Below are 142,866 nucleotides of genomic sequence, written 5' to 3'. Positions count from 1 at the left end.
TTCCCCTGCAAAAGGAGAACAAGAGACCCAATGTCCTCTCGGGGTGGAGGTGGGGAGGGCAGGGAGGGTCTCACATCCTGTGGTGTGTGGGATTCTTTGACTGTCTAACACCCAGAGCTTTTTTGCTGGATCCCTACTCAAAGTACGGTCCACGGACCAGCAGCGGTGGCATCACCTAGAGGCTGCTAGACACACAGAACCTCAGGTTCCACCAAGTCCCACTGAACCAAAATCTGCATTTTAAAGAGATCCTCAGGCAATTCTTACACACATTAGAGTATGAGAGGCACCGCTACAGATGATGTTTTGCGTCTTAAGGCAACATAGTCTATGAGAAGGTGCTATGGATTAGGAGTGGGGGGTATGGCGGCTGAACGCCATGTGTTAAGTCGATTTCCCTCTCTGCGCCTCATCTGGAAAGCGAGGAGGCTACTCCAGACAAACCCTCACGGGCCCTCCAGACCTGACAGCCTAATAAGTTCTAGCTGCCTCATGCCAACCACATCAGATGGAAACCCAGAGTCCTGGTTGTGTAAGCCGGCCCCCTGTTTACGTGTGGTCCTGGACACCCAGGTAACTCCCCTGTGCCCGGCCCACCCCCAGGGAGTTGGCCCGCATCCTGCAGTCCAGTCCCTCTCCCATCCCTCTTCAGTCCTCTTGCCTACTGTTTCATCTTCCACTGGTGACAAGGGAAGCCAGCCTTTTGCATCAACCTCAGTTGCATCCCCAAGGCTGTGGGACTTAGTTCTCTCCTTGCTCTGCCTGCAGCAGGCAAGTTTACCTCACTGGGGCTCACTCCCCAGCTTTCTCCCCATCTCGCCACCCCTCCCCAAAGCCAAATTAGGAACCAGCAAGATTCCATCTTCCTTGCCCATGATTCGTTAAATCTCCAAATGTTTGCAGAGCACCTGTGAGGACAAGGCCCTGTAAGGAAGGGATCTGGGAAGGCAGCAGTGAAGCCAGCCTGGGTTCCTGACCCTGTGGGGCTGACACTGAGCAGAAGACAGATATTAAGCATGTAACGACACCTTCGATACATTCTTTACCATTCATTGATTCCGTCCACAGTCATTTCTTGAACACCCATGATGTACCAGGCACTCTGCTAGGCACTTGGGACTCATCATCGGTGAAAAAATACACAAAATTCCTGCTCTTCTCAGTCGTAAGATTGCTCTAAGTGCTATAGAGGTGTGGGTTTGTGCATCTGCCACTCCTCCCCATGAAGGTTTAGAAAGCGCCAACGATTAATTACATTTTCTCTTGTCTTCTCTTGGGAAAAACTCCAATCCTGTTAAGCCCTGAGAAGAGATCTCATTCTCTGTCTAAATCCCCCAGCAGGGGCAGGATGTGGGACCCTTTGCATTCCTCCCCATCTATTTAAGTGGCTCAGCCCAGAGCCCAGAGTCAGGTCAGCCCCTGGCCAGTGGGGAGCTCCCCTCCCAGGAGGCTGGGCCCTGCCTGGGCGTGGGGGAGATTCCTGCCTCGGACCCCACTCCCCTGCCTCAGTCTTCCTCTTCTCTCCTGGTCTCTTCCCTCCCTCTCCCCTGCCTTCTTCTTTCCCCTTCCTCCTAAGCGGTGACCATCCTCCCCGCAAGGCACAGACACGGCCATCGCTCCCCCAGAGTGGACCATGCACTGCAGCTGTTTGGCCGAGGGCGTCCCAGCCATCGCTGGCAACTCCTGGATCTCAGGTGAGCCTCTGCCAGGTCTCCCACCCAGGCTTCAGCAGTGGCCCCGGCGGCAGGGCGGGGGGAGGTTGGGAGGGGGGTGCTCAGGAGCGCGGCACTGCGCACTTGGCACTCACACTTCCCTCTCTGCCCGCCCCAGGCTTGGCTTTCCCTGACTGGGCCTACAAAGCTGAGTCGTCCCCGGGCTCCCGGCAGATCCAGCTGTGGCACTTCATCCTGGAGCTGCTGCAGAAGGAAGAGTTCCGCCATGTCATCGCCTGGCAGCAGGGAGAGTACGGGGAATTTGTTATCAAGGATCCAGACGAGGTGGCCCGCCTCTGGGGCCGCAGGAAATGCAAGCCACAGATGAATTATGACAAGCTGAGCCGGGCCCTCAGGTGAGAGGAGGCAGCTAACATGGTCAGAGAGGGCAGAGTTCAAAGAAAAGGGCTGTGGTTTCTGACACTCCGGTCTGATGTCCAATTCCTACCACTTCAAGGCTTGGGAAATGATGAGCGTGTAACATGCCACCGAGTCATTCTCCAGAACAGGGTGGGTCAGCCTTGCTGGCCTGGGGAAGGGGCATGGCTGGGTCTCTGATGGCTTTCCCTGTCCACTGGGCCAACTCTCTATTCTCAACCTCGGAATCTCCAGGTATTACTACAATAAGAGGATCCTGCACAAGACCAAAGGCAAAAGGTTCACTTACAAGTTCAACTTCAGCAAGCTCATCGTAGTCAACTATCCTCTGTGGGAGGTGTGGGCTCCACCATCCCCCCACTTGCTGCTGGGGACCCCTGCCCTGTTTCGGCCAGCCCTGGTGCCCATGGGCGTGCAGAGTGAGGTAGGCATGAAGGCAGCCCCTGTCCCCAGGGCTCCACTAAGCCCTGCCCCTCTGCCCAGGAGGCCCCCGGCCCTCCTCCCTGCCTCGGGGCCTGTCAGCCTCCACTGTTCTCCTCTCCCTGCATCCTAGTCACTGAGTGCCCCCCACCCCCTGGCACTAAAGCACCCACACGTTTAACAGACCACGTGGGACAGCACTGGCCGTGAGAGAGGGTGATTCCTGTGCTGGGCATCCCTCCTTTAGTGGTGGGTCACAGGGCAGGGGCTGGGGGTCTCAGGGGAGGGGCGATGGCATTTCATTGTTTTAGCAAGTGGTTGTTAAAACAGCATGTACTGGGAAATATATGCCAAGGAGAGCCCGTTCGCCCCACACACACACCTCCTTCTCCTCACTCCCCAGCTCTTGCACAGCATGCTCTTCACCCATCGGGCCATGGTGGAGCAGCTGGCTGGACAGCGGACCCCTGGAGGGCTACCAGAGGCGTCTGGGGACAAGAAGGGGAGCAGCAGCCTTGTCCACCGTGAGTACTTGGGACCGGGGAGGGCCCAGAGAATCTTAAGCTGAGCACACGCGTAGGGAGCCACGAGACAAGAGATAATGCAAGTCATTCATTCATTTAACACACATTTATTAAGCACCAGCTATTTACTAGGTGTGGAGGTTCAGAGATGAAAGATGGCCCTCAGGATGCTGAGAGAATAGTGGGGGGCAGAGATGCGAGGATGGCCGGTGACGGGCGCTGAGATGCAGGGAGGCACCAGGTGCTCTGGGAAAGCAGAGGAGTTGGAGCTTCCCGGAGGAGGCTGCACCTGAGCAGGTGAAGCAGGTGGAGAGAGGCGCCTGGGCAGAGGGAACAGCGTTTGTAAAGCAAAAGGCTGTGGGCGAGTGTAGCAAATCTGAAGATCTGGTGCTTGCCGTGGTCAGAGAGGCAGTTATGGGATGGGAGTGGGGACAAGGTGGGGGTGAGAGATGAGGCTGGCAGGGCAAACAGGCGCCCAGTCAGGGAGGGCTGTGGAAGCCATGAGGAGGGGGCTGGACTTTACCGTGGGCAGGAGGGCCCCAGGAGGGAGAGGCACGCTCCAATGTCCATTTTATAAAGATGGCCTGGGTGGTATGCAGAGGTTGTGTTGGAGGAGGCGTAGGACTGTGTTGGGAGGCTTTAGAAGATAATCCAGGTGGCAGATGATGGGGCCAGAACCAGGGCAAGGACCATGGGGTGGATGAGGCCCAACGGAAGAGGGGTTGGGGAGACACAGTTCAGTCACTCACTCATTCCTTCTTCCAACAGATAGTTAATGACCTCCTGTTTAATGTGCCAGGCACCATCCTAGGGCTGGGGATGCCCACGTGAGCAAGACTGCCTTTATGGAGCTTATAGGCAAGAGGGGGTCTGTAGACATTCAGTTAATAATGAGATATGCAATTGTAACTGTGCTAACTGCGACAGAGTTCAGCATGCAGACAGCACCCAGGAAGGATCCCTTAACAAAGTGACATTTAAGCTAAGACCTAAAATAGGTATCAGCTTAGCTCAGAGGGAGAGAGGAGAGCAAGGAAAGCAGAGAGAACAGCATGTACAAAGGTCCTGGGACAGGAAACAGGAACTGGGAAAAGGCCAGTGTGGCAGTACATGGTGATTGAGAGGGAGAAGGTGGAAACGTAGGCAGAAGCCAGCTCTTCCTGGGCTGTGAGCTGTGAAGTGACAACATCAGAGTTTCTGTGAAAAAGATCACAGAGACACTACACCAACACAAGGCTCTTATGCAGAGGCCCAAGACCTACTCTCCCCTCTAGGCAATTCCAGAGAATAAGGACCCTCCGTTTTAGCCCCACCCCCAGTGTAGTTGGGGGCCCAGCGGTCCCACCTCCCAGAGAACACAAGGTGCCTGGCACTGGGCCCCGTGAGTGCAGCCGAGGCTGTGGGTGTGGGGCGGCCCAGGGCCAGCTGGGACTCGCACAGCCACCAGTCGGGCAGCCTGGGTCCAAACAGCACCTGAACAGCCATCCCTGTTCTTCCACCCCACCCACCCCTTCCCAGCTCTGGGAATGCCTTGGGCACATAGCTTCTCTCTTTGGGAAACCACGAGGGAAAAAAAGTGTCCCTGGCGAGCTCCAACTTGGAGTGGGCTATTTTGCACCTCCCTGCCCTCTTGGGTACACACACATGCCCTGCCTGTGCTTGGGCCCTGAGGCACAGCATGCTAAGCAGGTTTAGGTCACCAGAAGGCTAGTAGCAGCCACATGCCCCACTTCTGGATTGGGATTCCAGAAGGCGGTGCCAGGCCCTCACTCCACCTTCATTCAGAGCATTGGTGTCAAGAAAAGAAGCTGCTTCGGAGCAGAAGAGTGGTCAGGACTATCGAACCAGAGGCTGCGAGCTGCAGGGCTGGTGCTGAGAAGGGGTGGGAGAGAGGTAGGAGGATTCTAGAACTATCTCCTCATGTCTACTCAGCTGTGTGTCTCCAAGAGGAGACACTGCCCCGACCTCAGGAGCTCCCCCACCCCTCCCGGGACACAACCTTCCTGGCACAGCAATCTCCACCTCATCTGAGGACCCAAGGAAAGGGACAGTGACCCAGGAAAGGGTACCTCCCAGCAGGAGTCTCACGCTCTTCCTCGTGGAGCATCATTCTTACTATTTTCCCCTTCATAGAGCTGACTTCAGAAATACTGTTTCTATCAAATAAATCGGATGTATTAAAGTAAAAACCCATTTGTTTTTCCAGTTTTTATTAATTACAGGCCCGCCGATGTGATCATGTTGGGTTGACAGCTGCTCTTTTAGTTGAATGATGTGGCCTTGCTAAGAAAAATGCGGAGCTGGAATCAGGCTTTTAGAAATACAGAACGTGGTGTGAAGTGCTGTGTGATCACCCCCAGAGACCCCAGGCTGGGAGCCCCTATTGTAGGATCCTGGCAGGGTGGGTGGAGGAAAGAGGGCAGATTTGGAAAACATGGAAGGAGGGAAGGCTTCTCGAAGGAGGAGGGCTATTGGCCAGAACCAGCTGAAGGACAAAGCAGGGGCTCACCCCACGTGCATGGGGCCTCACGGCTCTGCAGCCTCCTTCTTACAGAAGATGTCGCTTGATCTTAGCTCTGTGAGGGGATTTTATGGATGAAGAAGCTGAGGTCTGCGAATTTAAGTGACAAACCCAGAGCCACACAACCAGTTCTTTGCCCAGCTAGAGCTAGAGCCCTTTGCTGCAGGCACAGAGAGCGAAGAAGCCATGGTTGGGTTAGGGCAAAAAATATCTTCATTCACTCATTCACTCCGCCCATTTTTACTGAGCTCTTACAATGTGCCAAGCTGAGCTGGATCCAGGGGAGAATAAAACAGACACAGCTTCAGGCCCCACAGAGTTGGGAACACAGAGAGTAAGCAGTCACACAAATGACTGATTCTAACTGAGGGAATGGCCCTGCAGGAGAGGTACAGGAGCCATGACGGGGCAGCCCGGGCTCCCACCTAGGCTGGACGTGGGCAGGTAGTGTTGGTTCTCGGGAGGTTCCCCCCCCCCCACCCCCGCCCCGGGAAATGATATTTACATGACAAAAAAGGGAAGTGCACAGGGCAGGTGGCAACGGGAAAAAGCAATGGAAAAATGGGCGGAGAAAGGGGGCGTGTCCGAGCTGTGGCACTCGCCTAACTCTCCCTCTCTTTCTCTCCCTCTCTCTGTCTCTCCCTCTCTCTCCCTCTAGGCCTTGGCCCTGCCCCAGCCCCCTGCCGGCTGAGCCCTTGCTGCCATTTGGGGAGCCTCCGAGACGAGCTGCCCAGTTACGCCTCCTTCCCCCCTCCCGCCCCATCCCTTCTCCCCTCCGACTGGCCACGCCTCCCAGGGCCCTTCCTGCCCCGTCTCCCCGCAGAGCAGCAGTTCCCAGGGTCCTCCAAGCCAGAACCTCTGCTCCCAGGACCCGCGTGCCCCTCAGCGGCCCGCCACTTTCCGGGGATTCCCCTGTTGACCGAGCTGGGACAGGAGGCTGGTGAGGGGCTCCGGCTCTTGTCCCTGAGGCCGGAGGTAAAGTCCGATCCCACGATGGGGTCAAAGGGGCACCTGGATCCCAGGGAGGGCTTCTCCTCGGAGATGCACGGACCCAAAACTGGGGAGGAAAGCCCTGTGTCCCCCAATCTGGAGAACTTCAAAGCAGTGTGGCCCTTGGATCCTCCTTAACTGGGGAGGAAGATGTCAGGTGGGGGGCTCCCCCAAACTCTCTCCCTCCTCTTGTCTACCTCCTTTCTGGCTTTGCACCTTCCCTGGCTGGAGACAGGTTTAAACTGCAGGAGGATCTGAAGGGCTGGTGTTGGACCCAAGGGGATTGGAGGCCATTGCAGGGAAGGAGCATAAATGGGGATGAGTAAAACTGAGATGGATGCCCCGTCCCCTCCCACCAAATTGCTAATCAGATTAAGGAGACAATCTTAATCTAGACTTTTTTTGAGAGAATAAGGTTTCCATCATGTGAAGGCCCGCAGACCGGCCTACTGAGGGGTGTTAAGAGTCTAGGAGGGGGCAGGTCAGGAGTTGTTTGTTCCTGAGTCTCAGGGCAAGTCCTTTCTTCTCTGGGGCCCATGTCCCTTATCCAAGTTAAGCTCTCAGTCCCTCTGCTGCCCCTCCATGCTCTTCTCTCCCATCCTGATTTCTGTGACCCTGGGAGCTCCATCCCGAGCAGGCGCTCCCTTCTGCCTCCATTTCCCCCAGACGCAAGCAGGTGGGGGAGGAAGGGCGTGGCCTCCTCAGCTCTGGAGTACTCCACTGCAGACCAGGAATAAAATGCCCTTGGCAAACTGCCCTCTTGGCTGACCACCCCCTGCGGCATTCCTGCTGCCCTCTGATGTGGTGTGAAGCTAGACAACCACCCAAGATTCCCGACGGGGAAGGGGCAAGGGGGGCTTGGGAGGAGGGCCTGAGGCCTGGACAGAAGAGGAAATCAAGCCGCCAGCGTCCTCCCTCCTGCTGCCATCGTCTCCCAGAGAGAAAGGCTGAAAGAAGCTGTGGCCCATGAAGCCACCTGGGCCATTGGGAATCCAGCTTCAAGGAAAGAACTTAGGAACAGAGCAGGGGTCTTTACAGATGGCCCTCAGACCCCTGCCATGGACTGCTGAGCAGAGCTCTAAGGGGCTGGGGTGAAAGAAGGCCTTGACAGAGATCCCTCCTCCTCTGAAGCATCGTGGCTGCGGGTGGGAGGATGAGAGACAGACAGAGAGAGAGACCAAGGAAATGCTAACAGAGAAGAATGTTCCAGGAGCCAAGGCGATTGAACCATGTTGCTCTCCTATCTCTTGGCGGTCAATTACAGGCTTAGGATTTGTCTCCACCTCCTTTCTATGAGGGGGAGCAGGAACTAAGGAGGCACAGAGGGTCCCTTTGTCCATCGTTTGTCCCTGTCCCTCATCCGAGGAGTAGGTGTGCGTCCATCTCCCGGGGCTCCCCTGCATTTTGCTTTCTGCTGCCCCTCAGTCATCTTTGTGGCTGATGCATCATTCCCACAAATGGAATAGGGAAGGAGAAACCCAGAGCAGGGCAGGGTTAGACCCTCACCCACAGAAAGGGTGAGATGAGCAAGGAGCCCAGCCCCTGGATTTCCAAGCTGGATGTAGGCCAGGAGAAAGGATCTATGAGTTCTTCATCTCAGTCTCCTTCCCTCACCCCAGATGCCAAAAAAAGGGGACCTCAGAGTCTCTCTCCCAGGAGATCCCAGGGGCTACAGAGAAAACTGCTTCTCACCTGCTCCCAAAGCTGCAGGCCCATCCCCAGCCCTGTGGGAAGGACAAACCCCCAGGCCGGGGCTTTCCCGTCACCCTGCCCAGTTTGCGACAACAAAGACCTAGTGTTGTCTGCTCCAGCACAAAGAGCTAGATCCCACTGTGCTGGGGCCTGGGGCCCTGTTCAGAGAGACCAACCCCAGGGACAGGGGCCCATACTGGGGACCACCCATGCACCCCCAGCCCGAGCCCTCCTCCTCGTCAGTTGCTCCTGGTTGCCTGCCCCCGGCATTTCAGGCAGGGAACAGTGCTATGCGGTGACTATTCTAAAATTTCCCTTGGGAGTGGGTGAAGCCGGGAGACTGGAAGCTCAGCTCCGGAGGACATAAACTTCCGGGAGGTGCGCTCTGCTTTAGACAACAGAACCGAGTAGAGCAGTTTCTCAACTTGGGCACTATTGACATTTTGGGCTGTAGAAATTTTGTTGTCAGGAGCTGTCCTGTGCACTTCAGGACGTTTAGTACATCGCTGGCCTCTAGATACCAGTAACATCCTCCCCCACCAGACATTGTCCCTGGTTGGGAATCACTTAAAGTGGAGAATGGCTTCAGCAAGTCCAGATGTTCTGGCAAAGATGGGACTCAGGCTCCAGCAGCATGAACTGTCGGTTTTCCACATTGCAAGAGTGCCCTCTGGTGGCCAGAGTCCATACCAGCGATCAGAAGAGCTCAGAGCCCTGACTAGGCTCCAGGGGCAGAACCCATAGTGGGCTTGGTTTGAGGCATCTTGGAGTCTTCTGAGGGGAGGAAGGGGGTTGCAGGATAAAAAGATTTTAGGAGAGGGGGCAGCCCGTGGCCGAGTGATTAAGTTCGCGCGCTCCGCTTCCGCAGCCCCGGAGTTTTGCCGGTTGGGATCCTTGGTGCAGACGTGGCACCGCTCATCAGGCCAGGCTGAGGCGGTGTCCCACATAGCTCAACCAGAAAGACGTACAACTGGAATATACAGCTATGTGCTGGGGGGCTTTGGGGAGAAGAAGAAGAAGAAGAAAAAAAGACTGGCAACAGATGTTAGCTCAGGTGCCAATCTTTAAAAAAAAAACATTTTAAGAGAACGCTCCCATTTCAAACCCCCTTTGCAAATCATGGAGTGTTCAGCAGAGGATCAACAGGTCTCAGGTGACACCAGACTGCAGGATGTCAGTTCCTCTGCTACAATCAGGTGCAGCCATCAACTCTAGACGGCACACCCTTTGGCCACCTGTGGCTGTCACCCTCACTTGGGAGGAGCATGGAGTGGACACTCAGCCATCTTCTAGGATCAGTGGGACCCACAACAAAACACAGCGAAGTCAGCTCACCAGCCACCCCTGCCCCTGGGCCCTCGGCTCTCTCACACAAGGTGGGGCAGACGCACTCACGGGTTGAAGCAGAGTTTTAGGGGTCAGACCCCTAGGCTTCGTGAGTTGTAGACTGGTAGGAGCTGGGAGGGACCTTTGAGATCATCCAGTTCAACCCCCTAATTTTACAGGCCAACAGAGAGAGAGGGACTTGTTCAAAACCATACATGTAGAAAACCCAAATTTAGAATATAAATTTGCTAATTATCAGTTAATGTTCTTTCCATCTCACCATAATCATTTGGATTGAGAGTTTAAGAGGCCCTTAAAATTCCTTAGAAATAAGAGTATATTATATGTTGAGAAGGAATACATATTTCTCTGTGGTTTTTAATATGACCATATAGCAAATATTTTTCTTTTTGTCTGCAATTTGGCACTTGATTACGTATTGTCTGGTGCTGTCCCTTAATTGTCTGATGTACATTAAAAATTTGTCCCCATACTGCTTCGGCAGCCCAGGGTTAGCCAGTTCGGATCCCGGGTGTGGACATGGCACCACTTGGCAAGCCATGCTGTGGTAGGCGTCCCACATATAAAGTAGAGGAAGATGGAGACAGATGTTAGCTCAGGACCAGTCTTCCTCAAAAAAAAAAAAAAAAAAAGAGGAGGATCGGTAGCAGATGTTAGCTCAGGGCTAATCTTCCTAAAAAAAAAATGTGTCCCCATAAAGCCAGTATTCTCAGGGTAGGCCAGCATACACTTATTAAATGGAAGAGGTTTTGTCCTTAAAACACTTGATTAGCATGTTGAAGAGCCTTGGAGACTTAAAAACAAAAACCAAAGCAAAGTATTTGCTGCCCTGAATTGTTGATGGCAGTGAGGGTAATCTCTACCCGCTCCCATTTTGTCTCTACTGAGGACCCTGACAAGAGGGGAGAAAAAAATTCAAGTACCATATATGTTATGCACACAATATATGCATTTATAGGTACACACACACATATATATATTTCAACCAACATTTCTTAAATACCTACCATGTGCCAAACACGGTGCCACCGGGTACTGAGGTGCAGGGTACCTGTCCTTTTTTTTTTTTTTTTGTGAGGAAGATTGGCCCTGAGCTAACATCTGTTGCCAATCTTCCTCTTTTTGCTTGAGGAAGATGGTCACTGAGCTAACATCTGTGCCAATCTTCCTCTGTTTTATGTGGGATGCCTCCACAGTGTGGCTTGACGAGCAGTGCTAGGTCTGTGCCTGGGATCTGAACCTGCAAACACTGGGCTGTCGAGTGGAGCGCACAAACTTAACCACTACATCACTGGGCTGGCCGCAGGGTACCTGTCCTTAAGAAGCTGCAGTATCACAGACAGTGTGTTGGAAGTCAGCGCATTGCATAGAAAGTAGGCAAGTTTGCATGCGAGATGGGGGCGGGGTGGCGGGGTGGAGCCTTGGCAGTCACACAGGGGACTGAGGACAGAGCCCTTGAGAGGGAAGATGGCTTCATAAATGTTCAACGCCTAATTTAAATATAAATTTTGTTTAGTATTCAAGCTCCTTTAAAATACCTAGAAGTAAATCTTAAGAAGTCATGTCATCCCCAAACACAGAAAGCCAGGCCATTTATGTGCCAGTTGCTTATAAAGTTATCCAAACACATATACAATTCTGTGCTCACTGTTTTCATCGCCTATACTCCCTAAACACTTCACCGTGCATTTATAGCTGGCGTTGATCATCTTAACCACAGCAGAACCCTCTGTCGTATTGGTACGGCTCATATTTAACCATCACCTGTCGGTGGTCTTTTAGGTTGTTTCTTGTTATTTGCTGTGTAAATAAAATGTTTCAAAACCTTTGTACATTGTTAAAATTCTTTTCTCTTCTTAAATTAATTCCTTGAGATAAATTTTCAGGGGTGAAATAACTGGGTCAAAAATTATGACATTTTAATGGCTTTAGATACATATTGCCCAACTGTCCTCCGAAAGGGTTAGATTTTAAAAAGCCACATTTACGCTCCACTTACTATGAGCCAGCCTCGTCGTCAGTGCTCATCCCATTCCCACAGCGGCTTGAGGAACTAGGCGCTATCATCATCCCATTTTCCAGATGAGGAGATTGAGGTGTGGGGAGGGAAAACAACCTGCTTGGGGCCATATTCCCTCCAAGCGCTGGAGCCCCACCCGGTTCAGATAAGCAACTGGCTTCATCATTTGTGCCTTGCGCGCGCCTGCGATGCCACCTGCAAAGGCGGCGTCCTCCTGGAGCCTCAGCAGCTGCCACCTTTCCCCACCTTCTCCCACTTTCATGAACAAGAGTAACTGTTACATCATCACTGTCTTCTTCGGGACGTCTTTAGCAAACGGTCAGGAAAACTGAACAGTTTTTTGGTTTGTTTTTAAGATTGGCACCTGAGCTAACATCCGTTGCCAATCTTTCTTTTTCCCTTCTTGCCCCCCAACCCCAGTACATAGTTGTATGTTTTAGTTGTAGGTCCTTCTAGTTCTGCTATGTGGGACGCCGCCTCAGCATGGCCTGATGAACGGTTCTAGGTCTGTGCCCAGGATCCGAACCAGCAAAATCCTGGGCCTTGGAAGTGGAGCGCAAGAACTTAACCAGTAGGCCACAGGGCCTGCCCCCCAAACTGAGCATTTTTATGCTCATTTATTACTTATCATTTGGACTCTCCTGCTGTAAAATTGAGAACTAGGACTACCTCACTCATAAAAGATATTTTAAATTCATATTATGGCCAGCTAAGGATGGAGGGAGGAAATAGGGATAGGCGAAGAAGGAGGAAGGAAAAAGAGAGCTTTTCAGAAAGTTCTGAGGAAACAGGGGAAGAAAAGGCTCTAGGCACCAGGCCAGGCATTACTTACCTCGTTTAGTGTTAAAAAGGTAAATTATTTTTATAAGGACCCCCCCCCCAAGTCACTTGGGTTGAGAGCTGTTATTTCCATTTGAAATGTTAATACTATAGCTAGTTAATACTGTCTGTAATTTTTTCAATGCTTTGTCCTTAGCCTTTCAGAGGATCAGACCAGTCAGGGCAAGTCACCAGGGGAAAACCGAGCGAGCACAGCAGCAATTACCTGGAGGGTTCAACCAGAGGAAAGCAAGCAATGAGTGAGACTTGGTGTTTGGGCCAGAGGTTTTGCCTCTAAATGGAATGAGACCCAAACAGCACAGTTACCAGGGCCTATTGCCAGGAACTGAGAAATGAAGCCAGAGATAACATCAGTCCAACCCATCTATTTTCCAGTTGAGGGTTCAAAGCTCCCTGAGAATAAATTGTCCCAGGTCGCTAGGAACAGCGAAACCTATGTATCAATCCCATTCACTTTGTCTGCCCCCATCTTGCTGTGGACTGATGGAGAAAATCCCACAACTGCAGGCTTTGGTACTACAACAAAGCCACCCCTCCAGCCTCATCAGGGCCCTCACGAGTCTTCTGCTAGTCCTGGGTCAGCTCTTAGCATCTATTCTAAACCTTCTCTCTTACCTAAATCCCACTCTCTTCCTCTCGGCCGTCTACTGACTTTTCACTGGGGCTTCCCTCCTCTGCTCTGGCCCTTTCTTCCAGTCCCAGGAATGGACTGTCTCCCCACTGATGTAACCCCGCCCACCTGTACCAAACAAGGAAGGCCAGGCAGGTGTCAACTCTTGTGCCAAGTCCAGTTGATTGACTGGGACCGCAACTAGGAAGCTCACAGTTGGGAAGGATCCCAAGGTTGTCGGAAGCTTAGGAAGGGGAGCGGTCCACGTTGTTTCCATGACTTCCATATTGCTAAATCCAATGACCGCGTGCCGGTCCTTATCTTATCCAACCTCTCCTCTGCATGCGACATTACTGACAACCCTTTTGCTCCATTAGTTGCTAAGATCCATCCCGTCCCAGCTCTCCCATTCTTAAGACCGTTCCTTTTCAAACTCCTTTCCGGGCTGCCCTCTGCATGCTCACCTCTGGTGTTCTCCGGAATAGTGGCCACAGCTCTGCTTATCCTGCACATGCTTCCTAGATGGTTTCAGCTTTGTCTTCTCTCCTTGCCTTAACCACCGCCTGAACATGTCTGTTCCCACGTCTGACGGCCAGCCCTGACCTCTGACTCGAGCTTCAGGCTCATTAGTCCAACTGCCCACTGAGCATCTCTGCCTGGATGTCCCGTAGGCATCTCCAGCAGGGCATGTCCCAAATGGAATTCTTTATCTCAACATTCAGTGCTGCCCCTCACTCTTCTTTTCTTTCAGTTCTTTCTTTAGTTAATGACATCACAATTTATCCAATTACACCCAAGTAGAAACTAGGGTGTCAGGCCATGCTTTCTTCTCCTACACCCCATCAGTCACCAAACCCTACCAGTTTCACCTCCTAAACATTTCTCGAATCTATCCTTTTCTGGGCAACTCTACACTGACCTAGTTTGGTCCTCACCAGCCTCTTAGAGAATCTAACCTTGTCCTTTTCCAATCCATATTCCATACTGCCAGGATGCTCTGCTTAAAAGGTCAATCTCATCACATGACAAAACTCTTCAGTGGCTCCACTGAAAGGAAAAAAAGCTCTCTGGACCCCCCGGTGGTGGTAATTTATTTGTACTATAACATCAGTTAAATATAGACATAAAACTAGGTATAAATATATATTTATGGCACAGAAAACTATCAAAGCAATGGCAATTTACCAATTAAGTAGAAACAAAACTATAAAGCCAATACATTTTTAAATAATAACATTAATTTGTTGCAACAGATGATGTTTGCTGAAACTCGTTACTGCACACAATGCAGTGGGAGAGCTCATCCCTCCAGCGCAGGGCCTCTGGAGTCTGGCAGGCGAGTGATGACTCGCTTCTCCCGCCACTTTTCTCTATTAGAACTTCTGCTCACCCTTTGTTCCCTCAGCCCGCTGCGAGGACATTTGGCCTCCTCCAGGCAGAAATGCATCATTTACATACGAAGTCCTCCTCTGTTCACTGCTCATTAGGGAAAACAATTAAAGCAGCACGACTTGGTGCCAAGTCATCCCAAACACAAAGGCAAATGCAGGCAGTGGAATCATTTGCAGTATAGATTATAAAGTGCCACCCAGATGATCCAAAACAGAATTATCTCATTTGGTTTTAGATTATTAAAAGTAAGGCACAAGGAGCTGACTGGGTGGCGTAGTGGTTAAGTTCACACGCTCAGCTTCGCTGGCCCGGGGTTCACAGGTTCGGATCCCGGGTACAGACTTACACACCACCCATCAAGCCATGCTGTGGTCATGTCCCACATACAAAAATAGAGGAAGCTTGGCACAGATGTTAGCTCAGTGACAATCTTCCTCAAGCAAAAAAAAAAAAAAAAAGAGGAAGACTGGCAGTAGATGTTTGCTTAGGACCAATCTTCCTCACCAAAAAAAAAGTAAGACACAAAAGTTAACCTTCCCACAGAAATTTCATGGACTTTGGGTTGAGACCTAAAGAACCAAGTCCAAGTTCCTTATAGCATGGGATCCAGGAGCTCACCACTGAACCCACACAAATACTCAGAGACAATTTGGCAGCCCTTCCCACTACCCTCTTGGCATCCTGGTGGCATCACTGCTTGTGCCTCTGGGCTTTGGGTGTGCGCTCATTCCAGTGGTTAAATGGCCCTGTCTTGCCCTCTTCTTAAGCTAACTCCTCCTCACCCTTTAGGATTTTGCTCGGAAGCTCATCTTGACCCCCTAGGCAGAGTCAAACAGGGCCCCAATATCTCTACGGTGCTGGCACCCAGGCAGGGCCTGGCTAAGAGAGTACAAAACAACGGCTGCTGAACGGAAATCCAGCCTCCGTGTCGTAGTGGAGGGAGACTCTCACTGTGGCTGGGCTGCAGAACTTGCTTTGATGATCACTGGTGACCTTGGGCATGCCATTTCATTACCTTGAGCCTCAGCTGCCCCATCTATGAAACAGGGACAATATAGATAAACTGGCACAGGTGCAAAGTTACAAGGAAATTCGGTGCGGCATGGTTTCAAAAGCAAACTATTGGAAGCAGTCCAAATGTCCACCTGCAGTGTGCTGGTTAAACAAATTATGGTACGTCCATACAATGGAACATTGTGCACGGGCAAAAAGCAAGAGGGAGCACTCTGTGTACCGGTGTGGAAATAGCTGTGAGGTTTGTTTTAAGAGAAAAAAGTAGGGACAAAGTAGTGTGCATGGGATGTTACCATTTGTCTAAAAAGGTGGGAATATATATTCGTATTTACTTGATTTTGCATTAAAATGTCTGGAAAGTTAAACAAGAACTTATAACATAGGTTATCTACTGAGGAGAAGGAACTGAGTGGACAGAGGACAGATGTGAAAGCAGATTTTTCACTGCACATATTTTATACTAATGATTTTTAAACCAGAACATTGTATTGCTTATATAAAAATAAAATAAATTTAAAAATAAATGATAATATTACCTGCCATAACTACATCACAGGGTTAAGTAGGAAGAGCAAATGAAAACTGGAAAAGCACGTGCTGTTGTTGTCAAGCGTAAAGCAATAGTGGCATTTTTATGGTGAATTACTCCTAATAATTATAATGACAAATACGTCATGTATATTCCCTTCTCCAGCCCCAGATCCCTCCAACACATGGCCACTAGGAGAGGATCAAGCTTTACTTTCATTTTACACAAGAAAGGAAATGACGACTGGACTAACACATGACCTCACACCTGTTTATGATATGCAGGGCTCCACATCTGAACCCTTCCCCAAAAAGCCTTGTATCAGCATCCTCTTCAGAAGAGCCTGCCTCCTTCCTACCCTCCCTTTCCTCGTCCCAGTCCCACCCCATCCCTTCTCATAGGCTCTCACACAATCAGGGGCTCTTCCACAGATGGTCTCAAACATCTCCCATCAATTCCATACATCATTTTCTCACTAGCCTATGACACCCAGGTCTCATGACCTTCCCTCCCTCTGATGTTCTCACAGAAAACTCAAGGCTGCAGAACCGAAATAGCAGCCTTACAGCAGGCTCCACACACAGATACTGGATGCTGACTCCTAAGACTCTGAGACCGGTCCAGCTTATCAGGATGAGTCACTTCTGATGGCCTTCTTGCTTCTTGTCTCTCTTCCCCTTTGTCAAACGTTTCAAAGAAACCAGAACTGGAAGGGAAGAATGCCAAGATTTTCTTTTGGAGAGCAGCCAGGTACCATGCAAATAATACCTCAAGGATGCCCACAGCAAGGGTGTCCAATGATAAGAAATTCTGCACTGAGCCCTACTCATTTGAAGGTATGGCAGAAAACACCCTAATGAAATGATTAAACACGTGGACAAATATTTACTGAGTGCCTTCATTCAACAAATATTTACTGAGGGACTACTAAGTGCCAGGCACTGGGCTAGACAATGGCATACTGGTAAACCAGCTCTCCAAAAACAAGAATTTAAAAAGCCCTAATTTAAAGCATTTTCCAATTACCATGGTGTCAAACTCCCGCCATAGTCAATATCAAGTTATATGACATCACTGAGTGTAGAATTGGGAAGAGATATGCGCAACTGATTCTCATGAGCCAGTACAAGCTGGCTCCAGCACACCATTGGACAATCGACAAAATACACATAGATCCTACATTCAGGAGATGATAGTATAATAATAACTAACACTTCTTGAGTGCTTACTCTATGCCAGATAATATTCTAAGAATTTTATACAGTGATGCATCCCTTAATGACGAGGATACATTCTGAGAAATGCATCATTAGGAGATTTTGCTGTTGTATGAACATCATAGAATGTACCTACATACACCTAGATGGTGTAACCTACTACACACCTAGGCCACCTGGTACTAATCTTGTGGGACCACCATTGTGTATGTGGGTCATTATTGACCAAAATGTCATTGTGTGGTGCATGGCTGTAGTTATAAATCACTAAACTATCGCTAAAAACTCTATAACATGTTATCATCTGATAACAAGAAACTAAGCACATGATCTCAAAGTGTCGCACGTGCTGTGAAGCAAACAGGGTACTGTAATAGATAAACTATGGGGCAGGGTTGGGAAGGACAATGGTACACTGGTAAATGCTTAGCAACTAGTTCTGGGTGGGGATGGGGAGCACAGATTTGCAGTGTTTGCCAATTTTCATAGTGTAAATACTTCCACCATGGCTGATTTCAAGCTACCAATGGGACTTCAGTTGATTTGCAAAATTCCTGAAAATTTAACAAATGACTCTCATGAGCCAATATGAGCCAGTATGAGCCAGCTCAAACATATCACTTGGACAGGGGAGGAAGAGGAAGGCAGACCAAATTTAGAAGGAATGATCACAGGTCTCTCAGCGAGATGGCATTTAAGCAGAGAAGTGAAAGACGAGAAGGAAGTAACCTTGTACAGAATCAGAGTAGACCCAGGAAGAGAGGCATGAAACGAGGTTGGAGAGAAAGGCTAGAGCCAGATCATACAGAGTCTCCCAGACTGTGGGCAAGAGTTTGAAATTTATTCTAATGCACCAGGGAGATCTAGATTTAAATCTCGGTTCCTCACTTACTATGTGTGTGATTATGGGAAAGTTCTTTAACTTCTCTAAGCCTCAGTTTCCTTGTCTGTGAAATGGGTATGATTTCCGAAACCATCTTCTCACAGTATTACCATAACGATTTCACGAGATGTGTGTATAGTGCTTTCAATACCTGCCCAATAAGTGAAACTATTGTTATTATTGATCCAATATGTAGTGCCCATTCATACGAGAAGAGAAGTGTTAGGTGAAGAGACCTCTGAGATCCCTAGAAAATGTGCTCCTTATGAAGTTGCTCTAGGGTTTCAAATTGAAAGGCCTATCGGGTCAGGCAGATAATACACAATAGAGCATGGTAGGGATTCTGGAAAACAGAACATGCCACGTTCCAAAGTGAGCAGTCATTGCAAAGTCCAACAGATTAGAGTCATTTGTAATATATGCCCCATGTAGACGAGTCTTCCAATTGTTTAGAAAAGCTGGACATACATATTTTTATGTGAAATGTGCCCATTTATTTATTTATTTAAAGATCGGCACCTGAGCTAACATCTGTTGCCAATCTCTTTTGTCTTCTTCTTCTCCCCAAAGCCCCCCTGGATGTAGTTGTATATCCCAGCTGCAGGTCCTTCTGGTTCTTCTATGTGGGACACTGCCTCAGCATGGCTCAATGAGTGGTGCTAGGGCTAGTGCCCAGGATCTGGACCGGGGAAACCTGGGGCGGCTGAAGCTGAGCACATGAACTTAACCACTTGGCCATGGGGCTGGCCCCTGTCCACTTAAAACATGGGGAGATTTCACTTAAAAATTCCAGTTTAATTCCATTTTAAAACAGCCAAACCAAAGAAGCCTGAAGACCACTCCATGTGTTACACCTGCTCTAGACCTGTGACTGGGCACTCTCCTGGCCCGAGAGGAATTAGACTAGCCAAGGGGTACCTGTGGTTGGCTTGTATTGGGCACATGCAAGTGAAGTGAGGCTGTAAGAGTGACTTTGAGGCTGAAAAGTGCAACTTACCTTCCACGGCAGTGGCCAAGACAAAGAAATTCTTCCATATAGCCTACAATTTCTAGATGATCATAAATTCAGAAATTACTTCCTGATAGATTTGAGTTTAAGTCTACCATTTTGGGTTTTTCTTCTTCCCCTTTTGTCTTCTTTCGGATTTTTAAAAATTGTTTCATTTTTTTGCCCTCTGCTAGTTTGGAAATTATACACAGTTTCTAGTCTCACAATAATTAACCCAAAAATTACAACCTGCATCCTTACCTTGTCCAATGTTATTGTCTAATGTTAAATACATTTACTACCCACTCCCAGACAACATAAGAACCCAAGATATCTTGACCACACTGCCACCACCCCTGCCAAACCTCATTCATGCAGCTGGCTGGAAAGATGACCCTTAGGGCAACCCTGGAAGCAATAGGCAGAGGCTTTGCCTGCCCAGGTACCTGAATGAACAAGCAGAGTAGGACTGTAAGCTGCTCTGTCCACTCATCCACTGGTTAAGCCACTGAAATTTTGGGATTTGTTTGTTACAAAAGCTAGAATTATCCTCATGCAAATATTCTCAGTGGTGGGCAAATATTTTCATTTATCACATGGAAGACATCATTCCACTGTTTTTCTGGTTTTCACTGTTGATGTTGAGAAGTCAGCTGTCAATATAAATGTTGCCCCATTAAAAGTAATATCTGCTTTTTTCTCTAAACATCTAAAAAAATTTTCTCTGTAATTATTTCAACATGTGTCTCTAAAAATAAGGAATAACTATAATTTTAATATAACCATAATATCATCATATAAAAATATTGACATTAATTCCTCATATTACCTTATATCAGTAATTCCTAATATCTAGCATTTAAATTTCTAATTGCCTCACAAATGTCATATGCTTTTTAAAGTTTTAGCAATTTGTTTGTTTGAATCAGTATCCGTAACTTCTTTAATACCTTTCATCAGAGTTCTGTAGTTTTCCTCATGGATTTTGTATGCATTTTATTAGATTTATACCTAAGTATTTCAATTTAGGAAGTGCTAATATAAATGGTAATGTGTTTTTTATTTCAATTTCACTTGTTCATTGCTGGTATAAAGGAAAGCAATTGACTTTTGTATGTTAACTTTATATCCTGCAACTTTGCTATAATCCCTTATTAGTTATAGGAATTTTTTTGTTGATTCTTTCCGATTTTCTATGTAGACAAGCACGTCATCTGCAAATAAAGCCAGTTTTATTTCCTCCTTCCCAATCTGTATAGGTTTTATTTCCTTTTCTTATTTTATTGCATTAGCTAAGATTTCCAGTATAATGTTGGAAAGGAGTGGTAAGAGAGGACATCCTTGTCTTGTTCCTGATTTTAGTGGAAAAGCTTTGAGTTTCTCACCATAAGGATATTAGCTGTTGGTTTTTGTAGATTTTTTTTTAACATTTCTATTCTTTTTGTTGGTGAGGAAGATTGTCTCTGAGCTAACATCTGTGCCAATCTTCCTTTATTTTATATGTGGGCTGCCAACACAGCATGGCTTGATGAGCAGCCTGTAGGTCCATGCCCAGGATCCAAGCCTGGAAACCCCAGGCAGCTGAAGCAGAGCACTCAAACTTAACCAGTATACCACCGGCCTGGCCCTAGATGTTTTTAAGCAAGCTGAGGAAGTTCTCCTCTATTCCTAGTTTGCTAAGAGTTTTTATCATGAATGGGTGTTGAATTTTGTAAAATGCTTTTTCAGCATCTATTAACATGATCATATGATTTTTCTTCTTTAGCCTTTTGATGTGATGGATTACATTAATTGATTTTCTAATGTCGAACCAGACTGGCATACCTGATATAAATCCCATTTGACTATGGTGTATGCAATCCTTTTTATACCTTGTTGGATTTGATTTGCTAATATTTTGTTGAGGATTTTTGCATCTATATTTATGAAAGACATTGGTCTGTAGTTTTCTCATGATGTGTCTGTCTGATTTTGGTATTAGGGTAATGTTGGCCTCATAGAATGAGTTAGAAAGTATTCTCTCTCCTTCTATCTTCTGGAAGAGATTGAAGAGAATTGGTGTCATTTCTTCCTTAGATGTTTGGTAGACTTCACCAGTGAACCAATCTGTGCCTGGTGCTTTCTGTATTGGAAGGTTATTAATTATTGGTTCAATTTTTTAAAAAGATACAGGCCTATTCAGATTGTCTATTTCTTCTTGTGTGAGTTTTGGCAGACTGTGCCTTTCATGGAATGTGTCCATTTCATCTAGGTTATCAAATTTGTGGGCATAGAGCTGTTCATAATATTCTTTTATTATGCTTTTGATGTCCATGAGTTCTGTAGTGATGTTCCCTCTTTCGTTTCTAATATTAGTAATTTGTGTCATCTTGCTTTTTTTCTTAGTTAGCCTGGCAAGAGTCTTATCAATTTTATTGATCATTTCAGAGAACTAGATTTTGATTTTGTTGATTCTCTCTATTGATTTTCTATTTTCAATTTGATTGATTTCTGCTATAATTTTTATTATTTCTTTTCTTCTCACTTTGGATTTAATTTGCTCTTCTTTTTCTAGTTTCCTAAGGTGGAAGCTTAGATTACTGACTTTAGATCATTCTTCTTTTCTAATAAATGTATTCAATGCTATGAGTTTCTCTTTAAGCACTGCTTTTGCTGCATCCCACAAATTTTGATAAATTGTATTTTTATTTATCTCAGGATATTTTTAAATTTATCTTGAGATTTTTTTTCTTTGACCTTTGTGTTATTCAGAAGTATGTTGTTAAATTTCCAAGTATTTCAGGATTTTCCAGCTATGTTTCTGTTATTGATTTTTAGTTTAATTCCATTGAAGTCTGAGAGCAGACATTGTATGATTTCTATTCTTTTAAACTTGTTAAGGTGTGTTTTATGGCCCAGAATGTGGTCCATCTTGCTGAATGTTCAATGTGAGCTTGAGAAGAATGTGCAATCTGCTGTGGGTGGATGAACTAGTCTATAGGTGTCAGTTTACCTCCAGTTGATTGATGGTGCTATTGAGTTCAACTATGTCCATTCTGATTTTCTGCCTGCTGGATCTATCTATTTCTGACAGAGAGGTACTAAAGTCTTCAACTTTAATAGTGGATTCATCTGTTTCTCTTTGCATTTCTATCAGTTTTTGCCTTACATATTTTGATGCTCTGTTGTTAGATGTATACACAAAGGATTGTTATGGCTTCTTAAAATATTGACCTTTTATCATTATGTAATGCCCCTCTTTCTCCGTGATAACTTTCTTTGCTCTGAAGTCTGCTTTGTCTGAAGTTAGTGTAGTGACTCCTATTTTCTTTTGATTAGTATTAGCATGGTATATCTTTTCCCATTCATTAATTTTTTAGTAAAAAAATAATTTATTGTCTACAAAGGAGATACATACAGCAGGGAAGGAGGTGAGTTTTTTTTTCATTTACTGTTAACTTACATGTGTCTTTATATTTCAGGTAGCTTTCTTGTAGACAACATATAGTTGGGTCTTGTTTTTTGATCCATTCTGGCAATCTCTGTCTTTTAATTGGTGCATTTAGGCCATTGACATTTAAAGTGATTATTGATATAGTTGGATTAATATCTACCATATTTATTCCTGTTTTTTATTTGTTGCCTTTTTTTTGTTCCTATTTTTATCTTCTACACTTTTTCTGCCTTTCATGGTTTTAATTAAGCATTTTATATAGTTCCATTTTCTCTCCTCTCTTAACATATCAGTTGTGCTTCTGTTTTACTTTTTTTAGTGGTTGCCCTAGAGTTTGCAACATACATTTACAACCAATCCAATCCAAGTCCACTTCAAAATAACACTTTAATAACACTTCATGGATAGTGCAACTACTTTATAATAACAAGATATCCCTAACTGTTCTCTCCCATCCCTGTATCATTGCTATCACCCATTTCACTTATATATAAGCATATATATATATGTATATGTCTGTGTATATATACATATATACATGCATACATAACCAAATACATTGTATAATATACAATATAAAATATTATTATTGTGAACAAAATGTTATCTGTTAGATGAATTAAGAACAAGAAAAATAAAAGCTTTTATTTTACCTTCGTTTATTCATTCTCCAGTGCTCTGCGTTTCTTTATGTAAATCAAGATTTCTGACCTATATCATTTTCCTTCTCTCTGAAAAACATCTTTTAACATTTCTTGTATGGCAGGTCTACTGGCAAAAAAATCTCCTCAATTTTTGTTTGTCTGAGAAAGTCTTTATTTCTCCTGCATTTCTGAAGGATGTTGCACAGGATACAGAATTCTAGGTTTTAAAATATTTAAAAGGTTAAAAATATTTAAAATTATAAAAATACCTTTTAAATATTTTACTCCATTCTCTTCTTGCCGGCAATGTTTCTGAGGAGAAGTTGGATGTCATTCTTTTTTTAAATTTTTTTTAATGATTTTATTTTTTTCCTTTTTCTCCCGAAAGCCCCCCGGTACGTAGTTGTATATTTTTAGTTGTGGATCCTTCTAGTTGTGACATATGGGACACTGCCTCAGCATGGCTTGATGAGCGGTGCCATGTCCATGCCAGGATCCGAACTGGCAAAACCCTGGGCCGCTGCACTGGAGCACGCGAACTTAACCACTTGGCCACAGGGCCGGCCCCTGGATATCATCCTTATCTTTGCTCCTCTATGGGAAAAGTGTTCTCCACCCCCGACCCCAGCGTCTTTCAAGATTTTTTCTCTCTCTTTGATTTTCTGAAGTTTGAATATGATATGCCTAGGTGTAGCCTTTTGCGGCATCTTTCCTGTTTGGTGTTCTCTGAGCTTCCTGGATCTGTGATTTAGTGTCCAACATTAATTTGGAGAAATTCTCGGTCATTATTACTTCAAATATTGCTTCTTTTTTTTTCTTCTCCTTCTAATATTCCCATTACATGTTTGTTACATCTTTTGTATTTTTCCCACAGTTCTCAGACATTCTGTTCTGTTTTTTTCAGTCTTTTTTTCTCCTTGCTTTTCTATTATATCCTCAAGCTCAGAGATTCTTTCCCCAGCTGCATGCAGTCTACTAATGGGCCCATCAAACACATCCTTCATTTCTGTTACAGTGTTTCAGATTTCTAGCATTTCCTTTTGATTCTTTCTTAGAATCTCCATCTTTCTGCTATGTTATCCATCTGTTCTCGTATGTTGTCTCCTTTTTCCAGCAAAGCCCTTAGTATATTAATCATAGTGTTTTTTTAAATTCCTGGTCTGATAATCTGAAACTTTTTGCCATATCTGACTCTCATTCTGATGCTTATTCAGTCTCTTCAGACTGTGTTTTTGCCTTCTCGTATACCTTTCAATTTTTTGTTGAAAGGTAGTCATGATGTACTGGGTAAAGTGAACTGAAGAAAATAAGCCTTTGGTAACACAGTGGTGAGGTGTGGTGAGAAGGGAGTTCTTCTTTAGATCTACGATCGGGTCTCAGTCTTTTATTGAGCCCGTGTCCCTGGACTGTGAACTTCACTGGTGTTTCTCAGGTTTTCCCTCCCCTAAACTCACAAAAATGGGCACCACTCCACCCGTGACTGGATCCCCTGGAGTTTTTATCTCTCAGATTTGTCCACCCTGAGACTCCAGCCATTTGTCAATTACAGGTCAGGTTTTCCTACCCCAGCACTGGTTCCCCTGGAAGTTTCTGCTCGTGGGTTTCTGTTCTGGTAAGAGGCGGTTCTCTGTATCCACCCATCTGTCTCTCCAATTTTGGGGATGGTAGGCAACAGTTTGCCCTGTGACCTTATTTCTTTAGTGGATCTAAGAATTGTTGATTTTGCATTTTGTTCAGATTCTACTTTTTGTTAGGATGAAGAGTGGTGACTTCTAAGTTCCTTACATGCCAGACTGGAAACCAGAAATAGCCTATCTTTTTTATTTTCATAAAACAAGAGTGAGAACGGATATGGTGGGCAACACCCGAGACAAGTGAGGAGGTTTACAATAGTTGCTATAGAGAAGGGGGGAGGAGTTGATACCTCTCAGAAGTATAGAGGATCAGGGGAATTCATGGCAAGAGACCATGAATTTGTACTGGCATTAAATTCTGTGGTTGAGTGACTCTTCAGCAGTCCTCAGTAGCATAGATGTGGGGTCAGAAAAGGAGGACAGATGTATTGCTCTTTGGCTGAAGTTTGCAAGACAGCAATGGATTTGGGAGTATTGATAAGTGAGTTATTGAAGTGATAGATCACAGATCTAGGCTGAAAGACCGGAGAAGTTGGAGGAGTGGTAAGGCAGGAAGTTGTAGCCAGGGATATGGGACTTAAAGTGAAGAATCAGGTGATGACAAGGTCCACAATATGGCATAAGGGTAAGCGGATGATGTAGGGTAAAAGTAAAAGGAACCAGACATAAGAAAGTCAAAGAACAAAAGGCTTGAACATGGGACAGTCATTGATTTTGACCCTGAAGTGTCCAAGATGATAGCACCATCTGCAAGATATAGGAAGACTGTTAGCCAGATGCCAGAATCTTAGATGTGACCAAGTCCTTGTATGTCAATTCCCTATATAGCAAATAGGAGTAGATGGTCATGTAGCTAGGTGGTAAGAGTCTCAAAGAAGATGGAAGAGTTGTGATCATCTCTCTGGGCTTCCATTTTCTCTTTTGGAAAAAAAAGGAGGGGTTAAATTGGGTCATCTCTGAGCAATCTTATAGCTGTAAAGGTCTATGAGCCCCTGTCTAGAAGATGACAGCCAAGAGGTTGCTCCCGATCTCCCTGTGTGGTACTCCCTATGTTTGCTGCCCACACTCTGCTAGGATTCCCACATATCAGTGCTCACTTTTCTGCATTCCTCAGTCATGCCCCAGTGTTTCCTTGAGTCATGGGTTCAGCTCTACCCCCTAAACTCCATGGACTCGACCTAGATAATGCTTGCTGTCTATGCTAACCCAGCCTACCTAGCTTGCTCTGTCTACTTAGCAGATAAGAGGCTCTCTTTATTAATTGTCCATCTTTGTACCCACAGCCGCACTATTCCTCATTCATTCAGCTCTGCTGATACCTGGTTCTTGGCCACTTCCTTCCTGTTGCCACCACCACCATGAAGACTTGTAGCTAATACCCATAAGGAAAACTCTCTGCTGCCAAGAGCCTCTCCCTCTCCCACCTATGAATCCCAGGACTGCTTCTAGATTGATTAGAGGTGCCCCTTTCATCCAAATGCCCATTTGCCTCTAGCTCACCCCATTTAATTTCTACTCCTTCATCTTCATTCATTTTAGAATTGAACTTTTGCTCACCTCACACATTCATTCTAGGACTCCCAATTCCATCCTCACCCTTCAGCCTATGTCACAACACTCCCCTCCCGCCTCTCACTTCCATCCTTAATGCTAACCCGCTTTAGAAGAGGAGGGGTCTTTCCCCGTCTTGGGGTCATTATGATCTTGGTGGAGAATCTCTCCAGTCTGACTGCTGCGTGCTCGCCAGCCGTGAGGATTAGTGAGGCATCAAAACAGGCTGGCAGCCATGCCGGGCTCTCCCTGCAGCTGCCACGCTTCTCAGAAATCATCAAGCAAAAAGCTGCCAGCAAAAAGCTGTAGGCTGCAGCAGCTCCTTGTGACTTCCCTCTCAAAATGCAGGTGGGAAAGGTCATTCTGTGTACAAGTCCTTGTGCAGGACTCCCCAAAAGCCTCCGATGAAACTCACTCAAGTATAGAAAGAAGTGGTCATCAGAATATCCGGGCCTTTAACCCATCCCACTTTACATGTTGCTGCTAGAATTAAATACTGTATTTACCCTTTTCTTTTCTTTTCTTTTCTTTTTTGAGGAAAATTAGCCCTGAGCTAACTACTGCCAGTCCTCCTCTTTTTGCTGAGGAAGCCTGGCCCTGAGCTAACATTCGTGCCCATCTTCCTCTACTTTATACATGGGACGCCTACCCCAGCATGGCTTGCCAAGCGCTACCATGTCCGCACCCGGGATCCAAACCAGCGAACCCCGGGCCACCGAGACGCAGAGCGTGCGAACTTAACCGCTGTGCCACCGGGCCAGCCCCTGTAATTACCCTTTTCCTTCTCCACTAGATAATCTTGTCGGCTCCCTGCTGTTCTATCTTAAAATTAAAATAGTTTAAAAAATGTTAGATGTTTTTATTATTAAATTAATACAGGTTATTGCAGAAAACTCAGAAAAAAACAAAGAAGTATAAAGAAGAAGATATAAATCACCTGTGTGATATTGTGATTCATGATAACAAATATATATTTTGTCTTCGTCCCCATTTCTGACACTGAGCTCCTAAACCCTTGGAATTTCCTAAGCGATGAGAGCAATAAAGGTGTCTTTTACTTTATTAATGAGGTGACTTTGGGACAGCACCTAAGGATGGGGACTGGTTGCTAGAGGAGCCAACCACGTGATTAGAGGGATGGAACTTTCAGTGTCACCCCCCTCTCCTTCTCCCCCCTCCTCCAGGGGGAGGACAGTGACTGCAGATTGAGTTCAATCACCAATGGCCAATGATGTAAGCAATCATGCCTATGTAATGAAGCCTCCATAAAAACCCAAAAGGACTGGGTTTGGAGAGCTTCCAGGTTGGTGAACATATGGAGATTTTGGGAGCAGAGCACGCTCAAAGCATGGAAGCTCCGTGCTCCTTCTCACATACCTTGCTTATGCATCTCTTCCATCTGGCTGTTATCTAATAAGTAAACTGTTTTCCTGAGTTCTGTGAGCCATGCTTACAAATTAATCAAACCCTAGGAGCGGGTTGTGGGAACCTCCGATTTATAGCTAGTTGGTCAGAAGCACAGGTAACAACCTGGACTTGCAACTGGCATCTGCAGTGGAGGGCAGTTTTGTGGGACCTGTGGAATCTAATGTTATCTCTCAGCAGATAGTGTCGGAACTGAGTTGAATTATAGGACACTCACCTGGTGTCAGGGAATTGCTTGGTGTGGGAAACACGCCCCACCATCGAAACTGGGTGAAAGATAACCTGTCATTCCATCACCCAGAAATATTAACATTTTGGAGTGTCACCTAACAGTCTTGTGCAAGTGTGTGCATGCATGCATATGCATGTATATGTGTACATAGAAATATTTTTGTATTTCTTTTTTTGTTTTGTTTTACAAAACTGGGATACTTAATAATATTCAAGAATATAGTTGGGCTGTAGTTCAATTAATTGTTTCCCATTGTTAAGCATTTTTCCAGTTGTTCATTCATATAAACAATGCTGCTGCAACAAATATCCTTGAGTAATTACTGGATTAAAAGATACGTGTAATACAATGGATTACTATTCAGCCATAAAAATGGGAAATCCTGCCATTTGCAACAACATGGATGAAACTTGAGGGCATTAGGCTAAGTGAAATAAGTCTGAGAGAGAAAGACAAATACTATATGATTTCATTTATATATAGCATCTAAAAACATTGAACTCATAGAAACAGAGAGTAGAATGGTGGTTATCAGGGGCTAAGGGGTGGGGGAAATGGGGAGATGTTGGTCAAAGTATATAAACTTTCAGTTATAAGATGAATAATTTCCCGAGATGTAATGTAAAGCATGGTGACTACAGTTAAAAATAGCGTATTGTATACTTGAAAGTTGCTATGCGAGTAGAGCTTTCATATCCTCACCAGAATAATACTAACAAAATGTAATTATGTGAGGTAAAGGATATGTTAGCTAGCCTTATTGTGGTAAACATTTTGCCATATATATGTGTGTCAAATCATCAAATTGTACACCTTGAACTTACACAGTGTTATTGGTAAACTATATCTCAATAAAGCTGGAGGAAAGTTATGTCCAGTTTAAGGCTCTTTATTCATACTGCCAAATTATCCCCCCAAAAGTAAAAATCAATTTTTACTTCATTCACTCAATGAGAGCTTCTATTTCATGGGACCCTTCTTGCCCACAATAGATAATGTCCTTTTTCTAATGCTTTGCCAGTTTGATATTTACAGGTAAACAGCATCTTATTTTAATTTGTACCCCTTATTAGAGAGGAGGTACATTTTTTCATGTGTTTCTTGGCTCATCCTATCTCAACTAAACTCACTCTCCCAGTCTTACGGCCTTATTCCACTGCACTCATCCCCCTTACCAACCTCATTTCTCACGACTTCCCACCAATCTATAATCCAGGCAAGCTCAGCTGATTGCACACAGCTTGCACTCTTCATACATATGAATAGCTAATATTTAATAATCACCTGCTACATGTTATAAAAGCACAAGTGCTTTATAAGTATTAACTTATTTAATCCTCACAACAACCCTATAAGGAAGGTTCTATTATTATACTCATTTAAAAATGTGGATGCAAGTATAGATAAATTAATTAACTTTCCTAAGGTCACACAGCTTGAGTCTTGCGTCCTGAAGGAACCAAAATTCAAACCCAGAGAATTGGCTCAAGATCCCACAACAGGCTGAAAAGCCTCCCTTCTGAAATGGTAACAGGACAAACCTTCCTTTAAAATGCAATTCCACCAATGGGGACATTTTTCATATTTTAAGTACATAGTTGGGGTTTAAATTTGAAAATAAATCGCAAATCAGAATTTCCACTTCTGGCCAAGATGGGGTAACAGGGACTGAATTCAACAGTTTTAACTGAAACCACTGAAAAACAGAAAAAATACATGAAACAACAGTTCTCAAGACATTGGAGACCAGGCAACGCAGGACAGCCATTCCTAGGAGATGGGAAGCAAATGAGGTGAGTCCACAGTTGCTCTGGCTTACTTTCTGGACAAAGTTTCCAGGTCAAGGCATAGGGAAGGGGGAACCCACATGGAGTCCAGTGGTTTCCCAGAGTTGAGGAGACAAAGCTGGGAGTCCTGGAGAGCAAAGTGGCTAGACTCCATGCACCAGAGTATTGGGAAGAAGAAAGCTGCCCAGAGAGAGGACCCTAGGGATCTGCACTGGCCCCTCTCAAGTATTCAGCTGAGTTTAGATCAGTGCATTTATGTGAGGAAGCTATCCTAGATTGAAGAAAGAACCACCTGAGAGGATTCGAAAGAAGAATCCTGACACTCACACAGGGCCAGAAATGGTGCCTGTTCCCACAAGCCACAGTGAAAGAGCTCGTAATTCACAAGATGTCAGCTAGTGCACACAGACGATCTAGCCTCAGTAACGTGTGTGTGTGTGTGTGTGTGTGTGTGTGTGTGTGTATGTTGGGGGGTTCAACTTTAGACTAAAGATTGTTCTGGTTCCACCTAACAAAGTTTAAATGCAAGACATGAAAGGGTCAAACTTTTTCCAAAAAACTTAACTGTGTTCTATGGCAAAATTCAAGAATATATGTAGGAATATAAAAATATCTAGCACCCAACAAAGTAAACCTCACAATGTCTGTTATCCAACTAAAAATTTGCCAGGCATGCAAAGAAGCAGGATATTATGGTCCATAATGAGGAGAAATATCAATCGACTGAAAATGACCCAAAAATCTCACATATAACAAAATTAGTACACAAGAAGAGTTATTATAACTGCATTCTACACGTTCAAGAAGCTAGAAGAAAGACTGGGCATATTAAGTTTAGATATACTAGAGATTTTTAAAAGAACCTAATTGAACTTTTTGGAATGAAAACTACAATGTTTGAGATGAAAAATACACTTAATACTATTAACAGCAAACTAAACATAGAAGAAGGAAAGATTAATGGATTTGTAGAATGGCAATAGAAACTATCCAAACTGAAATGTGAAGAGAAAAATGACTGAAAAAAGAGAGTATTGGTGAGCTGTGAGACTCCTTAAGCGGCTTAACATCGATGAAGTGGTCTCCAAAGGAGAAGAAGGAGATGGGGAACAGAAAACAACATCTGCAGAAATAATTAACCAAGAAATTTCCAAATTTCACAGAAACAACAACTCTCAGAGCCAAGGAGCTCAATGAACCTCAAGCACAAGAAACTAGAAAAAAAATTACCCCGAGCACATCCCCTGCACGAGCAGAGCTGCACAGCAAGAAAAGTTAAAGGAAGTGTTTCAGGCAGAAAGAACGACAGCAGATGAAAATTTCAATCTACACAAAGGAATGAAGAGCATCAGAAATACTTACCATGTAGGTAAACACAAAGACTTCTGTTTTTATTATTTGAATGTCTTTAAAAGACAATGGACTGTTTAAAGCAAAAATAATAACAATGTATTACAGGATTGACAACATACGTAGAAGTGAAATGTATGCACGTTAACAATAGCACAAAGGCTGGGACTTTATCACGTGAGGTGGTGTGATATTACTTGAAATTCGTCAGTGATAAAAATAAAGATGTCTACTGTAGCCGCACAACAGAAAGTTATAGCCAATAAGCCAATAAAAGAGATAAAAAGAAATCTTAAAAATACACCTGTACATCTTCAGGAACTAGGAAAAAAGGAGCAAACTAAACCCAAGCTAGCAAAAGGAAAGAAAAAAAAAGATTAGAGTGAAGAGAAATAAAATAGAGAATTTAAAAAAATAGACAAAGTCAATGAAACTGTCTTGATCAATGTGGTCCGCTATAAAAATTACCATACACTACGGGCTGGCCCGGTGATGCAGTGGTTAAGTTCGCACATTCCGCTTCGGCAGCCCAGGGTTCTCGGGTTCAGATCCCGGGTGCAGACATGGCACTGCTTGGAAAGCCATGCTGTGGTAGGCGTCCCACGTATAAAGTAGAGGAAGATGGGCACGGATGTTAGCTCAGAGCCAGTCTTCCTCAGCAAAAAGAGAAGGATTGGCAGCAGATGTTAGCTCAGGGCTAATCTTCCTCAAAAAAAAAAAAAAAGATAACATTATAGTACCTCATTGCAGCACAGTGATGATTAAATGAGATAATGTAAAGCTGTCAACCAAGTGCCTAGTACATTGTAAGTGCTCTATAAAGATGAACTATTAAAAAAACAAGAATTTTTTTTTAAATTACCATAGACTAGACAGCTTAATAAAAATTATTTCTCACAGTTCTGAAGGCTAGAAGTCCAAGATCAGGGTGCCAGCATGGTCGGGTTCTGGTGAGGGCCCTCTTCCAGGTTGCAGATGGCCTTGTATCCTCACACGGTGGAAAGAGAGAGCCGGCTACCTCTCTGGCCTTATCTTATAAGAGCACTAACCCCATTCATGAGGGCTCTACTCTCACGACCTAATTACCTCTCAAAGGCCCGACCTCCAAATACCATCACATTGGGATTACATTTCAACATATGAATTTGGGAGGACACAAGATTCAGTCCATAATAGAAACCAAAAGTTGGGTCTTTGAAAAGATCAACAAAATCGACCAACCTTCAGCTAGACAGACTAAGAAAAAAGAGAGAAGACTCAAATGACTAAAGTCAGAAAGCGGGGACATTACCGCCAATTTTACAAAAATCAAAAGGGTTATAGGAGAATACTATGAACAATTGTACGCCAACAAATTGGACAACCTAGATGAAATGTACAAATTCCTAGAAACACACAAACTACCAAAACTGACTCAAAAAGCAATAGAAAATCTGAATAGACTTGTAACTAGTATGGAGATGGAATCAGTGATCAAAAACTTCCTGCTATGGACTGAAGAGTGCCCCTTCCCCATTCATTGCAGCTCTAACCCCAGTGTGATGGTGTTTGGAGATGGAGCCTTTGGGAGGTAATTAGGTTTGGATGAGGTCATGTGGTGGGGCTCCCATGGGGTTAGTCCCCTTATAAGAAGAGATGCCAGAGAGCTCTCTCTTACTGTCTCTCTACCATATAAGGCCTCAGTGAGAAGGCAGCCACCTGCAAGCCAGGAAGAGAGCTGTCACCAGAACACAACTATGCTGGCATCCCGATCTTGGACTTCCTGCCTCCAGAACAGAGAAATAAATTTCTGTTGTTTAAGCAACTCAGTCTATGGTATTTTGTTATAGCAGCTTGAGCTGACTAATACATTTCCCAACAAAGAAAATCCCAGGACCAGACGGTTTCAGTGGTGAATTCTAAAAAAACTTAAAGAGGAATTAATACCAATCCTTCTCAAATTCTTCATAAAAATTGAAGAGGAAGGAATACTTCCAACTCGTTCTACAAAGCCAGTATTACCCTAATACCAAAGCCAGATAAGGAAATCACAAGAAATTACAGGCCAATAAATCTTACGAATATAGATCCAAAAATCCTCAACAAAATACCAGCAAATTAAATTCAGCAGCATATTAAAAGGATTACACACCATGACCAAGTGGGACTTATCTCCAGAGTGAAAGGATGGTTCAACATATGAAACTCAATCAATGTAATATACCACATTAATAGAATTAAGGAAAACCACATGATCATCTCAATTGACGCAGAAAAAGCATTTGACAAAGTCTCACACATTTCATGATAAAAAATACTCAATACACTAGGAATAGAAGAGAATTTTCTTAACACGATAAAAGCCATATATGAAAAACCCACAGCTAACATCATACTCAATAGTGAAAGACTGGAAAGCTTTCCTCTAAGATCTGGAGTAAGAAAAGGATGTGCATCTTCACCACTTCTATTCAACATAGTTCTGGAAGTTCTAGCCAGAGGAATTACACAAGAAAAAGAAACAAAATGCATCCAAAATGGAAAGGAAGAAGTAAAATTATCTTTATTAGCAGAGGACATGACCTTATATGTGGAAAACCCTAAAGAATCCACGCAGAAAAAAATTGTTAGAGCTAATAAACAAATTCAGAGAAGTTGTTGAATATAAAGTCAACACACCAAAATCAATTGCATTTCTATACAGTAGCAATGAACAAACTGAAAAGGAAATTAAGAAAACTGTTCCATTTACAATAGCACCAGAAAGAATAAAATACTTAGGAGTAAATTTAACTAATGAGGTGAGAGACTTATACACGGAAAACTACAAAACACTCCCGAGAAAAATTAAAGAAAACCCAGACAAATAGAAAGACATCCCATATTCATGGGTTGGAAGACTTAATATTGTTAAGATGGCAATATATCAAAAGCAATCTACAAATTCAATGCAATCACTATCAAAATCCTAAAGACTTTTTTTGCAGAAATAGAAAAACTTATCCTAAAATTGACGTGGAATTTTAAGAGACTTTGGATAGCCAAAACAATCTTGAAAAAGAAGAGCAAAGTTGGAGGGCTCATACTTCTTCATTTTACTTCAAGGCAACAGTAATCAAAACAGTGTGGTACTGGCATTAGGATAGACATACAGATCAATGGAATAGAATAGAGAGCCCAGAAATAAACCCTCATATATATATATATATGGTCAAGTGATTTCTGACAAGGTTGCCAAGACCACTCAAAGGGAAAAGGACAATCTTTCTAATAAATGGTACTGGGAAAACTGGATATCCACATGCAAAAGAATGAAGCTGAACCTTTACCTTACAACATCATCAAAAATTAATTCTAAATGGATCAAAGAACTAAATGTAAGATCTGAAACTGAAAAACTCTTAGAAGAATACATGGGAGAAAATCTTCATGACATTGGACTTGGCAATAATTTCTTAAGTATGACACTAAAAGTGCAGGCAACAAAAGAAAAAATAGATAAATTGGACTTAAAAACACTTTTGTGCATCAAAGGACACTATCATAAAAGTGAAAAGACAACACGCAGAATGTGAGAAATTATTTACAAATTATATATCTCACAAGAGACTTGCATCCACAATAAATAAAGAACTTCTACAACTCAACAACAAAAAACCCAAACCACCCAGTTCAAAAATGGGCAAAGGACTTGCATAAACATTTATCCAAAGAGGATATACAAATGGCCAGTGAGCATATGAAAAAATGCTCAACACCATTAGTCATTAGGGAAATGCAAATCAAAATCACAATGAGTTACCACTTCATACCCACTAGAATGGATTCTACCAAAACAATGGAAAACAACAAGTGTTAGCAAAGATATGGAGAAATTGGAACTCTTGTGCACTGATGGTGGGACTGTAAAATGGTGCAGCCATTATGGAAAACAGTTTGGCAATTTCTCAAAAAGTTAAACATAGGTCTACCATATGATTCTTCTCCTAGGTATATACCCAAAAGAATTGAAAACAGGGACTCAAACATACTTATACATCAATGTTAATAGCAGCATTATTCATAGCAGCCAAAATGTGGAAACAATCTAAGTGTTCACCAGATAAAAGAACAAACAATGGAATATTATTCAACCATTAAAAGGAATAAAATTCTGATACATGCTATAATGTGGATGAAACTTGAAAATATTACACTAAATCAAATAAGCTAGCTAGATAACAATAAGCTAGATACCAAAAGACAAATATTGTATGATTCCACTTATATAAGGTGTCCAGATTAGACAAATTCATAGAGGCAGAAAATAAGTTAGAGGTACCAGGAACTGGGGGGAGGGGGAAATGAGGAGATATTGCTTAATGAGTACAGGTTTTCTGTTTGGGATGACAAAAAAAGTTCTGGAAATAGTGTCGCTGGTCACACAACATTGTGATTGTACTTAATGTCACTGAATTGCACATTTAAAAATGGTTAAAATTGTAAATGTTATATTAAGTATATTTTATCACAATAAAAAATACTCAGTTAGTCCCAAAGAAGGCAGAAAGGAGGAAAAGGGGAAGAAAGAATAGATGGGACAAAGAGAAAGAAAATAGCAAAATAGAATAATTAAATCCAGATCATATCAATCATCACATTAATTGTAAACAAGCTAAACAACCAAATTAAAAGGCAGAGATTGTCAGAGTGTGGGGGAGCAGGATACTGCTATATGCTGCCTACTAGAAACCCACTTTAAATATAAAGACACAAATTAGTTAAAAGTAAAAGGGTGGGAAAAGATATCCATGCTAATCCTAACTTAAAGAAAACTGGAGTGTCTATATTAACACCAGATAAAGTATAAATCAGAGCAAAGAATATTGTTAGGCCTAAGGAAGGCCATTTCATGATGACATAGGGGTCACTTCTTCAAGAGGACAAAATAATCCTAACCATCGAGGCATCTAATAACAGAGATCAAAAAATACATGAATCAGAAACAGATAGAACTGAAAGGAGGAATAGACAAAGCTATAATTATAGTTAGAGAGTTCAACATCTCTCTCTCTCTCAATAATTAACAGAAGAAGTAAGGAGAAAAATCAGTGAGGCTGTAGGAGGCTTAAATAACACTATTAGCCAAACTGACCTAAATGACATTTATAGAGCAGTCCACTCAACAGCAAAAGAGTTCATGGGATACTTACCGAGATAAACCATATTCAGTGCCATAAAACAAGTCTCAATAAACTTAAAAAGATTCAAGTCATACAAAGTATGTTCTCTAACCACAATGTAATCAACTTAGAAATTAATAACAGAAAGATATCTGAAAAATCCCCAAATATTTGGAAACGAAATAACTCATGGGTTTGAACGGAATGAAAATGAAAACATAACATATCCAATTTGTGGGATGTCAGTAAAATAGTACTTAGAGAGACATTTATAATGTGAAAATGCCTATAATCAAAAAAGAAGAAAGGTCTCAAATCAATGACCTCAATTTCAACCTTAAGAAACTAGAAAAAGAAGAGCAAATAAAATTCAAGTAAACAGAAGAAAGGAAACAATAAAGTTCAGAGCAGAAATAAATGAAACAGAAAAATAATAGAGGGAAAAAAATCAATGAAACCAAAAAGCTAGTTATTTGAGAAGATTAATAAAATTTATACACCTGTGGTCAGACTGACTGAGGGAAAAATGACAAATATTAGGAATGAGATAGTAGACAACACTACAGATTTCATACATATTAAAAAGATAGTAAAAGAATTTTATAAACAACTTCATGTGCATATATTCAACAACTTAGATGAAATGGACAAATTCTCTGTAAGACTGAATCTATCAAAGCTCACTCACACACACACAAAAAGATAATCCAGATAGCCTTATACCTATTAAAAAGATTGAATTTGTAGTTAAAAGTTTTCCCAAAGAGAAAATTCCAGGTCCAAATGGCTTCACTGGAGTATTCTATCAAACATTTAAAGAAGAAATAATGCCAATTCAATTTCTTCCAGAAAATTGAAGAGGAGGGAATTCTTCCCAACTCATTCCATGGAGTCAGCATTACTCAAAATGAGACAAAGACATTACAAGAAAATAAATAATATTTTTTATGAACATAGATGGAATAACTCTTTTTTTTTTTTAAGATTGGCACCTGAGCTAACAACTGTTGCCAATCTTTTTTTTTTTTTTTTCTGCTGCTTTTTCTTCCCAAGTGCCCCCAGTACATAGCTGTATATTTTAGTTGTGGGTCCTTCTAGTTGTGCCATGTGGGACACGACCTCAGCGTGGCCTGATGAGCAGTGCCATGTCCACACCCAGGACCCAAACCGGCGAAACCCTGGGCTGCTGAAGCGGAGCGTGCTAACTTTACCACTCGGCCACGGGGCTGGCCCCAGATGGAATAATTCTTAACAAAATTTTAGCAAATCAAATCAAACAAGATATAAAATCATAACCAGGTGGAGTCTATCCCAGAAATTCAAGGCTGGTTCAACGTTGAAAATTCACCATATCAACAGACGAGAGGAGAAAAACCATGTGATTATCTCAATCAATGCAGAAAAAGAATTTGATAGAATTCAACACCTATTCTTGATAAAAACTCTCAGCACACCAGGAATAGAAGGGAACTTCCTTCTAATAGAAGAGCATCTATGAAAAACCTACAGATAACATCATATTTAATGGTTAAAAAAAAAAACCCAATGCTTTCCTTCTAGGATCAGAAACAAGACAGGGATGCCTGCTCTTACTAGTTCTATCAGCATTGCACTGGAGGTTCTAGCTAGTGCAATAAAACAAGAAAAAGAAATAAAAGGGATGCATGTTGGAAAGGAAAGAGTAAAATTGTCCTTCTTCTCAGACAACATGATAATCTACATAGAAAATCTGATGGAACCTGCAGAAAATCTACTAGAACTAATAAGCAAGATTGCAGGACACTGGATCAACATACAAAACCCATACTTCTATGTACTAGCAGTAAGCAAGCAAAAATTGAAATTTTAAAAATGCCATTCAGCAATAAATTAATATACTCAACCACATAGATGAATCCGAAAATAATTATACTAGTAAAAGAAGTCATACAAAAAAGAACATGTAACTCTATTATTTCATTTATATAAAATTCTAGAAAATGCAAACTAATCTGTAGGGAAAAAAAGCAGATCAGTGATTGCACAGGGACTAGAGGGGGCAAAGGGGTCCTGCTGGAAGTGGTGGGAGGGAAGAATTAGAAAGGAACGAAAGTAAGCTTTGAGATAATAAATATGTTCATTATCTTGATTATGGTGATTATTTTATGGTGTATAAGTGGCAAAACTTATCAAGTTGTACATTTTAAATATGTGTAATTTATTGCATGTCAATACATTTTTTTGACTTTTAAAGAAAATTTTTCAGTTTTAAAACGGGCTTCAGGTTCCCTTGCCATCTCATCTTTTTTGCATCTCACATTTGATCCTGGGAACTTTTTTAATGAGAGGAAAAAAATAACACACATACACACCCAACTCCTGAAAATATTAGCCTTCAATCTAAACAAGGTTGCCAAGACCATTCAAAGGGAAAAGGACAATCTTTCCAATAAATAGTACTGGGAAAACTTTACCTTACAACATCATCAAAAATTAATTCTAAAACTGGTTTTCTTTCACACCTTTTCCTTTACGATTTATCTTGGCACCTTCCCTGTTATTCGGTTTGTCTCAGTTCCTAGTGGTGTTGATGGGAAAGAGTTGGTTTCTAAGGTAACCACACACAGGAAGGTACCAAGCTTGGGAGGCTGGAGTGCACACCTAGGAGGAGACCCCGCAGACAATGCGAAGCTCGTCTCAGTGGGAGCTAAGGTGAGAGCCCTTTCTCCATTAAATGCGTTTAGATCCTCAGAAGTGACGAAGGGGCAGATTTCCGGGGGTGATATCTCAAGGGACACTGAGAAGGGAGACAAAGAACTGAGAGCACTAAGGTAAATTCGCTGGTCACTGCACCGCGGGAAAAATAACTGTCTGGAAGGCTGGGGAGTTAAACCGCTGACCTCTGCTTCCAGCTCCACCCTCCCAGGGTTCTCCTCAATAAGCCCGGCACCTCTTCTATCTTTACAAGAAGGTTCTGTCTGTGCATTGTTCTTTGGTGTTATCTATCTTCCCCAGTGCCTGGCATAGTGCCTGTAACATAGGGCAGTACAGTTGACAGTTAAGCACAGACTCTGGGGCCAGACTGCCTGGGTTCCCAGGTCTGTGACCCTCAGCAAGTTATTTTACCTCTCTGGGTCTGTTTCCCACCTGAAAATGGGGATAATAATAACTATCTCCAAAGGTTGCTGAGAAGCTCTAATGGTTAATACTTGCAGTTTGTTTAGAACAGTATTTACATAGTAGGCAGTGTATATGTTTTGGGTATTATTATTACTTCATACTAAAATTTTATTGGGAATTCAACAGGTTGAATGAACAGAAGAATATTCTGAGCGACAATGAAATGATGTCTGTAACAGAGATTTAATATTGGTTATTCTGGCTACCCAGAAGCATTCTAGAGAAATCTAAACCAGCTAAAAAATAAACCATAAAATTTTCTCATCCTTAGGACTAAACAATACCTTAATTAAGCAAGCCTTGCCACATCATCTTTCCAATTGATAAAGGTTGAAGAGGGATAAAAGATCTCCAATAAACAGTGGCACTATGCCTCCAGTGGTGATTTTCTTTTGCTAGGTCTGTCCCCTAATAGCACCTCAGAAGGAGAATGACTGAAACTCAGCGTCCATCCCTCTGGAAGATACACCTGGTTTGGGCTGGGGATGTCTGTGCATGAATGACAAGTTGCTTCTCTAGAACTTAGACTGTGAGCCACCCAAGGTTCTCCGTTACACGTCTCCCTGAGCTCTTCAATTAAATACTAGGTTTCTAGGATCCCTCTCAGGAAATAAAAGCTGACCATACCTGTTTTTCCCTTTGCTTCTCACACTTAACAATGAGGAGCTATGAATTCTAGCTTCAATTTATCAATTAATGGGATTTCATACAAATCACCTAAAACCTCTCTGTGCCATAGCTTCCTCAAGTATAAATGAACTTAATAACTAATGAACATAACAACTAATGCCCTCCCCATCCCACAGGATGGTGGACAGCGGAAAGGATTCATTTATTAATAGAGTTCTGTAGGAAAAAGTTAAAAGGATTATCTCGATTCAAGATATCACTTCTTAACATTTACCCTGATTTTCCTGCCCAGCACTGTACAGTTTACAGAGCCTGTGCCTGACCTTATTTAACCCTTACAAGCTGCAAACAGCAGGTCGCAAAGCCAGAAAGGGATATAGCACAAAACACACTCAGTTCTTTGGACTCCTAGTCTAGTGCTCTTTCTATTAACAGCTGTTTCGAGACTCCTACAACCTAGTCTGTCTTGAGTGCAATCTAATCTATCTTTTCTTTCCTAAACTGAGACTTGCAGTTCAATTAAATGGCCAGCTAACTTCAGGGAACTCTCTCCTGCTAAAACTACCCCCATCCCCATAGTCTTCAAAGTGCAGCATACAAAGAGATGTACCGGTGTGCAAGAGGAAAATATTTAAGAATACATTCACAATACTATTTAACTATAGCAAAAATAATTATTTAAGCTTTAATACTAATCCTTAATGTATGGACTGACCTAGCACTCTCACTGGGTCATCTGTCACATGCAGTATGTGAGATGTTTCCAGGAACCAGCAGTAATGCCGCACACAGCTCAGACATTCATTTTCTTCATAATGTATGCCGTCCACTGGGCAACAATAAGCCTGTTAATTGCTCCAAACTTTACAATTCTTAGTAAAGATGGGAGAATGACGATGAAAATCTTTGTTCTGCAGAGATTCATTGGTTACCTTCTGGGAAAGGCCTAAAAAAGAGGTAATAAATAGAGGAGATACACATTTTTATTTTACCATGATCTATGATGAGAAACGGCTGGCAAGAGTATACTATCCAGCACTTACTTTTAAAAACAAAAACAAACAACAACAACAAAAATCCACTTAATCTGTCTCTTCAAGATGAAGATGACAGCCTATTAATAAGTATATATACTACCTAGCACTTATTTTTAAAAAACAAAAATCCACTTAATCTGTCCCTTCAAGGTGAAGATGACAGTCTATTAATGAGTGAGAAAGTCACTGTCTTTCTAAAGAAACTCATGATTAGGGAGAAAGCATTTTGAAAATCCATGACTGGAGATGTTTCCAATGTTGTGATTTTTGTTTTATTACCAAAAACAACATCTTTTACATACAAAACTTGTGTCTGCATGCTTGAAAAACTAAGAAACAGAGTTTTAAAATATGTTTTAAAAATCTAAATAAAGCTTCTTAGTGGGTTTGAACCCATTTGTTGAAAACATAAATGCAACACCTTCCAATCATTCAATAAGGGCTGATTGACTTAAGATGCAAATTTACTAGTTGAATTTCAATGAAAAGCCTTTGCACTGCGGTGAATGGAACCAGAAAATGAGTATCGTAATTTAATAAACTCAATGGAGGATGCCCTTCTTCTGCTTGAATCTACCTTTTTGATAAGCGTCTTTTCCAGTTATGAGAGTCATTAACTTTCACTAAAAAGTAGGATTTTAAAAACGTACTTCATCTTCATTTCAATCTTTTAATATTTCTACTCAGGCATGTTGTATAAGGTATGTAATAAAATACATGTAAATAATTGTTTCTAAAATATTCTACATATTAAGAAAGCATGATAAGAAAAATGTCTGGTGACCACTGGTCTATCACCTCAGAGGAAGTGTCCACATTTGGGACCATCATTTTCGCAGGTCGTAGAAACTATTTTGCAGGGAATGAACAACAGTGACAGTAGCAATGTGGACTGAGGTGCTTCAGAAGCCCGGCAGACCAACTGTCTTTGGTTCTGGCCTAGGGGTTGGCGGAGACGGGGGCGAAGGCAGCAGGTCTGTCTGTCTTTTATGTGCCATCTTTTACGTGGTATAATTTAGAGGAAGCTCCTGGGTCATTCTAAGTCCTCAACTGATGCTTATTAATTTCTTTTTCCTCTTGCTATTTGCACACCCACCACTTCTAACACTGCTGGGGTCACTGGGCTCCCTCTGTACTGCTTATGGATGGATGTGCGTGGGTAAATATACATATATGTATATTCCCTCCAACAACAATCAAGGTGCTGCTGTGGGAGAGAATATACGCAGACACACTACTGCCTGCAGGGTATTTCACAATAGCATTGACCTAGGCGAGAAGACAAAGTTCGCTCCCCAGTCCCGATGAAAAAGTTTCCTCTTCATCTTAATTATTTTTAACCATAACGCTTGGGACCTTCTGACTGTCATGTTACTTGGAAAGATTTAGAAACTGTGATTCTATGAGAGGGGGTTATGAAAATAGACTTGTCCTTGAAAGGCTTTTCCATCGAGTTCAAAAACACTTTATCAGGCCTGGTATTAAGATGCCCAAACCAACCTCAGGGGAAGAGTAGGGTCTCTTGCCCCAGTGTCAGTGGGTGTTAGAAGTGGGGAGGGCCGCAGAAGCGGGACGAAACAGTTAAAAGAGCTCCTGACACCCAGGAAGGAGGCCGCGACAAATTTTTGAAAAATAACATGAGAAAAGAGGCGGAGAGAGGGTGAGCAGCCGCCCTGGGAGAGCAGGGGTGATGCTGGTGAACGCGGACACAGACCTCCACACGTGGGGAGGAGGCCGGGGGCGCCGGGCACCGTAGCAGGGTGGGAAGGGGGCAAGAAACAAAGGTCGGGTCTTGGGCACAGGGCAGTTAAGACGGGGAAAAGCAGCCACGGGAAGGCGGCGGGGGTGGTGACGGCGGCGGGGGTGGCGCGGAGTCGGGGCCGGGGTCGCCGGCGGGCCGGGCCGGGAAAAGCCGGGGATCCGGCTGAGCCCGGGACCAGCTAGGCCGCGCCGAGGGCCCCGGCCGGCGACTGTGGGGCCTCGGAGAGGACCGGCCGAGGAGCGGCGGCGAGGGGTCGCAGCGGGACACGGCGCGCGGGGAGGCGTGCGGAAGCCGGCGGGGGCCGCGACCGCAGGAGCCGAGCCGAGGCAGGGAGCGGCGGCCGCGGCAAGCGGGGAAAGGCCGGCGGGCAGCGGCGCGGAGGAGGAGCCTGCGGCCCCGCCCCCGCCGGAGCGAGGGAAGGAGAAAGGCTCGCAGGGAAGGAGGGAGGGAGGGAGGGCGGGCGGCGCGGGGAGGGGGCGGCCGGCCGGGCCTGCGCCCGAGCGAGCGGCGAGCCGAGGGGGAAGGGGCCCGGAAGGAGGCGAGCGCGGCCGCGACGCCAGGAGCCGGACGCCCGCCCGAGCCGCCGCCACCGCCGCCGCCTTCCCTGCGTGCGCCCGCGCCCGGAGTCCCGCGGCCGCGGAGGCCGGAGCGCGGCGCTCGGCGTGGGGCGAGCGGGCGAGCGGGGCCGGGAGCCGGAGGCCGCCGGCGGTGGTGCGCGAGGCGCGGGGGCTCCTGCCGGCGAGAGGAGGCAAGGGGCGGAAAGGGAGGAAAAAGAGGCCGAGGGGAGCCCGGCGATCGGATCCTCCAGGAGGCTGGCGTGGAGGCAGATCCCCCCGCGAACTCAGACCCACAATAATAACCCGAACTGTTAATAATAAGGAAGCAGTTTTGCTGGCCGGGCGAGAGAGAGAGAAGGGGGAACGGGAGGAAGCGAAATCTCCGTTTCATGGAGGCTGAGGCAGGAGAAAATTTCGGAGCCTGGATGTGGAGGAGCAAAACAGAACTAACTCAGGAAATTGTCTCCCAGAAAAGGGCCGACCCTAGGCTGGCTCTGAGAATCAGGCTGGTGTAGGTGGAGAAACCTGCAAGTTTAAAGGAAAAAGAGAAGGAGAGGATATTTTCAGAGATTTTCTCTCGTTTGTGGTTATTGCTATCGTTTGAAAGGTAAAAAGCACTGCATTTCAGGTGGTCTGATTTTTTTTTTTTTTTTTGGTGCGATTGGCTCATTTAAGAATTTCAAAATCTTTAATGTAAAAGCTTTTTTTTTTAAGGAGATCCATAATTTTGGTTCCCAGGGCTGCACTGGACTTGGAAGGAGTGCTGTTGTGTACATACTATTGTATGGTTTTATTTATTTTTTTTTACTGTGCAAATCAGCTGGAAGATTTTTTCCAAGTGCCAATTCGGATTTATTCATCTTTTTTTTTTTTCCTTCCCTCAAACATATCTGTTGTTGTCGTTTTAAGCATTGGAGACCAGAGAATTTTTCCCCCCTTTGGAGCTCTCTTGCCAACAGAAGGACAGCTGGGAAAACTGGATTAAAAGGATGGTTTTTATCTATATTTTGCAGTTAAGACTGATATTTTGAAGGCGCATTCTTTCTGTGATTCATTTTTTAGCCCGTAGCGCTAACCTTGAAGACATTTGTGGTTGGTTTTTGGTTTCTAAGAAGGTCATAGTTTTTCCTCTCTTTTTTTCGTTTTTTTTTTAAGAGGGGGGAGGGGAAAGGGGGGCCAAGAAAGGAGACCATGTTAACTGGTAGAAGTAGGATGGAGCTTCAGTTACCAGGGTCCTGAGAGCCGAGGAAAAAGGATTCAGTCTTCAAGTTGGGAGGCCCTCCTCTCACCTTTCTTAAAAATTGCAAGCGATTCAATCCTGATCAAGACATCAGAACCACAAGATTCTGGAACCGTGGACACACCGAGAAACCATGAGTGTAAGGTTACCCCAGAGTATAGACAGGTAGGTTTGCTAATAATGTGGTTTTTCAACCCTTACTTAAGGAAAGACTGGGAGGGAGGGTGTCGCATTTTGAGAAAAGGTTGCAAAAGAAGGGTCTGGGTGGGCTGTGGGAATTGGTGGGGTAGGAGCGTTGGTCTCTGGGGACTGTCTGGGCATGTGTGTTTATGTTTCCTCTGTGTGTGTCCATGTTCAAAACATCTCTCCAGATTCAGTGTTTTTTTTAAATATAAGCAATAGACGGTGAAGCCAGGAGTGGGGAAAGAGGGGGAAATGCTTCCAGCTGCCTTTGACTTTTGCCAGGCTGGAGGCTGAATTTGAGTCCCTAACTTGCCAGCCTAGGGGGTGGGAGGCCGGCGCAGGCCTGGTCACGTGAGCCCCAAGGGTGGTTTGGGACTGGCTTTAGGTGTTGGAGCTGCAGGGGGAAGGGCCCTGGCAGGGGCAGGGGCCTCCACTGGGCTGATTGCTGTGGAATGGTGGGGCTTGGTGATGGGGTGGATCCCATTTCTAGAATGAGGAGGATGTTCTTGGCCTGAATGATGGGACACAAACACCCTTTGCACCCATACAGGTCTGGATTTTTACCAGTGGCTGATAATGGCCTCAAGATGCGTAGGTCACATTAGAATTTCTTCCTCTCCAAGCTTAAATTGAGACCTGCCAACTGGCTGATGCTCTAGGTTTAATCTTCCGAGCTGTTTTTCATAAGCTTGACTCTGCAAAATAGGCCTTCCCTCTGCCTGGAGCCGGAAGGAGTTGTTTTGTGCTCCTCGGCCTGATGGGCAGAGGCTTTGGCCCTTAGAGTCTGAGCACAGGATGCCCCTCCCCCTCAAGAGTCCGCCCAGCCTCCCCATCACTGGTAACACTCCAGTTTACAAGTTTGTAAGGTGTCTGCCTGCTGCCTCCCTCCCCTCCCCCTCCTCAACCCTTTTGCCTTGAGAATTTTGAGGGACAGTCGTTCCGTGGGTGCTGCACACATCAGAACTGGATGGATGGGTGGTTGGAAGACTGAACAAGCAAATGGAAGGACTGGGCCTGGAAAAAATATTATTGGAGAGAGAGGGAAGAATATTTGCAAGGAAGCAATTGCTTTCTTCAGGTCCAGTTAACCTTTGATTGTCCATGCTAATAATAATTTCTTTTTGGCTGTGGAATGTGGCCTAAAATGCATATAATCTCTCTCCCCCCCAAACGCTAATCTCTGTATTGCCTCAGAGTCCTGTGTGGATTAGTTCAGCAGTACCCAGGCGGGGACCTGACTTGGCAGTGGAGAGAAGGCAGACAGCCACAGAAGACAGAAAGTATATGTGGCTGCTTCAAACCTCCATCCGTTCCCCTTTTTGTTGGCTTCTCTGTAGTTTGACTTCTGTAAAGGGAGACCCAAGGCATGTCAAGGCAAGGAGTTGAAATGGTTACATGGCTGCCCTTCTTTTCGTCGTCTTGGAGTTTGGGAATTAATGCCCTTGCCTTTTTGAGATTTGAATGGTGATTTCTCTGGATTCAGGGATGTGAGAAGATGGAAACACAGGTGTCGGGGGGCGCAAGAAGGAGGCAGTGGGGGTTCCTGGGCTGCTGTGAGGTGCTGCTGTGGGAGTTTGTCTATCCTCACAGTCTTCTCGGGATTTGTATAGCATGGTTCGTTTCCCTAAGTGCTGTCGTAGGAGCATATCTCCTTTGAGTCTCACAATATATCTGTGAGGCATTCAAATCAGAGGTTATTTTTCCCATTTTGACGAAGTGGTAATTGAGGCTCGAGAGGATACCTGGCTTGCCCAGTGCCATCTTGCCAGATTAGTGGCAGAATCTGGACTCAAACGCAGGTCTTCTGATTCTGGATCTGTGGCTCTTTTCATTGCCCCACCCTAAGTAGGTTTGTATACTGGTCCTGTGGAACGTGGGGGACACTGTTTCTCTCTGGTAGTAGGGTAAGATGCTCTTCAGCATTGCCTTGCACTTTTCTTGTTAACAGTTTTGGGGCTTGCACCTCTAAATTCTATAGTTAAAGCACAGTTTTTTTCCCGTGGGATAACGCAACTTTGTAGGGTAAGAGCGTTCCTCAGCTCCACCCCTACCCCTATTCTCTTCCCCTTTAGAGGGTTGGTTTTGGGGCTCGGGTCCCCTTCAAGTTGTCTCCGGTTGCAGTGGATCTGACCCCTTTAGCTGTAGGTTCATTCTGTTGGACCTTCTGATATCTCAGGTTCAAGACGCTATGGATTTTAAATGATTCACGATCTTACCTCATATTGGAGGGACTGAGTGGAAGGAAGTGCTCCAGTTTATGGAGTCAAGGATTCTCTTTTAGTTTATCCATTTGCTGTGTAGAGAGCCAAGTGTGAGGTGCTTTAAGAGTGTTTTAGAAAATTCAGGTATGCAGTTCTTGCTCAGAAGGAGCAGACACTCTAACTGGGGAACTAGGAAAGGTATATGACTCCTGAAGACCACAGGAAAGCACTGCCAGACTCTGAGCTCCACAAAGGCGGGGATTGTGGTTTGCTCAGGTATATCCTGCATGCCAAGCTTAGTGTCTTGCATGGGGTAAGTGCTGCATAAGTATTTGACAAATGAGTGACGTGTCAGCAAGCATAAATTCTTCCATTTCAGATTATTTCAACATTCATGTGTTCATTTCCAATGTAGTCAAAGTCAGGTCAATTAGAGAGGGCTTCCTAGGTCATAAATATTTTCTAGGAGATAAGCGAAGTGATGGAGGACCATGTCTGTGGAGAGAGATTGTGGCTCAAAGTAAAGAAGGCTTTGGAATATTTATTCGGCAGAGTCTTTACCCCCCTCTTGGCCAGTGACTCCTGAGTTCTAAGAAACATGAAGTATTTGTGACTAATATTTTATCTTTTAGTGTTAACCATCTGTTACTGAAAGATGGGCTGAAGTGTAGCTGTTGTTGTCCCTTTCAGTTTTTGTCCATGGACAACTTACTGCCTGTTAATATATCTTCTGCCCAAGAGTTTCTAAAAATGTGTTTGATATCGCAAGCAGAGAATTATTTTTACAGGAATGGTAATGAGTTTTGCTAAGCCGTCTATATCCATTTGCCTGGTTCTCTGTGACAGATGTGTTTGAGATGGCCAGATGGGTTAGGAGTTTGCATCCGTAAAACAGCTTTTCTCTGTGCAGAGTGAGTTAGCTCATGTGAGGACCAAAACAGAGAAGTACAAGATTTAAGCCAAAAGTTCTTGGTTTGAGCCCTGGCATTCCCCTTAACTCTGTGACCTTGGGCAAGTCACATGCCTCCTCTGGTTTCCTCATATATAAAGCAATAGCTCATTTCTATGACATGCTTTCCAGTTCACAAATTTTTTCACATGGCCTGTCTTTTGAGGATTATAACGTTTATTGTATCTCTCTAATGGGGCTGTTGAAAGGGGCAAATCAAATAATATATTTCAAATTGCTTTCTAAACTGTAAACCTCTATGTACGTTTTAGATGGTAAGTGCATGGATTTGATTTAGCTTCATGCAGTACTTTCTGAACTAGCCCAAAACAAATTAAGAGGGCCTGAATGATCTTTCCATTGTTTTGAAGAATTTAACCACAGTGAACAGGCATTTTTGTTGCCGAAGTGCGTGAGGTTAGAAAGAAGGGCTGCTTTTCCAACGGTCAGGGTTGGGTGGTGATCCTGGAAGAATATGAGAAGAGGAAGGTTATTGACTCTCCTTCCCAGGAATCTTGATGAATGGGAGAGGCTTCAGCTATCTTGGCTCTCTTAGATGGGGATAGAAAGGATTTCTTTTGTAATCTCTGGCCGTTCCTTGTTTTAGAAGTCTATGACTTTCCTAATTAAATCATACTTTGGAAGTTACGTTTAAAGCTTAACTTAAGCACATGACTTTCAGAATAAATCCAGACCTAGCAACTGTTCTTTATCAGGGGTCTGAGATTGAATGTAACTTTTCCGTAGTCTGGACCCTTTTCTGCTAGAAGAGGCAAAATTTTGCCTGAGATGTGTGGAGGAAGAGGCAGGGGAGGGAGGGGAATGGTAGGTAGGCCTGTCCTAGCCAAGAGCCTCCAGGCTAAGGGGAAGGTTTGTAGAGAGAAGATCCTGGTAGCTGGGGCTGAGGAGACTGGTCTTATCTGAGAAGGGGTAGTGGGTGGTTCCTGGGAGTCTTTCCACCTCAGTTTCCGGTCCTTGTTGAGCCCTGGGACTAAGAAATTCCCAGATATTCAGCTGAGTTTCTACCTAGTTTAGAAGGTTGACCTCCAAGAACAGTGATGGATCCAAGCTACAAATAGTAAGTCACCTGAAATGCTGAGTCTTCTCCAAAATGTACCCTCGTCCTATCTGGAAGGTGAGGTGAGAGATGGCAGTGGATTTGCAGACGAAACATTTGGCAATTAATCACCGTGGAACAGGCTCAGCTTGACTTTAGATACTCAAAAACATGTCCTGTGATTAACACATTTATTTAGCTTTTTTTAATAGTCAAAGTAGTATGAGACAGAGTTCCTGTCCCGTTTAGGAGACTAGACAACAAAATATGAAAAATGACAATATGAGTTCATCAGAAATAAAAAAGATTCTGTGATGGGCACATAGCTAATCCCCAAATTAATATAAAGACAAAGGAGTTCTGGAAGCTCATAACCTCCATGGAGTAGAGTTTGGAAACTTTGGGATAGTGTCCCTTACTGTTTTAAAGGTCTGGGATTCTGATGTATGTGAAAGCGCTTTCTTAACTGTCAAGTTCTCTAAAACAGAAGAGGAATCATTTTAGTCCATGTTGACTGAATCTGCTTCACATCTTCATAGTGGCAGTGCCTTTAAAAATCCATTTTATTGGTCATTTTTAAAACTTAATTCCAAGGTTTATTGTGTGGCTTGGAGACCCTTTTCCCCCACGGACTGTGTGTTCTTCCTTCTTTTGTCAGTCCCTGTATTGGGAGAAGACCTCCTGGTAGCATCCAAGGTCACTCCTTTGTGCCATGGACTAAAAAAGGAGAAGTAAAGAACTTGCAGGTTCTGGTCTCAAAAGAAAAAAGTAATCATTACTTTATTAAAAATCATGTTCCATCCCCCGTGAAAGGAGGTTTGGAGTTCTGAGGGAGGAACAGCGGCGTCTGAGTTAACAGATGGGTGAATTAAGCTAGCCAGCCTCTAAGGTTTGATTCCTTCTAGCTTTTATGTCCTTTGAACTTGTGAAAACATAATGCCTTGTGGCCTTCCTTTCAGTGAGCCAGAACTTTTTTCCAGGAATCTTTATCTGGGCTTCCTGAAAGCCAGTGAAAACGAAAGTTTGAAAAGGCCAGGGAACAGAGCGTCTGGTGGAACGGGAGAGGAAAGTGGAAGCACAGTGATATGGAAGTGTCGGGAGGGACTGGGGACTCTGTGGCCCCTAAGAGAACTGGAGTGGGATTTGGAAGGCGTTTTAAGATCTGGAAGAACACAGATTAGTACACAGATTTGTGGCACTAGAACAATTGGACGGATCTGAGGGAAAATCACAGAATTCTTAAGTCTTAAGGGATTGAGTTACCTGGCCTTCCCTCTTGCCTCCAGCTAGGGAGTCTCTTGAGCGAGTGAAGATGGGTGAGAGTCTCTCGTTTCCAGTGATCCTGGTGGAAGGTGGTTCCGTGAGTTCAACAGTTATAAGTTCTTTTGGATACCAAACTTTCCTTTGCTACAATTTAAGTCTGTTTTATTGTTTTTTTAATTGTGATTTCAGTATGGACCCTAAAGTCACTAGTGTCCCTCTGGCATCTTTATTGATTTTCTTCTTCAAGATTTTCCTCCTCCTTGTAAAGAACAGCAAGCCAAGAGAGGAATGTGTGAGAAAAGGGGCTTCGAAAAGTTAAGAGTGAAGTGATTTCAGAGTCTTGATTTCCAGCACTTTCTCCTCCAGTATTTGAAGCTACTGTGGAATGGTCTGATGGATCTATAGTCACTAGTCATGGCCTGGCCTCAAACCACAGGGAGCCCAACCAATCTAGCAACCTTCCAAGTGACAACCTATGACTGGTGGCACTAGCAATCTGCTAGTTAGACAGCAAATATTTACCAAATAGCTCCATGCTCAGCTCAGTTCTTGGTCTTCTAGTAGATAATATGCAAAAATGTGGAACTTACAGTCTCGTTGGGAAATGTTATTAATGAAACAACACAAAACAATTAAAAGATTGTACCTAATTGCTGAATCTTGATGTATACCAAAAACATACATTTAGAGAAGAGTAGAAAGTTGAGGCTAATGAGAATAGCCAGGGGAGGGGTAGTTAGAAATGATTTAAGTGGAATAGAGGAGGCCATTTCAGACAAGGGGAACAACATAAGCAAAGGTTCTGGGGTGGAACCCAAGTCTCTGGTCTCTGGTAAGATTGTTGGTTTTGTAGAACAGAGTGAAATTAGGTTGCCAAGGTGGGTAGGGTGGGGGGATAAAGGTATTCAGATTTGATGTGTAGGGAGAAGGGAGCCAGTGAGGGTCATGTGTTATATGGCGATTAAAATAGTGTTTAAAGAGAGAATTCTGATATTAATATGTAGATGGGAAGAGAGCTTGGCGGCAGGAGGGCCAACAAGGACTTCTTGCGGCAATCTTGGCAAAAGATAACCTGGGAACAAAGAAGAGGGGCAGGATTTGAAAGACATTTTGGAAGGAAAATTAGCAAGGTATGTTAAGGCTGAATTAAATATGATTCCCAAGTTTCTGAGACTGGTTGACTAAGAGGGGGGTGGTGCTATTGTTAAAGATGATAGGGCCATCATTAAAAGTCATTCTGTCTCCTGTTGGTACCCAGCAATTCACTGAATACAGCTCATTGAATGGTACTTACCTTGCTAAGGCCCTTAGGTTAGGCCATTTTTACCAAATGGTTTGAGAGTTCTTCAGTGCAGTCTTTTAAAGGGAGGGAGAAAAGGGGAGTGAGTTCTGGGAGATCCCTTAGGAAATTGGGTCATGATTTGAGGAGATTAGCATATATTTGATGGATCCTGACTAATTAATCATACCCCACCCCCACATAGCAGATCGAACTCCAGGGCTAAAGGGATATCTATGCAGAAACCATCCTAGTAGCATAATTATAGAGAGTATGGGACTTTAAGTGAGAAGATCTTCGTGTGAGCCCCAGCTCAGCCACTAACCAGCTACGTAATCAGGATGATTTGTGCAGAAGCATTTTGTGAATTCTATAGTGCCAGGCATATGGTGAGTGTTGTTAAGGCATTTGGTTTGGCAAGGACCCCAGAATGGCCAGAGCTCTCCTCAGCTGCCACTAGAAGACCTGTGCTTGCGTGCTCAGGCCTATGCTGGTTTTAAACTGAAGACTGACACGCATGGCCCTGGGAACATATGGAACAGCACAGGACAGTAGTTAAAAATCAGGTGCTTAGGATCTCACCCTAAGGCAGATCCTCCTTTGCTGGAAACCCGCAGTGTCTTTCCTTTCCAGCCCGAACTCCCCAGCGTGCGGTTTGTGATTTCTTCCTTCAGCTCAGCCCACATCTCACTAATCCCAAGTCCTATAACCGCACCCTGCCACCTTGCTTCGGATAGACTAGCCTGTTTCCTGGGCCCACATCACTCTTTCCACATCTTTATCTAAGTGTTCTTTTCTGCCCCCAACTCCAGTGGTCTTATTTCCTTCAAGGAGACCTTTTCTGGTTAATACCATCAAACTACACATTTATATTCAACACTAGTTTTGCACGTACATATAGCAGCTTGACTCTCTTTTATTCGTTGTATAAAATGGTTAATGTAAAAGTTCTAGCAGAATGCCCAGCACATAGTAGACTATTATAAATAAATGTTGGTACTGTTCCATTCTTTGCATGTTTTATTTTGGTTATTGTGTCTTATCCTGTTAGGGTTCAAAAGCGATGTCTCTTCATTTTTCTGGATTGTCTTCTAGTGCCCAGTTTAGTTCTCTTTATACAAGGTGTACTCCTGCCTGCTGTTTCCTCACTTGAACTGTAGTCCATTCTTGACATTTCCAGTTCCCTCCGTGCCTAGCCAAGGCATTTCAAGAAAGCAACTCTAAACATGGCTGTCAGGGACGGAGACCAAGAATTCCCCTTGTTCTAATTGGGTGCTAGGTCTTGGGTGCCTGCTATTTCTTCTAGGGACAGAGCAGCCTTGTTGGGATGGCTGCCTTCAGCTTCGCAGAGCTCGGGGGATTTCCCCATTGGCGGCCTGGTTTCCGGGCTGCCTTTCCCTGCAGGGGTCTGATGGGCATAGGGCCCACCCTGCTATTGTCCTGCCTGCCCCGGCTGGCCCCATTCATTTCCCAGACCACAGCCCTCAGAAGCTTCCCTCCAAGAGACTGCTGCTGCAGAGAAAGGCCACTGTTGTTCTGGGGGGAGGTGGCTGGAGAGAGTGTAGTAAATAGCCTTGTGAATGGGACCTTGTATGAGGCTAGAACCACAGACCCTTTCTCCTCAGAGCCCTAGGGTTGGGGGCACAAAACCACTGAAGTTTCAGTGTCTTCACAGGAGCAAAGTCTGAAGTTTAGGAATATTCATGCTATCCTCAAATAAGAAGGCTGATTGGCCAGTGCCCCTCAGGGCACTGGGGTTCAACAGACAAGGAGAATAAGTTGCATACCCTGCCCTCAGGGAGCTTGTGGTTTGTGAGGAAGAATGAAGTAAGCAGGGGCTGTATGATCGCATCCTGAGCTGTCTTTTGTGTTACCAGTTGAAGCACATTGGAGGGACGCTAAAGAAGGTTTCCTGGAGGAAGGAAGGGACCTTTAAATTAAGGCCTAAAAATAAGAGCCAGGTTTGCGAGAGAGAAAGTCCAGGCAGAGGGAACAGCATGTATAGAAAACTGAAGGCAAGAAAGGGCATGGTGTGGTGCTTTGATCAATAGCGAGACTATAGAACAATTAATTAAATGAAATTGGAGAGTAGGTAGGAGCCAGGGCCTGAGGACGATGTAATCTTCCATGTTAAGGGTTTTGGACTTTGTCCTGAGGGGAGTGAAGGACAATTGCAAGACTTAAAGTAGGGAGTGATGTGATCAGATATGCTTTTAGAAAATCAAGATCACTCTGGCTGCAGTGTGGATATTTAGATGGAAAGAATGAAAGAGTAGAGAGAGGAAAGACGAATTAGGAAACTATTTCGGTAATATTGGCAGGAGGTGGGGTGGCCTCTACTGAGGAAGTGACGTTGGAGATGGTGAAGAATGAAGGATTAGAGATTTGGTTATGTGGGAGAGGGGAGGCTTGAACAAGAGTATGGGGCAAGGGTGACACCCTTATTCTTGACTTGGGGCTACTGGGTGGTACATCCATGAAAAAGGGAACTGTAGAGAAAGAGCATGATTGAAGGAGGGGATAAGTCAGCTCGCCTTTTGGACAGGTTGATTTTGCAGTGCCTCTGGAAGATCCAAGGCCAGAAGTTCAGCTGGCATCTGTATATATAGGTCTGGAGGTCAGGAGGCTATTGTGGGATAGAGAATCACATTTGTGGGTCATCAACATCTAGACAGAGTGGTGGAAGCATGAGACTGTCCAGGGACAGGGTGTAGAGTGAGAAGAAGGCCTTGGACAGAACCTTGGGGACACTATCTTCGAAGGTGAGGCAGAGGAAGAGGATCCCACAGAAGAGACAGGTAGGGATTGACAGGGAAGCGGGAGGAGCCCAGAAATGAAGGGAGGGATGGTCAGCAGTGTCACATGCTCCCAAGAGGTGAAGGACAGAAAGGATAGAGCAGTGTCTGGATTTAGGAAGTAGGAGGATTTCATGGCCTCTGGACACTGCGGGGGTTGGGGAGGGGTCTGCAGTGGGTTGAAGAGAGAAGAGGTGAGGAAGTGGTGACAGTCTAGTTAATTCTTTTATGGAGTTTGGTCAGAAAGAAGAGAAGAATAACTCCTGGTCCCTGTCAGTAGGACTTTGAGTTTATTTTTTCAAGGTAGGACTAGGTTGCTTTAGGTTCTTATAATCTTTAACATACATCAGAATCAGCTGGAGAGCTAATTAAAGTGCAAATTGCCGGCCCCAACCCCAAAATTTCTGACTCAGTAAGTTTGGATTGAGGTTGGGGCCTGAGAATTTGCATTTTTAACAACTTTCTAGGTGATGCTGACTTTAGTGGTCCATACATGGAGAGCCACTGCCTTACGACATCTGTCCTCTTAATTAGCTCTTCCCATGTTTGTTTGTTTGTTTGTTTTTTGAGGAAAATTAGCCCTGAGCTAACTGCTGCCCATCCTCCTCTTTTTGCTGAGGAAGACAGGCCCTGAGCTAACATCCGTGCCCATCTTCCTCTGCTTTGTATGTGGGACGCCTACCACAGTATGGCTTGCCAAGTGCTGCCGTGTCCGCACCCAGGATCCAAACCGGTGAACCCTGAGCCGCCCAAGCGGAACATGCCCACTTAACCACTGCGCCACCAGGCTGGCCCCTTCTTATGTTTTTATAACGGAACTTTTGTTGTTAACTATCTTTCCCAAAGCTTTTGTGTCAGTACTTCCGCTCTCTGTTGTGAGTTTCTTCAGCACATTTTGAACACCTTGGGGACCAGGGCTGGTCACTGAAACATTGACACGTAACGTAGTGCCTGCCACCCAGTAGACGTTCCATAAATATTGGTTAAATACAGTGAATTGAACCAGGTAAGCTGACTCAAGAAGCAGAATTTCTGGCCCCTCATCTGTGAAACCTTGTTTAGCCCTTTTCTGTCTGCCTGTGGCATCGGTGCAAGTAAATCCTGTCTACTAGAGATCTTTAGGGATGGTGCGTTTAGAGGAGTTTTTGTAATTTCAAAGTATAAACTAAAGCCAAAAAAAAAGATCAGAAAGTGATCTTACAGAAATATCAAATCTTACAGTAAATGCCAAATCAAATATACATAATTTCAGTAATTCAGTTTTGGATTAAGTGAGCAACTTAACATGCTCCTCCAAACGAATCCCAGATTCTGAATTTTCCAGTGGGAAGGATCCTCGGCGTGTCCCTGATTCCTCTTAGAATGTCGGCAGAGCTCTTAAAACGCGGCTCCTGCACTCAGAGTGCTTCCGTGTCTGGAACATACTTCCACAGAGTGGTGGTTCGACCCTGCGGCGGCCCACACCACACCGGTAGCTTCTCTGCTCCAGGGGTGGGAAGAGGGATCCCATGCTGTTCTGAGGTTGCTGTTCTAGGGCCTCTGTCACTTCCCTTGAAGCTGGGTTCAGGGACTGTACATCTTGGGGTTTCCAAGAGCCCTTTGACCTTGAGTCTCTCCCTCTTCTCCTGCTTTTCTTTTTTTTCCTCTTAAATCAGTGGGTCGCTTCTCATAATTTCTGGAAAACCCCCTAGTTCTCCAGACCAGTGGCCCTAGGATCCTGAGGTGTAGGTGTGGGTCAGTGGATAATGGTAGGCCTGGCAGTTCCTGTGCCAGAGGGTTTCCTAAACCCCACTTCAGGCCTTAGGATCGGTTGATTAAGCAAGCAGAAACCCAGAAGAAGTCCTGGTTCTCTTAGCTGGACTTAGCCTAGGGCTGTAGCTCTCCTTCTGCCTTAGCTCAGCCTTTCACTCGTCCTGAACTCGAGGCCTGGCAGGTCCAGAAAGGACTGGGCAGGCGTAGGGGAGAGACCACTCCCTTGTGAAGATCCTACTCCCCATTGTTGGTCTGGGGTATGGGAATTTTTTACTCATTTAACGTATTTATTAAATGTATATTAAATGTTCGGCAGTGTTCTAGGCACTGGGGATACACTAGGAACTTATATTCTGTTGGAAGAGGACAGACAACGAGGAAGTATATAACATTATTATTATTTATGATCCAAAGTATAAAATGAATTTAGTAAAACCTTGGGTTCATAACTACTGTGGGAGAGGAAGGAGGGGAGATGTGTGACAGGATTAAAGGAAGATTAGGGTCAAGAGAAGAAGTCAGTTTTTGAAGTAGGGGAGGATGTGGTTGATGGGGAGAGAAGGATGGAAGTTTTAGGACCAAGATGAGAGTGCAGAAATGTTGGTGCTCCTTTGTATGCTACAGGACAACTTGTAGTTTGTGAAGTGTTGTTTGTCCATTATCTCATTGAGGTAGTCCAGTCAAGTATTTGCGTTCCCATATTATAGTTGGGGCAACGAGGTCAGGGGCGTTTTAGTGACTTACTTATAAAGTCTGTAAACTAGTAAGTAGTGGAGTTGGGATCAAAAAAAAAGAAAAAATCTGTACCTACTGAGCCCTAGCCTAGTGCTGTTTCCATTTTCCTCACCCCTGGCAAGACTTAGTGGTGAAAATGTGTGTCTCATGAGGGAGCCAGACATCAGGTTTGCTTGACAGGAATGAAAGATGCCCTCCAGGAAAAGAGATGGTAAAGCAGGATCAAGTCTTCCCAATAGGATCTCCTTGTCTGTGGGCCCTTTAGGACCCGAGGTTTGCATTCACTATCCAAGAAGATACCTCCCCTCTCTCTTTTTGCGTCCTGGCTGATTAATGATGGGGGAAAAGTGGCACTCTGGGGCCAGGTAAGTTCAGTGAGGTTGGAAAGAATAAAATCTGAGAAGTGACTCAGCACTCTTCCGCTCATCACTGTGGCACCTTTGAGCTAGTTGGGGGCCTTATCTCTGTGTACAGTATGGTGCCTGGGACTGTGTGTGGATGGATGCTCAGTAAAGTTTTACTAAATGAATGGATACAATTTTTCAAATAACAGCTTTATTGAGGTATAATTCACATACCATAAAATTCACCACCTTATGGTGTACCATTCAGTGGTTTTTAGTATATTCACAGAGTTCTGCAGCTGTCCTCACTAATTCCAAAAAATTTCCATCACCTCAGAAAGAAACCTCATCCCATTAGCAGTCACTGCCTGTTGCCCTCTGCCCCCAGCCCCAGGCAACCATTAATTTACTTTCTGTCTCTATGGATTTGCCTGTTCTGGACATTTCCTATAAATGGGATCATACAATATGTGGCCTTTTGTGCTTGGCTTCTTTCACTTAGCATGATATTTTCGAGGTTCATCCATGTGGTAGCATGTGTCAGTACTTCATTCCTTTTTATGGTTGAATTATAGTCTATTGTGTGGATATACCACCACCTGTTTATCCATTCATCAGTTGGTGGGCATTTGGGTTGTTTCCGCTTCTTGGCTATTAACAAATAACTCTGCTATGAACATTTGTGTACAAGTTTTTGTGTGGACATATGTTTTCATTTCTCTTGGCTGTCTACCTAGGAGGGGAATTGATGGGTCATAGCATAGCTCTGTGTTTAGCATTTTGAGAAACTGCCAAACTGTTTTCCAAAGCGGCTGCACCGTTGTACCTTCCCACCAGCAAGCTATGAGAGTCCAATTTCTCCATGTCTTCCCCAACACTCGTTATTGTCTGTCTTTTTGATTATAGCCATCCTATTGGGTGTAAAGTGGTAGCTCATTGTGATTTTGATTTGCATTTCCTTAATGACTAATGATGTTAAGCATCTTTTCATGTGCTTATTGGCCATTTGCGTCTCTTCTTTAGGGAAATATCCATGCAAATCCTTTGCCCATTTTTTGTTTGGATTATTTGTCTTTTTATTGTTGACGAATGGATACAGTTTTAAGTTGCTTAAACTCACTAGGCCTCAGTTTCGTCAATCATAAAGTGGGAAAGTTGGATTTGATCTCTGAGATCCATCCAACTCTAATATTATTTTGTCTGTGGAACCTTGGTCGCTCCTTTAAGGCTCTACTCACCACCATATTGCTGTACGGCCTAGTTGTCAGAATATGACTTTTGTGTCCAATAGACCTGGATTTCCTGTTACTCAACCCCTCTAAGCCTCAGGTTCTCCCTTTGGAAAATGCGAAAAATAGTATTTCTTTCATAGGGTTCTTGCGAAGATTAAATAAAATAATACATGTAAAGTGCTTAGCAAAATACCTGACATAGTTAAGAGTTCAATAGATGTTAGGTATTATTATTATCTCATTATTAGCTCACATCTTGTAGTCTCCAGTTGGATGAGCCAGGTGCCCATCCGCTAAGTCTGACTTAACCTGCCCTGATTATTGAGGCTTTGCACAGACCACTGCTGTTCAAGTTATCTGTTGCTGCATAACAAACGACCCCAAACGGTGGCTTAACATAATACTAATCATTTATTTTGCTCGCAATTCTGAGGGTTGATTGGGTTGAGCTAAGCATTTGTTCTCAATTGAGATCTCTCATGCAGCTGCAGGTATATAGGGGCTGAGCAGGCCTGGGCTGGGCTTCAGAGCCTTCTTCACTGTGGCCCCTGTGTTGGGAAGACTCAAACAGCTGAAACAGCGGGAGCTCCTTGGGCCTCTCTCTCTCTCTCTCATCTCTCTCATCTCTACATTGTCTTTCCACGTGGAGGCCTCAGGGTAGCCGGACTTCTTATGAGGTGACTGAAGGGTCCTAGAGCAGCCATCCCAAGACATTTGCAAAAGCTGCATCACCCTTTGTGAGCTAGCCTCAGAGGTCGCCTGGTGTCACTTCCGCCTTACTCTTACTGGTTGAGGGAGTCACAGAGGCCTGCCCAAGATCAGGGACGGGATGTAGACTCCCCCTCTTGATGGGAAGTGTCGAGGCTCTGGAAGAGCAGGAGGGATGGGAGATACTGCTGCCCCATTACTTCTGGAAAATTCAGTTTGCCACAATTACTTAACTCCTTTCTTGTTAATTTTTGTCCCTCCTCTCCTTCAAATACATGTTCAGATCTTACTTACTAGTTAAGTCGTACCTGAGTAACTCTCCTTGATTCAAGTTTCTTCTTTTTCCTGTGTTCTCACCTTGTAGGTCCCTACTGATTTTTGTATGACATCTGCTTATCTTTTCTTGTGGCTCTGTCATCTGTAAATACTCCCATAGTACCTACAGCTGGGCTCTGTACTCTTTAAGTGCCCTAAAAAACTTTACTAAAATTTCCAGTCGGGGTTTTTCCAATAACTTTTATCATCTAATGTTCAAATGTTTTCTCTTGGTTAAAAGTTCTTGCAATTTTTCAGACTTACTAACCACTAACCCTACTCCATCTGGCACTTTAGGGAAACCTAAGTCCTCCACCCTTTTGTCCACTCACATGATATTTCATGCAGCCGTAAAAGCATATGGAAGGGCGGCTGGGGGAGATCCATGATAACAACTAGCGTTTGTCCAGCACTTTACTGTTTTTTGGAAAGTGCTTTAACAACCATTCTGATTAACATACTATTACAGTTATTTTCCTCCTTTACAGATGAGAAAACCAAGGCTCTCGGGCGTTGAGACTTGAAATCCTGTTCGTAGTGAACTTAGGTCTCTGGCTCTAAATCCTGGCCTTCGTCTCCTGCCTGGCCTGAGGAAGGCATCTGGTTTGTCCCGTAGTTAGTGCTCTCAATCACCCAGAGCTCCAAGGAGCCCGCTTACTGGTCTTGGAGATTGCCTTCCACCTCCTGTCTTTGTTGAAGGAGATGAACTTGGATGAAATCTTCTGCCATCCCAGCCCTCCCTGCTCTAGAGCAGTCTTCTTGGGCATCTGGGACTGGGTTTTGTTTTCCTCCCAGGGTCTTGCCTCTGCCGCTTTGATCATTTACACTAGAGATGGAGTTGCTTGGGAGCCCCGTGAGCTCGGTTACTTTGGAAAAGTGTGCTCCCAGTAGGGGAGAGCGTGTGTGTGTGTGCGCGCGTGCGTGTGCTGGGAGGAGGGTCTGAGAAATAGTGCTTAATAAGATAGGAAGCACAGAATGAGCAAAAGGGTGGAGAGAGAGCTCTCCAAAAGTGTCTACTTTCAAGTTCTCTCTCCTTCGATCGGGGAGAGTACAGGCAGGTGCAAAACTGATGCTCTTGCATTTGACCCCATCAGTGATCTGCCACTGCCTCCAAATTGATACTTATGTCAGCAGGGGCGCCTCACCCAGAGTCTGCTCCATTTCATTTCCTGTCTGGTTAACAAACACTTGGTGAGTTTTATTAGGGTGCTCTTGCAAGAACCAGGATACAAACCAGGCAGAGGATAAGAATCCACTTGGTAGAATAGTCCTCGCAATCCCAAGCATTTATACAGGGCTTTTACTCTTCAAAGCATTTTCCATCTATTGTTGTACTTTATCCTCACCATATTCTTGTGAGGAAGAGCCGGCGGGTTGATGACAGAGGCATCTCTCTTCAGTTGACTTAGTTTCCTTTTCCTCCTCTCCCTTTTTGGACCTGGGTTCCCCTGGGACACACTGTTTTGCCAGCTCTGTCCAGCTTTCTGAGACAACTTAGCTCCTCTGTCTTTCTTCCTGTGAATGGGGTGCCTCCTCCCTGGTGGTAATTAAGAGAGTAGCCCGCTCATCTATGTGGCTGCCCTGTCTGACATCATCAGTCTCGTGGAGAGCCTTTTATATGACAGCTACAAGATTAGAAAATAAATTGGCTAGGGCAGAAGGATTACCACCTCAGAGGCTAGGAACTCGCAGCTTCAGGAAGGCATGGAGGGAGGGGTGGTGAGGAGGGAAGGGTGACATAACTAGCTGGCAGCATGACTCCTGCTGGAATCTGAGATTCTTTTTCCCTCTCTCTCAGACCTAATACAAACCCTAATACAGACCCCATCTCATTTTAGCTACCATCGTCTCCATCAGCAGCTACTCCTGCCCTGTACTGTGTGCTCATCTCTCTTCTAGATTCCTTGGGGAAGATAATGGAAACAGGTGGTCCCTGACTTAAGGGAACTTAAAGCTTTGTTGGGAAGTCACCTGCAAAAGACCTAAGAGCCCTATAGCAGCATAAAGTAATGGCACTGCAGCCACGCCTGGAGAGCTTGCTCTCAGCTTGGTAGAGATAAGGAATCTCCTCTTTCTCATTTTACCTTCAAGTCTTATTTGGCAATTAATTGGCTTCCACAAGAAATGTTTATTGATCCCAAGTTGATGTGCCAGCACTGCACTAGAGGTTGTGGGGATTTATTTAGTATTTATAAGCATATGCTTAAGCTGAGATACGTATTCAAAAAATATGAAAAGAATAGTCACTGAAGATGCCAGAGAAGTGACATATCTGACACACCTTTTAAAAGATTTCCTCTGATATTAAGAATAGACCAGGGGCCAGCCCCATGGCCAAGTGGTTAAGTTCACGCTCTCTACTTTGGCGGCCCAGGGTTTCTCCGGTTCGGCCATGCTGAGGCGGCGTCCCACATGCCACAACTGGAAGAACCCACAACTAAAATATACAACTATGTACTGGGGGGATTTGGGGAGAAAAAGCAGAAAAAAATAAATAAATAAAGTAAAGTTAGTTGTTAAAACAAAAAAGAACAAAGGTGAGAAATCTATTTAAAAAATGTAGGTTAAAAAAAAAAAAAGAATAGACCAAGGGTTCAGGAGAAAAGCAGGAAGAGATATTAAGCTATTGCAGTAATCTAGGCAAGAGGTGATGGACATAGTTAATTACTGAGTTAAAAATCTGTGTTGTTTTTAGTGTAGCACAGATACAAACTTCTTAAACTTGGGAATAGGATGGGTTTCTGTGGGGTTTTGTTCCCTTTCTCCATACATTTTATCTTTAATATACCTTTATTGGTCACAGATGAAAAGGGAATTATTATAAATGTACTCTAAAGTCAAGAGTAAATACATCAAAATGCAAAATAACATAGTAGGCCGGGCACCTCCCATACCTGCAGACGAGGTTTTTGAGGTTTAGTGAATTGGCTGATTTAATTGCCACTTCATCTAACCTCCGTGACATCACAATCCACAGCCGTGTATTTGTGTCATAATAATCCCTTGTGTTTGTGCGTTACTTTGCAGTTTTATAGTTTGAGTGTTTTCACATGCATTTTTTTAATAATGGCTTTATTGAGATATAATTCACATGCCATAAAATTCACCCTTGAGATGTGCAACCATCACCACTATCTAATTCCAGACATTTTCATCACCCCAAAAAGAAACCTCGTACCCATTAGCAGTTACTTCTGTTCCCCGCTCTCCACAGCCTCAGGCAACCATTGATCTACTTCTTGTTTCTATGGATTTGCCTATTCTGGACATAATCATATAAATGGAATCATACAGTATTTATCCTTTTGTGTCTGGCTTATTTCACTTACCATAATATTTTCAAGTTTCATTTATGTTATAGCGTGTGTCAGAATTTTATTCCTTTTTATGGCTGGATAATATTCCATTGTGTGTATATACCACCTTTTGTTTATTCATCTGCTGATGGACACTTGGGTTGATTCCACATTTTGGCAACTTACGAATAATGCTGCTGTTAACATTGGTGTATAACTATATGTTTGAGTCCCTGTTTGCAATTCTTATGGGTAGGTACCTAGTAGGAGAATTGCTGGATTATATGATAGTTCTGCAGTTAGCATTTTTTGAAGAACTGCCAAACTCTTTTCCAGAGTGGCTGCACCATTGTACGTTCTTACCAGCAATCCGTGAGGCTTTCTGTTTCTCCAGATCTTCTCCAACACTTGTTATTTATCTTTTTTGTTATAGCCAACCTAGTGGGTATAAAGTTATATCTCATTGTTGTGATTTGCATTTCCTTAATGACTAATGATGTTGAGCATCTTTTCATGTGCTTATTAGTTATTGTGTGTCTTCTTTAGAGAAATGTCTTGTGTTAACCCATCCTTGCATTCCTGAGATAAATATCTCACTTGGTCATGGTATTTAATCCTTTTTACATGTTGCTGGATTCAATTTGCTAGTATTTTGATGAACATTTGTGTGCATAGAGTCTTATTTAATTTTTACAATAACCCTATGAGATTAGGGTCCTCATGAAGAAACAGGTATAAATTAAACAACTTGCCTGTGACTACATAGTATCAAAATGGAATAGAAATACAAGACGGTTGAATTTAGTCTAATGTTCTTTCCACTGCTTCACTTTGCCCCCTTTTTTTTTTAGCATGGATAACCGACAGTTGATTTCATTTATTTGGGCTATTTTCCCTTTTTGAAACCTCATCATTATTCCTTAGATTGAAAACTCCCAGAGGGTGGACTCTCTAATGCTCTCATCGCATAGCCACACAATTAGGACTTAATGTCAGGTACATTTTAGATGATAATGAAATTTATATCCTTGATGGTTATGAATTTGATTCCAAGTGTGTCCTTGTCATTGTCTCTTTTTGGAGTCAGGAGCCTTACAGAGCAAGGACATATGTGCGATTCCTCTGTCTTTCTTCATGCTCAGCATTTGCTGTGCCCAAATAAATGCTTCATTAAGGCGTTAGGATTGGAAGGATGCATCTCTCTAGTCCCCACCTGAAAGCATTTAAGGACAGTGCATTCTACTGGCCAAGTGTTCATCTGGCCTGAAACCCGAGTATCCTTCTCTTGAACAGCTCTCTTCTACTCGAACTGTGTACCCCATCACACCTGTCTCTCTCCCTCCTTCCTACGTAACGACTGGTTCATCAGAGACTAATTGCTGAGAATTTACTGACAGAATCTCAGCATTAGATCTTTTGCTTTTTCCACCTTTCTTGATGTGTGCATAGGCAGGCTATAACACATTTCACATTGATGTACAAGCATTTAGAGACCCAGAAGAGCTCTTTGGGGCAGCTCTGGAGAGTGAGTGGGGCACACCTGGGCAGACCTTTACCTCTGAGTAGATAACATTGGCAGATATGTATAAATGCTTTTGAATTCTTATTGTCTGCATGTAATTCGATTGCTTTATCCATTCGAGCATTGTCGTTTATCCTTGCCATCTGTGAACTCCTTAGCTCCTGCTCTAGTATAAAATAGGAAAAAAAAAAAATGACAGTTCATTTTAACGTTAGTCAAAGCCTGACATCCCTAAAAAATATATCTTCTGCGAAACAAAACCACGGACTTAACTACAAAGGCAAATGAAAATGCTTTTTGGATTATCTGTTTTTGCTGATTATTTGTGCTGCCTCTCTGTTAATGCAGGTGGTTGGGACTTACCCGTGCATTAATTTATTAAATAATCATCTATGTGTACGAACAGAATGCAAGAGTGTATGTACATATTGTGATTTTCCGCTGTTTTAAAGCCAAGGGCCATTGCCTCATTGTGTGATCTAGCAGCACCATGACCTGGATAATAAACAGAATGTCTTAAGGCAGACTTGTATTACCAGTAAAAAGAATCTGTCTGCATCTTTATAATTGAGAAGGGCAATGTTTAGTTTCTGGAATTCCAGAATTCTTTTTTAATAGCTTTATTAAGGTGTTTTTAATCCATAATCAGTGCACACAAAGTATGTAATTTGATGCATTTGACATATGTGTACATCTGTGGCACTATCCCCACAATCAGAATGAGGAACATACCCATCACCCCAAAAATTTCCTCCTGCCCCTTTGTGATGCCCCTCTCTCTCTTCTCATCTCCCCCATCCCCAGGCAACTCTCCTTGGGGATTTCCTCGCTGTCACTATAGATTAGTTCACATCTTCTATCATTCTGTAGAAATGGAATCAGATACTCTGCCCTCTTTTCTTATCTGACCTCTTTCACTCAACACGGTTATTTGAGGTTAACCCATGTTGTTTTATGTATCAGTAGTGTATTCTTTTTTATTGATGAGTAGTATTCCATTTTATGGATAATTTGTGTATCCATTCCCCTGTTGATGGGCATATGGGCTACTACAAATAAAGCTGCTATGAACATTCATGTACAAGACTTTGTGCTACACATGTTTTCATTTTTCTTGTGTAAACCCTAGGAGGGAAATGCCTGGGTCATATGGTAGGTATATGTTTAACGCCATAAGAAATTGCCAAGTTGTTTTCCAAAGTGGTTTTCCAATTTTACATTCTCACCAGCGGTGTGAGAAAATTCCAGTTGCTCTGCCTCCTGGTCAGCACTTGGTGTGGTCAGTCCTTTTAATTTTACCCGTGTTAGTGTGTGTGTAGTGGTATCTTATTGTGGTTTTAATTTGCATGTCCCTGATGACTAATGATGCTGAGCATTTTATGTGCCTCTGCCGTGTGTGTGTCCTGTTTGATGGAGTGTTTGTTTGGGTCTTTTGTCCATTTTTTAATTCGGCATAATAGCTTAGTATTAACTTCGTTTTTGAATTGTAAGGATTCTTTGTATATTCTAGATACAATTTCTTTGTCAAATATGTTTTTGCAACTATTTTCTCCAGTCTGTGACTTGCTTTTTCATTTTTGTAACAATGTCTTTTAAAACTTGTTGTAAATTTGAGTACAGTAAAATACAGTGTCTTTTGAAGAGCAAAAGTTCTTAATTTTGGTGACATCCAATATTAATTTTTTTTTCTTTTATAGTTTGTACTCTTTGTGTTTAATAAATGAATCTTTGCCAAATTCAAAGTCAGTAAAATTTTCTCCTATGTTTTCTCCTAGAAGTTGTATGGTTCCAGCTCTTACATTTAGACCTGTGATTTATTTTTAGTTACTTTTTGTATAGTGTGTGAGATAAGAGTTGAGGTGATTTATTTATTTTGGCATATGGATGTCCAGTTGTTCTTGCACCATTTGTTGAAAAGAGTGTTATTTCCTCATTGAATTACATTGACACCTTTGCCGAAAATCAATTGATCATGTATGTGCGGTCTGGACTCTACTTTGTCCCAATGATCTATGTCAGTAACACACTGGTTTGGTTATTGTAACTTTATAATAAGTCTTGAGATCAGATAATACAAGTTTTCCAATATTGTTCTTTTGCTTTCAGAAGTGTTTTGGTTATTCTAGGTCGTTTTCATTTCCATATAGATGTTTAAATCAATTTGTCAGTTTCTCCAAAAACGCCTTCTGGGATTATGATTCAGATTATGTTGAATCCATAGGTCAGTTTGGAGGAATTGACATGTTAACAATATTCACTCTTCCAATCTATGAACATGGTATTCCTCCATTTATTTAGGTCTTTAATTTTGGTAACGTTTTGTAGTTTCTAGCGTACAGGTCTTATACATCTTTTGTCAGATTTATCTCTAAATATTTCTTTTTTTTTTTTTTTGAGGAGGAGGATTAGCCCTGAGCTAACATCTGCCTCCAATCCTCCTCTTTTTGCTGAGGAAGATTGGCCCTGAGCTAACATCCATGCCCATCTTCCTCTGCTTTATATGTGGGACGCCTACCACAGCATGGTGTGTCAAGTGGTGCCATGTCCTCACCCGGGATCTGAACCCGTGAACCCCAGGCCGCCGAAGCGGAATGTGCAAAACTTAACTACTCCACCACCAGGCTGACCCCTAAATATTTCATATTTTTGATGCTGTTTTAAATGCTAGTTTTTAAATATCATTGTGTAGAAATACAATTGGTTTTTGTATATTGACCTTGTATTCTGCAACCTTGCTAAATCCACTTACTAGTTCTCATAGGGTTTTTTTGTTAATTCTCCAAGATTTTAGAATCTGCTTGTCTGATTCTAAATCATGTTGTTTTCAAATAATGGCAGTTTTACCTCTTAATTTCCAATCTGTGTATTTTTGAGTTTTGAAGAAAATCAGGATTTTAGAGCTTTTTGCTAGACCTGTGGAGCAGATGTTGGATTTTCCCTCACTAGAAAATCTTTAAAAATAAAAGGAAAAAAGATGATTAATTCCTTCTATCATTGCTTTCTCCATTCAGTGAACATTTAGTATTGACTGTGTGTCGGACACTGTCTAGTGACTAGTAGAAAAGGCAGACATATAAACAAGTAATTATAATTTTAAAAAGTAAGTACAGTACATGCCAGAGGAGTTCTGGTACAGAGTGCACTGGGAACTTAGAGGCAGGACTGTTCAGAATCGGGGGAGAGAAGGAAACGTCTCTGCAGGCCCTGCTGCCCCGGGCGGGTGTGACTGACAAAGGAATACTCAGAGGTTACCGATAGCAAAATGTTTAAACTGCACTGTGCTGAGAAGTCGTACGTCCTCCCCAGCCTGATTGTCCGTATGTACTTTCTTACTACTGAGCGTCTGAAAGGGACACATCTTTATCTGTAGTTCTTTTTCTTCTTCCTATTTCCTTTCTTTCTTTAAATCTTACTTGATATGGCAGCAGCCTTTGCTTCTAGCCTTAAATCTCCCTGACCTAAGGCCCGGAGCCCTGGGAGCAGGCAGATTTGACATCCTGTTACTCTTACTACTAAATCATGCTGCTGCTCTCTGAGAACCCGGGAGCTGGGTACTCTTGCCCCCATTTCTGCAGTGTTTGGTTTGGTTTTTTAAAAAGCACTTTAGCATATATCCTCTGATTTTTTTATTCTCATAGCAGCCCTTGAAGTCTTTACATTTCTCCTGCTGTATACTTTATTTTGGGGGGGAAGCATGCTTTTGACATTGTAGCCCCAGCATTATTTCCCAGAATCTGGCTAGTGGGAGGTGCCGAAGAGACATTAATTAATGCGTGTAAATTGGTATAATTTCTCTTTAGCCTAGTTGTCATGCTTTGGGTTCCTCTAAATAATATAGGATCGTTCCTGTTTTACAGATACGGGAATTTCTCTGAGCCACCAGAGAGTAAATGATAGTGCTTTTTTGGTAGGGTTAGTATTTTGTTGGTTTGTAAAATGATATAATGTAGGAAACACTAGTCTAGATCAGCACGCTTCATTTTAGAGGTGAGGAATCTTTCCACTCCAGTGCTTCGTCTCCCTTCAGTGGTGGGAAGAACTGACCTGCACGTCCCTGTGCTACGTGTTAAGGCCCTCTGTGATCTTGACCACTAACAGATGCGCCCCCGCGTCGCTGAGCGCCTAGAGTGCATATGGCAGTGGGCCTTCAGGCCGCAAGAATCGATAAGACGGTCCCTGCCTCAGGAGCTCCCAGACTATCCAGTAGATAACCGCATGCACGATGAATGCAGTGATGGGGATGTGCACCGTGAGTCAGCGGCACAGCGTCAAGATAACTGACCCGGCCGGGGTGGGGAGGGGTTCTAAGCACTTTGCACATCCTCATCCTCATAACAGCCCTGCAAGTTAGGTACTATTAGTGTCCCCATTTTACGCTGAGGATAATGAGATGTAAAGAGGTAAGGTCACGCAGCTGATAAGTAGTGGAACTAGGATTCAAATCCGGGGTGGCGGGCTGCTCTGGAGTCTGTGCTCTTAACCACTGTGCCCTGTGGTCTCTTCTAAGTCCTGAAGTAGAGGGAGGATGTGAGAAATACAAACATTTCTACCAAATTGACAGGATTTATTGTTCAACTGGCTATGCTCTATGTGATTAGAAGGAAGAGTCAAGATTGATTGCCAGAGTATGTGTCTTGGGTGAGAGAGAGAATACAGGAGGAGGAAAGAGGGGATGCACAGAGATGAGGTTTTCAGTGCATTGAGTCTGGGTATCTACAGGTCTAGGTGTCCCCCAGAAAGTTACATATAGGAGCCGGAAACTTGAGAGAGACTAAGGGCCGAAAACAAGATGTGGGAGTCATCAGTGCTGTAGGAGTTGGTTAAAAGCACCAGCACAGACACTGTCCCCACGAAGGGAGAGTATGGTGAGAGTAGCAGGCCCGAAAGAGGGAGCGGTCAACACTGTCAGATACAGAGAGAGACGCCCAGTTAGATGAGATCTGGAAAAGAAAATCCCTCAAACTTTTCAGTTAAGGGTCAAAAATCTTACTGAAGCCAATGAAAAACCACTATACTTTGAACTCTTAATCCTTCCAGCGAACTCTTTGTTTACAGTAGCCCTCCCAGCTCCTCTTCCCCTCTATGAAAGAGTTTCTCTTCCCCTTGCTGCTTGGGACTTGCACTTGGCTTGCCATTGTTGCAGACCTCAAGTTGCAATTCTTTGCTGATCCCGAATAAACCTATTTTTGCTGGAGGAAAAAAAAATCTTACTGAAAACCATTTCATCAGAGTTCTGGAAGCAGGAGCCAGATTGCAGTGGGTTGAAGAGTAAGTGGGAGGTGAAAAAGGGAAGACAGTGAGTGTGGACTACTCTTTCCAGAAGTCTGGATGAGAAAAGGAGCAAAGAGATTGATTGGTAATAGCTGGAGGAGCTTGCTGGGTCAAGGAAACATTTCTTCCTCGGGTTAAGAGAGATTTGTGTGAATTTACAGGCTGAGGGGGTAGAGTCAGTAGAATTGGAGGGATCGTGAAGGTTTAAGAGAGGAGGGGTTCCTGAGAAAGCAGAGGGGAATGGGGTCACAGGGGGCACTGAAGGCCTGACGAAGCCTGGAGACCTTGAATCTGCGCCAGATTGCACAGCAGCGTGGCTTTTCCCAGCTGAATTACTGGAAATAGCACAGCCGGCAGACGGGAGCTTTGCTGCAGAGCTGGGTTTTTGGACAGATTAGATGGGAGTTACACACAGGAATCAGGACGGCTGCTTTAGGTGATCAGCTACAGACTCCAGACTAGAAGGGAGAGAAGCCAAGATGGGGGCTGAGGCCTGGAAGGAAAATAGAAGAGTCGGGTGAGGTCGCTTACAGGTGAAAGAGCAGATGTGGCAGAACTGAATACGTGAGTGAGGGAAATTGGAGTTTATGTCTTTGAAGGTGAAAGTATCCTGAGCAATGTCAGGATCCAAAGTGTAGTTCTGGGGGTGAGTAGTGAGGTGAAAATCATGGCAATTAAGGGAGAAAAAGCAAATACATTCAAAGAATTCAAAGTATGTTGTAAAAGAGAGACCCGTAAACAGAGGTTTGCTGTAAGAAATGCAAGATGCTGTAATAGAGGGAGGGTGGGTGTGAGCAGCTGTCCCACGGAGGAGGCAGGGGAATGTTTCACCAAGGTATTAATACTGTGTTTGATCTGAAGCTTGAGGAATGAGCAGGAGTTTGCCAAGCATACAAGGGGCGGGCATGGCAAAGCGTGGCTGTGCTGCTTAAAGCAGGATAGGGAAACCCAAAATGACTATGCCTTTGAAATAAACCCACCCACTGGAGAAGGCTCTTGGTGTGTGTGGGGTGGGGTGGGAGGTGCAATGAGGTGGGAACAGCCCCAAGTACAGGTGATGGAAGGGAAATAGAATTCAGCTCTGGAAATAAACCAGGTTTCTATAGGGCGGAGCACCTGTGGCTAACGGTCCGGCAGGTAGTCAGTTGTAGGTGTTCAGGACTAGACAGCAGAGCATGCGATGAGGAGTCCATGTGTATATTAGCCTGTAAACTCCATGTACCCCCCTCCCACATCAGTGCCCCGTCAGCCTCCAAGAACAGCACCCTTATCTAAAGACCTGCAATGACTTTGCAGCAGACAAGGAAGGAGAATCTGACTTGGGTCTTATTTTGCTTTTTTCCATGAAACCCAGCAGTGCTTCTTCATACACATTAGGCACTCAAGTAATTTTGTTGAATGAGTGGCTCAGAAATGATGATGACAGTGATGATGATGATAGTAACTAAAACTTACATAACATTTACTATATACCAAGCACTGTTTTACATAGTGTTTAACAACAATGCTGTGAAGTAAGTTCTCTTTTTATCCAGATTCAACATAGATGATTTGGCAAAAATATTGAACTAATGCCTAGACAGAGAAATGACTTACTTTGGATATATGAGGGAGAGAGATCCGTCTGGAGTAGAGTATGAGGAAAGGAGTCATGTGAGCGTCCTAGGAAGGACCTTTTCTAGTCAGTGAAACCAGAAAAGTGTGGGCGTGGAGGGCTGGTTGTTTTTTGTTCATTATGTTTGTTTTTTACAACTTTATTGAGGTGTATTTCATATCCCATAAAATTCACCCATTTAAAGTATACAGTTAAGTGGTTTTTCGTATATTCACAGAGCTGTGAGACCGTCACTACTATCTAATTTTAGAATTTTTCAGTACCCCAAAAAGCCACCCCATACTCATTAGCGGTCATTCCTCTTTCCCTGCCCCCACCCCTGCACCCCTGCCCCGGGAAGCCACTTACCTTCTTTCTGTCTCTTTGAATTTGCCTCTTCTGAACCTTTTACACAAATGGAATCATAATACAGGTCTTTGTGACTGGCTTCTTTCACTTAGCATGTTTTCAAGGTTCGTGTTGTGGCGTGTATCCGTACTTCATTCCTTTTTCTTACTGCTGGTCAATATGTCATTGTGTGGATAAACCACCTTTGTCTGTCTGTTCATCAGCTGATAGACATTTCAGTTGTTTCCTCTTTTTGGTTTTTATGAATACTGCTATGAACATTCTCATACAACTTTTTGAATAAATATATGTTTTCAGTTCTCTTGGGTATATGCCTAGGAGTGAGATTTCCTGGGTCATATAGTATTTCTGTGTTTAACATTTTGAAGAAGTGCCACACGGTTTTCCAAAGTGGCAGCACTGTTTTACATTCTCACCAGCAATATATAAGGGTTCTGATTTTTCTACATCCTCACCAAGACTTGTTCTTTACCACTATTTTGGTTCTAGCCATCCTAGTGGGTGTGAGGTGCTATCTCGCTGTGGTTTTGGTTTGCATTTCCCTAATGACTAATGATATTGAACATTTTTCGTGTGCTTATTGGTCATTTGTGTGTCTTCTTTAGAGAACTGTTTATTCTTTTGCCCGTTTTTTAAACTGGGTTTTTTTTTAATTGCTGATTTGTAAGAGTTTTTTATGTATTCTGGTTACAAGTCCTTTATCAGATATATGATTTGCAAATATTTTCTCCCATTGTGTGGGTTACCTTTTCACTTTGATCTTGTCCTTTGAAGCATAAAACTTTTTGATTTCAATGACATCCAATGTACTATTTTTTCTTTTGTCACTTATGCTTTCAGTGTTTTAGCTAAGAAACCATTGTCTGACACAGGGTCACAAAGATTTGCTCCTGTGTCTTCTTCTAAGAGTTTTATAGTTTTAACTCTTACATTTAGATCAATGACTGATTTTGTGTTAATTTTTGTGTGCAGTGTGAGGCAGGGGTCCAACTTCATTCTTTTTTTGCATGTGGATTTCCAGTTGTCCCAGCACCATTTATTGAAAAGTCTTTTCTTTCTCCATTGAATTGTCCTGGAACCTTGTCAAAAATCAATCAACCATAAATGTGAAGATTCTCTATTTTATTGACCTGTATGTCTATCCTTATGCCAGTCCCATACAAACTTGATTACTGTAGCTTTGTAGTAGGTTTTGAAATTGGGAATTCTGAGTCTTCCAACTTTGTTATTCTTTTTTCAAGATTGTTTTAGCTGTTTATTTTCATACAAATTTTAGGATCAGGTTGTCAATTTTTGCAAAATGAAAAAGAAAGCAAACCCAACTTGGATTTTGATAGAGATTACATTGACTCTATAGATCAATTTGTAGAGTATTGCCATTTTAACAATCTTAAATCTTCCAACTCATGAACATGGATGTCTTTCCACTTAATTTTTTTCAATGGTGTTTTGTAGTTTTCACTGTATAACAAGTCTTACACTTCTTTTGTTAAGTTTATTCCTAGGTATTTTATTCTTCTGTTGCAATTAAAATGGGATTATTTTCTTTCTTCATTTTTGTATTGTTCATTGCTAGTGTATAGAAATACAATTTTTTGTATGTCTGTCTTGTATCCTGCAACCATTTATTAGTTCTAGTAGTTTTTGTGGATTCCTTAGGATTTTCTGTATGCAGGATCATGTCATCTGTGAAGAGAGGTGGTTTGACTTCTTACTTTTCAATCTGGATGCCTTTTATTTCTTTTTCTTGCCTAGTTGCTCTGGTTAGAACCCCTAGTTCAATGTTGAAAAGAACTGGCGAGAGCAGACATTCTTGTCTTGTTCTTGATCTTAGGGGGAAGCCTGTCAGTCTTTCCACGTTGAGTGTGATGTTAGCTGTTGGTTTGTATTTGTTTGTTTTTGAGGGAAGAATTAGATTGAATTTGATTGGTGCTCCAAGCAGCAAGTTCATGTTGAAAGAAGACAAGAGAGGTTCAGAATGAAATTCAGCTAATGAATACTGAGCTGGGGCGTGAGGTGACAGTGCTTTCATAATGGAATGAAATGGCCCAGAGCTAAGATTACAGGTCCTGGACTACTTAGTGTGTTTCAAACTTTGTAGCCAGATAGACTGGCTTCACCCCGTGCAGAAGTTTTCCACCAGCTAGCTTAGACTAGCTAATGTGTTTACATTGATAAGGAGTCTCCTTGTGTTTAGGTAAATTATGGTTCAGACTGGGGTTTAGAAGGTAGGAGAACTAAAAGAAGAATGTTTATCCCTCTGGACACCCTTTAAGAGCTTATCACAATACCACTGACCTCAGGATCACTCTCCTTGAAGAGCCCATTTTCTGATAACTGTTTGTTACTCTGTACTTTCTGTATACAGTTGGCTCTTTGTGGATTTGTGCTTAACTTCTCTTATTTGTACATTGTACAAACTTAAGAGTGTTTGCCTATGTCTCCTGACTCCACAAGACTGTAAGTTTTCCAAGGACACGAATCTTGCCTGCAGCTTGATATATGCCCCAAATGTCTAAATCACTTCTGTAGACCAGTAAGTAGTTATTACCTATTGTTAAAGATAAATGTGATCATAAATACAAATATTTCTGAGCCATCAGGAAGCATATTAAGTATAAATACATTTTGTACTTAATAAGCAGACCCTTGGTAGAGATGAAGGAGGTCACCTGAAAGTCATGATTTTAAGGTTTAATACAGACACACTTGGGTTTTTAAAGATGTGCAAGAGTGTTAGTTCTAAACTGCTCCTAGAATTTATTTAAGTTCTTTGTTATCTCCAGGCAATCTGACTTTTCGCTTCCTGTGGCCTTGATCTTTCCTCACTCCTACCCTGGAGTGCAGCCTTGTGACTCAACAATAGCTGGGAGGAAAAGCTTTGAAAGCAAAGCCCTGCCTTGCCCTTTGTTCCTCTCCCCACCTTGTGAAGGAATGAAGCAGAGCTTAGGAGAGTAGCTCCCTTTGCTTCTCTCCCAGAGGTGAAGCCGTTGGCTCCAAGCATAGAGTGAGAAGCCCGGAGAAGCTGAATAAAGGGTGAGATAAAGATACTGAACCTGTTTTTTCAAGCTTCTCTCAGTTGTTCTTTCCAGAGTGGCCAACACCCCTACATTGATATGCAGACAGGTTCCAAGGCCTTGGTATAATAGAAAGCTCACTGCTGGGTTCTAGTTCTCACCCTGCCACTAGGGGACCCTGAAACCTTCACTCAAAGGCCGTCTTATTCAGCTTGGGCTGTCATAACAAATACCATAGACTGGGTGGCTTAAACACAGAACTTTATTCTCTTATAGTTCTGGAGGCAGGATGTCCAAGATCGGGGTGGCAGCATGGTCACATTCAGGTGAATGCCCTCTGCCTGGCTTGCAGACAGCCTCCTCACTGTATCCTCACGTGGCCTTTCCTCGGTGTATGCGCGCATGGAGAGAGAACAAGCCACCTCTCTGGTGTCTCTGCTTATAAGGGTACTAATGCTATCATGAGGGCCCCAGGCTCATGACCTCATTCAATCCTCTTTACCTCCCAGAGGCCCATGTCCAAATACCATTACACTGGGGGTTAGGGCTTCAACACAATGATTTGGGGGCAAACACAGGCATTCAATCCATAACAAAGGCTCTGATCCTCAGTTTTCTCATCTGTGAAATGAGGACGTTGAGAGTCTCTCTCGCTCTTAACATTTACGATTCCGTGAGAAGTGCATTTGCATTATTTTCTATTTTTCTATTTTGAGTTATATGAAAGCCCCGCCCCCCACATTCTCTCAGGCAACTGAGAATTGAATAGGTTTATATTTAAATAGAGTTAGGTTTATTCTTTCATTTAGTATTTTTTGAGCACCTCCTGTGTGCCAGGAATAGTTGTGAGCACTGAGGCTATAGCAGTGAACAAACAGACACAAATCCTTGCCTTCCTGGAGCTTACATTCTAGACGAATTATGTAAGAAATAAAATTACAGTGGCTTAGAGGCCGGCCCAGTGGCGCAGTGGTTAAGTTCGCATGTTCTGCTTCTCGGCGGCCCGGGGTTCGCTGCTTCAGATCCTGGGTGCAGACATGGCACCGCTTGGCAAAAGCCATGCTGTGGTAGGCGTCCCACGTATAAAGTAGAGGAAGATGGGCACGAATGTCAACTCAGGGCCAGTCTTCCTCAGCAAAAAGAGGAGGATTGGCAGTAGTTAGCTCAGGGCCAGTCTTCCTCAAAAAAAAAAAAAATTACAGTGGGTTAGGTAATAATTGCTAAGGAGATAAAATATCAGGAACGTGGGGTTGCCATTTTTAGATAAAGTGGTCAAAGACCACCTTAGGTGTATTTGAGTCAGTAGGGGAGAGAGTGTGTGTTTAATTCGGCATGGCCAGATTGGGAGTTGAGAGCCTGCTCGGGAAAGCTCCTTAATCCAGAAATCCTACAGCAAGCCTGGTTCTTGTTTGCTGACTACCCACTTCTCTCTCCACTATCCCTTCTCCTCACCACCCCGTCATCCTGTTTTGTGCCAGACACTCTGCACTAATTAATGATTTCACAGCCCTTTTATAAATCTCAACCCAAGACTGTAATAAGTTCCATTTAACACCCCTGCTGCCAGAGTCTGGGAGGATCTGGCTGGCTTAGAATCTCTACCAACTCCTGAGATAGTTTGATGTTTAAATAGTTCTACAGCTCCCTTCTTTCCCATTTCAGTGCTGCTTCTCTTTTGCCCTAGTTTTCCCTCTCGTTTCTCCGCGTCTTTCCATGTAGCCCTCCATCCCAAATCTTTTATTCTGTCATTCTCTGGCTTTGCTCTCTTTGTTCCTTTGTAACTTCCCTGCTTCCTCCCCTTCTGTACTTTGTTCGCCTCACGTCAGTGTTCATTCCGTCTCTAACTCTTCCCTTCTCCCCTGTGTATCCCCTCCAACCTCTCCTTCCCCCTTGCCCCGTGATGTTTGTGGAGAACAGGGTGAACACAGGTGAGGAGCTCTCTCCATTCCCCACAGAGTAAGTCATGTCTTGGTGTCTATCCTGTCTCCCCCTCGCTGTGCTGCCTGAGCACGCAGAGCCCTTTAAGGGAGAGATTCTGACACAAGTCAGTTAGAATTTAGAGGGCTGCTAATCTCGGCCAGTCCAGCCCTGCAGGAGCCCCATCCTCACTAAGCCTGTGGCATAGGGCTCATGCTACGGATTTTGCGTTGCCTCATTTGGATCCTTTGTCCTCTGGCTCAGGCCTTTGGCACATTTATAGTTAGTGGGTTATGGGGATGGTATCACACATCACTCAAATCCAGATCCAGAGAAGGGGGCGCCAGCAGGTGGTGAAACCTTTCATCAATCACTGCCATCTTCTCACTGCCTTTCTGCCCCAACCCCTGTCCAAGTGTCCAGAAAGTCAGAGCCTCCTGACTTCCCCTGGTGCTACCAAGAACCCGAGTGTTGGGTCCCATTCCAGAGGAGTCCTCTTCTTGCTCTCAGAACCCTTTTTTCCTAAGCCCTGGAAAGAGTGACAGAGAAGCTAGATTCTACCGTCTATACCCTGTGATTACAGTGCTTTTGATGGGATCCGTCCTTGCTCCCCACCTCCCTCCCTCAATTCCATTCAATCTTCAAATCAGATTCAACCTCAGGACTGAAAGGAATCTTGGCAGTCGTCTGATGAACCCAGCCCTCTCATCCGTACCCCATGTGGTTGTGTGGCTCCATCTTGAATATTTCTAGTTTCTCTTTGGCTATCTGGTCCCTTGGATTTGTGACTTGTGTCAGTGGCTATTTGTTGGCTGGTTTGCCGAACAATTGGACTAAACAGTGCTTTGTGTGTAGAATCCTACACATTGTAGTGGATGCTGTGTGTGTGTGTACATGGACGTGCCTGTGCAAAAAACACCTGTTTTATCCTGCTGGCCAACAGAGAAGAGAGGATGCAAAGATATTTCAGAAGCGGATGACACATCCTTTCCTCTCAAGGAGTTAACAGCTTGGTTGGGGAAACCGAGATGTGGTAGAATATTGATTTAAGAACACTTAGAAAAAGAGTGTTAAAACAAGTGCCATTAAATACAGAAATCAAGTCTTTGTAGAATGAATTCCTGGCCAGTATTCCTCTTTTTGCTCATGCTGGATATGTCACATGTAACTTGAAATAAATGGCTTGAATGGTTGTTTTCACTGGTTTTGTTGTAAGTAACTAACCAGTAACACAGAGGGAATTTATGAGGGCTGAGGTTATGCCTGCCTAGGAGGAGAGGTTGGTCAGGAGAGGCGAAATCAAGGAAAGCTTCTTGGGATTATGATGTTTTGATGGGTGAAACTGGGTCAGCACCAGTCTGCTTTGGGGCTTTTCTCGGTCTGTTCTGTCAATCACAGTTCTGGAGGCTCTGGACTGGCCTCCAGAAAGTGCCCTGACGGCCTTCAGTTCTGGCACTGAGCCATAGCTGTCCAAAAGTGCTTTAGGACGTTAAAGTCCACTCCCTATTTGAGATGCCACCTCATCCTAATCCTCTGCACTAACATTCACTTCACCTCCTGAGAATCCCTGGCAGTGATTCTAGGGCACTCAGACCCGCTGAAAGCCCTCAGCATTGGGGGTTGGGGGGTGGGGATGGCCCTGAGACTACTGGGAGCAATAAGGGACAGCATTCTGTTTTGTAATGGTATGTCTGGGACAGTCATCGGAGTTAAACTGAGGAAATCCACCACCCAAGCAATAGATAGTAACACCAGAAGGAAGGAGTCAAGCACGAAGTGCCCTTGTGCTAGAGTTGGAAGTAATGGGAACATCAGTCCCATATTTTGGGATAGAAGAGCAGCATATTTAGCAAAGAAGGCAAGGCCTGGCATTCCTTCCTGTTGGCCAGGATTAGGAGGAGCTGTGGGAGGGGTAGGTTTCCTGAGGGCCCTTCCAGGATGTTGATTATAAGAGTTATAACCCTAGATTCCTCTGGCCTGCTGGAAGTCGTCTCTTCCCCATCCTATCTCCAGCCAAGATTGTTCCCTGTCTGGAGAGATTGATGTTGCTGTTTCCTGTTCCACAAGATCCCTTTCAGTTTCACTTTTGGGGTCTCACCCAGGGAACTCCTTCCTGATGTCTTTGTGAGAAGTAAGGGATGGAATGAGGGGAGGGACCTCAAGAGTGCGTCTCTTTCTGGGCAAGTTATTTTGAGTTCTTGCTGCCATTCAGCATTCAGCGTTAGTTATATCCATGAGATGGCTTCTTCCCTCCCTCCCCCCACCCTTCTTCAGTTTCCTGGAAATGAAGTAGGGGCTGGAAGAGAGAAAGGATGGAAATTCCCATTGCATCTCTCTCCACTGTGCAGTGGCTGAGATGGGGTTTGGGCGAGGGGGATGGGAGAGGTAGAGAGATGGAGTCAGCCCTGGAGGGAGAGGCCAAGAGACTGCTGAGCCGATGGTATGGGCCTAATTACTCCTCTGCCTTGAGCTTGCCTGTAATTGTGGTTTCTGGGAGCCAGCGCGTCCTGGAAATCTGCTGGAACAGCAGAGATTTGGGGTTTCCGCCTGGGATGGAGTTGAATTTTCCACTTGGAACAGCTTGCCCAGCACCCATTTTTGGTTGGGGGGTAGGGTGAATCCCTGACGCTCTAAAGGGGCAATTAGGATATCTTAGGACTACAAGGCCTTCCTTTGGAACTGAATAAGAGGTTGCACACCCTGAAATTCTGGACCTTTTTGTGAAGTTCAGAGAGGCAGCAGATAGCAGGAGCCAGTGAAGAGCTGTATGCTGAAAGTCAGGAGATCGACTCTGTCCCTGCCCTTGGGATGAGGACTTAACATCTCTAGAATTTAGTTTCCCCTTCTATCATTTGATTTGAACATCTGTCTTTTTTACAGGGATCTTCCTAAATAATAGATGAGGAAATGCTAGACTAATAGAAAGGAGTAACTCAAGTCCCTTTTTTCCCATGGTGGTGATAATGATAATGATAGCTAATACATGTTTTGAGTAATATTGTGTGCCCTGTGCTAAATGCTTTAATGAACGGCACCCTTTAATCTCATAACAATCCAGTGAAGTAGTTACTAAGCTCTGCTACAGATGAGGAAACCTGAGGGTGAGAGGTGAAATCTCTCGCCTGAGGTCACAGAGCCGGTGTCAGCATCAGGATTACCACACAGGGATCTGATCCCACAGCCTGTGCGTTCGGCCAGCAGACATATGAATGGTAATCACATTATGTTTTACGCTTGTGCCAGGAAACACCCAGAGCCAGACTGGTTCAGTGAGCTCTGGGTCTTGAACTTGGAGTCAGGGAACTTGAGTTCAAGTCCTGACACAAGCCGTCACTAACCCTGGGACCTCAGGCAAGTCCTTTATCTTCTCTGAACTGCAGCCTCCTCATCTATAAAATAGAAATGTTCGGTCATTCTGAGGATCAAATGAGGTACTGCCCAGCACTACACCTGCCACCCAGCAGATGCTTAATAAATGTTAGCAGAATCTCAGTTCATATAAGGAGAAATAAGCAGCCAATCCCTGCCATCTTGAATTTGTGATCTGAGATTTCAGAACACTGGCATAAGTTAAGGATGGCTCTATGGCAAAGTAAAATGGGTGGTGTGGACTCTCTGTAACCAGAGAGCAGAGCATTAGCAGAGAAAGGGCTCCAAAGTTGAATGGCTTGGGTTCACTACCAGCTCCATCTCACTCGCTGGACGTATGACATTGAACCAGTTACTCAGCCTTTGTATAGCCCAGTTTCCTCATCTGTAAAATGGCAACATTTGTAGTACCAGCACATGGGGTTGTTGAGAAGATTCAATAAAATAAAATACGAATGGCTAATATTTATTGAGTTCTTACTGAGCCCTGGCCTGAGCATTTTATTTTTACACGTTTTAAATAATTCAGTCCTAACAGCAATCCCATGAGATGGATGTTACTATTATGCTCATTTTAAGGATGAGGAAGCTGAGGCACAGAGAGGTTAAGTCACTCGTCTGAAGTCACATAGCTAATAAATGGCAAGGCCAGCATTTACATCTGGGAGAGGGGCTCAGGAGCCTACACTCTTAATCAAACTGTCTTGTCTTAGTAAGTGCTAAAAAACATGCCAGCTCTTATCATTGTCATCATCATTGGAATCCCACCCATCAATCAGTCACAAGTATTTACTAAGAGTATATGCTTAGCACTCTGCTAGTTATTGTGGGCTCTGTCAACAAAGAATGTGACAGGATTTCTGCTCTTAAGTTTATTTTCTATTTGAAAGGAGACATGATCAATATGAATGAAATGATTTGAAAATAATCAAATGCTAAGTGATGCAATGTGGAATCAAGATATAGCATAAATTAGTTTATTAACTAAGCTGGTCATTGGAGAAGTTGCTCTGGTTAAGGGTGCTTCCTAGAGAAGGTAGTACGTGAATTTAGCCGTAGAAAACTGGGCCAAAGGGCAAGGGTCAGCTATTTGGCACTGGAGTGTGGAAGGAGTTAGAATTTCAAGGTTGTCATTCATCATTCAGCAAATTTTTATTGAGTCTATACTATGTGCCTCGCCCAGAGGGGAATAAGCTTGGTTGCTGTTGTTTCTCTCCTGGTCAATCCAGGTTTGTTTCCTGAAGATTATATTTGCAGACTGTCAACTTCCAAGTTGAAATACTGTCATTGCCCTGCTCAAAGTGTTCCCTTGTTGACATCATAAAACCTCATTATAATGTGATTTGTTCCTAGGTTGAATGAGTGTTTTCTAGGTCCCTGGAAAGGGACTGCAGGGACCATCTGGTTCATCCCTTCCTCTCCCCATCACGCCCGTCCACACACCCACACACGCGCCACTACACTCTCAGCTTGTTAGGAAACTAAGGCCTAACTAAAATAATAATCCGGAGCTTCCAACCCCAGGACACTTCCTTTTAAACTACCCTATGCTGCCTGACGGTAAACTGAGTCAAACAAAATGCTCTGAAATGTAACTGCATAGGACAAATACTTATTATTTCTGTTCACCTACAGAGGGGGCTATAATCCCGTCTCCCAGCGCCAGTGCTTTTTATCTTCTTGGCATCCGTTTCGCTGTTGTTCAGCCCCCTCGATACGAAAGATTTAATTCAGTAGGAAGGGGTATAAGAGACAGCAGCACTTGCTGGAAGTGGTGGGAGCCACTGCTCTAAAACCCCTGTCTTCCCACAAAATGCCCTGGTGTCTCCGCCAGTGGAGAAGGCATCAGCTAGTTGCCTCTCTTGATGTGTGTGACCTAGATCTGCAGACTCGAGAAGTGCCCAGATAGGCAGGGCCGATGGGGCGTTCTTTTGGCTTGTGGCCTGCCCACTCTGCCTCCTGTTGGGCAGGTATGTGTCTGAGTTCGTTGTTTGGAGTTGTTTTAACAGCGTGGCTTCTCCAGCAGTCCCAGTCCTACGAGTCAACATGAGGGGATGGAGTGAGAGTCAGAGAGGTCCTCAGGGGCTCATTCAGTGATGAGACTGCGATGAGAGCTACACGGATCTGGGTGCTAGGGAAGTTGACTCAGATTTTCTCTAGCTGGCCTTCTGTCCGCATCCTAACCATGTCTGTAAAGTATCCTTTGGCTCAGGTTATTGTTGGGGGTCCCAGGTCAGGTGGCTGGGGAAGCAGGTGCTGAAGCAAAACAAAATAGAAGACAGGAGTCCCTCCTTCTGAACAGGTATTTTATTAGACAAAACACAGTCTAAGTTCCCTTTTAAAGTAGTACAGAGGCAAAGATATGTGCTTATAGCACAAGTGGAATGCTTCAGGGCTAGAAGGATGCAAAGAATAGGAGCAGTCCTCATTCAAGAGTTAACTGAGGAAAGCCTCCGGAAGGAGGGGAGTTTCTGGGGCAGTCTTTAGAAGGATGGAGCAGGAATTTGTAGGGAGCCTGTTGCAGGCTGCTGAAGAACCTCCCCCACCACCCTTCTTTCTTCTCTCTGCTTCCAGCGGGGCTTCCTGAAGTCACCAGCTAAGAATGTGGAGGGTAGGGGCACTCAGCCTGCGATGCTCTGGGTCCCCTCCCCCATGACAGCTGGTGGCTCAGATGCCGGGACTGGATTGCATCTTCCTGCAGTTACCTCAGCAAAGAAGAGCAGCCGTTCTGCTGTCAACTCAGTTACCTCTGAGAGTCACTCATCCTAGGGTTTCACCATTTCACCTCAGCAGTTTTCAAATCGGAGACTGACTTTCCTCTGCCACCCAGTACTTTGCTATCAACTCAGAGAAAGGAAACTAATTAAAAATCCACCTTAACAAAGTAAATCAGAAAGGTGAATCTTCCGAGCCAAACGACAAATTTTTTTAAAGTAAATGAAGACTTCTTGGATGTGGCTGCTATTTTGGGTTGTTTGTTTTATGGTTTGTCCTTTATTGTGCCAATAATCAAAAATTGACTCAAATAACAATTCTGTTTATAGAAAGTATAAAGCAAGGTATGCCTTGCTTTGTTTAAGAAACCCCAGTCTTTTAAAGTTTGTACGTAAAGTATTATCATCACCTTCAGGAGGATTTACTTTAGGACACGTCTACTTATCTTTCCAGGAAAACTCCAGGTAAAACAAGATACACCTGTAGGGGGATTTTGGGTTTGCAAATGATTTAGTTATCACAGTGCCCTGTGAGAGGTACAAGGCTTGGTCTTCCCATTTTATCAGTGTGAAAGCTGACACTTAGAGGTGTTATGTGGCTTGTCCGCTGGCACACAGTGGGCATGATGTAGGCAAGGAAGAAACCTCGTTCCACAGATCAAGGCCTTTTCCATCCCACCCTCCCAAGTCTGGGGCCCTGTGACAGGTGCTCATTCTTTCTTGTGAATTCTCGGCTTTGCTCCTCCTGATGACTTTGCTTTTGTTAAAACCAGGAAACTGGAATAAAAATATTCTCAGCTGTCTTCTGGGCATCACCAATGAAGACTCGAGAGTGCTTCTAGGTCATTGTTAGTGAGGGTATCTACTGTTTTTTTTCCCAGTTGAATGAATTGAGTTCCGTCTGAGCCCTCTCTGGGTGCAAAGACCTGATATGCTGAAGAAAATTGTGAGGGACAAAGAATCATGTAATGTTAGAACAAGAAAGGGCGTGAGATCATCATGGGTCCAGCCCCTTCATTGTGGGGGTGATGAAGCCAAGGTGCTGAGACAGGAAGATTGGACTTCAGTGTCAGGCAGGCTCGACTTTATGTCCTGGCTCTGCCATTTAATAGTTGTGTGTCCTTGGGCAGCTTATTTAACTTCTCTGAGTCTCATTTTCCTCATCTGTTAAGGAAAATAACACTGTCTACCTCCCCAGGTTGTTGTGAGGATTAAATGAATGCCTGTAACATATTAGATGCTTATTCTATATAATTTTCTTCTCCTTTTTCAAGGGTATACAAAAGGATAGGGGCAGAGTAGGTCTAGAACCCAGATGTCTAGACTGTCAGTCCTGCCTTCTCGGCCCCTTGGCCTGCTCCTCCCTGTTGCTGTGGCAACCTCAGTGATTTCCCTTCCTGTGTGCCACACACACGCACACACACGCATGCACAGGCCAGCTGGATCTTCCTGAAATGCAGTTACACAGCTAGTGAATGGCAGCATTAGTACCAATATCCATCCAGGTCTCCTGGTCTCCTCTTGCTGTCCTGAGACACTTTGTTTCCATCAGAGGCAGCAGTTTGATGGAGGATGCTTAGACGAAAGCACATGAACACGGACTAAACCTAAGAGTCAGCAACTTCAGATGGGAGCTATGAGACAGTTCCATCTATAATAGACAACTGAGAATTCGCTTATTTTGTGTTGTGAGGCAGGACATGTTTGCTTTGGCAGTGGCTTACTGATTGCGTTTGACTTAGGGTCTTATAACAAGAATAGCATCCATCTTTTAAGCATTGCTGTGTGCCAGGCCTTGTGCTAGATACTTTACTTACATTACACCAGTTCTTACAACAGCCCTGTGGGATAGGCAGCTAGTATTCCAGTTTTATAGATGAGAAAACTGGGGTTAACAGAAAGTAAATCCTTCTCCCTAAGTTACGCAAATGGTCAGAGACAGAGCCAGGATGCAAACCCATGCCATCTAACTCCACACTCTCCCACGCTGCTCCTAGTATCAGGAATATGTGAGAAGTTAGATAAGTCAGATGTGAGTCTATACCTGTGCTGCTAGAGCTTGTGAGGCTGGTGGGCTGTTGGGTTCTGAGTGAAGAGAAGTTGCACAGTCAGCATCGAGTCCAGTTGTTCTCTGCTAAGCGCTGAAGATGGCTGCCCCTCTGAGCAGGTCTCACTTTGTCCTCGCTGGGAGTACAGAGATGAACTTGTCATGCCTCTTCCCTTCAGGAGCTCACAGTCCGATGAACAAGGGAGAAAGGTTGGCACCATGCGGGAAGTGCTTTGGTAGAAATACGTCCCAGGTGCTGTGGGAGACAGAGAAGTTATTGGAAGGGTGACTCTGGACAGGCTTCCAATTTCCTTTGACTGATCTGAAGGGCTGGAGGCTCTGCCGTGGGAGAGAAGGCGGAGTGTGGCGCAGCTGTGGCCAAAGGAGGCAGACCAGCACTGTGCCATAGAAAGAGAATGCAAGCCACAGGTGTGATCGAAGAGCTTCTAGTAACGGCATAAAAAAATAGTAAAGAGAAACAGTGAAATCAACTTTAATGATATATTTCATTTAACTTAATATATTTAAAATACTGTTATTTCAACATGTAATCAACATAAAAAGTTACTGATACTTTACATTCCCTTTTTTTGGTTCTAAGTCTTTAAAATCTTGTGTGTATTTTATACTGACAGTGTCTCAATTTAAACTAGCCACGTTTCAGGTGCCCTGTAGCCCCGTGGGACTTGCAGCTCCCCTGGTAGACAGAGCAGAGCTGGCAGGTGCCGGTGTCCTCCTCTAGCAACCCACTCCAGCAGCCCCTCCCTCTCACCTGCCCTTTCTGGTCAACCCTGGCAGCAGTGCTCTTGGTCAGCTGCGTGTCATCCCTGCCCTCCCTGGTCTCTGGGCCTGCAGCCTTTCCTCCTCCAGTCCACTCGAGTCACTACAGTCAGACCTGTCTTTTTAAAGGCTAAACCTGATGCTGTTACTCCTTCTAGAAAGCCTTCAAGAGCTCCCCTCTGTAAAGAGGAATATCCATAATCTGCCCCAGCCTTTTCCTTCTGTCATCATACCTCCTCACATTGACATGTTGTTTGAGTGTTTCCACAGCCTTGTGACATAGCTTATCTCATTTAATCCTCACAGCAGCTCTGTGACGTAGATAGAGCAGGGCAGGTGAATTATCCACATTCTTAGGTGGAGAAACTGAGACTCAGAGTTTGAGAGAGTTTCCTAAGATCCCCCAGGTAGTAAGGGGCAGAACAGGATGGGAACCCAGGTCTTGGCAGTTTTATCTCATTTATTCCTCGTTTCTGGCCCTTCTCTCTTTTTCCTCTGTGTTGCACTGACAACCTCACCAGAGTTGCAGTGTCCTCTGGCTCCTTCTGTGCCTCTAACTATGCCATGTTCTCCCCCTAGAATGTCCTTCCCAGCAAAGCCTCCCATCGGAATTCTGCCCTTCCACCCAGGTTCTGGTTAAATAAAGTGTACTCCTCTCTGATTTCCTCTTTAGCCATCCCCTTCCCAAATCCACTTTGTAGTTACCGACACACTTTAACATGCGTTTTCTTGTTTAGTGGGTTCTTCGCCGCCTTGGGTACAGAAGTGTTATAGGAATCTGGAAGATTGAAGCTTGACCAGGAGCTTGACCAGTTCTTACAGCCAGGTTGATGTCACTCCCTGCTGGAAGTCCCTGGAGAGGCTAACACCCTCCTCCTTCATTTAGTCTTTGTTAAAACTATGAGGTTGTGAATTTAATCCTAACTTACATGCGTTGTGGAGGTCACTCAACACTCTTTCTCTTGATGCTAAGTGTGTACTTTTGATATTTTGATAACTGCAAAGTTCTTTTGCATATGTTATCTGATTTCGTCTTTCAACATATATTTATTGAATGTCTGCTGTATACTATGTTCTGGAGCTGCTTTGTGCTCCAGAGAACAGGAAACAATGAAACTTATCATTAAACAGGGAAAGTAGACGTTAAACTATCAAAAAAGCACCAGATAATTAGTTACTGTTGAGTTAGGCACTGCAGAGGAAAATCTCAGGGGAGAGCCAGCTTAATGGGTGTCAGAGAAGGCTTCACTGAGGAAGAGGCGTTTACACTGAACCATGAAGAATGAGCGTGAGCTGGCCTGGCCACGGTGGGAGAGGTCACCCCTGGGGCTGGAATAAGTGAGGACGGACGGGGAGCGAGGAGATGAGGCTTGAGAGTAAGTAAGCATGAGGCCCTCACTGAGCACTTCCTAGGCCCTGGTAAGGATTTGGAACTTTATACAAAGGCAGTGATTAACCACTAAAGGGTGATGTATGTTCTAATTTATCCTTTTAAAAGATCACTCTGACTGTGTGTAGAGAATGGATGGATTCTGGAGGAGTGAAGCCCAGACTAAATGTGAGGAGCCCCGCTGTTCTAGGAGAGAGGCGATCGTGTCTCACGCCGGCCTGTGATGGGCTGGGGCCGAAGATGGCAGACTCCAGAATATCAGTAGGACTTGGCGGTTGATTGGATGTGAGTGGGCATCAAAGATAACTCTCAGATTTCCAGTCTGAGCGAGTGCACGGCACTGCTTTCTGAGGAGTAAACATTTGCTCAGGAGCAGGACTCACCTTGGCTGGGGAGAGTGATTTCCGTTTGAACATTTTAGCTTTGAGGTTTTGGGGAAGGTGACTTGGTCCTCCCAATCACCTTTTGAGGAAAGTGGTATTACCCACATTTGTTGTTGTTGTTTTTTAAAGATTTTATTTTTCCTTTTTCTCCTCAAAGCCCCCTGGTACACAGTTGCATATTTTTAGTGGTGGGTCCTTCTAGTTGTGGCATGTGGACACCACCTCAGCATGGCCTAACAAGTGGTGCCATGTCCGCGCCCAGGATCTGAACCGGCGAAACCCTGGGCTGCCGAAGTAGAGCGCGTGAACTTAACCTCTCAGCCACGAGCCAGCCTGCCACCCACATTTGTTATTGAGAAACTGAGGCCTGGAGAGGTCAGGTGATTTGCCTAAGATTCCACAGTGAGGAGGAGGCTGAGCCTGAGCTCAAGCTCATATTTTACTCCTGAAGCTATCTTTCCAAACCATGCCACATGGGCTGTATGCTAAGTATTAGATGTTGAACCAAACTGGCCAACGCTCTCAACATACCATTGCTCTGCCTCCCTCCTCCACACACGCCTGTGTGCCAAGTTGTCGGCTCTGATAGTCAGACAAGGCCTAAAATCTCTTGTTCCCTAAGAGACCTTCATGGAAATAGAAAGGAGAGCTTCCATGGCCCTGCCCTACCCAGAATTAGAACACGCCAGGAGTCATCCCCACTTTTCCACTGATGGTTCACTCACTCATTCTCGTCCTGTTCTCCTCACCTGTGACACATGTTGAGCATAGGTCACCCCAAATTGGACCTGGAAAAGACATCAGAAAACACGATAAATCCATTTGTACAGGACTTTACACTTTCAAAGAACTTAACAAATATTACCTCTTTGATCCTCACGTCAGCTCTGAAAGAAAGAAAGAACATGTATATTCCTTCAGCAAACAGTTTTTGGAACGGGCATCTGCTACACACCAGGCACCGTACTGGAAATTGGCTGGTGATACAAGGATGAAAAGGGTGCCGTCCTTGTTCTCAGGGGGTTTAAGTTCTGACAGGGAAAACTGATGATAGACTCAGAAGTTAAGGGACTTGTTTTGAGTGTTCCTCAAAGTTATGGTCCTCTGAATAAGGAATAACTTGGGCTGTGCTTGTTAAAATAAAAATAGATTCTAGGGGCCAGCCCAGTGGCACAGCGGTTAAGTGCGCACGGTCTGCTTTGGTGGCCCAGGGTTTCCCAGTTCGGATCCCGAGTGTGGACCTATGCACCACTTGTCAAGCTATGCTGTGGCAGGCGTCCCACATATAAAGTAGATGGGTACCAATGTTCCTCAGGGCCAGTTTTCCTCAGCAAAAAAGAGGAGGATTGGTAGCAGATGTTAGCTCAGGGCTAATCTTCCTCAAAAAACTAAATAAATAAACAAAAATAAAAATAGATTCCACACTACAGGCCTGCTGAGTTGGATCCCCAGGGTTGGAGCCTCACTTGATTCATATGCTGCTCTACGGCTGGTGTATGATCCGATTGAGATGTGAGCCTTTTCTGGCTACATTGCCAGAGACTTTTCACTCCATTTGTCTGGCCCCTACTTTTGCAGATGAGAGAACCAACACAGGTAGACGTCGTCGAGTGGGTGGTGGCGCGAGGGCCCACAGTGAATTAGAGACGACTGGGATTAGCACCTGAATCTCCCTGATTTCCAAACCCAACTCTTTTCTGCAGCACCATCTGAAGTGTTAACTTTGCACTCTGGTTCTAATCGAAACTGCTGCTTTTTTCCCTAAATGTCTTCAATTACGTAAACTCTTAGGGAGCATTTGTGTCACATTTTGTCGGCAGGGGTTGTCTGCAAACAGCCCTCTTTCCTTTCCTGTAGAGACATGCAGGCCTAAGAGGCCGGGTTGGCCAGCCTCAGACCTTAGGGAAAATTCTACCCAGAGGCAGAATCCTTGGAAAGTTAGGGTGCTAGAGAGGCTGCCTCAAGCTCCACCCTGGTAGATAAGAGAAGCTAGACCAGTAAGGCAAGGTCAGGGTTCGGTGAGTGTGGACTTTATCTAGAACTAAGATCCTGGCAGGGTAGCTCTTTCCTGGTTTACTGCTGCTCCTGGCTTTGGGGAGGCGCCCCGGAACATTACTCTGCCACAGACTCGAGACCTAGGCTGGCCTATGCAGGGTGTGCTTTTTTATCTCTGTCTATCGTATGTGTTATATGTCTTTATATACATATATAACATGTATTATATATGACGTATACACATATGAGATACAGTTATATGTCATGTGTGTCCGCATGTGAGGTGTATATATTATATATGTGTATATATATTGTGTGCGAGGGTGTGTGTGCGTATGTATGTATGTAAAAAAGAAAATAGGAGAGAAGGTCCAATAAAGACCACTTAGATCTACGTATGGCCACAGGTCAGTCGCTTTTTGATTGGAAGCACAGACCTTGAAGTCACACCGACTTTATGCACATCTTAACCCCACTTACTTCACCTCTCTGTTCGCTCCTCTGAGACTGGAGTGCACTACCCAGCTCACCAGGCTCTGGTGATGATGAAATGAGATAATGCATGTCAGATGCTTGGCACGGTGCCTGGTGGGCAGTAAGAACTTAATAATATTGTCACAGAACAGGGATATTCTAGGCCCTTTCCTCATTTACACACTGTGGTGGGGTGGGGTTCAGGATGAAGAGACCAGGAACCTCCCACTGAGGGGGCTGATACCACCCACTGCAGCAGATTGTCACCATGCGAGACTATGAGCCCAATGGTGCCAGAACTTCTTCCTTTTCAAGAGAGACCAGAAACCTATAATTTTTAATGTGAAATTGCCTGATTTTCAAATTTTAACAACTAATTTTATAAAAACAGTTACAGTCACTCACACACACACCATAGGCCAACAGAAGGGCTGTGTGGGCTGGTTACCAGTTTTCGACTTTGCTGTCCGGAAGGTCAGCAGACATTTACTTGGTTTATTGCACACCCTCTGGGTGAGGACGAAGAGGGTGTCTTCGACATGTGTTTGCAGAGTGCCCGTTCTGTGCCTGGTGCTGCTCAAGAGCACGCAGGGACGTACTGGCTGTAACCTCTGCCTCAGCGGAGAGGCAGGGCCGACGCCACAGATGATGGGGAGCAGTGTAGGAGGGAGGAACATTTGTGTCAGAATGTGGGCCACATTGTAAAGAAAAGGATGAGGAAATGGAAGATTTCTATGAACTGATGGAGTTACTTTGAGGATATATTAAATGGAAAAAGCAAAGTGTAGAAGTTGTAGGATACTACCTGTTGTGTAAGCAAGAAAGGAAAATAATATTTCTAGGTATTTACGCAGTATTACAAGAAGAAACACACAAAGGAAACCAAAAATGAATGAAAATGGTTACCTGGGGAAGAGTGGGGTGAAGAGATAAGGACACTCCTGAATACGCTTTTAAAATTTCATTTTGAATTTTCAACCATGTAAATGTTTAACAAATTCAAAAAATAAAATTAAGTAAATCTGAATAAAGCAAACCCTAAAATTAAGTATAAATATAAAAAGAACCCTAAATATATTTCAAATTGATACCATAAGAGGAATTAATCCTAAGTAACTTTCATCCACAGTCCTGACTGTGTACCTTTAGTGGGATGTAGTCTAAGGACGAAAAGAATTGCAAAGAAACCCTGAAGTTTGCTTAGTAAGTTTGCTGTTGCCAGTGTTACGGTGCAGTAACCCCAGAAGCTATCTTGTGTGTATTCTAGAGTAAAGCAAATGAGTCAATATATTCTATTGTTTGGGAACAGAGTTCTCACCACAGGGAAAGGAAGATAAAATATGGAATTGGGGACGATGAGGAAGAACTCTTGAGTGTTGGAGTCAAACTGGAGATTTCAATGTGAACTCACAGTTTCTTAATGAGTATTTCCTAGCTCTGTCCATTGAAAGGGCCTAGAAGCAGTGACATCTCAGTAGCAGTGAGCACCTAGCACCCAGATCTTGTTTCTGAATACATTTCCTAATAAAAGGAACCAGGGCTCCTTAGAGGAATGTTTGATTCCAGGGCTGGCCACAGGGAAAGTGCAAGGTGAGCCTGGAGGGTCTTTTTGTGCCAGAAGGCAAAGATGCGCTCAAAGACAGATGGTGACACTTTAAAAGGATACAGGAGCTGGCTTGTAGAAGCTCTCACCAGCCAAATTGGGACAACTTTAACATTTAAAAAAATGTGATGGTAATAATGGACTATAATGCATTGCATTGGGGAGGAAAATCCATGAGTTCATTGCAGTCCAGAAAAGGGAAAAGAAGGCCATCCTTACAAAAGACTGTCTGCTAATAGGTGAAGGAATGGTAGAATTAGCAAATTGCTATTTTGCAGTCACCAGTGCAGTAACTGGTTCAGGCAAGGATCATCAATGGATAGTAAAACTGTTGGATGAGAGGTTGTTGGAAAACAAGATATTCATATGGTCTCAAAATATCACCCCACAGGTTTCCCATTATTCAAACGGGAAAATATGCCTTTCCTACTGAGGAATCTCAGGAGTACCACCTACCTAAGTCATCAAACCTGGCATGACCCAAAGTGGCCAAGCTACAACATCACTTACATAATATTCTTTTAAACTGTTTAATCTGAATGTAATCATGAGGAGACAAACAAATCCACTGCAGGCAATTCAATAAGACAACTGGCCAGAACTCTTCAACATGTCGGTGTTGGGAGAGACTGAGAAAAGGGAGGTAGGGGGTCGGGAGAGCATTCTAGAGTAAATGAATCTAAAAGAGACATGAGTAAGTGCAATTTGAGATCTGTGATTCAGTCCTGGATTAAGGCAGTTGGGGAAGAGCTATATAGAAGATTAGTAAAACAACTGGGGAACTTTGCATATGAACTATATATATTATATATATATATATATATATATATATATAAAATAATATAGATAATATTATTGTATCAAAGTTAAACTCACTGGGTGTGCTGATGGCATTGTGGTTATGTAGGAGAATTCCAAGCGTCTTAGGGGGATATGCTGAAGTATTTAGGGGTAAAGTGTCATGATGTCTGTGATTTCAAACAGGAAAAAATGTATAATCATAGAAAGATACAGCAAATGTGACAAATATTAATTGGTGAATCTACATGGAGGGTACACAGGTATTCATCATGCTGCTCCTCAACTGTGGTGTCGGTTTGAAATTTCTCAAAATAAAATGTCAGGGTAAAAAAAAGTGAGCTGCGATAGCCAGGGACAGCCTCGTGGAGTCAATGCTGTTAGACCAGAGCCTTGAAAAAGGAGTAAGAGAGGAGAAGGGATGGTGGCCACCATAAGACGGGGGTGAGAATGAGCACAGCATCTTTGAGGATCCAATAGAGGTCGGAAAAAGTAGACGAGTAATGAGTGAACTTGAAAAGGTATTTGGATCCACTTGATGAAAGGCCTTTAATACCAGGCGATTGCACGCACATCTGATCATCTAGATAGTAAGGAGAGAATTCACAGGTTCTTGATCAGGGGAACTCAAAGAAAATAGTGTTTGGGGAAAGTTAGTCTGTTGTATTGGACGGCTGGATAAACTGGAGAGTGAAAACAAGAGGCCTTTTTCAGTCATCCAGGCTTGAGGCGGTGGACATGTGGCTTAAAGTGGCTATCAGTGATGATATCAAGGAAGGAGCAACTCTGGAAAAACATAAAAGGACCCTCCAGTCTCCATAACTGACTGGATGTCTATGGGCTAATTGAGAAGTTGGATCAGAAAATCCGTCTCACTTGGGCCATTTAGAGAGCCACAAATCTGGGGGGAAATTCTCCACTGTCCTGGGCCCTCTCCACACCCAGCAAGTTTAGGCTGATTGGAATCTGATCTCTGCTGCCAGATTTTGACAGGAATGTCATCAGAAAGAGGGCGACCCCACCAATAAGTCTTGGGTTTTTTTGACAGCCTCTATTTCAAGCCAAACTACTCCTCTCCCTCTTCCCTTGTCTCACAAATTTTAACCCTCCACAGTCTCCCTCCCAGATCTCTGCTCAGACTCAAAGCCCAGCTGACTCAATAGCCCAGCGTTGTTTCCATCCACCAGATCTGCTGCTTTAGGCATTTCTTCCTCCTCCAATTCAACAGTAGTCTTTCCTGCTCATGTTTCAATCCCCTCGTCCCCCACTGTACCTGCCCTGCCCTGTGATTTCTTTTAGAGGAACTTTTTGATGGCTGCTGAAATGATCCTTGTCCATGCCCCTCACAGTCCTCTACAGCCAGGTACAGGGACCTTGGCCTCACGTGCCTTCAGTTACGTGGAACAGCTCACAACCCAGCTCAAGTGCAAGCCAAACCAGGTTAAGAGTTAACCAGGTTCAAAAACCAAGTTAACTTGCCAGACCATTTTTTCTAGGCTTTAATATGGGCCTAGGAAGCCAGTTTCCTGCAGGGTCAAGCAGAACGAGGCAAGGAGGCGGCCCGAGCTGCCCCAAGATAAAATGGGCTTTCTCATGACAAGCAATGAGGAGGAGGCGGAGGAGTTCAATCCATCGTGGGTAACCCACTGGGGAGGTGTTGTTGACCCAACCGAAGACAGCAGATGAGCAGCTGGAATAAAAGATCTTTAAAGGTCCATTCTGAGAATCCTTCTCTGATAGGGGGTGGGGGCGGAGCTGTTGCCACTCAGTGTTTGTACTAAAGTTCTGTATGTTGACCTCATCCGTTACCTGCAAGTGCGTGTTTCATTCATTTTTGTATCCCCTGGTGGCATGGTGTCTACAGCAGCACTTCTCCAATAGAACTTCCTGCAGTGATGGAAACCTTTTATTCTGCCCTACCCAGTACGGTAGCCACTAGCCATATGTAGCTATCAAGCCCTTGAAATGTGGCCAGTACAACTGAGAAACTGAATTTTACATTTTGTTTAAAATTTAAATAGCTATATGTGGCTAGTAGTTATTGTATTAGATAGCAGAGGTCTGGATTCTGGAACTTTATTTTTTTCAGTTTTATTGAGATATAACTGACATACAGCCCTGGATAAGTTTAAGGTATACAGCATAATGACTTGACATACGTGCACTGGAAAATGATTACCACAGTAAGTTTAGTTGTCATCCACAGATTCTAGAATATTTGTTAAATGCTGAGCTGAGATTAGGGGCTGGGAGCTGTGGAAGATAGTGGAGGGGCGCTGACCAGCATCGGGCAGTACCCTGTTCGCTGCCGTGGCCGAGGCTGAGCTTGAAGACAGGACCGCCTTCCTCCCTAGTACAGTGGGGAAGCTCTAAAAGGGTTTAAGCAGGAAAATAACACTGGTAAATTTGTGTTTTAGTAAGATCGCTGCACTGTGTTGTGGCCAGTTTCCACCCGTGGGTCCTTCTTAGCTTGATTGCAGTTTTTCTTTTGAACCAGCCATGTCCAGTGTCTTGTCTGGTTTATGTCTCGTTTTGTTTTTCTTTCTCTTTCTTCCTCCTTTCCTGCGTCGCTCTCTCCTGGGCCCCACGCTTTCTTCTTCCTTGATGTCCTTCTCTCTCTGATCCAAAGATCAGCCAGTAAAAAGCAGTCTCACCTGTCCAGGTAAGAGGGGTGCCAGGGTGAGGGGGAAAGGAGACCCCCTCTTTTAAGTTTGTTATTTGTTTGTATTGTATTATATGTATTATTTGAAGAGATAGCACCTTCACATGATTCACAATTTAACGGGTACCAATGAGAATATAATGAAAAGTTTCCAGCTCCATCCCTGTGCCCGAGGCACCCAGTTCCTTCCTCAGAGGAAGGTGTACGTATCTTTTGTCCCCTTCCAGAGGTATTTTATGCCTATGTAAACAAAGATATAAACGTATCTAAACAAATAATTTTCTCCTCTCCTTACCCACTTTTTTCCTGTCCACATAATTCTGCCTCTTGCTTTTTTCCCTCAACAACATGTTTTAGAGACCATTCTTTATGCTATATAGAGAGCCTCCTCATTCTTATACATGGCTGAATCCTGTGTCATTATATTGATATTCTGCGATCTATGTAATCAGTCACCCATTGTGAACATTTAGATTATTTACAATGTTTTGCCACTGCACACAGTGCTTCCATGAATAACCTTCTACATAGTCGTTTGCCACAGACATGAATAGGAGACCCCCCCCTCGGAGGGGCAACAACTATTGATTAGGAACCAGCCACTAGTACATTTTTCTAGAAAGGAGAGGCATAACAATGATTTGAGCTTCTCCTGCTCCTGCAGGGGTCTTATTAAAGAGAAGACTAAGTGATAAATCTGGTTTGGTCATCTGTGGTCCCTAAAGGTTTTAGGGTCTTAATAGTTTCTAAGCAAGGTGCCTCAGGCTGGCTATAGGAATGAGGCTGAACATGGGGTTGGAAACTGCCACCAAACAGACCAGATTCCTGTTCTCCCGTGGTACCCACAAGATAAATGGAATTTTCAGAGGCTTGGACCATTGCTGTACCCCTCCTTTCTAGAAAAGTGTACAAGTTGCCAGTTACCTAACTGGTTAGTACCAAATGCCCAGTGGCCCTTCTGGAAATGCTGTTTTGGAGAGGGACAAAGAGATGAAGCTAAAGTGGGGGAGACATATCTGCTATAGCCACCGCAGTCCTCTGCTGTGTTCATGCAGACCTGTGTGTTTCTGACCCACCGTGTCCTTGCCCTCCAGTCTCCCCTTCCTTTGCAAATCATCGCCTGAAACTAACTAGCTATTTGTTTTTTCCTGTCTTTTTCTTGCATTCATTTTCTCTGCTGCTCCGTTCTGTTCCATCAGCCCCATTGCAGCCTGGTAAGACCCAACAAGCATGTATATTTGTGCACATCCTGTTCTTGCTATTGTCTCTTTGTCTCCTGACTCCAGGAAGGGCTATTTCCCTTTACGCCTTGCTGGGTATTAAAGAGATCATGCTTGCCCTGCCAGCCTAGGATTCCAGAGAGGTGGTGTTGCGAGTGGTGTAGACATGGCTAATCTCCCACCAGATTAAGCGGGTTACAGGATGACAGAGTTGGTCTCTCCTTACCCAAGACTCAGGGCCCATTTTGACAGAGCTTGCTTCCACTGGAAGGCTGGCCCTTCCCTGCCCAGCTCATCGATGTGCTTTTCTTACTCCTTCTCCAGGTTAAATAGCCTGTCTTTGGGAGATTCGGCACCTGAACGCAAGTCCCCTTCCCACCACCGCCAATCCTCTGACACCTCTGAGACCACAGGTAACCTCTTCTTGGCACATTAACACACGGACAAAGGGTGTACACCCTTACAGACAGATCTGTATACCCCAGATGTAAAACAACTTAGCCTTTGTCCTGAGCTCATTGTGTGTGCTAGGCATTGTGTTACGTGTTTTACATAAATTGCCTCATTTAGTCCTCATATAGTCCTTATATTTCAGTGCACTGAAACCAGTTGCGTTCTAACTCTAGAACTCAGGCTTTACCTATTACAGGAAGCAGTCAGGCCTGTCCGCACACATGCGTGATGTCTGGTGCACACCCGCAGGGAGGGGGCAGTTGGGTGTTACAGCCTCTCTTTCTTTTTTTCTGCCTTCTGTGCATGGATGTGCATGTGAAAAAAAGGGTTCTCTCTTGTCACTTAACCTTCCCTGGATTTAGCAAGGGACCAGCTGTGAGTCACCCACATGAGTTTCCAGCTCTGCAGAGTCAACAGGCCTTGCTGTCCCACCTGCTGTAGTCATTGGACATGATTTGACGGAAGACTTCCAGTCTCTCTAGGGCTCAGTCCTGGGGCTGCTGCTCTGTGAAGTTAGTCTTCAGCCTGGACACGGCCGCGCCCCTTCTTTGGCCAGTAACACCCAGACACACCTGAAGAGCTGGACGTGCACAGAGACACACGTCTCAGCATCTCAGAGGAGGGTAGTTTCTTGTGTGGAATACAGAGTAGTTCCAGGTTTTTGTGGTCACCAAGGGAGGCATGTCTTTGTGATAGCATGTGGACAGCTAGGTCTGGGAAATCTGTTAGTCTACAAAGGCTTTCCGGACGAAGAAACACACTGGGCCTTTCCCGGGTTGCTCTTGGCTTGTATGCACTATGCTGCTGGTGGCAGTGCCTGCCTAACCCCCTTCTTTCTCCTTCTCACCTCTGACCTCTCACCAGGTCTTGTTCAACGCTGTGTCATCATCCAAAAGGACCAGCATGGCTTCGGCTTCACAGTCAGTGGGGATCGCATTGTTCTGGTGCAGTCTGTGCGGCCTGGTGAGTGTGGCAGCCCTCCTGCCTGCAGTGGGCAGTTCTCACAAGGCAACCGTGGATGTGACAGCACTGCGTGACTCAAAGAACATGCTCGTGCTTTCTCAGGAGGCCTGAATGAATACTCTAGAACTCGTTCTCCATGAGCGTCTGGGAAAGTCTCCACAAGGCTAGGCCACTAGGCAGAATTTCTAGGGATCCCACTTCATGCTTGCTTCCCTATTGGGAAGTGTAAAAAGAGCAGAAGAGCCCTCGGGTCATCAGGCAAATGCCTGCCTGCCCTGCAGAGGAGCCCCTCACACTAGGTCAGAAGATGCCGTGGAGGAATCGAAGACCTGTGTTCTTCATACTTACCTTCACATCACGTTGCTCGGTGCACAGACAGTCACTGTTCTGAGTGGGTTGCAGTTAAGACGGGCACACTGGTCCAAGACAATTAACTTTAAGTAGTAAATTACCGAGAGATAAATGATGTGTGTTGGACAGAATTTGTATTTGGGTAGTTCGAGGCATAGTTGTTTCCCTTCTCTTCAGTTTGGGAAGCTTTCTTAGAAGAAGTAGGATTTCAGGAATAGGTTGAAAGATGGAAAAGAAAAACACGTTGACAGGATAGGAATTTGGTGGGAAGAGGGTAAAGAGTGGGAGGTTATCGTAAGCAAATCAATCAAGTAACCAATTATGTATAAAAGATCTTCGAATATTTCAAAGCGCTGTCATGTGCCAGCTGGTAGATCGTGGTTCGTGAGCAGCCCAGGCTGAGGAAGACAATCAGGAAGGAGCTGGAGGGGCGAGAGGATAAAGCAGGTATCCCTGGCAGGAGTGAATCCAGTGTGACGAGTGGGCTTGGGCGTGGTGACACGGGGGAGCACCACCAGGCTTGGCTTGAAGAAGACGACAAGGAACAGGCTGGGGAGCAGGCTCACGTCTCACACTAAAGTACAGTGCAAAATGGGAAGGAAAATAGACTTGAAGTAATTTTGGAGAAAGATCTGGGATTTGTTTACAGGAAAGGTGGAAAGAGAAGGTCAAACTTATGACCAAAATGAGGTCTATGGATCTTGTAAGGATATGAATAATTATAGCTTCTTATGTTTGGGAGGTAGCTTTTATCAGAGAGGAGTTTGTTTTGCATATCCTCAGGTAGGGCTCTGAAAAGATACTTTCATTCTTTACTTCCTTTACGCTCTCAGGGTTCCTGGACGTGATGACAGAGCTAGCGGGGCTGGCAGTAACTTGTACTTTGCTCCTGTGTCTGTTTGATGCAGAAAGTATGGGGCTCCCCTCTGGGGACGTGTGAGTTCAGCACTCTTTCAGTTTTTCCTCCTCTTAGGCCTGAGCAGAGTCAAACCCAGAGAGGAAAGAACAAAAGGATAGCTTGCAGTAAAATAAGAGTTTTGGAAAATGTGTGTATGTATGTATATTTTGGGGAGAAGAGAGGAAGAGCCTTCATTTGGATTGGCATTGAAATTGCAAGAGTGACAAAGTAGCTGTTATTGTCTTTTCCAGATACTAATTTCTCTAGTTCACTGTTTCTCAAAGTGTAGTCTGTGCTCAGCCTGCACCTGAATCAGCGAGGCCCTAGGATGATTGAAATCCACGTTCCTGGGCCCAACCCCAGAAGTACTGAATCACTTTCTGGCAAGGGGGCCAAGGAATATGCTTTTTAACAAATTCTCCTGGTAATTTTCCTGCTTACTAAAGTCTAAGTTCTGCTCCAATCCTCTTACTCTGAAGAGTGTAATTTTTTTTTAATCACTAAGTTATCAGAAGTGACCTCATGAGTTTCATACATTCAGGCAAGATTGCTCTTTTCTCTCTGCCTTTAGTTTCTAGATGGCAGTATAAGAGAGAGTTTCAAGGTGTTTGCAAGTACTCTTCCATAAATAGCACACTTTACATGAGGGTTGTCTTGCGTCCCAATATTGAAAAGCCAAATTGGAGTGTAGTCATCACTGTAATTTCTCTTTTTAGACTAGAAGCATCGAGATGTGCTTTGTGGGAGTTTTGTTTTGATCAGATGAGTACAACTTACAGACTTAATGATCATCTTGGGGCAAATTTACAAAAAGCATGATGTCTATGCTTCTCATTAACTTGTTTCATCTTTAGTATTTCTTATGCTTCCTGGGTATAATTTAAACTAGGACTCTAAGTCGTTTAAAACTGCATGGGGGTCAAAACCACGGCAGTCTCCAGTTGAGTGACAACCTGAAAAAGTTGAGAGCACGTTCAGAGCTCCTCTCAGTCAGTCACATTCAGAAGCCCTTAATCTGGCCCATTTTAAAGGGAGAAACTGTAAATAGTCTAAAACAATTTTTTAGCAGAAAATAAAACAGTTGTCATTATCATTTTTAATGAGCCCCCAGAATATCTTTATGAACCACAATTTCAAAACTCTTGTTTTAATCCTTTTCTCCATCTTCCTCCTCCTAACTATTATTATTTAACAATTATATTTATAGAGTAAACTCATTCTTCCTGCTGGAAAATAAGAAATAACCCTTATTTGACCTCAGAACACATGTAAACACATTCAAATGAAGCACATCCACTCTTCCCGGAGCCTGGCGGCCTCTCTCCTGCCTCGGCTTGGCTGTCAGAAGTCTGGCATCTGAGCTAGGTAGAGGAAGGAGCAAGAGATGTGACCTTATATAGTCCACTCTAGCTTAAAGGTAGTTGTGTCACTGGAGCAGAATAGGATGTACACCCAGCATTTGAGATACTTAACACAGAGAGGTGAGGAGAAATTGTGGGGGGAGGTGATCTGACAGGGACTTTGGCGTGGACTCAGCGACCTCTGGGAAAGGTTGATGGGCTCTGCTGACCAGGCCTTCTCCTTACAGGAGGTGCAGCCATGAAAGCCGGTGTGAAAGAGGGCGACCGGATCATCAAAGTGAGTGACCTTCCCTCTCCGCCCCCCAGGAGGGTGTGCAGGGTCACTGTGGCCTTGGCCCGTCCTGCACACTTCTGTTTTGATACCAGCTGTCAGCTGGCCACTGAGTTAGGGGGTCATACCATGAGAGTGAGCACAGTAGTATAATGCGACAGAGTGGGGATGCAGATAGCTGGGTTCCATATCCTAGGCCTTTCTTGATGGCTAACCAAGCTTCTGTAACTAGTTTTGTTATCCCTTTTCACAAAAAAAAGATTAAGAAGGAGAGATTAGACTAGTGAAGGATCCAACGCCTTTGGATTCTCAGGTTGATATTTTATCCTCCGTACAGTGCTGACTCGAGGTCCTTTCCAGTTCTTAGCTACTGTAATCTGCCCTGTTCATTCAGTGCTTTCTTCTGCAGTAGAGAGTCCTAGAAGCATTAAGGAAACCCTCGATGAGGGGACTCCTTAGTCCTCTAGTGAGGAGGAAGCACACTAGGTCGGTTGACATGTATACAGGCTGATGGTTAGAAAAGTATATACCAAAAATAAATAAAGTCATTAATTAATGAATAAATTAATGAACAAACACTAAATGAGTGAATGAATGCCCGGTCAAATGAACGGAGCTACAAGTCTTATCCCTGAAAACTTGTAAGCCAGCTAGGGAGACAGAACACATGGGAGATGTGTACAGGAACAAATTCATAACATGAATTTGAGTAAACAAGTGACTAGAGGTGGCTAAAGAACATTGGAAAATGGCTTCCTAAAAGAGTGGCATTTTGAACTTGTAGAAGGATCCCCTAGGTTTCTGTCACCGTTCCTCAGTATCGTTTGTCCCCTCAACAGGTGAATGGCACCATGGTGACCAACAGCTCACACCTGGAGGTGGTGAAGCTTATCAAATGTGAGTAGGAGAGAGCTGACAACAAAAGAAAGTAGGGGAGCAGATGGCCTGGGAGGGAGAGGGAAAGAGCAGGTCTGTTGACCCAGGAGACTTCCTTTGTAGATGTGGGAGGCTGCCGAAGTCACGTCTTTAGTCTTCACATGGAATGATCCGCTTAGACTGCCACAGTTCCCTATTGTCATTTCAAGTGGAGACGCTGTTAGTCTCTCCTCAGGCATCTTTATTGTCACGCTCATCTTTGTACTCCCGTTTAGACCATATCCTACTAAGACCAGGTCTCCCTCAAACACCGTTCACTCGCTACTTAATTTAGCGAGATAAAGGAGGAAACCAGACTGATCGGGCAGTACCTTGGGAGTGTTTCAAGGTGTCTGTGGGTGGAATTTCGATTGAGGTCCCTGCATGAAGAAAGGGAAGGAGGAAGGGGTATTGTGTTGATGCAGGGTAGGTGGGCAGGAATTAGAGAATGGCAGGGGGGCATTAAAAGTGAGGGGAACCTTATCTCCAGAATTAATGTTTAATGAAAGGAGAAGGATGAACCTCCTCCTTTGTAGCTTGAATGTCTGCCGTGCAGAACAATACTACTTGAGCAAGCCTCTCTCTGTCTGTCTTCCTCCAGCTGGTGCATATGTTGCACTCACCCTCCTAGGCTCTTCACCCGCATCCATTGGTGTCTCTGCACTCCAGCAGGATCCAGCCCCAGCAGGAGCTCCCCGAGTCACCCCTGTGATTCCACCACCACCACCTCCTCCACCTCTGCCACCTCCACAGCGCATCACAGGACCCAAACCTCTGCAGGTAATGGTCCTCCTGCTCCTCTCCTCACTCTGCTGTCCCTTTGAAGAGGAAAGCAAGTTAAATTGAATGGCACGCTGGTAAGCAGAGACAAGCCAAAAAGATACGTGAAGACCATCAAAAAGTTGAACAGAACGAGGGCTGCATTAAAGGGATTGTTGCATGCCTTAGTGTCCTCCTTCCATATAAATGCATGTGCAGGTTTCTCAGACAGCAACGTGCAGTGTGTTTCCTAAGTGTGTGGAAGATTCTAAAGCCCTTTGAGACTTCTTCTCCCCATGGGGAGAGAGTGCACACCTCCAGCATAGGTCACCAGAGGCATCTGCTGAAGACTGATTCTAATCATTGTGACAAGAGTGTGGAGTAAGTCAAGGAGTAGGGGAGAGGCTTCCTGGAGAATAAGGCTATTTGGAAGAATAAAATGTGGAGCCCAGTCTGTAGGAGGGGAGAGTCAGGAGAGAAAGGATGAAAACAAGTAGGGAGAGAACCCAAGGACCAGGGAAAGCCTGTGTGAGGAGTTAAAAGAGGACAAGGTGCAGATAGGAATAGGGAACAGGATCTTCTGGTTGGAAAGAAGACTGAGCCAGCAAGTCCTGGGAGACTCTAGAGAGCAATTTGATACCAGAGGTGATTACAGTCAAGATTTCTATGAAGTTCAGGAGTAAAATAAAAATAAGATTTTATGTTTACTGAATTCCAGCAAGGTGCTGAGTGTTATACAAAACACACAGCTCAGGCTGCTCTCATAGGCTTCCTTGCCCAAGCATCGGCCGAAAATAGAAGAAAATAAAGCTATGGAGCTGATCCCCAACTCTCACTTCTGTCATGTTTTCCATTCTTAGGATCCCGAATTTCAAAAACATGCCACCCAGATCCTTAGGAACATGCTGAGGCAGGAGGAAAAGGAGCTACAGGTAAGGTCCCTGCTGAGGGTAGACCAGCCATGGCCTCAATGAAATAAGACTTTATCAGAGCATCTTCCCGTGTGTACAACTTCATTTACAGGCCACATCCTAGCACAGTCAAACCTTAAAAAGTAAAACTTCAGGACCACTAAAGAATTGTCATAGGCCAGTGGAATTGTTAAAGCTGAATTTGGCCGATAGAGTGAAGAGGGTCATAGAGCTCGTGGGCAATAGAGTAGAATAGTGAATACACAGACCAAATACAAACAGAGTGATGGAACAGGTAGAATGAAATGAGGGAACATCAGAACTGAGGAAATCAAAGTCCGTTGGAATTGATCTTGGAGGGTTCCAGGGAAGGGAAGGGTAAGACGGAAGGAAGGCGTGGTGGTAGGTGAATGTCGGGCCAGGCTGATAGAGGTGCAAGGCACTGTTGGTACAAGGAGTGAAGAGAGGTTTCCAGACCTAGGGAATGATGCGCATAGTGAACAAGAAGAAGATTAATTTAACTGGAGTGGAATAACCAGATTCCTGTAATAGCTGTGGCTTACAGTGAGCTCCTCACTCCTTCATTTCAATTCAGCAAGTCTCTATAAGTGCCCACTGTATGTAAAGCGTTGTTTCAGTTCCTATGGTAAACAGAGATGAAAAAGATTAGACAATTCTTGCCCTCAACATGTTTAAGATCTAATGGGGGAAATTCATATTACAATAGGAAAGAGAGTGGGAGGAACAAACAGTTGGCAATAAGAGAACAAAGAAGAGAGCAATTAATTAATAATGGGAAATGTAGGGGAAAACTTCACAGGGAGAACAGTATTTCAGCTAGGCTTTGAAGAGTGGGACTTCTGTAGGCAAAAGCAGTGGAAGAGGGAATGCTAATGAATGGATAGCAGAGGCCAAAGGCACAGAGATCTGAAAATGCACTCATTATTTAACAAGCATTGAGTTCCTAGGTACTGGGAATTGTGTGCTAGGTACTGTGTGTGTGTTGCAGGGGAGGAGGGGGGCCGCAGTGCTGGGGCAACAAGTGGAATGGTTGCAAAGATGAATGAGAGACGAACCGCTCCTTGAAGCAGTCGGTAATCCAGTAGGATATCAGTGGATGAGTGAAGACATAGTTACAGTACATTATAATAAGTGCTGATACTTATGTATTGACACATGTCATAGAATTACCAAGACAGTGTAGTACCGGTGTAACGATAGACCTATAGATCAGTAGAGTAGAATTCAGAGTCCAGAAATTAACCCGTACATCTGTGGTCACTTGATTTTCAATAAAGATGCCAAGACACTTCAGTGGAGAAAGAATAGTCTTTTCAACAAATGGTGCTGGAACAAGTGGATACCTACATGCAAAGAATGAATTTGGACCCTTACCTCACATAATAAAATTTAGCTCAAAGTGGATCAGACTTAAATGTAAGACCCAAAACTACTTTTAAAAACTATAAAGCTCTTAGAAGAAAACATAGGTGTAAATCTTCATGACCTTGGATTAGGCAGTGGTTTCTTAGGACACCAAAAGCACAACCAAAAAGAAATAATAAATTGGACTTCATCAAAGTTAAAAACTTTTGTGCATCAAAGGACACTATCAAGAAAGTAAAAAGACAATCCCCAGAATGGGAGAAAATATTTGCAACTCATATATTTGATGATCTAGTACCAGGATATATAAAGAATTCTTAAAACTCAACAATGAAAAGACAACCCGATTTAAAAATTGGCAAAGGATTTGAATAGACAGTCCTCTAAAGAAGGCACACAAATGGCCAATACACCCATGAAAAGATGCTCAATATCATTAGTCATTAGGGAGATGCTAAACAAAACTGCAATGAGATACTACTTCACCCCCACTAGGATGGCTAGGGCCAAAATAGCAGTTGTCAGTGAGAATGTGGAAAAATCGGAGAAATACTTTTATTTTGTCTGTATTCACTATCCTAATTTATTCCCACCGTTGAGGGTGAGAATGTGAAATAGTGCAGCCACTGTGGAAAACAGTTTGGTAGTTCTTCGACATATTAAACATAGAGAAACACAGAGATGTAATCCATCAGTCCCACTCCTGGGTATACACCCAAGAGAACTGAAAACATGTTCACACAAAAACCTGTACCTGAGTGTTCGTAACAGCATTTTTCATAATAGCCGAAAGGTGGAAGCAACCCAAATGTCCATCAGCTGGTGACTAGGTAAACAAAATGTAGTATAGCCACAATTTAATATTATTCCACCATAAATAGGAGTGAAGGACTGGTACATGATCATGGAAGAACCCTGAAAACATTGTACTAAGTGAAAGAAGCCAGACACACAAAAAGCCACATGTTGTATGATTCCATTTATAAGGAAGTCCAGAATAGGTAAATCCATAGAGACAGTAAATTAGTGGTTGCCAGGGGTGGAAGAAGGGCGAGATTGGGAGGGACCAGTTTTTTGGGGTGGTGGGGGCAGGTAGGTGATGGGAATGTTTTGGAATTAAGTAGTGGGAATGGTTTACAGCTCTGAATATATAAAGACCACTGAACTGTACACTGTAAATGGTGACGTTTATATTACGTGAATTATATGTCAGTAGTAATTTTTAAAATATTTTGGTAAATGCCATGGAAGCCCAAAACAAGGAATAATTAATTATGCAATGATCAGAAAAGGCTTCATGAGGTGACATTTGAGTTGGGTTCAGTCTGTTTCACTCTGGAAAGTGCTTTGGGCCTTGAATGCCATGATAAGTTTGGAGTTTATTCTGAAGAGAGTGGGAATTGATCAGAGGATTTTAGTAGGGAGTGATCATATTTTCAAATCAGCGTTCTCTAGAGAAGTGTGGTGAGTGGACTGACATGAGGAGACCATGCAGGAGGCTGTAGCAGTGTGTGAGAAATGACGACAGATTTAACAGGAACAGCAGGAGTAAGAACAGAAAGACGGAGATGGCAATGGGAGACATCTCAGAGATCACATCAGCAGAACCTAGCACCTGGAAAGGGAAGGAGAAGAAAGAATAAGTGATAGCCCCAAGTTTAAGTGCCTGGACAGATGGTGATGCCATTGATGGAGTGAGACAGAGGAAAAGAGCAGGGTTTAGGGGAAAAAAATGAAGGTCAGCTTCCGGTTCACTGAGTTTAAGGTGCCCATGGGACATCAAGATAGAAAGACATCCGCTAGGCATGGAGATAGGGCTGCACCTCAGGAGAAAAGGTATCCTCAGCCTAAAGGTGGTGTTGAAATTGGGACTGGAGGATACCACCACGGCACTAGCGCGGGGAGAAGACGAGAGCACTAAGGAGGGGGTTTGGGACTTCCGTGCTTCTACAGCACGCTGCTTCTACCTGACGTCACAGCTCTTGCTGTTGTATTTTAATTGTTTATTTGTCCTTCTCCCCTTTTGGACAAAGTTCCTTAAAGGCAAGGACCGTGCCTCTTATCTCTACATTTGTGTCTTCGTCCTGTGTGCAGGCACAGGCCTGGCGTATGTCAGCTCTCGGCAGATGTTTGCAGAGCGGAGGCTCACCTCGATTGAAGAGAGGAGCAGGATAAAGCTGCAGTTGAGGTGAACGGTGTGAGGAGACCCGAGACAGTGCAGTTAGGAAGTCGCAAGAGGAGAGTGTTTTGAGGAGGAAGGTATTCAACAGAGGTCTGGAGAGTTAAGGACTAAGAAGAGACCATTGGATTTGGCAATTGGGTGATTTTGCTCTTTGAAAGAGTAGCTGTCTGAGATAATGGGGAGGAACTAGGTTGTGCATGTTGAGGAGTGACAGGAAGGCAACGTGTGGGGCTCTGAGTGTGGATGCCTATTTTGTGCCATGTGGCTGTGAAAGGAAGGAGATGAGACTGAGGTAGCGGCTTGAAGAATAATCAGAGTTGATGGAAAGGGCTTTGTTGTAGTGGTTTTTGTTTTAACACAGGAAACTGGAGCGTTTTTGTCAGACGAGGGAAAGGAGCCATTGGAAAGAGGAGACTTTGAAGATATGTGAACAGGGCCTAAGGAGAGCCCGAGGCCGTTGAAGGTGTTAACCTTGTAGAAGATGTAGACATAGTTTCTCTTCTGGGGCAGGGGAGACTGGCGGCAGATGTCTTGAAGTGGAGGAAAGTTGGGAACGTTCTTAGCAGATGATGTCACCAGCTGAGGTTAAGGGAAGGGTCGGGGCTTGACAGGCGTGGGGAAGATGAGACAGGAAGTGTGAGGAGTTTGTGAAAAAGGTGATCAGGTAGCAGTGAGGCCCCAGTGAACTTAGAGAATCTGTACACCCAACGTCTTTATTTAATTATTTAGCCAGGCAGCTTTATTTAGCACTTCCTTTTGTAGTAAAATAATAACCGCTGTCGTGTATTCAGTCATGTAATTATGCACCAGACATTCTGCTAAGCACTTTACATGCATAATCTCATTCACATCTTTCAGCCGTCCCAGGAGGCAGGTACTGTCATCTCTGTTTTATTGATGAGGACGTATTAAAGCTTGCCCAGGTCTACAGAGCTAGTAAGTGGAGGTGCCAGAATTCAGAGCCAGGCCTCCCTGACTGCAAAGCCCAAGCTCTAAACATGTGTGTGGTGCTCTGCCATGTGCTGCAGGGAGGGCTGGAGCATCAGGTGGCGGGGCTGGGGAGAGGGATGCTGGCCTCCCTCGTCCGCGCTTCTTCCTATCATCTGTGGTTCTCACTGTGTGTAAGTTTCCTCTTGGGCACTTTTTTGTGCTGGTTTGGACGGTCACTTAAACGTCTGACACTTGAGTAGTCAGTAGTCAAGAAAGACCTCACCTAGGATGTGTTCCTTCAGCCAGGCCTTGATGTGGTCAGAATAGGACAGGCGTTCGTGTCGTGTCTTCTCTCTCCAGTGGCCTCATGTGTTCTGTTCTCACCATTTATACCTTTTTCTTCTCCTAAATGATGGTGAAATAACGAGCATCTACTAGAAGGGCAGAGATCTCTTCTCTCTCCTCTTTGTTTTGGGATAACTACCTATTCTCCCCATTCTCTACTAACCACCCCTTCTGCCTTTTCCCGTCCTCCCCATCCTCCTCACCCTTCCCCAGCGTATCTGTGAGGTGTATAGCCGGAACCCCGCCAGCCTGCTGGAAGAGCAGATCGAAGGTGCCCGGCGGCGAGTCACTCAGTTACAGCTGAAGATCCAGCAGGAGACTGGTGGCTTAGTGGTGAGTGATGTAGGCACAGCTCCAGGAAGGGCGCCGTGCAGGTGGACCGGGGGTAGAGTCAGGAAGACAGCTAGGACAGAAACCTTCCTGGGTCATACAGGACCTTAGGCCGAGCTAGTAAGTGCTGAGTATTTTACAAAGGAACAAAGGTCAGCAATTCTTTATTTAGCACCGCAGAGGCTGGGCGCTGTCCTGACATTTGGGATGTCATCAAAAGCAAAAGCCTGTTTATTCCCTCCTACAGCTTACAGTTGCAATGGAAAGAAATAAATGTGAAATAAGTCAGACTGTTGGCTTTAGTCTCCCGATTATCCATCCCCTTCTGGGGAGTTTCCTCACAGCTGGTGTATATTCCTACACTAGGATTTTACTCAAGATTCATCTGGTAGCTTTTTCTAGTACCTGTCCCTCAGGTAATGGGTCTTCTCAAAGGACACAGGTACTTTTTAAAGTCAGCCTAAACGATCCCATCAGTTGAGGGGGATCTGTAGCAGCAGCTAACCACACTTCATGGAAAATCCCAGACAGGAGATGGTTCCTTATCTGTTCTGGTCAGGGACTTGACTGTTACTGTCCTACTTATCTCCATCAGACCTTGACTCTTTGGGTAAATAAGAAGTAACTCACCAGAAACTTTAAGCTCTCCAAGAATAATATTTACCAGAGCCAATAGAAATTATTTGAGGATTATCTACTTTCTTTTTTAGAACATCCAGATCAAAAATGTCTGGGAAACACAGGCTAATCAGATTTAAACTGTTTTACTTCCGGAAAGACTTCTCCGTGTCACATGGTTGATAGGAGCTCAGGTTCTGGACTTGGACCATCCGGATTCACATCCCAGCTCTGGTGCTCACCAGCTTTAAGACTCTTGGGCAAGTTCCGTGATCCGTGGGAGCCTCAGTGTCCTCATTTATGAAATGGAGATCAGGACAGGATCTGCCTGCTAGGATTATGTCGGAATGAAGGCACGCCCCTCAGCACAGGGGCCAGTCCACGCTTGCTGCTGCCGCTGTTAGTGTCAGTGCACATGTGCTCTGTGACGGGGCGAGTCTGAAACACACAGCCTAGGATCTGAAGGTCTGAGCGCCAACCCTGGCTTTATAGCTTACTGCTGTGTAGCTTGGGCAAGTTGCTTAAGCTCTCTGGGCTTCTGTTTTCTCGTTTATAACGTGAGAGTACTCTACCTGCCTCAGAGTTGTTGAAAGAGTAAATGAGATAGAAAAGAGCACCTTATAAACAGTGAAGCTCTGTCAACATAATACCCCCGATACTGGCTGGTCAGTCAGCTGCGGGCCAGCATCCGTCAGTCCTCTTCAAAGATGTTTAGAGGTAGACCTTTCTTATCTTCCCTCAGTCACCTGCTTGAGCCTGTGGGACTCCTTGATAGAAGGTTCTTTCTGTGTCCAGCCCAACTAGGGCAGTAGAGGCTTTGAGGTCCGGGATGATCAGTCAAATGAGTTTTTAGAATCTTACTAATGGTAGAGCTCCCTTTCCACCAATAGGGGTCACCATCCTCCTCAAACTGTGCGAGTGAAGCAATAGCTCTTCTTGCTGGGCATTTTTAAGGCAGTGAAGCAGAAGAAGCCGCTAATTGTAAGCAGATATTATCTGCTGAGATTGAGGGAAGGGTTGCTTGGAGGAAGGAAACAGGAAGGAGAGATTCCCAGAATTTGCCCACCTTCTGGACCCTTCTTTTTTAGGACATACTTCCACTGTATGGGGACACCAGCCAGAGATCTTCAGAAGGTGAGTTCCCCTCACCCTTTTTCTCTGGCAGATCTCTAGTTCGGGTTTCTTATCTGCGGTTCCCTGTGCTCTGGGAAATCGAACACTGAGAGAAAGCAGTAGCAGTGCTCGGGGAAATTGGATGCCACTTATTCAGGAGAAATGACTGTCCAGGCAGTAGCCCTGGGTGGATAAGTGCCAGGCAGATAGCGGAATGATGATGGTCCAGACGACGGCTTGCCCATCGGCACCTGGCACTTAGGAGCTCAAGAAATGCTGTTGCAGGAGGAAATGGATGGGAACCAGAAGAGGCTTGGGGATGAGGTGAGGGCTGAGACTGGTTGGGAGGCAGAGCTGTGCAGCCTTATTTCAGGAGGCGACATGGCCTGGCCACAGGTGTAAAGCATCTGACTCGAGGGCTCACAAGATGAGAGGGCCAAAAGGAAACTGGGAAAGAAAGGAAGGTGGCAGCTTCCCCTTCCTGCTCCACACAGGTTCCCAGAATGAAGGTTCTTCCTTCCCCCAGACCACAGCTCCTTCCTTACTGTGTCAACTGTTTCTTCTCAGGCCGACTCTCTCTGGATTCCCAGGAGGGGGACAGCGGCTTGGACTCTGGGACAGAACGCTTCCCTTCCCTCAGTGAGGTGAGTGCCAGCAGGGGCGAGCCCCATTGAAAACTGTGCTCGGTGTCCCTTCTCTAGGCACTGACGGCTGTGCTGCTCACCGGCAGCACCAAGGCCGCTGGCCTGTCGTCTGTGGACCTCTTCTGGAGTTCCAGTTCTGAGGATTTTAGTCACTCTGCTCTGGGTTCCAAGAAAGGGGTTTCAAATGCATCCTACATGCAACATCGTGGAATCTGGCTTCTGTTGAAGAGGAGGGTGGAGGGAGAGGCCGTGTCATTCACTGTAGCGAGCCTTAGAGTGTAAGGGAGCAGAGATGTAAATCATCTGAAACAGTGACTTGACCAAAAACACATTTCTACCTGGCTGCAAATACCATCACCTTAGGTTGATAGAATGAACCTGGCCTAATCAGAACAGCAGGCTCTCACTTTCTTTGTCACAGATCTTTTTGTACTTGAACAGCTCATCTTTTCTGGGGTGGTCAAAGGAATTTCAGGTTTTGACCTCAAAAGTTCTCTCTTCCAAGTCTTCTCAGTTTACATTATATAAACTGTAAATATAAACTTGCAATATAAAAATAAGAGCGAATGGAAGAAGTAATAATGATGTTAGCAAAACATTTACTTAGCCAGGTTAATTAAATCTGTGAGTAAGTAATTTAAAACATGTTTAAAATCTAATTTTAAGTAATAGAATTTTATTTCCTTACTACTTCCTGTTCATGGGAAGATGATGAATGTATGTGAAAGGATCAGGATGTGGGAAAGACACTAAGAAGGGGGAGGGAGGTCCTAAATAATCTGCAGTTGACATTATCCCAAGGACTCAACATCTGAGAGGCAGCACAGCTTAGTGATAAAGGCTGTGGGTGGAGACTGGGTTGAATCCAGGGGATACCACATTACTAGCTATTGACCTTCAGCAAGTCTCGTAACCTCTCCAAGTCTTAGTCCTTGTATGAAAAGTAGGAGGAATAATAGTACCTGCATCAAAGGGCTGTTGTGAGCGTTAAATGAGGTACTACATCTTCAAGGCTTAGTATGATGCCAGCACAGAGTAAGTACTGAATTCATATGAGCTGATGAGTCTGGCTATCGCCACCAAATGCGCTGAGCCCTGAGGATCTTCTGGACGAGTTTCCTTCTCACAGAATTCTCTGTTCCTCTAGTCATTGGTGAATCGGAACTCAGTACTGTCAGACCCTGGGCTAGACAGTCCCCGGACCTCCCCTGTGATCATCGCCAGGGCGGCCCAGCACCACAGGCGGCAGGGCTCGGACGCACCCGTGCCCTCCACCAGCGACCAGGTGAGTGATCTGGAGCCGCCCTGCAGTTCTCCCTTCCCTTTTTTCAGAATTGTGTTGCCAGTATGTAGCCTTCAATAGACTACACCCCTGTTTTGAGATAGGCGCTTTCCTAGAGAACAAATAGTAAAGAAAGCACATGGTATCAATAGACACAGGAAAGTAAGTGCTTCTTAAAATTCATGTGCTGCCACTATAGTGATTTTTCCTATCTCAGTTCCTGTGTGAAGAGTCAGTAAATACAGTGGCAGGAAGGGGTGTCTAAGGAGCAGAGAGCTGGTCTTTCTTTTAACACCTATATAGAAGAGGACGTAGATGTGTTCGGTGTTTCTCCACAGTACTAATTTCCAGTTTTCTCTTTCGTTAGCAAAGTCCTTTTTTTAAACAATATATTGTTATTTGGCACCCTAATATAGCAAACAAGTAAAAGCTCAGCTACCTTGGGACCTTTCCCGATCAACCTCCCCCACCCTCAGGGGCTCCATCCTGTAGCCCTGAGATTCTGCAGAACCTGATTTGAAAGCCACTAATTTCAAGGGTAGAACTAGGTCCGGGGAGATTTCAGGAAGACAGGGTTGCTGAGCACAAAAAGCTTGTGAAGAGTCTGGGCTGGCAGTGGAGCGGGCTGGCGTGAGAGCCAGGGAACTGTCTGTCATCGTTCAGGCAGAAGCTGGGGCACTACCTGTTAGCAACACTGAGAAGACATCTCCTGGTTTTGTAAAACAGTGTTTCTTAAAATTCATCTGCTACACCATAATGATTTTTTTCCATGTCCTTGTACCAAATACGTTGATACTTACTATTTTTCTTTAATGCACTTTTTCAAACTTAAATTTATTTTTAAAAAGTAAATCTGCCATTACCTTAAATAAAACCAATATCACATACTATTTGATGCTCTAGTTTTACCCATAGGATAGCGTTTTGGTACTTTTAGATCTTGGAGGGGGAAAGGCAGAGAAATGGATCTAACATGTGCTAGTGCACCAGCTGCTGTGCTAGCTCCTTTAGCAAAAAATCTCATTTAGTTCTCACCATCAGGAAAGGAGGTAGGCGTTAGAAGCTTCGATTGGTAAGGGAGACAACTGAGGCAGAGAAAGGCTAAGGGACCGTTTGAGCACTCAGCCTGTTAATGCCACGTCAGACTAGAACTTAGTTTTCCTGAGCCCCGGCGCAGGGGTGCTCCTCTCCTGGCACTCTCTGACTGCCCCTGCCCTGCCTCGGTAGCTCTGCAGGACCAAGTTCAGGTTGCCGACAGAGGTCGGTGCGCATCCTGTTCTAAGGGAGGTTTTCCTTTGGGTGGCTGATAGGAGCCAGCTGTGGAGTCGTTGGTCTTGTAGTCCTTTTGTTCCTCCTCTGAATTTGTTCATCTTCTGAAAACTATTTAAATTGCTATTTTTGAGTGATAAGAGCAAATATAGTTCCAGTTTCTTAATAATAATCTATGTTAGTAAGAACATGGGAAGAAACCCTAAACCAGCCATGAAACTGTCAACAGCACGGGGAGCGAATCACAGGGAACTCTCACTTTCTGTTGTCCTAATTCTGCAGCGTTTGATTGTTTTATAATAAGCATATTTGGCTTTTGTAATCCAAAAAACTGTATATTTCTAAAGACTTTAAAAAACAAACCCTCCTCCCAAACAAGCAAAAACCTAGTGCTTTCAGGTTTCACCAGAGAGCCAGGTAGAGCCAGAAGTGATCATCCAACACTCCCTGGGGATCCTGGACCCAAGGGATCCAGAGAATAGGGTGTTACAGAAGAGGAGGATGCTCAGGATGTGTCTGAGAAATACAAATACAGCATATCAGGCCTGCCTCCACAGCTTGGAGCGTGCCATTCAGTCACTCAGTGCCCCACTTTTCTCGTCTATAAACGAGTGCTAGACTCCAATCTCTGAGATGCCTTCTGGGTCTCATGCATTCTGTGACTCAGTGATTCTGGGCATAGAGTCTACAAATATCCGGCAGAACAAAGAGGAGTGAGGAGTGTCAGGAAAAGCCCCTTGAGAAAGTGGGTCAGGAGGGTATCACAGGCCTGGGAAAAAAGAGGCCTGAGTAAGCTAGGTGGGTTCCAGAGAGGCCTTGTTGGGGAACCAGTGCATGTGAGGTGGAGAAGCTTTGACAAGGAACCTTCAGGAGAAAGGCTTGTCCAGTGAAGCATCTGAAAAGTTTATACAATATGAAATCTCTCGTCATATCTAATGGATGGCGCAGTTAGGGTTAGGTTTGTATTAAAATTGGCGTAAGGGGGAATGAAGGAAAAGCCAAGCTGAGAAGTTTGGATTTTAGAAAGGTAATGGGGATCTGTCACAGATTGTTGAGCAGGCAAGAGAAATGATGAAAACGGTGTTGGAGAAAGATCAGCTCCGTCCCCTTGTGCTCAAGGAGGTAAAGGTGGGCTCCTAGGCACTCCTCTGACAGACCACCAAGCTGCGGGTGCTTACTGGGCACACGGGAACTGTGGAATGGCACTGTGTTAGACTGGGAGGTTATGTGTTTGGGGTAGGAAGTCGCTATTTAGGAGATGAGAAAGCCCCCAACCCAAGAGTCCGGCAGGAGCCCTAGGTTCTTATTTTGTTGGCTGACACTGCCTCCCTGGTCTTTCGCAAACAGGAAGAGAGTACTTCTCTCACTTCCCATCTTCATATGCCATGTGACCAGTCTGCCCTGAGTCTGCTCTGCCCCACCCAGATGCAGTTGACTTCCTGCGAGTGGAAATCATTTTTTCTGTTTTCTGAGATTTGGAGGTGGTAGTGAGATGCTAACGTTCACGAGACCTGTGTGGCTTTCCTTGTCAGTGCCGTGCCGTTTCTAAACAGACTTCAGTGAGGGGGTTGCATCGCCCGTCCTCTAACCTCTCCTCTCTACAACTTGCCTCTCTCCCGCAGGGTGTAGATCAAAGCCCAAAGCCTTTAATTATTGGCCCAGAGGAAGATTATGACCCCGGTTATTTCAACAACGAGGTAACGGTTTCCTGGTTTTCTCCTTTCATCATTCTTCTGTCGTACCAGCTGCTCTTGACTAGAGGCAGCTTGACTAGGACCAGCTGTGAGGGAGCTTGGGGAGGGAGCCACAGCTTATAAACCCTGGAAGGCAGAGAACATGGGAGCTAAGCTGAAACAGGCCGTGCTGCTGTACCCGGTCTCTGTGCCCCCCAGCCCTTCTCGTCGTTCTGCCTTCCAGAGTGACATCATATTCCAGGATCTTGAGAAACTTAAGTCACGGCCAGCTCATCTTGGGGTTTTTCTACGTTACATCTTCTCTCAAGCGGACCCCAGTCCACTGGTAAGTCAGAAGTGTCAGTCTTGATTCAGTGCCTGCTTGTGCCTGGCAAAGAGAATCTCTGGCCTCTGTCTCTGCTTTCTAGATGTTGTAAGTCAGCTCCATGGGCACCTTCAGGCATCTCAAGGACAGAGACAAAATAGAAAAGAAGATGCACCTTAGGCAGAAGCGATTCTTCACTGCTGTCTCCATCGACAGCATAGGCAGGAGCAGGAAGAGCAAGGCCAGGAAAATGTTTGTTCTTGGTCGGCTTGCAGAAAATGGTCTTTCTAGAGTTTTTTGAATGAAGGTGGATACAGACTGACTGTGAGGAGTTGAGAGAATGGCTCAAGAAAGCTTGGCAGAGGGGCAAGACAATAAAGTGTCTTCCACCTGAAGGATTGTGAGGGGATGGAGGCCGGAGTGCCCTGGGGCAGGGCTCGGAGCCTGCAGCCTTACCAGTTTCTCCCATCCTGCTCAGCTGCATGCTTAGAAAGGAAGGGGGCTGAGGGAGGGAGGTTGATGTTGTGTTCTTCAGTGCAACCTTCCTGCCCGAAGCGTGGACTCTGGTTTTTTTTCTTTCTGGGGATGCCACAATGAGAAGCCAGAATCCGCATCCATTTGCTCAGCAGGTGTTCACTGAATTCCTGTGTGTAAGTCCCCATTGCTGGGGTCTCAGAAGCATTCCTGAATGAAGACCGGGCACATCACAAAGAGAAATAAAACACGAACACTTAGACAACGACATATAAACAAGCACAGGCACAAAATATCAAGTGTGGAGAGGCTACTGAGTTGAGGAGTGATTCTGTTGGAAGTAGGGGGAGGGGGGATTCTCTGCCGTAGGCTTCTGGAACACTCTAAGCCAGGGTTTGTCAACCTCAGCACTGACGCCTTGAGCTGTGGAATTCTTTGTTGTGGGGGCTGTCGTGTGCTCTGTCGGATATGTAGCTGCATCACTGGGCTCCACTCACTAGAAGCAAGTAGCACGTCTCCAGGTGTAACCATCAAAAATGTCTCCACACACTGCCAGTTGTTCCCTGGGGGGAAGAACCACTCCTGATTGAGTGCCACGGCTCTAACCCATTTTCTCTCTCCTCCTAGCTCTTCTACTTGTGTGCAGAAGTTTATCAGCAGACAAACCCCAAGGATTCCCGAAGCTTGGGAAAAGACATCTGGAACATTTTCCTAGAGAAAAATGCGGTAAGGCGGGCAGAGATTGGATTACAATTTTACTGTCCTCTTTGGGCCACTCGGAGGTGCAGATACTCGGGCCGAATGGCGACAAGTTCTTAAAGAGAAGTCTGGGCTGAGAGATTAGGGTTCCTGGCCTCTGTTCCCAGCTCTACTGTCTCAAGCTGGATCTCCCCTTGTACCTCTTCTGTTCCACATGCAGCGAGGTAGAATGCACATGCCTCTCTGAATGTTTGGAGAAGGAGATTGCACCAAAACCTGATTACTCTGCCTGGATCAATGCCCTGGTTCCCCCACCCCTCCCTCCCTTGCCCATCCCTGGGACAAAGAAACCGAGGCCCAGAGACATCAGATGATTGAGATCAGTGAGCCAAGAGGAGACCCAGGTTTCTGAAGCTCAGCCTGACTTGCTGTTACTGCCTGAAGGCAGCCTTCAGAGGGAGGAAACCCCAGAGAACCCGGGGCAGCTGAACACTCTGCATCCAGACACGGTTCCTTCCAAGGACGTGTCAGGGATCCCGCTGGTGGCACCACGTCTGCCTGCAGAGGACAGTTCCCATCCTAGACTTTCTAATGTGATCTAACTAAACTAATTCTAAAATGGCTTTCTTCATCTGGCAGTAAGCTACTGGAACTAATGAGATTGGGAAATAAACTGGTTTTCCTCGAGATTTTTTTATTTGCTTCCTTAAATGGGTCTTGAGTAAGGAGGTGAGAGCTGCCGGTCGTTCCCTGCGGTTGTTATGGAACCGTCCCAGTATCCTGCGGGCAGGTACCCGCAAAGCAAAAGCCAGAGCGCTGTGCTCACCAAGTTCTGGGACGAGGGCTTGTTAGTCAGTTAGTCTCCTCTTGGTGCTCGCCTTGTCCTGGGCCCTCAGGAGGCTCCAGAGGACAGAGTCCCAGTCCTTGGTGATGTAAGGCCACTTTTCCCCTGGGACTGAAGGGGAGAAGAAGTCCACCAAATAGCCTAATAAAGATTTCTCCCTTGCTGCTAGATTAACACCATCCCCTTTTTGGAATATCCCCATTCCATTCACCCTGATATCCTTGAAATAAGGGTGGAAAAACTGCATGTGCCACCCTCAGAACATAGTGCCAGCTTGCCCTGTGGCCTCAGATTCCATTTCTCAAAAACCCAAGCCTGGAATTCGGGTATACAGGTTGGAGAGAGATGAGAGGAGAGTTGGGTAGATGTATGGAAAAGGGGAGAATGTGCTGTTCCAGAGCCCTCCTTGCCCTGAGTGGTGTCTCCCTCGTACCCTGGGGTGTGTGGACCTCACCACTTCTGCCCTTGCTCTTCTGTTTTTTAGCCTCTGAGAGTGAAGCTCCCGGAGGTCTTACAGGCTGAAATTGGTAAGTTGGCTCATTGGTCAGTCTTCTCCTGGTGCCTGTGTTGTCCTGGGCCCTGAGGAAGCTCTAGAGGACAGAGGGGATGGAGTCCCCATCCTTGGGCCACTGTCCTCTAGGGGAAATTAGGGACGGTTCCTCCAGAACTCCTCCTGGTAGCTTAAGGACAGGCACAGAAGGGACAGGCCCTGCCTGGGAGCTCACTGTGCCTGGTGGAGCGTGTCACGGAAGAGGCGACTTGGTTTGGAGACCTGGGCTCATTTCTACCAACCTTCCACATGACCTTTCTGGGCCCAATTGGGTCATCTGTGCAAAGGGGAAATTGGACTCGAGGGATCCCTAAGCCTGGCTGCCCATCAGAATTCCTTGGGGAACTCTTTTAAGGACAGAAACCAGGGCCTCACTCCACCCCACCTTCAGAGTCAGGACCTCCGGCATGTTTTTGTTTTGTTTTTTTGTTTTTGTAAGTTTCTTAACTAATACTGATAGCGGCTAGTCCAGAGTGAGAGCCCAGTGCACTAGGTGGTCGCTCTGCCTGCTTCTCCTTCTCAAATCACAAGTAGGAGAGCTGAGAGGAGGGAGGCAGTATAAAGGACGTCAGCCTGAGAAGCAGGTCACAGGCAGCTTCCTAGAGGACAGAAGTTCAAAGCTGCCTTTGGAAAGGTGCTTTATGGGCACAGGCCAGAGGGTGAACAGAGTTTGCTCAAAAGCAGGGTGAGTGGGAACCAGCTGCCCCCAGGGGCTTGGCCTCGGCTAGATGTGAAGCTGGACGCAGGGACAGGGGAGGCCTTCCCGTTTCTGGTGTTGGCGTTCCTGTGAAGTGCTTGCCTTTTTCAGTCCTGGGAGCAGCCCTGGACGCGTAGGAGGAGAGTGAGCCTCTCAGAGCGGTGCGCTCTGTCTGGGCAGCATCTGGACACGTCCCCTGAGAAGGGCTTTACTATTTCTTCACTTAATGGAGCGTAGAACATCCCCAAAATGTTTTGTCTTTGCCTTGGGACTTGGACTTTGGGATTCCAGTCCTGAATTCAGAAATGGCCTCGTAGGTCCAGGCCTCCGCTTCCTTTGGCTAACAGGAGGGCAGAAAGCCAGCCTCCCCTCCCGGGGCCACAGGGACCTAAGAGGCTTTGAGACTCTCGGCAGACACGACCTCCTCCCTGACATCCCTCCCCATTTCTGTCTCTCGCGGCTCCCACCTCAGACTTGCGCCTGCGGAGCGGGGAGGACATGCGCGGCGTTCTCTGTGAAGCTCAGGAGGCGGCCTTGCCAGAGATCCAGGAGCAGATACACGACTACAGGTGGCCCAGGCCTCTGGCCCCTGTTCTCTCTCCCCTGTCCCTCTGCCTCCTCGCCCTTTTTGTTTTCCCTGTGGTGTGTGTGTATCTCTGGTTATGTGTGTATATTTGCTCACTCCTTCTGGGTATCTGTCGAGCAGTCGTGTACATTGTTTCTTTCTCCGTGTCCCTCTGACTTAGAACAAAGCGCACTCTGGGGCTGGGCAGCCTATATGGTGAAAACGACCTGCTGGACCTGGATGGGGACCCTCTCCGAGAGCGTCAGGTGGCCGAGAAGCAGCTGGCTGCCCTGGGAGATATTTTGTGAGTCTCCAGTTCCACCCTACCCCCCGAACATACTGATGTATTTTGTGGGTCTATTTCCGGACCTCTCTCCCTCTTCCACTTCTTGCCTGATTCTCCTTCCCCTGAAAGATGGAGAGAATCCCACCCTCCCGCTGCGTTTCTCAGGCTGAGGGCAGCGGGGTGTTTCAAGGGAGTGCGGAGCCTGAGGCTGCCCACCGTAATTTGGTGGTTCTGACGAACCATGCGCTCTGGAAATGTGGTGAGCTTTCTGCTCCCCTTCCTCACCAGAAGTGCCATCCGTTGAGACAGGGACAACTGTGTGTGGAGCAGTTTTGTGGTAGAAAATCGAGGGGGCTCAGTTTTGGACACGTTAAATCCAAGATCTTTTTTAGACATCAAACTGATTTGGGATTTGAGTAGGCAGCTGCTTATATGAATCTGGCGTTTGATAAGAGGTCTGGGCCGGAGCTGCGACTAGATGAGATCACGCAGGGAGGGCATGTTCTTTGAAAACAATCTTCCGACCGTCAGCCAAGCCCTGGACCTCTCGGAGCCTTCGTTCCCCTGGCGGTCAGATGGCAGCAATCCCCCGACCACTCCAGGGATGGAGGCAGAACCTGAGTGAGCCTATTCTGAGGTCACAGGCACCACAGAATTACGTGAGATTGTTGACAGTACAGATGCCCCTTTTATAATGGTTTCTATTTTAAAGCAAGGAAGCCTCAGTCTCATGAAATGGAGATATAATACCTAGTCATGGGTAATTTTGAGAATTAGATGAGTTATACATGTAAATAGCTTAGAATAGTGCCTGGCCTGTGGTAAATACTCACGTTAGTTACTGTTACCATTTACCTCTTTTATTTTTTATTTTTTTTTTTTTTAAGATTTTATTATTTCCTTTTTCTCCCCAACACCCCCCGGTACATAGTTGTATATTCTTCGTTGTGGATTCTTCTAGTTGTGGTATGTGGGACGCTGCCTCAGCGTGGTTTGATGAGCAGTGCCATGTCCGCGCCCAGGATTCGAACCAACGAAACACTGGGCCGCCTGCAGCAGAGCGCGCGAACTTAACCACTCGGCCACGGGGCCAGCCCCCCATTTACCTCTTTTAAATAGGTGTCTTTGAATGAGGTCTCAAGGTATTATCTCTGTTCTCTCACCTCCTGCCTCAGCGTCAGCCTGACCCTCCTAATTTAGTTCTAGGTGGACACAGGGAGGAGCCTCTTCCTCCATAATAACTTCAGAAGCTGAAACGGTACAAGCTAGAGGCTGTCCGTGCCACTTTCCCCCTCCTTTTAGCTAGAAGGACGTCAGCAGCATCATCATCATCATCATCGCTATGTGCTAATTGAGTCCCTCGAGGGAATGAGAACCCTCACCTCCTGAGCCCCAAGCTGGCTCCAGAGCTGAGACCAAGAGTCTAAGTCTGGCCTTTTATCATACTCCTCCCTTCTCTCCGCCAACCCTCCCTTCCTCTAGGAAAGAACTTGCCCTCCTCCCAGGCTCTGCACAGGCGGACGAGCCTCTGCCTTTGCAGTCTGAGTCATCTGTTCTTTCTTTTGTTCCAGGTCCAAATACGAGGAAGACAGGAGGTGAGTGAGTCTGTGGTGTGATTTCAAGGTGGGAAGGAATGGGGTTTGGCTACTGTGCTTTCCATCTCTGCCAATCACAGGCGAGTCCCTAGCATCATAGGATCACATAGGACCATGGTCTCTCCAAGTTGAGTTCCCAGGTGTCTGTGTGACCATAACAACGGGGTCGTGAGGCCCAGGCTCCTGATCCTCAGGAATCACTGTCTGGGACATGGGTCTGCTCCTCAGTGTGAAGACACCAAGCTGCCATCGTTCCCGACATTCCCAGACCTGGCCTCCTCTTCTCCACCCAAATTAGCCTTGCATCTCCCTTCCTGCTTCTTTCTCTTAGACCACCCAAAGAAGTGACAGTGACAGAATCAGGCAGTGTTAGCAGCACCTACAGGGACGAGCTGGGGAACAACACGTTTCCTCTCTGGGCACGTATTGTGATTTTTTTTTTTTTGCAGCCTATATACGTGTCTTTGTTTCTCAGCAGCCAGTGTTGCAGGATGAGTATGCATTCCCTGAGCATGCACACACTTAGTAAGGGAGAGGAGATGGGTTGGGAAGTCTGTGTAAGTGGAAAGGGAAGCTAGGGCTGAAGCATTTGCTGCATTGAATCCACAAAGTGGATAATCTGTCTACTGAATTGAGAGCCAAAGAAATTTTTTAACACAGAGCTCTGGACAGTTTCATTTGTGGCAGCTGGAAGCTACTTGACAACTCCTTCCCATCTCTTTCTCTTTCTGCTGGGGGGTGGGAGGGTGGCGAAGGCAGCCTACCTTGGCAGAGGCAGATCGGCACATCTCCTTTCCCTTTGCCGCCCCGCCACGTGTGCCTGAGGACATTAGCTGCGGGCCTCAACCGGTCCTCCAGGCCTGCCTGTGGCTTGGTTGCTTGGATTGTAGGAAACTGACATGTCCTTCCACTGACCAGCATCCTTTCACTAGAAAGAGTTCCGCTTAGGGAAAGAATATGGTTTCTCCTAGGGGTCATGCCAGCCAGGACTTTCAGCCACCTTCTGCCTGCTGTCCCTTTGGAGTCTTCCAGGCCTCCTCTGAATACCCTGACCCCATAACTATCTCTTCGCCACCCCTCTGGGCGATGGTGAGGAGGTTGTTTGGAGCAGAGTTCCGGCCCTTGCGCGAGCTGGCAGGGACATAACTCGGCTTTCAGATCCACGACACCTGGCTCCCTCTCACAGTGCCCCCATGGACTTCGCCCTCAATACCTACATGAGCCATGCTGGGATTCGTCTTCGAGAGGCACGCCCTGCCAGCACAGCCGAAAAGGCCCAGTCTGCTCCTGACAAGGACAAGTGGCTGCCTTTCTTCCCAAAGACAAAGAAGGTGACAGAGCTGCCCTAGAAAGCGTCCTCTCTCGGTGTACAGTTGTCTGCGCTGAGGCCAATGGGGAGGCCGTTCTGCAGTTATTTAGCTCATCCGGCTGCCTTGGGACATGGAGTCAGTGAGAATCCCTAGACCAGAGCAGCTCTCCCTCCAAACCCAGCCCAGAGCAGATGTGCTAGGTCGGGTACAAGCATGAGTCTGCTTTCCAGCTATTTGTTTAGGGCCGGTCTTGGGAGCAGTGGCAGAGTAATTAGTGGCCAAGGCTGAATGATGGGACCTTCTCTAAACCGCAGTGTCTCTCGTCTCAGCAGAGCAGCAATTCCAAGAAAGAAAAGGATGCCTTGGAGGACAAGAAGCGAAACCCCATCCTCAAGTACATCGGGAAGCCCAAAAGCTCATCCCAGAGCAGTGAGTATTTGGGGAGCAACGGCCTTGGGCAGGGACCTCAGCCCCTTCACAGACTGGTACGTTGCCGAGGGTCTTCCTGTGTTTCTGGGAGCCGCAGGCCCAGACTCAGCTTCTTCTTGGTGCTCCTGCATTCTCCCCTGGCCACAGCCAGTGCAGGACCTCTAAGGTACAGGTGACTACTCAGAGCCCTGGAGGCCGTGGGTCCTAGTCCAGGAACTCAGAGCCAGTTGTAGCTACTGAACAGCCATGCGGAGGGATATTTCCCCCCTGGCAGGATAGCCCTGTTGACGGTAAACGCCCCCTTCACCTTCATCCGTGGGATTCATCTGTACTCCTGAGGGCCTGTGTGCTGGGAGCAATTATGGGCCCTTGTTAGGGAGTTTGAGTTACTGTTAAGCAGAACTAGGCATAAAGAGGGTCGGTTTGGGACCCAGAGGTTCCCCTAATGCCATCAGTAACCCAAACTCCTTGGTCCTATCATTGATCTCTCCCCGGCGTTGTGTCATTTGTCTGGAAATTGCTGCTGGCCCTCCCAGTCAGTATCTTGAGACCCCAGTATTAGTCTGGGGACTCTGTGAAGGCTGTGGGGTGGGCCTGCTGCCTTTTCTGAAATCGCTGCTTTGGGGGAGGAGGGGGAGGACGGGGACTCCACTAGATCAGCCCTGATGTTTGCCGCTGCCTTTCATTTTCCAGCTTGATGTAATTTTTATTTTGACTCGTGAAACATTAATTTGACTTTTCATGGTTTACTTTTGTTTTTGTTTGTTTTCTTTTAGCATTTCATATTCCCTTGTCCCCTGTGGAAGGTAAAAGGACCATTTTCTTTGGGTTTTTCTTTGCATTAGCATTGAGTTTCCATCGCCCAAATCCTGTCCTCCCTTCTTTCCTTTTCTCCTCCATCTTCTCCTCCTATCCTGATCCTCTTTCCTCCCTCCATTTCTCTTATATGTTCCTCCTTGTTGCAGAGCTGCTCTGTGACACAGACCCTTGCCCATGAGGCTCTGCCCTCACTCTGGCTGCGAGGCTCTACCTGCCCAACCCAGGCTCCCCAAGAGCCGGGGCTCCTCCCCGGGGGGGCCCTTCCTGGCGGTTCAGCAGAGGCCCACCTTCTAGTCCCTGTGAGATTGCTCCGCAGCCTAAGACCTTTCTCTTTAATTCTCTCGCCTCTCTATGGCGGAGGCTCACGCTGTAGAGCTCTGTATAAATGAAGGAAACCCTCATACATTGAAATGTCCTGCACAAGTTCCTCAGATTTTTGTTTTCAATTGAAATAACAATAAAAATCCTCATTTTTGGAGGTTATGTGGGGTTTTTAGTAAATGATAGGTCTCTAACAGTTTTTCTTTGGGGTATCTTTATTTATATCATCTACTTTGCTTAAGCCCCTTAGCATAGTACCCTCATCTCTTTTAACTCATAACTGTCAGCACTGTATAATTGCAGCAGGTGAAAAAGGACCATAAGTGTGTTTTAGAGTGCCTAATGTCTTCTAGAATCTGTGTATTAAAATATATATTCAATACACATTAACCCAAGGAAGCTTAGAGCCTAGAATGGGACAAGTTCATGTCCCATCAGTGAGGTCCGTATGCATTCAATTAAGTGATTAATGTTTTCTGGGTTCTATGATAAATCTATGGAGAGAGAGAGTAGTGGGATTCAATCAGGAAATTATTCTGTGGCTAGAATTCATTTTATGTAAAAGCGGCAGTTAAAAATAATGATCTTTGAAATTATTTTAAAAGTTATTAAATTCCTAGACATTATGCTATTTGAAACAATGAAAATAAAGAATTATTGAAAAACTGTTTATAAAACAGTGGAAAAAAGAAAAGGATGTCCTTGAAACCCAGGCCCTTAGTTCTTAATGGATTCTTCCTCCCATCGGCCCTGCGTCCGCCCTGCCCGGGGGAGGCAGGAGGCGAGCAGCCCTGGGAGACTTCGCAGCCCTGCCCAGGCCACTTGCTTTGTGTCAGCCTGAGAGGGGACAGGAAGGCCCAGGGCGGAATCGCTGATCCCAAGGGCAGGATAAGGATGCTGTGTGTCCGCCATCTCTTTCAGTCAGATCTTTCCGCTGTGATTTCGTGACTTGATTTGGTGTTCTCAGTTCCCAGGACATCACGCAAATCTGTGTCCGTATCTAAAGACCAAACACCCACCAAAGCTAGAAAGCTCCATAGTGAGAGTTTTGCCACTTACGGTCAACTGTTGCCCCTGTTGATTAGTGAAAGTATCTGATTGTTGGTAACATCTGATCTACTTTTATGTAGTTTTATTGTCATTCAGAGAATGGAGGAAGGAGAGCAAAGGCGACCAGTGAAACTTTGCTCTTTTTAAAAATGTCTTCCTTTCTACCTATTTTTTCCCCTGTTGCTCTGAGTTATTCAGTTTTACCAGATCTCAGGGCTACACCTCTTTCTTATCACAGAGTGTAACTATATCCTGAGGACAATTGGGCATTTTCCAAGTGGCCCATGAGAGAGGAAACAGTGGACTCAGCCTGGCTTTCTGTTATAGGATGTTCCCAGGCTCCCCCGTCATCCCCCAGCCAGGGCGGCCCAGGGCAGTGGCTGCACCACTGGCCCTGGTTCTGGAAGTTGCCCAAGGCCCAGCTGCACTCTCAGTCTGGGGCAGGCAGATCTGGCCCTAATCTTCAAAATGGGAGTGATGGTAACGGCCCCTACTCCTAATACATACCCACAGCTACCTGTTACGCAGTTTTAGGAAAATATTACCCTAGCTACCTGCCTACAGGATATGAAGTTGTAAGCTTTGAAGAAACCAGCTAAATTTTTTTCTGCTCCCTCTGGCTTGGAAATTTTCTTATGAAACTCAAGTTTAGATACATGGGGAGATTTGTAAGTTTGTATATATAGATATCAGAGTCTCTGAAGCATGTAGGGAACCCTGGTTAGTATGGTTAGAATCAGGGCCTAGCCCCCTGGGGTATTTATCTTGCCTCCCTAATCCCACTTATCCTTCCCATTGGCCTCAGGGAGAGCAGCATTTCTAGCCCAACTCCTGTTCTAGTATCACTGGCCCTGGAGCTGAGCTGGTTGACTTTGCAGGTGACAGCCGTGAGCCCCGTGCCTGCGTGTTCTTCTCCAGCGTCTCCACGTGGCATTGCATGTGCCATTTTACTCTCTTACCTGCCTTCTCTGCTTCTTTGAACAAGAATAGCTCTCTTTCGTCTTAGCTTTGAAAAAAAAGGCTAGAATCTGAATGCCAGAGAGCAACATCCCTCCTCTGTTCCTCCTAAGACCCCCCCTCACTGGTAATAAAAGATGTGATTCTTTAATGATGGAGATCAGAAGTGGTGGGGGGAGGGGGCAGGGGCAGAAAGAAGGGTCAAGGAAAAACAGAAATAATGAACTCTAAAAATAATACACATTTGAAAAATGCTTGATACAATTTGACAACATGGCCAAATTACATGTACTTATGTTTTCGGTCCTCCTGGCTATTTTTTCTTTAACCTGTGTGTGGCTCTTGGGAAACACCTAGTCACAATTTTCAGGCAGAAGAGTGATTGTAATAAAGGATGTGAAAGCCAAAAGAAATACGGGCATACCTCACTTTAATGCACTTCACAGATAATGTGTTTTTTACAAGACCCTCCACCAGCAAAAAGATAGCAACTCACTGAAGGCTCAGATGATGGTTAGCATTTTTTTAGCAATAAAGTATTTTTTGATTAAGATATGTACATTGGTTTTTTTAGACATTATGTATTGCACACTTAATAGAATACAGTATAGTATAAACATAACTTTTATGTGTACTGGGAAACCAAATAATTCGTGAGACTCGTTTTAGTGAGAGAGTCATTTTATTGAACTGAACCCAGTTCACTATTTCCGACGTATGCCTGTATCCACTGAAATGTACTTTCAAACCCTCTTTAGTGTATGAGAAGAGTAGACCCAGAAAGGTAGAGTGACCGCCCAGGCCACGCTGCGTGGTAGTGGAAGAGCCAGGACTAGAACCGTGTCTCCTGATTCTCAGCCCCACGCTGTTCTCATCCATGCTTGCTCATTACTCTGTCTTCTGGGCTAGAGGGGAGCGAGGGCCCTGAGAAATTGTCCCTGAACAGAAAGCAGAGTGTCCTTCATTATCTTTCTGCTTCCAGTCAAACCAGGCAACGTGAGGAACATCATTCAGCACTTCGAGAACAACCAGCAGTATGATGCCCCAGAACCTGGGACGCAGCGACTCTCAACAGGAAGCTTTCCCGAGGACCTGCTGGAGAGCGACAGGTAGCAGTGGCTGGTTGGGGCTGGCCAGCTGCCCACTGAGTGGAGTAGAGCCTGGGTTTGGAAATAGGGTTTAGTTCCAGCTACTTTATCCCTTTATTAGCCCATAAGGCTCCCACTCTAGTACACTCACCCCCTTCCCCAACCTTCCCGCCTGGTGTCTTCAGAAGAAGACGTGTGTCAGTGATTAGGCCACTGGAGGGGAGAGCAGCGCCCCTAACCCTCCAGCCCAGTAACCGCATGCTTTTACAATTTCCTTTGGATTCAGCCCTTGGCTACTTAGCATCCTCCATCCCAAGAAAGAGCTAGATTACATTATAAAGCAGCTAATCAGGAAACCCTACATGCCAAGGATAGAGAAGCCTAGAGGGGGGCAAAGGGAAGGCCTGGGAAATAAGGAAGTCAGGCCAAAGATGGTCTGTGCCACCCATGAAGAAGAGAACAAGAGACAAGGTTCTGCCGGGGTTTTAAAGACGGACGATGTAACTTGGACATCAGATGTCCGCCTCAGCAGAGAGATTCAAAGTTCATCACTTCAAAACAAACTGCTCTTCCCTTTTTAAGAGGAAAATAGGGAGTTGAGGCTGTGGCATGTCTCATTCTCCATCTTTGGTCAGGTTCTAATGAGAACCCTTCTCTGATATTGAAACACACTCTTGGACTTTGTCTTGACTGTGGCATGACAACAATCAAGTCATGTCGAAAATTCTGCCACCAGCACTTAAAGTGAAAATTGCGTATAGTTGGAAATACTATTGCAAATTCCATAAGAAACCCTTGAGGTATAGTAAATGTCGTCTTGTATATATGAAAATAATTCTTATATAGATTCATATCTGAGCCACTGAGCTGGACTAAGGGCAGGCACTACAGGTGGGCTAAAGGCAAGTCAATATGTAGCAGCCTGGATAGTCAAACCATTTTACCTCTGAAATAACTCATTAGCAAACCATAAGTCAGACATTCCGCTCGTTTGCTGGGTTGCTCCTTTCTGTTTATAGTAAGCCTTTATAAGCTTAATACTTATTAAAAGATTTTGACATAGTGAAAATTAACAAAGATTGAAGAAAGATAAATAATAGATTTGTACTGGGGTGAGAGGTTGAGTTCTAATATTACTGGCTAAATTGAACATACAAATTATGGGATTGCTGTGGTAGGCATGATCTTATAGATGTATCAAATATATGATTATAAGATATAATATCAGAGGCCGGCCCGGTGGCGCAGCGGTTAAGTTCACATGTTCTGCTTCGGCAGCCCAGGGTTTGCCAGTTCAGATCCCGGTTGCAGACATGACACCACTTGGCAAGCCATGCTGTGGTAGGCGTCCCACGTATAAAGTAGAGGAAGATGGGCACAGATGTTAGCTCAAGGCCAGTCTTCCTCAGCAAAAAGAGGAGGATTGGCAGCAGATGTTAGCTCAGGGCTAATCTTCCTCAAAAAAAAAAAGATATAATATCAACATTTTGAGAAAATATTTCAGCCCATTTGCAAACTTGTATTCTTGAAGTTGCCAGGTAAATTTGCCCTAAACATTTATCCTGAATCTGCTCTCAGCAAAAGCCTCTGGATTTGATGATTGTAAGTTCACTGGCAATCTTAGAAGAAATGGTGTAAGCAGCACAGAGGGTCAGAGGTCATCATAGATACTTAACAGGTATAAGAAGCCCCCAGTTCTAGGAGGCAGTACTCTGGGAATTGTTGGCCAGAGGTAGGTGATGTGTCTCACTTCCTGGTGGGAGCGTTGCTTACTTCTGGGTGCCTGAAGGACGGTGCTTAGCGTTGTAGCCCCAGTAACCCCACTGGACGAGGTTTGTTGTGTGCTAAAATGACCCAGTAAGGGCACTGGTGAAAAGAGTTTTGAGTTAGTTTGGGTTGGAATTGTTGTAACAGACTCCAGGGGGTGAGTTCAGTGGGCATCAGCTGGCAGTATGGTTTCTGACCATGCAGACAAACCCTTGGACCCCACACAGGGAGCTCTATTTGGATCCTCTGGTGTCCGGAGAAACTTGATGAATGGAGACCATGCCATTTGGCGCCTTCGCTGCAGCACCCTGCTGTGCTATTAAGAGCTCTCCAGACATCTCCAGGTCTTCTGTGGTCCTGGAGGCAGAGCAGGATATAGATTAGTAATAATGTCAGCAAAGAACCAGCCCAGCAGGGCCATGGGGAGAGGCACCATCCTGGGGCAGCTAGGGGTCAGAGATGCCAGCTGTCTCGGGGCTGATGCACTGCAGGACTCAAGAAGAGCACCAGCTGGTCGTCAGCATCTCATCAAGCCCTGGGGACGCTCAGAAGCCAAGCATGGCAGGCCAGGCAGCAGGCTCCAACCTGTCAGTAAGCACCCTCCCAAGCTGGTCTGCTCTCAAGAAGGGAAATGGAGGCTTAGGAAGGATGTTATCAAGATGAGAATGGAAGAAATCACGTCACAAGTAAAGGGTGGGAATCCAACAGCAGACAGAATTTTCTGATAGTGTGGAGAATGCTAGAATGAGTGTGTGAAGATAGTCACTGTACTTCCCTCTGAGAAGATCTTGTAAAAGGAGGGATACAGCTCAAGCAGCTGACCTGTTTCAAAGCAGAGGGCAAGGTGGACTGGCAATGAGATGGCCCCAGGGCCGCAGAGGGGGCACCTTGAGGTCCCTGATGCAGATCGTCGTCTAGAGCTTTCCTGATGGGGGCTTGGGGTCTTTGGCACCTGGACACACCATGAGTCTGATTGTTAGCCCCAGATTTCACCTTCCTGCTAGGATCCCTTCCTGGTCCGTTATGAGGAAGATGAAAGGCTCTGTCCGTCAAGCCAGGCTGGGGAGGGAGGAGTTTATTGAGCAGCAAAAGTGGTTTGTTGCTGAGAAGTGTCTGCCACCCAGGTGTTTGGGCTCTTTAGGGGTCAGGTAGAGAACCTGCAACATTGAGGCACCCTTGAGATAGGGCCGCAGATAAAGATTGGCCAGGACATAAGATCCCAAAGTCTCTTGCCCTTTCCCCCACCAGCTCACGCTCAGAGATTCGCCTGGGCCGCTCTGAGAGCCTGAAGGGCCGGGAGGAGATGAAGCGGTCTCGGAAGGCGGAGAACGTGCCCCGCTCTCGCAGTGACGTTGACATGGATGCTGCTGCAGAGGCCGCCCGCCTCCACCAGTCAGCCTCGTCCTCTGCCTCCAGCCTCTCTACCAGGTGGCCAGGGCTCAGGTGGCTCAGCCCACTGATATCTTGGGGGCAGGGACAGGGGCAGAGGGTTGCTGAAAGGTGACATTCTCTCCACAGGTCTCTTGAGAACCCAACCCCCCCTTTCACCCCCAAAATGGGCCGCAAGTGAGTAATGGTCTCCTCTCTGTTGAGTGTCTGTGTCCCAGCCATTCAGCTGCTCCTCCCAACCCTGAGTGGCTGGTTGGGTGTTCCTCTTCTCTTCATGGCCCTCTGGTTTCCCACGGGCCCAGGGCAGGCAAGGTGGGCAGGAGAGGGAGGGACAAACCCTGTGTGTGAGGTCTTCCTCCAAGTAAGGCTGAGCTGCCCATTTTCCCCCAGGAGCATTGAGTCCCCCAGCTTGGGATTCTGCACAGATGCCCTCCTCCCCCACCTCCTAGAGGATGATCTGGGCCAGCTGTCTGACCTGGAGCCAGAGCTGGACGCCCAAAACTGGCAGCATACAGTGGGCAAGGATGTGGTATCTGGGCTCACCCAGAGGGAGATTGACCGGCAGGAGGTCATCAACGGTGAGAATGCGCTCCACCTCCCCCCACTTCCACTGTGACTCATGTGGGAACAGGTGCATAGCACCTAAGATGCAAAGGGTGGTAAAGAGTAAGTAGGGTGGGGCCCTGGGGACAGGACTAGGTCTGTGTTGCCATCCTGATAAGGGCCACCTCAGTGTTCCGGCCCCTGGGCTGGGAGAAACGTTGATGTACGATCTGAAACCAGCACTCGGTTCCCCCAAAGGTAAAGTGGTTTGGAGATCAGGGTAGTGACTAGATACTTGCTGATCTGATTTCTCTCTGTCTCCCTGCCCACCCTTGTCACAACCCCCGCTCAGAGCTGTTTGTGACAGAAGCTTCCCATCTGCGCACACTCCGGGTCCTGGACCTGATCTTCTACCAGCGAATGAAGAAGGAGAATCTGATGCCTCGGGAGGAGCTGGCCCGGCTCTTTCCCAACCTGCCTGAACTCATAGAGATCCACAGTGAGGAGCCTGTCCTCCCCATCTGCCGGCCTCCCCCCTCCAAACTCCTTCTCTGGCTAGCCTTCAGGTTTCTCTTCTGGTTTGCCCACGTGCCAGGACCTCCCTGAGTAGATAACCCTCGCTAGGCCTCTTTTCTTTAATTTCTTTTTTTAAAGATTGGCACCTGAGCTAACTGTTGCCAATCTTCTTTTTTTTTTTTTTCCTGCTTTTTCCTCCCCAAATCCCCCCAGTACATAGTTGCATATTTTAGTTGTGGGTCACTCTAGTTGTGGCATGTGAGACGCCACCTCAGCGTGGCCTGATGAACGGTGCCATGTCCATACCCAGGATCCGAACTGGCGAAACCCTGGGCCACCGAAGCAGAGCACACGAACTTAACCACTCCGCCACGGGGCCGGCCCCTCACCAGGCCTCTTTGGTGCAAGAACTTGGTGTACAACCTGAAACCAGCTCCAGTTCCCCCAAAAGTGAAATGGTCTCCAGACCCTTCCCCACAGCACTGCTGCCACAGACCCCTTTCCTCTCAGTCACAGAGGGTCTGGCAGCGCAGCTCAACCCCAGGCATTTCCATTTCTCTCCCTGCCCCAGATTCCTGGTGTGAAGCCATGAGGAAGCTCCGGGAGGAAGGCCCCATCATCAAAGAAATCAGTGACCTCATGCTGGCTCGGGTATGGTGCCAACTTCTCCCACTTGGAGGAGACAGGTCTCATTACCCACGGTTAGGGGATGTGGCAGAGGAGGAGATGGGGAGGGACCGTCCCAGGCAGGGCTGTGATGCCTGGGCCCGTGTCCCTTCTGCCTCTCAGTTTGATGGCTCCGCCCGGGAGGAACTCCAGCAAGTGGCCGCTCAGTTCTGCTCCTATCAGTCCATAGCCCTGGAGCTGATCAAGACCAAGCAGCGCAAGGAGAGCCGCTTCCAGCTCTTCATGCAGGTGAGTCCTTGGCCGCCCTCAGCCTTCCCTCATCGCCTCTAACAGTTAACCAAACCAACCATATCTCAGTAAGGCTGGAGGAAAAGAAATGTTCACCAGGGATCTCCTGAACTCCCCTCCTTCTGGCCCCCAGCTCCAGGTCCCCAGCTTTTCTCTACCAGAGAAGATAACCTGGCAGCACCTGCACCCATCCACACCCTCCCAACACCACCACCTCCCCAAAATCACGGACACATACCCACTCCCAAGACAGAGCCCACTGTTTGTTGAAAAGAACACTGGCTTAGCAGTCAGAAGTCAGGCTCACCTGCTAGCACCTGTGTACTCTTGGATGGATCTCAGCTTCCTTGTCCTTGATGTGGGACGAATACGTGCTCTGTGTAGCCTGTTTGACCATATCCCTTCCTTGGGCTGTTGGTCTCCTTGCCCCCACCAGCCTTTCCCTAAAGACTCAAGGAAGAAGCTGCCACCACTGTTTCTGGACGACCCATCTGGGATTAGGATCTGTTTGGCCTTTTCACACCCATCTGGGTCCTGAACCCATAAGCCAGCTCCCAACCACAGGTTGACGTCTTCCTCTGTGTGTGCCTCCTGCCTTCTAGGAGGCCGAGAGCCACCCTCAGTGCCGGAGGCTGCAGCTTAGAGACCTCATCATCTCCGAGATGCAGCGGCTCACCAAGTACCCACTGCTGCTGGAGAACATCATCAAGCACACGGAGGGTAGGACTTGGAGAGGGGCTAGGACTGGGAGGCAACAGCCCTCATTTCAGACCCTAGGTCTAGCACTGACTTGCTTTGTGACCTTAACAAATAGCTTGGCCTCTCTGGTCTTCAGGGTCTTCATCCTTTTCTTGTTATGCTTAGTCTCAAAGAAGATAATGATTATAAATGTGCCTTAGGAAATAGAAGGTGCTCAACAGCAGGAGGAGATAAGGGCCACCTCTAGCCTACGTGGGGCCTTTGGCAAATCAGAGGAAAGCCTCTGAGTGGACACAGGTTGGCACGTGGAGGACACCTTGGCTCCTCTGATGATCATGGTCCCACAACAGGGGCCATGGCTGGATTTTAGCCCTGGTTCATCTTCCCTCCTGGACACCTCTATGCAGTGCACAAAAGACAGACTATATGTGGTAACCCCAGAGGAATAGGGGACCAGGCTGAATAAGGGGGTCTGGGCCCAGGTTGTCACTGTCCCTGGGATCCTGAACATCTTTCACCACCCTCAAATTAGGGACATTGGTGTCAGGGTATAGAAGTGTGAGGAACCTCAGCCTGATTTGAATAGGCTTCCTGGAGGCACAGTCACTGCCGTCCCCCACTGTCCCTGTTCCTGTCCCCCCACATCTGTAGAGCTGGCTGTGGTCTAGGCAGGAATTCCCAGCTGCCTGTGTCTTCAAAGCAGTGGTGTGAAACCCAAGGGCACTCAATAAAAGTTAACCTTATACTTGAGGTCCTCGGGTTAGGCAGGGGTGGCGTATCTACACCCCTCCCTGCTGGTTTGTGGGAGGCCAGTCCTCAGGGCTTTAGGCAGCCAGGTAACGTTGGACTCGGCCAGATTTCTCAGGCGGGAGCCCTCAGCACCTCCTCTACCCCATTTCACAGGTGGTAGCTCTGAGCACGAGAAGCTCTGCCGGGCCCGGGATCAGTGCCGGGAAATTCTCAAGTATGTGAATGAAGCGGTGAAGCAGACCGAGAACCGGCACCGTTTAGAGGGCTACCAGAAACGCCTGGATACCACCTCCCTGGAGAGGGCCAGCAACCCCCTGGCAGCAGAGTTCAAGGTAGCAGGCAGAGGCTGTGGCATGGTCAGCCCCCCACACACCTACTTCTTGGCCACCCCTAGGAGCAGAACTCTGGTCAGGGCTTGGAGAATCTTGCTAGGAGACGGGCGTATCTGTGGTCGGAGGGCATGGCAGGACATGGAACACACACACCCTGTTAGCATTGTCACCCCATCCCTAGATAGACAGCCCCACCAACAAAGACCCGATGTTAGAACTCAGCCTGGGAGAGTAGGGGATGGGAGTCAGAGCCTGAGGAAAAGGTGAAGACCGTTTGAGAAGGAATAAAGCTGGAGGGATGGGCAGGCGAAGCAGAGAGCGACCTTAGGAAAGTGGATGGCATGTGAAAGGGGGTGGATGAGAAACCCAAGCCAGAGCCATTGGGGTACCGGCAGCACAGCTCATGCACAGGACTTCAGAGGTGCCTTGTTACTTGTCTGCGTCTCCCACCAGAGGGTAAGGACAAGGACTGTTTCTTGTTCACACTGATTCCCAGCACCTTAGCACAATGACGCACATATAGTAGGTTCTCGAATACTTGTTGAATGAATGAATGAATGAATGGTATCTCCTTAACAGAGCCTGGATCTTACAGCCAGAAAGATGATCCACGAGGGGCCCCTGACCTGGAGGATCAGCAAGGATAAGACCTTGGGTATGTGCCAGGGGACTGGGGCCGAGAGAGAATCCACGGTGGGCTGGACAGCCCCAGGGCTCTTCCCTCTCTGGATCATAAGCCCTGGAACCTGGTGCTTTCGGGGTAGTAAGGTGGCTGGGGAGGTGCCCCATGTGTTGAAGAGGGATGAATGGGCAACAGGGAACACCTCAACGCCACCACCCCCCTCCAGACCTCCATGTGCTGCTGCTGGAGGACCTCCTAGTGCTGCTGCAGAAACAGGACGAGAAGCTGCTGCTTAAGTGCCACAGCAAGACAGCCGTGGGCTCCTCAGATAGCAAGCAGACCTTCAGCCCCGTGCTCAAGCTCAATGCCGTGCTCATCCGCTCCGTGGCCACAGGTACCGTGGGGAGACTGGCCTGGGCCCCAGGGCCGTGATCCCTGTTACTAGTGTCCAGCAAGCACTGGGTGATGCAGGGCTGATCTGGGGCCTTAGAGAGCTAACCGGTCCACCTGTGTTTCTTTCCTCCTGACCCATCTAAGCAGGAGGATGTGGTCCAAGATGGGCTAGGATGACAGGTAGGATAGGGATCAAGATGCAGATAGAGAAGCTGGAGCAGACAGGATGGGATGTGGGCACCTAGGATGGGCTAAGGACGTCTCAAGCAGGATTGGGAAGCATGGGATTGGGCAAAGGGGAGCGGGACACACCTTCCTGCTCACCAGTGACTTGGGCAGAGCTCGGATGCAGAAGACTGCAGCACCCATGGTTCAGAGCGGTACAGGGGACAGGGACATTTCAGTGAGGAGTGGAGTGTGTACAAGAAAGAGCTCTGAGCTCGAGCCAGGCAACCAAATTCTCTGGGCTTGCTTTCTTCCTCTATAACATGGGATGATACCTGCCCTACTTCTTGGAGAGATCAAAAGGGGTGATGGATAGGAAAAAGTTTTATAAACCCCAAGCACCTTACACACATCAGCCCTCACTGTTAGGGGACCAGGAAGGTAATGGGGGTGGCCATGGAGATAACATTAGGGGTTCCAGAATTGCCTCTGTCCCTTTTGTAAATGAGTCCCAAGTGGTTCTGATGACCGAGGTCTGTCTCATGCTGCATTCTTGATTTGTGTTGAGGGTCAGGGCCTCGAGTTTGCACTCTGTTGTCCTGGCCCAGGCTGCTGTCACACCTCTGCCACCCCCAGTATAGACCCTTCTAACTTCCTTTCCTCACACAGATAAACGGGCCTTCTTCATCATCTGTACCTCCGAGTTGGGCCCACCCCAGATATATGAGCTGGTGGCATTGACATCATCAGACAAGAACACGTGAGAATTGATTGAGGGGTCACACGTAACTGCCGTCCCGTTGGGACCAGGGTGGTGTGTATGAGGATGGTGGGCAGTGAGGCCAGGGCTGGACCCCAGAGCAGTCAGAGGACAGGGGCTGGGCAGGGAAGGGGGAGATGGGGCAGATGTGGAGGGGCTGTCAGGAACACCTTCCCTGCCCTGTAAGCCGGCCTGTGGCAGGGAGGAGGAGTCCCCCACAGGCCCCCCCGCCTTCTGCTGCTTTCCTGTCTCTGGCTCCACGCCCTTCCGTTGGGGTTCTTCTGCCCCTTCCCCTTCCAGCATATGAAATTCATGCATTCCTCTCAGATGTTTGCCGCCAGGACCCTCATCCCCCCGAGGTCATCCAACCACCCCGTATCCCCTGACAGCAGCCAGCCAGAGGTGGCGTGGCACAGAGAGGGAGACAGGTGGAGGTAGACAGTTTCTCAGCCTCAGGGTTTTCATCCGTAAGCAGTGGGTCCTGCCACTTCTTAGAGAGTTATTTTGAGAGAGTAAACAGATGCAGAATGCTTAGCACAGAGCCTAACAGAGGGTTGGTGCTCAGTAATCAGTAGCTACAAGTAATAGAACTCCACAGAGCAGCCAGTCAGGACTGAGGGGAGGTGGGAACAGGCAGAGGATTGTAGGGGCAGGACATGGAGAAGGGCCTCGAAGCTCTGGGTGGTGGAGTCAGCAGGGGGAGATGCTGTGCACCTTGGCCTTGTTCTTACCACCAGTCCTCTCTGTTCCTGCCGAGCAACAGATGGATGGAGCTCTTAGAAGAAGCCGTGCGGCACGCCACCAGGCACCCTGGAGCCGCCCCGACGCCCATCCATCCCCCGCCCCCGGGCCCCCAGGAGCCAACCCACCCAAGCCCCACCGCGAGCAGGTGCTCAGCCCTCCAGTCCGCCTCGCCATCCCCACTCCAAGCCACTCATTTTCTGCTGCTTCCAAGCCCTTCACCCCTGGGGATGGACAGCCTCAGTAGACAAATGTTAGCAGGGACGTGCCTCCACGTCTCTGCCTTCTGTCTGTCTGCTGTCCCCCCGCAGCCCCCATCCTGACTGTAATGGAGACTGTGCCTGAAGTGGGGTGGGGGCTGTAGAACTGGGACCAGGAGGAGCTTGGCCAGCACCCACCCCCACAAGTTGCCAGCCAGACGGCAGGTGCTGAAGCCTAACACCTCTCTTCTTGGACCCCACTCCTTCGTTGCCCATTCTAACTCGGGAGGCCAGGGTGGAATTTTGTGACATCACCACCTGCTGGCTGGCAGAGAGCCAGAGTCCCCGCAGGTGATCTTCCCTCCCCCTTGGCTGTTTCTCCCTCAGGGCGGGGCTGGATGACTCAGAAATGTTCCATGCGGAACCAGAACCTGAGGAGCTTCCTGGAGGTGAGTCCCCCCAACAGCCTTTGTGGGAGCCCACCCCAGTCCATTTTTTGTAGGCACAGGTAGGGAGGTGGTCAGGTGTGGGTGTGGGGTGCTGGGAGAGATCCATCAGGGCCAGAGGTAGGAGGTTTGAGGAGAAGAGAGAGGAAACAGAGTGAGGAAGAAAGTGTCTGGAAGAAGGAGAACAGACTTAAGTGAGCGGAGACTAGCTCACTTGAAGAGACTCCACCCTGGCTCTCTGCTGGCAGGTAGCTAGCAGTGGCGGAAGAGGGGCAGTCAGGCAGGGTCCAGGGGCCCTGCTTCTTCCAGTCGGGTTACTAATGGGGAACGAGATGCACGCGGAGACTGCAGGGACTGGGAGCTCAAAGGGCTTCAGACCCGATTACCGGGATGGGATTGGCAGGGGTGGGAGGGTCCCGAACAGAATTCTCCTTGAGGTTTTTTTATGTGAATAACTTCATGTCTTGGGTTTAGAGAGAAATCTCCCTGGGTGGGCTCCCTGGCTGTTTCCCTCTGATTAGAATGCTTTTCCTCCGAACTCCCACACCTCCTCGAGTATTTGTACAAATGTTCTCTCTGCATCGATACACCTTCTTGGAGCACTCGGGTTAATATGTAATCAGCTGTCCTGGTCCCACACACCCTGCTCAAGTTTTTCTTCTTTCCTATAACACTTCTCACCTCCTACTTTATTCAGATAATAACTTACTTTATTATTTCTCCATGTGCGTCACTAGGATTTAAGCCCCACATGGAGGTTAATCTCCTCACTAGAATTTAAGCTCCATTTTATTGGTGCTCTATGCCAAGAGTCTGGGACACTGCCTGGCCATAGCAAGTGCTCACTAAACGTCTGTGGAATGAATCAGCCGATGTTCCCAGCCCCCTGAATCCAAAGCTGGGCATGGGATCAGCCCACGTGTGCCCTCCCTCTTTCCCTGCCTTACTCTGTCTTCCCATTCAAAATAGGCACTGGGCCCCAGCAGAGGGTCAAAGGGAAGCACCCGGTCGTGCTAGAGGATCCCGAGCAGCCGGGCCGTGTAGAGGAAGAGGAGGTGCGTGCCCTGCCTCACCCTGCTGCATCCCTGGATGTAGAGAACAGGGCCAGCAGGACAAGGGACCCCATCCTCCTGCCCCTCCCAGACCCTCTGTTCATGGAAGGACTCGCTGACGCAGCCCTAGAAGATGGTGAGTGCCCCATGCACCCTGCCGTCAGCCCTGGTCCCCCAGTAGTGTGGCCAGTGTGAACTGGCAGATGTCTCCAGGCTCCACCTGCTCGAAGGCTCTCCCTGGTTGTGCTTGAGGAGGGACAGATGCAGAGAGACAACTGTCACTCCCCTTCTGCCCGCCCCCCCCACCCCCCAGCTGGTTGGCCGGAGCCCTCCAGCTCCACTCCATGACTGAGGAGGCAGTTTCATGAAGTTAGGGGTGGGGGAGGAGAGCAGCGACCCTCCTGCCACCTCTGCGCTCTCCCAGCCCTGGCGTGGTGTGCAGTCCTGTGCTGGGAAAGCCATCACCCTGTTTCCCCTCCAGTGGAGAACCTGCGGCACCTGATCTTGTGGAGCCTGCTGCCAGGTCACTCCGTGGAACCTCAGGCTGCCAGGGAGCCCGAGGACGACCTGACACCTACACCTTCTGTCATCAGCATCACCTCTCACCCCTGGGACCCAGGCTCCCCAGGGCCAGCTCCCACTGGGGGTGAAGGGGACAACACCCAGCTCCCAGGGCCAGAGGGGGCCCGGCCAGAGCAGGAGGACGTGGCTCTTTGTTCTCTGGAACACTTACCCCCAAGGACCAGAAATTCTGGGATCTGGGAGTCTCCCGAGCTGGACAGGAATCCAGAGGAAGAAACTTCAAGCACAGAGGCAGCAGGAAGTTACAAAGTTGTGAGAAAAGGTAAAATAAATTGGGGTGTCCACTGGGGAGACAAATGCCCAGCTTTGCTAGGGTAGGGGCGAGTCTTCCAAACGGCTCCTTCCTTCCCGCCTTTGTTCCGGAAGCCACGTGTGCAGGGCTCACACTGGGTCCTGGCAGAAGGGGACATGTTGATACTGTGCAAAGACTGTGGAGTCGGACAGCCAAAGTTCAAAACCTTATTTCTGTCACTTGTGTGACCTTAAAGAAAATTCTCAGTCATCTCTGCACCTCGTGTTACAGTACGAGGGTATTGCCTACTGCCTGCACGAATCAGCTCTCAGCAAGTTTCGCCTGGTGTTCTTCACCCATGTCCCAGTCCTAAGGAAAGGATGAGGACAGGAGCCTCACTGCTTCTCAGGAGCCTCACTGCTGGAAAGACAAGGGCGGATGCTTGCAGCCAGTCGGTCCAGAAAGCAGTGATGAAGGAGCTGGCAGTGTGAGGGGTGGAGATGGCAGCTGGACTAGACGTCAAGCAGTGGGGGGTGGGCTGTGCAACAAGGCTGGGAAGACACATGGAGGGTAAGGGGGGGTCACGAATGAGCAAGGGGGTAGGGAGTGTGCCCCAGCTTGTGGAAAACCATGGGGGGCTTTAAGACAAGAAAAGCTGAGACTAGCCAGGGTTCGTGCTCAGGACAGGTTTGTCTGGCCAGAGCAGTGAGCCCTGGGGAGGGAGGCCCTAGGTGCAGGGAGGAGTAAGCTGAGGATGAATACTGGTCTGAGGAGTGTGGCGGGAAAGATGAAATGAGGCCTGGGGTGCCCGCGACGGGTGGATGGGGCCTGAGTTAGTGCGAGGGGGTTTCCTAGCCTCCCTGAGTGCACAGCTGTGCCTCCCTCTCCAAGAACACTTTTCGTTCTGTCTGCCCAAGGTCTGCCCTCTCCTTGGTTTCTGGGAACTGACCCTCCTTCTCTCCTTCGGTGAACTGGTGGAAGGTTCTCTGCAGCTCCCTGGGGTGTAATCATGAGTGATCCGGTGTTCATTTGGTTCTTCCCTTTTTCTTTTTCTCCATCCCCACTCCCCCTTCTCTCTCCCTCTCCTTCCTGCTCTCTCTCCCTTCCCTTTCCTCCTCTTTCGGTCTCTGCTCTCCCTGGTGGTGGTGGTGTTGGTGCAGCTGAGGTGGCAGGCAGCAAGGTTGTCCCTGCACTACCAGAGAGTGGCCAGACAGAGCCTGAGCCACCTGAAGTGGAAGGCGGAGCAAAGGCTACGGGTAATGAACTTCTCCTTGGAGCCAGAGACAGGCCAGGGCTGGAGCGAGGGGCCTGTGGGGGCAGAGCTGGGCTTTGGGAGTTGGAGCCCTACCTGCAGTCACATGGGGGGACACACCCGTGCATTCCCTCAATTGTCTGGAATGGGGAGGGAGTAGGACATGGGCCTCAAAACAGGGAAACAGACTCTGTGCCACCCACTTGTCAAGAGCTGCCCAGGTGCCTTTCAGAACAGTAGGTTTGGCAGTCTGTGCTGTCCTGAGATTGGGCAGGGAGGCCCAGTGTCCTTAGCGTGACTGTCTGAGCCACGACTCCAAGGTCACCGTGGAAACAGGCTTACCTGGCCTCCCAGGTTCCTCGGTGTTTCCTATGCTTACTGCCCTGTCAGGGACCCACCATGGCCTTCCTCCAGCTGCCCCAGGCCCCCTCTGATGAGCTGAGGTGTCTCTAGCATCATGAAATAGATGGCGGTTGGGGAAGGGGGTGGGGCTGAAGTTCACAGCAGAGCTTGAGACGGGGCAGAGTGAAGGAGGCGCCGCCCGCTCCTTTCACAGGTGCCCGAAACCAGCCCACCCCTCTTGACCCTTCCTTCAAGGAGCAGAGCCACTCCATGTTTCCCAGATGAAACACGGAGCCCCTGCCACTTTCTCGTAACTTCCACCACTTCCCTTGCTATGGGCCAAGCTCAGCAAACTGCTATCTGGAAGGCTCTGGAGGAGGAGAGCTATGAGGGATGGGCAGGCGGCGTGAGGCCAGCCCGCTCTGCGCTCATTGTGGTGCCTTCCCTGGCCCTCTCATTCGGCACGGGGAACACCACGGGAGGGAGGAGGGCTTCGACTTCTCTCTGTTTGACTCCTAACCTCTCTCTTGCTGTGGGGACAGGGAACTGTTTTTATGTCAGCATGCCAGCAGGACCCCTGGACTCAAGCAGCGACCCCTCAGAGGTACCCACGAACCCCTCCCAGCCTGACAGCCTCCCTGCCTGGCAGACTGAGCCTCGGCCCCAGCGGCTGGGAAGCAATGAAGATCAGAGGCGCCCCGGCCGCTCTCCCCCCAGCCTGGCCCTCAGGGACGTGGGTCTGATCTTCCGCACCATTGAACAGCTCACCCTCAAGCTCAACAGGCTCAAGGTAAGGGAAACGGGGCTTGGGTCCCTGGAGGCTTTCTGTGGTGTGTCCCTGGGAGCCTTAGATCCTGGCCTGGGGCTCTTCCCTCCTCGCACCTAGCCTCACTCAAGCACAGCCCCATCCCCAGGGCCCAGCACGGATAAGAGAGCCTGGTCCCTTCCCCAGGGACCTTATGAACAGGAGGACTCGAGGGCACACATCCCCCTGCAACTAACTCTTCCAGGACATGGAGCTGGCCCACAGAGAGCTGCTCAGGTCCCTCGGGGGAGAGTCATCTGGCGGCACCACGCCTGTGGGCAGTTTCCACACAGAGGCGGCTAGATGGACAAACAGCACCCTGTCACCTCCAGCCAAGGAGCCCCTAGCCTCTGACTCCAGGGACAGCCAGGAACTGGGGCCATGCCCTGAGGATGGTGAGTAAAGCCGCTCCCCTCTTTGTACCTATGCTGGGGGAGAAGGCCTCCAACTCGGGAGGAAACGTCACCCGCAGTGTGAGGGGAGCGAGGGCTCTGAGGAAGGGGTCTCACTTGCCCTTAGGTACAGTTAATTCATCCCTCAGCTTCAGAAAGAGATCTGTTTAGGGAAGCCCCACAGAAACTCCCCTCAAATGGGAAACTTAAAATAGAAGCCTCTATTTCCTGGGTTATGGAGATAATGAACCAGGGTGAGCCTAGTCTCACATCTAAAATCCGTTCTTATTAAACGGTTCAGAATCAGATTGAGTGGGCCAGCCACAAGGCTGTGTTCCATCTCAGGGAGACAAAGCGCATGCCTGCCTACGGGCTTCAGGGGCCGACAAAACAAAAGGGGGGTTCAGTAGACAGCCCTCTCCAGGCCCCACAAGAAACTCGAGGGTTTCTGGAGGAGAGCACCTTGTCACAGACAGATGGCGCCACAGGAGCTGCTCTCACGAGCTTGAGGACTTTCCGGGCTAAACATCAGAGGGAGGCCCACCTCAGAGGCCAGCTCCTCATGCCATCCCTGCATCCTCCACAGGCTCCGACACCCCCCTGGAAGACAGCACGGCGGAGGCAGCCACATCCCCAGGGCTGTAACTGTCCACACCACCAAATCCTCTGCAGCCCACTCCTGCTCAGGGGCACAGGGTGGGGAGACCCCTAACCTCCTCCCTGTGTGGAGGCAGTTGAGGAGACGGATCCAGCCGAGACCCAGGGGGGAGACCCGCATGTTGCTTGGTCTGCTAAGATCGGAGTCAAGTTCCAGTGTCTTTTTCCCTCCCTTCAGCCCCCCTCCAAGGCCTCGTGTCTCCTAAGCATGCTAACTGCATCCGACAGGCCCCCGTCCCCCGTGCGCGTGTCCACCTGTGTGTGTGGGTGCCCTCAGACATGCAAGTGAAGGGAGGAGGCTTCTGTGTAAATGCACTTTCTTCCTCCCTCCCTTTCTCCACAGGACCCCAAGGCTGGGGTGGGGGCCTCCACCTCTCTGTCACTTTGGTTTCCTATAAATATGTATGTATTGTAAGTGCATCTTTGCTATTGTAAATAACTTTGACCTTTTTTGTTTCTGTTCCTGGGGTGCTGGAGGCAGTTATAGAAGGGACTGCTGAGAGAAGGGGAGGTTCACTTGGACCTCCTGGTTAACACCCAGCTCAGGATGAGGGCCCAAAGGTGTAGCCGGCCCTGAGTGCCCCAGTCCCCTGTGGGCGGAAAGGTCTCCTGGCCTCTGGCCGCCTAGCTGGGTGCCGAGCTGCTCCCTTCCTCCTAGGACTTCTCATCTTCAGGGGAAATCTTACCCCATCTGTGACCACCCTTCCCCCCCCCCCATAGAAAACCAGTGTATCAGGTATGGAGCTGAAAACTGGGCC

General features: G+C 46.0%; 2 protein-coding genes across 13 annotated transcripts in view; both read left to right on the top strand.

The window, feature by feature from the left end:
• The window catches only part of ETV3L (ETS variant transcription factor 3 like), a 13,085-nt gene extending 5,529 nt beyond the window's left edge, over window positions 1–7,556 (top strand). Inside the window, exons 2-6 of one of the 3 annotated variants that reach the window (XM_070497114.1) lie at window positions 1,577–1,694; window positions 1,887–2,068; window positions 2,325–2,514; window positions 2,914–3,034; window positions 6,214–7,556. In XM_070497114.1, the coding sequence (XP_070353215.1) occupies window positions 1,577–1,694; window positions 1,887–2,068; window positions 2,325–2,514; window positions 2,914–3,034; window positions 6,214–6,683 (1,081 nt within the window). In that variant the 3' untranslated portion in view covers window positions 6,684–7,556. Of the gene's footprint in view, window positions 1–147; window positions 1,695–1,830; window positions 2,069–2,324; window positions 2,515–2,913; window positions 3,035–6,213 lie in introns of those variants that run through there. The other 2 variants (XM_070497115.1, XM_044758702.2) reach the window with 2 other exon arrangements.
• A 36,758-nt stretch (window positions 7,557–44,314) lies between these two features.
• On the top strand, window positions 44,315–142,541 carry ARHGEF11 (Rho guanine nucleotide exchange factor 11). Of its 10 annotated transcripts, none has more exons than XM_014836914.3 (43): window positions 44,642–44,824; window positions 94,641–94,673; window positions 95,873–95,887; window positions 96,218–96,306; window positions 97,211–97,309; window positions 100,147–100,196; window positions 101,030–101,087; window positions 101,707–101,885; window positions 102,725–102,796; window positions 107,832–107,951; window positions 109,655–109,700; window positions 110,247–110,323; window positions 111,471–111,608; window positions 114,497–114,571; window positions 114,792–114,893; window positions 115,974–116,072; window positions 117,374–117,416; window positions 118,609–118,705; window positions 118,883–119,005; window positions 120,559–120,582; window positions 121,769–121,913; window positions 122,225–122,321; window positions 123,098–123,127; window positions 126,451–126,577; window positions 129,572–129,751; window positions 129,842–129,889; window positions 130,103–130,290; window positions 130,608–130,754; window positions 131,343–131,422; window positions 131,561–131,686; window positions 132,289–132,406; window positions 133,289–133,467; window positions 134,047–134,122; window positions 134,316–134,483; window positions 135,317–135,407; window positions 136,171–136,296; window positions 136,736–136,797; window positions 137,764–137,982; window positions 138,328–138,690; window positions 139,821–139,916; window positions 140,797–141,044; window positions 141,265–141,454; window positions 142,038–142,541. In XM_014836914.3, the coding sequence occupies exons 1-43, from the start codon at window positions 44,793–44,795 to the stop codon at window positions 142,094–142,096; spliced, it is 4,734 nt and encodes a 1,577-aa protein (XP_014692400.3). In that variant the 5' UTR covers window positions 44,642–44,792; the 3' UTR covers window positions 142,097–142,541. The 10 variants fall into 10 exon arrangements, with proteins under 10 accessions (XP_014692404.3, XP_014692400.3, XP_014692399.3 ...); XM_014836913.3 differs by having other exon boundaries at window positions 122,222–122,321; XM_070497996.1 differs by lacking the exon at window positions 94,641–94,673 and having other exon boundaries at window positions 122,222–122,321.
• Window positions 142,542–142,866: the final 325 nt, after the last annotated feature.

The sequence above is a fragment of the Equus asinus genome, chromosome 25, assembly GCF_041296235.1.
Source record: "Equus asinus isolate D_3611 breed Donkey chromosome 25, EquAss-T2T_v2, whole genome shotgun sequence".
Taxonomy (NCBI): domain Eukaryota; kingdom Metazoa; phylum Chordata; class Mammalia; order Perissodactyla; family Equidae; genus Equus; species Equus asinus.
Note: the sequence above shows the minus strand (reverse complement) of the source record. Positions and strands in the feature narration are given on the sequence as shown.

Bases quoted from the DNA above. Each gene is read 5' to 3' on its own strand.
- ARHGEF11 (XM_014836913.3), top strand. From the start codon at position 44,793: ATGAGTGTAAGGTTACCCCAGAGTATAGACAG. The intron at 129,890-130,102 runs GTGAGTAATGGT...ATTTTCCCCCAG, and splicing joins ACCCCCAAAATGGGCCGCAA to GAGCATTGAGTCCCCCAGCT. The intron at 131,687-132,288 runs GTGAGTCCTTGG...CCTGCCTTCTAG, and splicing joins GCTTCCAGCTCTTCATGCAG to GAGGCCGAGAGCCACCCTCA.